Below are 144,179 nucleotides of genomic sequence, written 5' to 3'. Positions count from 1 at the left end.
TTTCTAGCTTTCTATCTGCACAAAGGAAAGCGTAGGTAAAGTGAATGTAAATTGTAAATAAAAAAAAAATGATAAAAATAAACATAATTGATAATATTTAACAAAATATAATTATATATTTTTTTGTTGTAACTGCTGAAATATACAAATAACAATACAATATATAATGACATTCACTATAAAAGGTATAGTTAATATAAAATACTTGTATTTTGTGCAATATAAAAAAAAAGAAATATATTTCCCACATCAAAAATTCTATTATAGGCTCAGCAGGCAATATTAGATTTTTTTATACAATCAACTACTGGCTGGTACTATTGAATGTAAGGAGAGAAATGCTGCAGAATTTAATGGAGTTATTAAATCCTTCCTTTACTTTTCATTGAAGGAAACCTTGAGAAGGGATTGTTAGAGAGCATTATCACACTCTGGGAGGTTTCTTGGAATTACTGATCTACATTCAAGAACATGACTGAGCTAATTGGCTGTAATCCCATCAAATGTCTTCTACTTCTAGTTTGCTCTTCAGTAATATGGATCACACATGGGGAGCAAACTAGACCCGAATGCTCTCGAAATGTCAAGATGTCCTCCTTAACAGTCACATTTAATAGGACGTGGAGATCCCTATTTTAGGATAGTAATTTTAAGCTTATTGACCTAGCCTTTGCCCAGAAACATGCAACTACTAAAAATTGACTTCCCATAGAAAACGGCACGTAATAGAACAAAAAATGTCTTTAGATGTCTGTCCTATACCAGGCTACTTGTTTTCTAGTGGTTCAAAAATTAAACTTGTTGTATATAGGTGTGCTGCTGGGGATTTTGCTCCCAATAGCATTTAGCTTCCAAATCTGTGCACACAGAGTCTGAGCTTCTGCTGCAAAAACTCATCAAAGAATTCAGTGTGAACATAAAGTACCCAAGTTGGAACAGAACTAGGTCATTTAACTGAACATTTGCCTCAAGTAAAGAAAATCCTAGCTGTGGGTCTGGTGCAAGCAATATTATAGAATACAAGAAATGTTAGGTTTACTATAAAATAAATACATAATTAACCCATAATTCCTATTAGTATGTGTATATGTAATAAGGTGGTGGATATGTCTGGCTACTAGTATGGATGTTCCTATTCACAATCAACTTCTAACTGGAATGCAGTAGAGTGGTTCAGAAAGACACTTATTGTACATCACACACTTCTCATGGTTCTGTCCATCCCCCCTCATCCATTTTAAAGCATGGACCTTACCATTAGCCATACACTTAGCCGAACCATTAACGACTGGTGCAGAGTGAATCAATCATCAAAACCCTCAAGATAAAATCAAATTATATCTATTCTGGAGAGGGAAGAAGAGAGAGAAAGACATAGCCATGCAATAAAGCCATGAAATCAATCCGTCTATTTTATTAAAACTAGCAGTCGAGTACAATTTTACTTTGATATATATTATATATATATATACAGTACAGACCAAAAGTTTGGACACACCTTCTCATTTAGAGATTTTTCTGTATTTTCATGACATTGAAAATTGTACATTCACACTGAAGGCATCAAAACTATGAATTAACACATGTGGAATTATATACTTAACAAAAAAGTGTGAAACAACTGAAAATATGTCTTATATTCTAGGTTCTTCAAAGTAGCCACCTTTTGCTTTGATGACTGCTTTGCACACTCTTGGCATTCTCTTGATGAGCTTCAAGAGATAGTCACCGGAAATGGTCTTCCAACAATCTTGAAGGAGTTCCCAGAGATACTTAGCACTTGTTGGCCCTTTTGCCTTCACTCTGCGGTCCAGCTCACCCCAAACCATCTCGATTGGGTTCAGGTCTGGTGACTGTGGAGGCCAGGTCATCTGGCGTAGCACCCCATCACTCTCCTTCTTGGTCAAATAGCCCTTACACAGCCTGGAGGTGTGTTTGGGGTCATTGTCATGTTGAAAAATAAATGATGGTCCAACTAAACGCAAACCGGATGGAATAGCATGCCGCTGCAAGATGCTGTGGTAGCCATGCTGGTTCAGTATGCCTTGAATTTTGAATAAATCCCCAACAGTGTCACCAGCGAAGCACCCCCACACCATCACACCTCCTCCTCCATGCTTCACGGTGGGAACCAGACATCTAGAGTCCATCCGTTCACCTTTTCTGCGTCGCACAAAGACACGGTGGTTGGAACCAAAGATCTCAAATTTGGACGCATCAGACCAAAGCACAGATTTCCACTAGTCTAATGTCCATTACTTGTGTTCTTTAGCCCAAACAAGTCTCTTCTGCTTGTTGCCTGTCCTTAGCAGTGGTTTCCTAGCAGCTATTTTACCATGAAGGCCTGCTGCACAAAGTCTCCTCTTAACAGTTGTTGAAGAGATGTGTCTGCTGCTAGAACTCTGTGTGGCATTGACCTGGTCTCTAATCTGAGCTGCTGTTAACCTGCAATTTCTGAGGCTGGTGACTCGGATAAACTTATCCTCAGAAGCAGAGGTGACTCTTGGTCTTCCTTTCCTGGGGTGGTCCTCATGTGAGCCAGTTTCTTTGTAGCACTTGATGGCTTTTGCAACTGCACTTGTGGACAATTTCAAAATTTGCCCAATTTTGAGCACTGACTTCATTTCTTAAAGTAATGATGGCCATTTGTTTTTCTTTACTTAGCTGCTTTTTTCTTGCCATAATAGAAATTCTAACAGTCTATTTAGTAGGACTATCAGCTGTGTATCAACCAGACTTCTGCACAACACAGCTGATGGTCCCAACCCCATTTATAAGGCAAGAAATCCCACTTATTAAACCTGACAGAGCATACCTGTGAAGTGAAAATCATTTCCGGTGACTACCTCTTGAAGCTCATCAAGAGAATGCCAAGAGTGTGCAAAGCAGTCATCAAAGCAAAAGGTGGCTACTTTGAAGAACCTAGAATATAAGACATATTTTCAGTTGTTTCACACTTTTTTGTTAACTATATAATTCCACATGTGTTAATTCATAGTTTTGATGCCTTCAGTGTGAATGTACAATTTTCATAGTCATGAAAATACAGAAAAATCTTTAAATGAGAAGGTGTGTCCAAACTTTTGGTCTGTACTGTATATATCTATCAATGTATTTTCTTTTAGTTAGGTCACATGATGCATTTTCACCTCTTGATTGGGTACATCAGATTATTTAATTCTGAAATGTAATATAACTGAGACATGGGAGCAGATTTACTAAAATAGTAATCTTAGGGCTCGTGCAAATGACTGTATTATTGGTCCGAGTGCGAACCGGCAAAACATCAGTTTGCAGCCAGACCAATGTTAATCTATGGGACTGTGCGCTTGTACAATTTTCTACTTGGACATAGCTGGTCTGAGGGAAAAAAAATCGCTGTATGTCCAAGTTTTATTCGATATTCAGTTCAAACTTGGAAATTCAAGTCAATAAGTCTGTGAAAACCATCGGGCTGCACTCAGATGACATCTGAGTGCAGTCCGATTTCTGCGGACTCCCACAATGGAGAAGATGGAGAAATTTTTCTCTCCATTTTATCCTCATCCGAGAGAACTGGATCACACTATGCGCATTTTGATGAAAGTCTGATCAGAGTTTGATCAGAGTGTCATTTGCATACTTGGCCCGATTCTCTCGAATGAGAGAATATACGGCCATCTGCACGAGCCCTTGGGCTAAACAATCTAATACAGCAATGGTCACAACCTATTAGTTGGCTTACCTTGCCACAGTAATTTGAGCTAGAACTTTGGTGCAATTTAGTAGCAGTGTGTCACATTTCAGGACAAGTCAAGTCCTTTTCACTTGGCCCAGCATCTTGTGAAACGAGGTGAAGACTTACCCCCCATTTATGTGGAAATGTATTAAACCCTGTTCATATGGTATTGTGTTCATATGGTATTGGACCATGCAGCATAGTTGATAACTAATATATTGCTTGCAGAGATGCGGAAATGTATCGGCAAACAGCTAACTTGCTTCCAGAAATGTCTTTCCTAGATAGCAGATACTAAGGGGTGAAAAGCACAGTTGAGAGAAGTTGATAATCTGAAATCTTGATTGCAGAATTGTAGCCATAGAATACACGTAAGTACGTTGGACTGAGCTTGGAAATAATAGAGGGAGTAGAATAAAAGTCAGAGGAGATAGACACTTGGCTGATGCTGAGTCAATTGGAAGGAGAAGCAAACTCCTGAAAAAACACATTGTAGCTGAGAATTATGCTTTCTACATACGCAGTCTTGTGTGGGTGCCTGAGCCGACCTTAAAAAGCCTTGAGTGATGATTGCATTATTGGTGCTTGCCAGGCTACCAGAGTAACCCGATGCGGACTAGCACAGAGGAATCCAGCCATAGTAGAAGGAAGTGACGCGCCCCCTGGGCCATATTCTTTAGTGGGAATATCCGGAGCCGGATCAGATGGGGGTTGTAGTCTTCCGAGTGGCTGTGACCCGGTCCGTGCCCAGGGTGTCAAACTCAGTTGTATGTGGCAGTCCTACAGATGTTATAAGTTCTTTATTGTCGACTACGCCACCCGTTGTATTGCGGTCACTATGGCCGCCGCTGCAGCAGGGTCCGCTGAGGCTGATGGTGTAGGTGCAGCTTTTGGTGGTATAACCCCCAACGGGTGGGGTATAGCCTCAGGGGGTCAGGTGCAGAGGATGGGGGTTGTGGTGGTGCAGCATAGGTGTTAAAGGAAGACAGAGTCGGGTTGTGCAGTTTAGGGTATTTACTCACTGCTGATGTTCCGGTCACTCCAGCTTCAAGTGACCTCCCGAGCCGTGCTGCGTCCACCAGGTCCTGGATCCAGCCAACCCCCAAGCGAGTCCGGAGCGTGACCCTGAGCTCTCCTTCTGTCCTTTCTCTGGCCGTCCCCACTATTGATCCACCCAGGTCCAGCTGCCTCGGGCCTTCTGTTGGGTGACCCTTGGCCTTGGGTTCCCTGACCCTCCACGTGGTATGCCTTCATGGTGGATGTGGTGGGTGGCCGTGGCAGACGCTGCCCACGGCCTCCGGTCTCTGGCTGGGGTGTGTTTTTGCCCCCACCAGCTTGGGTTCCGGTACCCTGATACCAACTCTTCACCCGTAGCTTGAATTTGGGTTCTTAGAGTCCTCTCTTTGTCCCCTCTCTGGGTCTTTCCTTCTTTCTCCTCTCTCTCTCTCTAGGGCTTCTCTGCTCCTCTTCCTCTGACTCCTCTGCAAAGGCTGACTGACTGACCCTGTTCTTTGATGGTGCCCACCTTATATACACCCTCTATGTGTGAGCTCAGGTGACCAGCACCCAATGAGCTCCTATCTTTACCCAGGCTGCTCCCCCTATCTGCCCCTACACTACTTGGGATGTACCACCCCCCTCCCACTCCAGCCAGGAACAGACTCGGTCGTACCTGCACATTTCTAAGTGGGAGTACCGTCGGCCTGTTCCTCGGAAATGGGATGTGTGTAGTGCATGCAGCCTACCGAGCTCAGTTCCACACTCCATCCTTACCCGGGAGTGGAGTATCACACCTCTGGGTTGAGGTGCAATACCCCTGTAGCAGCCGAATCCTCAGGGTGCTACAGAAGCAGGACTCAGAGCTGGAGCCAGGACAGGTGAGTAACAGTAACAATGTGTTAAAGATTGATAGGTTTCTATTAAAGGTCAGGTGTTATGTTGGGGGTAGTTGAATCAAGCAAAGTAAAATGATTGACTGATGCATGCATATGCCAGGTCCACAAGAGAAGATGGCACTTTTACAGAGCATCTCTCAATTATGGAACATAGAGGGGTGTTTTTTAGATGGAAAACCATGTATATGAAATTCATATGCACTGAAAGGGCCTTTGTGCATGTTTTATTGATGTTTTAGTCATGATACAATTCTTTCTCTGAGTTAGGCTGTGTCATGAATCCAAAATTGGTTAATATAATGTAACTAACCCTTGGCTTGACAATCATGGAACATAGTTATCTAGATCACCAAAGTTAACGTAAACCTAATTGGTCTCAGCATTTATCCACTTTTTAACTGGTGGTAATACTGTCCTTGAGCTTAGTGCACAAGCAAGCTAACAAAGACAAGAGATTCCTCTTTAGTAGTGTTGAGCCACCCCCGTAGTGTTCGGTTCGGTTCGGTTCGTCGAACACCGGGATGTTCGAGGAACTGTTCGTCGAACTGTTCGTCGAACACCTTAGAACACCGTCGAACACCGTTAAAACCAATGGCAGGCAAACAAAAACACATAGAAACACATAGAAAACACCTGCAAAGGTGTCCAAAAGCTGACAAACTGCTCAGAAGACACTCTCTTTAAAAAAGCCGGCCGGCAAATTCAGCAGCGGCATACACCGGTACCCGACAATTTAGACAAGAAGGAATAGAGCATCACACATAGATTAGATACATAGAAACATGTCAGTCACACATATAAGAAGCACAGTGACAGTGTTGGTTACTGCACTTGTCATTTAGTGTAAAGGATTTATTAAAAAAAATATTAGTGTTAATATCAGCCCCCAGCTGTCTGCCTAGCCTTTGCTAGCTATTAAATTAGGGGGGACCCCACGTCATTTTTTTTGGGGTGTCCCCCATTTTAATAGCTAGTAAAGGCTATGTATTCAGCTGGGGGCTGATATTAGTAGCCTGGGAAGCTCCGTGGGTATTACCCCCTTCCCAGGCTTCAAACATCTGCCCCAGCCGTCTGCTTAACCTCCGCTAGAGCCTAAAATTAAGGGGAACCCCACGCCAATTTTTTTTTTAATAATAAATCCTTTATTTTAATACTAAATGACAAGTACAGTAACCAACACTATCACTGTACTTCATATATATGTGACTGACATGTTTCTATCTATCTAATCTATGTGTGAAGCTCTATTCTGTCTGTTATAAATTGTCGGGTACAGATGCTGAATTGCCGGCCGGCTTTCTTAAAGAGACGGTGCATGAAAACACTAATATTTTTTTAAATAAATCCTTTACACTAAATGACAAGTACAGTAAGCAACACTGTCACTGTACTTCGTATATATGTGGCTGACATGTTTCTATCTATCTAATCTATGTGTGAAGCTCTATTCTGTCTGTTATAAATTGTCGGGTACCGCTGCTGAATTGCCGGCCGGCTTTTTTAAAGAGACAGTGCATGAAAACACTATTATTTTTTTTGATAAATCCTTTACGCTAAATGACAAGTACAGTAAGCAGCACTTTCACTGTACTTCGTATATATGTGGCTGACATATTTATATCTATCTAATCTATGTGTGAAGCTCTATTCTTTCGGTTCTAAATTGTCGGGTACAGGTGTATGCCGCTGCTGAATTGCCGGCTTTTCATGTTTCACTGTTGGCACTGTTCCCATCGATTTGGGCAATCACTGTAATGCCACAACCACCATGGCTGTGGCATTACAGTGAGTGGCAGACAATCCCTGCATGATTGGGGCTCTAAATAGCGCCAGACATGCAGGACACGCTTTTGGTGCACGAACAGTTATCGAACATAACCTCGAACAGCCGAATTTTTTGCAAATCGTTCGGGTTCGTTGAACAACTCGAACACCGCCCAAAACAGCTCGAATTTGAGATTGGCGAACAGTTCTAGTCGAACACCGCTCATCTCTACTCTTTAGTTCAGGTCACACACTAAAATGGAATAGAAATGTATTTTTAGGTTGGGTTTTTATTTTTGACGCTAGATGGACAAGTTTGATTGTCACTACTAATTTTATGGAATATTCACCAACAAGGCTGTTGTGCAAAGCCAAGAAAATACAATAAAAATCTGTGGCCATGAACACCTTATTAATAAGAGAGATACTAGGTGAAAGGCTTGACTGGTACAATTGCATAGGAAATTGAAAGAAACTGAGATACTGCCTGTTAAATCAAGGATACAGTATGTGTTATGAACGTGTACACACACACACACACACAAGGATAAGGAAAAAGAGAAGTTCAACCACAGGGAGACTAGAAAGGCACTAGCCGCACAACTAAAAACACCACCTCGGACCTAACTCCCTAAAAAGCAGTCCAGGGGTTTCTCCTGAGGAACCAGAGGGGAGGCCGTAAAAAATCTTTGCAATGTAAATATGGAAATGTGTTAGCACTAACCATACCAATGCTAATAGCAAAATGCTATTATCACAAAGAAGACATTTGTGCCCCCATACCTGCACGCTCCTGTTTGAAGATTTGGGTTCATTTGCATAAGCGGATAGCAAAAGGTTAGGATTAGGAATCGTTTCTGAGACTGGACCCACCAGTGCATCTAGTACAAACTTGGCATTATCTTCCTATGTGAAAACATGTATTTCAATAAGCCAGGCCATGCCAGCCTAGCTGCTAAGTCTTTGTTACGCTTCCTCTGCCCTGTCAAGAGAAACAACCATGTCTTCACAAGTGACTGCTACTTCTCCCGACCTGTCAAGTCTGGACGATCATTATGGAAATAATCCTGTGTTGCGACTTATTAATGTGTCTTTAACTGAACATGTGGTATCCTGAAAAGATGCAAATCAGAGTACAGCATGCAGTAAATGAGTACACTGTGATAACGACAAAGAAAATGAACAATTGAATAATATACACGCTTTACAATACTCCCCCTCTGCTTTTAAAGAAACCCGGTTTCTTACTCTATTAGACAGTGTCTTAATATACAGTGAGACGCAGAGGTACGTTTAAAAATGGCCTGTTCCTCTATGTCATCCTGGCTGGATACAAAGCTGAGAGTACTTACTGATCTCAAATAGTTCTCTCTCTAATATAAGTGAACGTACACATATATAATAAGAAAGAAAGCAGAAACACTGTCACATTTTCAAGGCATTGTAGTAAATTCACACTAATTGCTGTTGCCCTGCATGTTTTTCCAAATTTTTTTCAGAAACAGAATCAGTTTTGTACATAACCACATAATGTGGACCTGTCACCAGATTTCACAACACAAACCACATATATTATTGATCACACCTATTAGATAAACCTCTTACTTAAAACATCCATGTAATAATGATTGTGTATTCCTATACAAAAGTTTTCTTGCCTATTAGGCCGGCGTCCCACTAGCGTAAAGCATTGGATGTGATATGCTAATGACACTCGGCACCAGCTCTGCTGTGAGCGTGATCCGAGTGTCAGTGCTCTGTGCTCCAATCCGCTCACATCAGAGAATCGCAGCACCGGTGCGAAGGAGACGGAGAAAGTAATTTCTCCATGTCCTCCATTGCCGGCGTCCACAGGAATCGCATTGCATTTGGGTGACATCCAAGTGCAGTGCAATGTTTCACATGCACCCATAAAACTTGTATAGGTGCGTGCGATTCGAATTTTGCATGCAATCACAACATACTGCATTTTTTTTTGTCTGAGCTGAAAAAAAAAAAGCCGAAGAGCACAGAATCATAGAATAACATTAGTCCGAATGCAATCCGATTTTTTATCGGATTGCATTTGTCCGATTTATTCGCAAGAGGGAGCGAGTCCTTAGGGTAGTTTCAGACAGGCCTATAAAAAAATCGCTCAGAATTCCATCGAGAAAAGTGGGACGATTTTTTTCTCACTTGTCATCAGTGTGTAGTCCGTATACAATCCGTCTTTTACAGCAGCAGCAATTAATAATTTACAGAACCATTTACAGTTTCAAATTTTACAGAACTGCAATGTGTCCATAAAAATCGGATACTATACTTATGACCAGTGCTGCTTTTTCTTCATTTTTAGGATTACTGTGGTTCCAGGAGATGGGTCATCATCATCAGTATTAGATTAGAGTGATTCTATTGCTAGGCAAAAACCCTTTATAAAAAAAAGTGTGGCACAACCAGCAACCTAGATATACTGTAGTATACACTGACAAGCGAGAGAACTAAACTGATTCTCAAAATGTCACATGTGTTCTCTCTTGTACCTTTCAGGAGAAACAACCAGGATGAATCCTATCTCTGATAACATTAGTGGGTCAGTGAGGCTTCAGCAAGGAAAGCTTGTCTGGTAACTTCAGCTCCATAGCACTCATGACTGGAGGAGTAAATCACTCCAGCTTCACTTTTAACAGAGCTAAATCAGAATTATGGGTAAGCCAGAAGAATATATTCTACCTTGAAGCTTTAAATTCTGAAATTTCTGTTTTTTTTTTCCTCCTTTTATGGTTCATAAAAACATCAACTTCAATGAGAAGAAAGCGAAAACAAAAATTCTATATACTGATACCGTTCACCCTGATCCATAAAAGAGAAATTTTCCCTTTTAAATTTTAGATAAAAGGAAACTGTTGTGTTTGGTGTAATATTCCTGAATGGTGCAGTGATTTGAATCTACTACTTGCCCCAAAACAGTCAGTGCTTGAGAAGTGTGAAATTAAAACATCTTAAAATTCAGGGTAATTTTGTTCTTCAATAGCGATGTTTTACTACAATTACTCCAGCGCACACGTAGCGTGTACATCTTGTTCATTCTGCTCGCACAGTTGGATAACATTGTTATGATGAATCACTTTTAGAAAAATAATGCATAGAAGTTAAGAGAAGATTGCAAGGGATCAAAGTAAGTAAAACTCTTGGCAGATTGCTGTTTATTTTCTTCTTTGTGTGATGTGATGCAAGGAGACGATGTGCGTCTCATTCCGAGTTATTAAGGTAGTTTGCAGAAGACGACTCGATTGTTACACAGTACACACAAAAGCGCTCATTAAAAGATGGCCGACACGGAAGATTACATACAATTATCTCTATTCTATCAGGTGAGTTGCAGGTTTTTCTTATGATAATAACCATCAGTCATGATTTCCCTTGTTCTTCTGGAGTAAAAATGCATTTCTTACAATGAACAGTATTCTAGGCTGCATATAGTCAATGGCGGGCGAACAGTCTGTAGAGTACCTGGAAGAGATGCAACTTGAAGCTCATGGGCACCGATGCCAAATTTCTAACCAGGCTCCCACATACTGAATCCATCTTCTAAAGCAACAAAGGAACCTTAGGCCCCAAGTCCAGCGATTGACTACTACCTTGTCACAACTTTTGGCTACACACCTACTCGCAAGCCTCTGTAAAATGCATAAACTTACGGGTGTTTTTTTAAAAAATTACAATAATTCAGGCCTTAAACACATAGGCAAAATTTCTCAAGATTGCTGTTTTATACAGCGGGCTTGATTCAGGATCTGTCAAATTCCTCATAAGTTTGGGACATCTTTCATCGTCTCCTGTACCCCATTCCTGCTATAATTTGTGCTACTTTTGTTGCATGAATTATAGTGAATCAGTTTGTGTTAGGCCACACTCAAAAAGCTTTCCAAAATTTTCTGGCACTAGCATAAAAATACCAAAAGTCGCAACATCTTTGAGTACCTTTTGTATTGCGCAAAAAATTGTACATTTTTTATGTCATGGGAATATAAGGGACATTCAAACTATTAAATAACTTAATAAATTAAACTGTAAATAATACTTATAAAAAGAAATAATAGACAGCTGATTGGATAAATCAAAGCCGCAGTGCTTTATTAAGGATATAATAAAAAACAAATAATAATTAATAATAAATAACATAACTTATAATCACACATCAAAAAACGACATGACTCAGTCCTTACTTGACTCAAGTCCATTTATAAATTGATTAAACCACACAGCCAGAAGTCTGAGTGTTCCCTCCCTTCAATAAAGCAAAGCGACAGTAGAACATAAAGAAAAAAGGGGATAGGTGGGACGGGGACGGGGACGGGGGGGGTTATCCTGCCGGGTTCATTAACTCTTAAATAACTCACACAGGAAAAAACAATAAATTAGAGAATTAAGCTGATAAATCACAATACAATAATATTCCCAATATTCCCATGAGCCCCCTCTTCTCATTACCGGGGGCTTTACATTTTATTTTGTGAAAAGGGCTAAATAAAACCGCCATAGAGATGAATGAATCAGGCAATATTTGAATTTGCTTGTTTGTGTATTTTTTCCCAGGACATAAACAAATTTAATGTCCCTTATTATGCTCTGGCGTCTTCTCTCCAGATCCCAGGGCATAATAAATGCACTATATAAAAAATAAATCCTTAGGCCACGTGCACATGTTGAGTATTTGGTGAGTTTTTTACCTCAGTATTTGTAAGCCGAAACTAGGAGAGGAACAATGAGAGGAAAAGTATAATAGAAACACGTCACCACTTCTGTATTTATCACCCACTCCTGGTTTTGACTTGCAAATACTGAGGTAAAAAACTCACCAAATACTGAATGTGTGAACGTGGCCCTATACTCACCGCTCACTTCTACGACCCCTCAGCTCCTTAACGTCACTTGCAGAACAGCCCCGGGCCTCATCAGAGCCTGAAGTTCCGGCACAGCATGAGAAGCTTGGGCAGAGCGGCAGAGATCTCAAGATGCGACGAGGACCGGACAGGTAACGGTGAGGAGCAGAGGACCGGACAGGTGAGTGATGAGGTGAGTATAAGGATTTTTAATTTTATTTAACCTTTTAATGTCCCTCTACAGTCAGCGTCCACCATTTTGCTGAATCTCCCTTCTGGCAAATGCAAATTTTTGTAAAAATAGCGTAGCATTAAATTCCATTCTAGTCTATTCCCTCATCTCTAATCAGTCTCATAGTTTATATTATGAAGGCATGTGATCAACAAGACACGTGAGTGTAGAGTAGTTTAATTCCTTTACTCTTGGTCCGGTAAATTCATTGGCGCAATTTAACTAATGGAGTCCTTAAACCCACCAAAGAGCATGTTTAGGCTGTGTGCCCACGATGCGTTTTTAAGCGTTTCCGCACCGGAAAAAACGCTGTAGAAACGCTTAAAAAACGCATGGTAGAAGGCCTGCCATGTTCCCCAGTGATAATCCGCATGTGCTGTGCACATGCTGCGGAAATTTCCGCTGCGGATTATCATTGCGGAAAAAAACGCAGCACTACCAATTATTTTGCGGCAGCGCTGCGTTTTTGCCGCCATTGACTTGCATTGGAACGCTTGGATTCCGCATCACTGTATATGTAGATGCGCATTCCATGCGTTCCAATGTGCGGATGGTACCCGGGTGTGGAGGACAGGAGACTCTCCTCCAGACCCGGGTACCATAGAACCTGTAAAAAAAAGAATAAAATAAAAAATAAATGTTATATTTACCTTCTGATGGCCCCTGGTCTCCTTGTCTTCACTTGCCGGCAGCTCGCGGTGGACTGAAGGACCTGCGCTGATGTCATAGTCATGTGACGGCAGGTCCTTCAGTGTAGTGTTCCGCGAGCTGCCGGCAAGCCAGGACGGAGCAAATAAAGACTCCGGGGGCCATCAGAAGGTAAGTATAGATTTATTTTTTTATTTTTTACCATTCTTTAAGGTCACAGTATATAAATCCATGCCGTTTGCATGGATTTATATAGTGTGACCAAGTTGACAAGCACTTTCCAAGTGATGCTAAAATCGCTTGTCAACCCGCATGCGGAAATGCATGTGAACGCTTCACATCTGCATGTCCCTGGCAGGAAAAATGCATGTACAATCCGCGTGCGTTTTTTCTGCCAGGGAGATGCAGAAACGCTCAGGAAAAAATCCGGAACATTTCTGCATCGTGGGCACATAGCTTTACAGTATAAGTGTAAGCCGACTGCCCGAGCAAACGATCCTGTGAGCCAGAGACTGCTGGGACCATGGAGTGAACGCAGCAGCAGTTCTCACCTACCTTTATTGGTGACTGATGACTGGATGCTGGAAGCAATGGAATGCTGCTGGTTGTAATAGTGAATAATCACTGATGAATACTAATAAGTCTATTTATTACAGCAATATATTGTTACCAGGAAAATTAACTACTTTGTTTCAATTCAAACTGTATAACTAAAATGCAAGAATATTCAAAAATTGTGCACAAAGAAAAGAAAGCTGGGGGCTGATATTAATAGCCCAGGAAGGGTGCTATGAATATTGGCCCCCTCCCAGGCTAGAAACACCAGCCGTCAGCCACCCCAGAAATGGCTGACGGCTGGAGAGGCCGTAATGGAGAGGCCGTAATGGAGAGGCGTCTATAAGACACCCCCATTACTAACCCCATAGTCAAAGTAAAAAAAAAACCACAAACACCCAGAATAAAGTCCTTTAATTGAAATAAACTCACAATTCTTTATTGTTCTAAGTTAAACCATAATTACCATCACGCCCATTCCAGCTGAAGCCAATGTCTTCTGCAATAAAAGTAAAATAATAAACCAACATCATCCTTACCTTTCCATGGTTCCCACGACGGCTCCAGCTCTGCTACATTCACATGACAGACTGGATCGCAGCCGAAAGCTGCCATCCAGCTTGCCATGCCGCAGACACTGAGAAGCGCAGGCATGCTTGCGCTCCTCAGTATCTGGCTGTGACGGCATAAAGATGAGCCGAGGTCATGTCCAATGAACTCAACCCACCTAATGCACGTCACTGACAGCGTGGGAAAATTCTCCTGCGCTTGCAGTGAGCGTGAGAGAATTCTCCTGCTGAAGCACTCAGCGCAAGAGAATTTTCCCACGCTGTCAGTGACGTGCATGAGGTGAGCTCATGTCCAATGAACTCAGCTCACCTCATGCACGTCACTGACAGCGTGGGACAATTCTCCTGCGCTCAGCGCTTGAGCAGGAGAATTCTCCCATGCTGGGATGGCATTGAGATGACAGGCTGGATCGCAGCTGAACGCTGCCATCCAGCTTGTCATCCTTCAGAGACACTGCAGAGCACAAGCATGCCTGCGCTTCTCAGTGTCTGCGGCATGGCAAGCTGGATGGCAGCTTTCGGCTGCGATCCAGCCTGTCATGTCAATGTAGCAGAGCTGGAGCCGTCCTGGGAACCATGGAAAGGTAAGGATGAGGTTGCTTTATTATTTTACTTTTATTGCAGAAGACATTGTCTTCAGACGGAATGGGCGTGATAGTAAGTATGGTTTAATTTAGAACATTAAAAAATTGTGTGTTTATTTCAATTAAAGGACTTTATTCTGGGTGTTGTGTTTTTTTAAATACTTTACTAGAAATTCATGGCGGTCATGTCCAATATTGGCGTGACCCCATGAATTTCGGGCTTAGGGCCAGCTGATAATGCCAAGCTGGCCCTAACCCCTTTATTACCCAATGAGCCACCAGGGCCGTGGATGAGTTGGGTACAGCGCCAAAAGATGGCGCTTCTATGAACGCGCCGTTTTCTGGGGTGGCTGCGGACTGCAATTTGCAGCGGGGGGTGGGCCCAGAAAGCTTGGGCCTCCCTGCGCTGCGGATTCCAGCCCCCAGCTGCCTAGTTGTACCTGGCTGGACAAAAAAATAGGGTGAAGACCCACATATTTTTTTTTTTAATTATTTCATGAAATTCATGAAATAATTAAAAAAAAAAAGGGCTTCCCTGTATTTTTGTTTCCAGCCAGGTACAAATAGGCATCTGGGGGTTGGGGGCAGCCCGTTCCTGCCTGCTGTACCTGGCTGGACACAAAAATGTCCAATATACTCAGCTCACCTCATGCACGTCACTGACAGCGTGGGAAAATTCTCCTGTGCTTGCAGTGAGCGTGAGAGAATTCTACTGCTGAAGCGCTGAGCGCAGGAGAATTTTCCAACGCTGTCAGTGAAGTGCATGAGGTGAGCTCATGTCCAGTGAACTAGAGACTAAAATTACGGGGAACCCCACGCCAATTTTTTTTTTTAATAAATCCTTTATTTTAACACTAAATGACAAGTACAGTAATCAACACTATCACTGTACTTCTTATATATGTGACTGACATGTTTCTATCTATCTAATCTATGTGTGATGCTCTATTCTTTCTATTCTAAATTGTCGGGTACCGATGCTGAATTGCCGGCCGGCTTTTTTAAAGAGACGGTGCATGAAAACACTATTATTTTTTTTAATAAATCCTTTAACGCTAAATGACAAGTACAGTAAGCAACACTGTCACTGTACTTCTTATATATGTAACTGACATGTTTCTATCTATCTAATCTATGTGTGATGCTCTATTCTTTCTGTTCTAAATTGTCGGGTACCGGTGTATGCCGCTGCTGAATTGCCGGCCGGCTTTTTTAAAGAGAGTGTCTTCTGAGCAGTTTGTAAGCTTTTGGACACCTTTGAAGGTGTTTTCTATGTGTTTTCTATGTGTTTCTATGTGTTTTTGTGTGCCTGCCATTGGTTTTAACGGTGTTCTACGGTGTTCGACAGTGTTCTAAGGTGTTCGACGAACAGTTCCACGAAGATCCCGGTGTTCGATGAACCGAACCGAACCCGAACACTACGGGGGTGGCTCAACACTATACATGACACGTCATCCACCGTCAATCTAAATTTGTATTTGATTGTAACAAACTATAAATTATGAAGTATAACAACAAGCAATTTGAGGATAAAGGACATACTGTATTAGATTCACACCAAAGTGTATTTTACTCATGGAATCAAGTGAGAAGCGAGTAAGATGTTAAAGGCGTCTCAAAGAACCATTTGATAATTTGATATAAGGTCTGCCATATATTAATCACTAGACTATTCAAGATGATTTTGCCACAAACAGCACCACTTCTTCCTACGCATTCTGGCAGATTTTTCTTATTTCAAACAATCTTTTTAAAGGGAATCTGCCACCAGTTTTTTTCTGCATTTAAGAGCAGCATAACATTGGAGCAGAGACCCTGATTCCAGTGATGTGCCACTTACTGAGTTGTTTGTTGCAGTTTTCATAAAATCACTGGTGTATAGCTACCATTTCTCTGAATGCTGATCTGTTTGTATAACCTACCCAGAACAGCTTTCTGTGTACACTGTGCATAGGCACAAAGCTGCTAATCAGTTGTGGGGGCGGGGTACTCCAGAGCTCATGAATATGCAGGACTACTTGGCAGCAGGTTTACTAGTCCTCTCCTGCTGATAAAACTGTGAAATTATCAAAGCTACTGCAAGCAGCACAGTAAGTAACACATCACTGGAATCAGGGTCTCTGTTTCTATATTATGCTCGTTTCAGATTAGGTGGCAAAAACCTGGTGACAGATTCCTTTTAAGGTTTGGTGATTGTGATTTTGCAGTGACAAATTATATGGAGTGCTGTAAATGATTACACTCTATCTACAATATTGTGATAGGTTGTTTATCATGGCTGTAAAAAAAAACACGGACCTCACATCCAAAATGTATACATTGATCTATTGCATCTAAGCAAAAATGTACATGCTTAACAGCTGAAGCTTTATATGATTGAGGGAACAGTGGAGGTAGATGCTAAACAAATACTTGGGAAGGTGCACTGAACTGTTTTGCCACACCAAGGGTGCACCTGTGCTTGATTTGAAAATTTTTTTGCTCTTTAAAAAGAATCTTTCATCAGGATTTTATTCCCCAAACTAATATTGTGCATGTAAAGACGCTTCAATGCTGAGTACTTACCTTACTTGTAGAAATCTATTTTCCTGTTTTATAGAAATCTGTTCTCAGAAATGTGTTGTGCTGTTAATTCTTTGTTAAATGTTTGTATAAGTTAACAATGCAGTGTCTTCTTTTACCTTGAAAAAAAGGGGTTACTGTGTAGGAACAAAGGAGACTGCTATCATGCAATTGACAATGAATTTATACATTTACAGGAATCCAAACAAAGGCATGACACAATACAGAGTTCTTTGAAAAGATTTTAGGATACAATTAGGATAACATTACAAGTCCTCTTTATTTCTGTATTTGCGTTTTAGTTTTTTCCTCCCTTTCTTCCAAGAACCATAATTTTTAGATTTTTCTGCCCACATTGTTGTAGGAAGGCTTATCTTTTTCCAGACGAGTTGCAGTTTTGAACACCGTTCATTTTACTATCCAAGTGCAGTGAAATTGTGCAAAAAATTCAATTCTGCATTTGTTTTGGGGTTTTATTTTTACGACATTCATTGTGTATTAAAAATGATCTAGCAATAGAATTCTACGGGTGAGTATGATTATGGCGATGCATCAGGTCAGTATGATTACAGCAATGCTAAACTTGTATTGTTTTTTTTAATTTTTTTAATTGTTTATGTGGTAAAAAATGTGTAACAAAAAAGTTTTGCTTGTGACGCCAAGTTCCTACACCAGAAACATTTTAATTTTCCCTTTTATGTAGCTGTGTGAGGCCTTGTTTTTTCCGTGGCGAGCTGATGTTTTTAATGATGCTTTTTGTGATAGATACAGTGATTTGATCACTTTGTATTGCATTTTTGTTGTATATGATTTACTGATCAGGTTATTTAATTTTATATTTTGATAGATCAGACTTTTAATGATGCAGCGATAGCAAATATGTTTACTTTTAATTTTGTATTCCTTTATTTTTTAATGGGTGGAAAATGGGAGGCGGGGGATGAATATATATATATATATGTAAGGTGCCCCAGCGAGGTAGTCGTGGGCGAGTTGTGGCCCCTGCTTGCTTTGGCACCTTACAGACAGTTCGTGTCCTCCCTCTGATGTGTGGCTGTGCATGTGACATTCTTCACTTACTTCACACCATCGGGTCGCAGCTGTCTCCAGACATTTCTCTTCTGGGACTAGGGCAGTAATAATTTCAGAGGACACAAAGTTATTAATCATAACTGGGGTTTTACTTGGGGGAAAGGAGTAATTACAATATTTACAGTCTGGTAGATTGGATAAGGCCCAACAGGTTCTTGTCTCCCATACAGGTGCTGAAATCATCTTCAGCCCCGGTGCCCTCTTTGGATGAAGCATCTCTCTGTTTCTATTCCTTAGCCTAAGAGACAGTTCCTCACCAGCGACAGTGTGCCCAGATCCTTTATCTCCCTCACGGCTTATCCTGGAGTCCTGTTTTCCTCTGCTACCTGCAGACTAGAAGTGCCCCGGGTCCTCAATACCTCCGTTGAGTTTCTCCGGCCAGCTATTGGGACTCCTGCGTGAGGAGATACTCACTCTACGGATTCACAGTCTGAGGGTAGAGAGCCCCCATCTACCCTAGCAGCCAATTTCCCTGGACGTCCGCATGTAAGATTTCCTGTCACATCCCTGACAGGACTTCAACTGACTCGAAAAGAATGGCTGCAGCTATTTTTAGCACACCCACAGGCTCCACCCACTTAGCCATCTGCATAGCAACTGCCTTGCCTCTCACTGACAACTGTGCCCAGCAGTGGCATCTTGTGGCTAACATAAAGCACTGCAGCCCCACAAGGAATTATATCTAACCTCTAGACATGCCCAATGTCTATTCCTGTCACTACGTTTCCCCCTTACTCCACTAACTGCGCCACTGAAATTAGTCCCGTAACTTGACCTAATAGCAGTTCAGAGAGTGCCTAACTATGGGGATATGTAATTCTAACTACTTCAGTCCCAGGGGAAGGTTACACCCTTCCTCACTAATATATATATATAATATATATATATATATATATATATATATATATATATATATATACACATACACACACACATGCATATAAAAGTTTTTATTTTGGTTTTTAGTCCTCCAAGGAGACTTAAAGTCTATCCACAGACATGGCTTCACAGGGTGATAAAGATGCCAGCTCTGGGGGGGCTTCAGCAGGGCTCTGGCTGCCATGTTAACTCATCAGTTCCCCGCGATCGATATGTCTCCTCCACTACTCTCGATGTCTGTTATGTCTGCAGCACAGATGTCATCTCGACAGAGTGGCATCCAATCAGTGAGCTCAGTGATCTTTGCATGAGTTGACTACAGGAGCCACTCAGAGCCATTGAGCTCACTGATTGACTGCTGTGCTGTTGACATGATATTGGTGAAATACAGAAGTGGTGATGTGTTTCTATTATGCTTTTCCTCTGATTGTTCCTCTCCTGGTTTTGTCTTAGGGCATGTGCACACGATCCGGAGCCACTGCGGGTTTGATACTGCATGTTATGCAGCGTTTCACCCGCAGCGTCCAGATGTTACAGCATAGTGGATGGGATTTGTAGAAATCCCATATCCACTATGCGTATCTGGGCACCTGCGGATCACCTGCGTACACGGACATGCGGCATGTCTTTCCAGACCGCAGGATAATTTCTCTTACGGGTCCGCATGCAAACTTTCCCCATAGACCTAATCTCTATGAGGAAAGTCAGCAGGTGAAAAAAAAATGGTGCAGCTCATTTGCATAATGAGCGGAAGCCGCTGCGGCTATGCCGGAGCTTCGGGGCCACAGCCGGCTCCGGACAGTGAGCACCTACCCTTACAAATACTGAGGTAAAATACTGAGCAAATACTGAACATGTGAACGTGACCTCACAAAGCATTTCAATGCATACATAACTGTATCAATAAAGTTTTGTCAAAGTTAAATACCAGGAAGTATCAAAAACAAAGCAGCTTTATTTAAATCTTGACATACCAAAATTAAACAAAAACAACAGCATCAAAAACACAATAAAAACCTGTGTACGAAGAATGAACTAAAACCACTCAATAAAAAAAACACAACCTATGTCATTTGGCTAATTGATGCAAAAATGCTGAAGAGAATTTGCTACATCGAAGACTTGTCAAATACTCACATTAGGAACATAGCCTAAGGACATGGACTCCAGGGACAGATTATGTGTGCATTCAAGCCTCGACGAGGAGTAATCTGGCAGGGAAAGAGTTAAAACAATATATTAATTAGTTCAACATGCCTAGATACTGAAATACCTGTATGCAGTGTGGCATTTTTGAACTTTGTAATTTCCAGAGAGCACAGCTTAGAGGGAAATGCCTCTAAGGCCACGGCCCCACTATCAGTTTTTGGTCAGTATTCGGTCAGTATTTTTTCTCAGGAGTGGGAGCTAAAACCAGGAGTGGGTGATAAATGCAGAATTGGTGACTTGTTTCTATTATACCTTTTCTCTGATTGTTCCTCATCTGGTTTTGGATCCCATTCCTGAGAAAAAATGCTGACCGAATACTGACCAAATACTGATAGTGGGGCCGTGGTCTAAGATGTAAACCCTGCAGTTTTCATAATGTATTTACATGGAAATCGTTTTCAATTGTTATTTAGTCATAAACTTACAGTATCGGACATTGTTTCAATTGTTCTTTTTTCTCTAGTGTTACCATTCTTTTGGTATTTCTTTATATAGCATTTATGTTTTTAAGGGTATTTCATAAAACTGCCCAGACTAGGTACCTCTCCACTGGATTGTCAGGTAATGTCTAGGGCAAACTACACCCAGCTTGTACTATTCCATAATTGCCAGGACTTTGACCCTACTATGCTAAATAATAATATTCTTTATTTCTAGAACGCCAACTAGTGTTGATCGAGCACTAAAATGCTCGGGTGCTCGAAGCTCGGGCCAAGCACATCGTGATCCTCGGGTGCTCGACCCGAGCAACGAGTCCAATGTAAGTCTATGGGAAACTCGAGCATTTTTCCGGCGGTCCCCCCCTGGCGGTCTGCAGAAGGTCAAAAATTGCCCAAATCGATGGGAACAGTGCTCAATGAAACATTTCAGGCAGGTAGGCAGAATATATAGGCAGACAGGCAGGCTGGGTATATAGTAGGGTGCATGAAAAACATAGCAGAGTACTCGGAACACACTAGTGCCCTCCGATTTTCAAGCATCCTTCTCTTTAAAAAAGCCGGCAATTCAGCAGCCGCATACAGTTATAACATCCTAGCCTTTACTAGCTATTAAAATGGGGGACCCAAAAAAAATTACGTAGGGTCCCCCCTATTTTAATAGCTAGCAAAGGCTAAGCAGACAGCTGGGGGCTGATATTAATAGCCCAGGAAGGGTGGCATGAATATTGGCCCCCTTCCAGGCTAGAAACACCAGCCCTCAGCCGCCCTAGAAATGGCACATCCATAGGATGCGCCAATTCTGGCACTTAGCCTCGCTTTTCCCACTGCCCTGTAGTGGTGGTAGTAGGGTAATAGGGCTGGGGTTGATGTCAGCTTATAATGCCAGCTGACATCAAGCCCAGGTTAGTAATGGGGAGGCGTCAATAAGACGGCCCCATTACTAACTCAATAGTGAAAGTGAAAAAAAACACCAACACCCAGAATAAAATCTTTTAATTGAAATAAACACAATACTTTACTATTCTAAATTAAACTCTACTTACCATATCGCCCAATCCAGCTGAAGCCAATGTCTCCTGCAATAAAAGTAAAATAATTAACCAACCTCATCCTTACATTTCCATGGTTCCCACGACGGCTCCAGCTCTACTACATTGACATGACAGGCTGGATCGTAGCAGAACGCTGCCATCCAGCTTGCCATGCCGCAGAGACACTGAGAAGCGTGCTTGCGGCTCCTCAGTGTTTCGCTGTGACCGGCATCCAGATGAACTCGGCTCACTTCATGCATGTCACTGACAGCGTGGGAGAATTCTCCTGCGCATGCAGTACTGGCAAATGACGTCACTGCGTGAGCAGGAGAATTGTATGCCGCTGATGAATTGCCGGCTTTTCATGTTTCACTGAGGATTGTTCCCATCGATTTGGGCAATCACTGTAATGCCACAACCAACATGGCTGCGGCATTACAGTGAGTGGTAGGCATTCCCTGCATGTTGATTGTCGCTCTAAATAGCGCTAAACAAGCAGGACGGGGAACCGAGCTGCCACCCGAGCATCGCGCAAGTACTCGGCGAGCTCCAAGCATCTCGAGTACTGATATTCTCGGGCGAGTACCGAGCAGTGGCGAGCATGCTCGCTCATCACTAATGCCAACATATTCTGCAGAACTCAATATTCCAGAGGGGACTTGTACAGACAATACAGACATTACAAAATAACACATAAGTCACCAATTACCAAGAGGAGCGAGGGCCCTGCTCGCAAACTTACAATCTATCTACCATGTAGCAGTAAGACCTTATTCTGCTGATCGCTGACAGCTCTGTGTTTTTATTCCACAATGTTTCAGGTTTACCCATTCTCATTAATCTAAAAGCAGAAGATAATAAATTCATAAAAAGGGAAAATAGCAGGGAATTCGATTCTCCAGCCTTGAAGGAGACCCCATGCAGGCTGACACTTTGTGGAAGACTAGTGATTTTGTTGTTGTAAGCTTATTTGCATGACAACAAGTCACAGTCTGCCTCACAGTGCCCTGCCTTCTCACCGCCACAGGAAGGAATGGAAAGAAGATATTCCACAAGAGAGGAGTCTTCAGAACTTGTGATCTGTGCTTATTGTTTGGAGATAAAATGAACCTTCTTGTGCTGAAATATGCATTACTTCCTGCAGACTGCGCACCGCTTATGTATAATGTCTGCAGAAATACATGGTTACGTGGGTTTTAAAGTGTATTTCCAGTCGCCATGGACTGGTAAATACTATTATTCCATATCCCCATAAAATGGTTTTCTTAGATGTTTATTAAATCTGTAATACTTCAACCCCAGAGATTTTAAACTCTACTACTTCATAATGCACATATAGTTATATTGTTCATATACATATATATATATATATATATACATATATATATATATATATATATATATATATAAAAATATATATATATATATATAAAAATATATATGTATCTATGATATATGTGTGTATGTATGTAAATATATGTACATAAAGATATAGAATTGCACACACTATATATGTATGCATGTTTTACGATATATATATATTTATATATTCAAAATATATATTCTGTGTATATACATATTTATATATAGTATACTGTGTATATGTAAGTGAATAGACTAAAGTTTATTCTTCCTGTATAACTATTATATATCTTTTGTCAGCACTGTTCCCTTTGCATTCAGGAATGATGGAAGTGTTCGATAATAATAATAATAATAATGTACTATTAGTATGTCACATAGCATGCCGTTGCCCTGTTTATTCATTAGCTGGATGCTCAGGCTTGTATAGGGGGCATTTATAATAATAGTGCTTTATTCGGGAATTTATGTTTATGATGAACCTACACATTTTATATGTTGTTAATATTTATGTGACAGCAAAAGTAAACTTTAATATGTAGAAAATTCTTCTTAATACAATCTATTAGCTAATGCGGGATGTGCATCATTTGTGGAATCAGAGACAAAGCAGTTTATTCCTTGAGAGCCAGCCGAGAACTGTGGGGCATTTATCAATGCATTTACCTTCAGTTTTTGACATTTAGGCCACGGCCCACTATCAGTATTTGGTCAGTATTTGGTCAGCATTTTTTCTCAGGAGTGGGAGCCAAAACCAGGTGAGGAACAATCAGAGAAAAGGTATAATAGAAACAAGTCACCAATTCTGCATTTATCACCCACTCCTGGTTTTGGCTCCCACTCCTGAGAAAAAATACTGACCAAATACTGATAGTGGGGCCATGGCTTAAGATATGTTATTTGGGTCATGTGCTATATTAATGAAGCCCCTGAAGAAATATTATTTTTCTTTTTTGTTTTTCTCAAAAACTCACTGGGCACAATAACTTCTCTGCCACTTTTCTACAACGCCAATTCTAAGTAGCGTAACCAGAGTGCGATGGGTCCCAGTGCATGATTTGGACCAGGGCCCCCCATTTTGGTACAGTTGTGCTCAAAAGTTTACATACCCCAGCAGAATTTTTCCTTTATTAGCCTTGTTTCAGAGAATATGAATGATAACAAAAAAACTTTTTCTCCACTCATGGTTATTGGTTGGGTGAAGCCATTTATTGTCAAACTACTGTGTTTTCTCTTTTTAAATCTTAATGACAACCAAAAACATCCAAATGACCCTGATCAAAAGTTCACATACTCTGGTGATTTTGGCCTGATAACATGCACAGAATTTGACACAAATGGGTTTGAATGGCTCCTAAAGGTAACATCCTCACCTGTGACGTGTTTGCTTGTAATCAGTGTGTGTGCATAAAAGCTGAGTGAGTTTCTGGGATCCAGACATACTCTTGTATCTTTCATCCAGCTACTGACGTTTCTGGATTGTGAGTCATGGGGAAAGCAAAAGAATTGTCAATGGATCTACGGGAAAAGGTAGTAGAACTGTATAACACAGGAAAGGAATCCAAAAAACTATCCAAGGAATTGATAATGCCAGTCAGCAGCGTTCAAACTGTGATGAACAAATGGAAAATCATGGACTCTGTAAAAACCAACCCACGGTCAGGTAGACCAACAAAAATTTCGACCACAACTGCCAGGAAAATTGTTCAGGATGCAAAGAAAAACCCACAAATAACATCAGCCGAAATTCAGGACTCTGAAAACTAGCGGTGTGGCTGTTTCAAGATGCACAACAAGGAGGCACTTGAAGAAAAATGGGCTGCATGGTTGAGTCGCCAGAAGAAAGCCATTACTGAGTAAATGCCACAAAGTATCTAGCCTACAATACGCCAAATAGCACAGAGACAAGCCTCAACTTCTGGAACAAGGTAATTTGGAGTGATGAGACCAAAATTGAACTTCTTGGCCACAACCATAAACGTTATATTTGGAGACAGGTCAACAAGGCCTATGATGAAAGGAACACCATTCCTATAGTAAAACACAGAGGTGGATCGCTGATGTTTTGAGAGCTACAAAGACACAGGAAACTTGGTTAAACTTGAAGGAAAGATGAATGCAGCACGTTATCAGCAAATACTGGAGGCATATTTGCATTCATCAGCCCGGAAGCTGCGCAAGGGACGTACTTGGACATTTCAACATGATAACGATCTAAAACACAAGGCCAAGTCGACCTGTCATTGACTACAGCAGAACAAAGTGAAGGTTCTGGAGTGGCCATCTCAGTCTCCTGACCTCAATATCATTGAGCCACTCTGGGGAGATCTCAAGCACACAGTTCATGCTAGACAGCCCAGGAATTTACAGGAACTGGAGGCTTTTTGCCAAGAAGAATGGGCAGCTTTACCATCTGAGAAAATAAAGAACCTCATCCATAACTACCACAAAAGACTTCAAGCTGTCATTGATGTTAGAGGGGGCAATACACAGTATTAAGAACTGTGGTGTGTGAACTTTTGATCAGGGTCATGTGGATGTTTTTGATTGTCATTAAGATTTAAAAAGAGAAAACACAGTAGTTTGACAATAAATGGCTTCACTCAATCAATAACCATGAGTGGAGAAAAAGTTTTTTTGTTATCATTCATATTCTCTGAAACAAGGCCAAGAAAGGAAAAATTCTGCTGGGGTATGTAAACTTTTGAGCACAACTGTATGTATACACATGTGGTCAAATTGTTGGTACCCCTCATTTAATGAAAGAAAAACCCACAATGGTCACAGAAATAACTTGAATCTGACAAAAGTAATAATAAATTAAAAATCTATGAAAATGAACAAATGAAAGTCAGACATTGCTTTTCAACCCTGCTTCCACAGAATTAAAATAAAAATTAAACTCATGAAATAGGCCTGGACAGAAATGATGGTACCCCTGAAAATAATGTGACAAAAGGGACATGTTAAATCAAGTTGTGTCCACTAATTAGCATTACAGGTGTCTACAATCTTGTAATCAGTCAGTGGGCCTGTATATAGGGCTACAGATACTCACTGTGCTGTTTGGTGAGGTGACATGGTGTGTACCACACTCAACATGGAAGAGAGGAAGAAAAGGAAAGAGTTATCTCAGGAGATTAGAAAGAAAATTATAGACAAGCATGTTAAAGGTAAAGGTTATAAGACCATCTCCAAGCAGCTTGATGTTCCTGTGACTACAGTTGCACATATTATTCAGAAATTTAAGATCCATGGGACTGTAGCCAGCCTCCTTGGACATGGCCGCAGGAGGAAAATTGATGACAAATCAAAGAGACGGATAATACGAATGGCAACAAAAGAGCCCAGGAAAACTTCTAAAGTGATTAAAGGTGAACTTCAAGCTCAAGGAACATCAGTGTCAGATCGCACCATCCATTGTTGTTTGATCCAAAGTGGACTTCATGGGAAACGACCAAACTACATGTTGACAAGCCACAAAGCTTATGGGAGAATGTCCTATGGACAGAGGAGACAAAAATGGATGTTTTTGGCAAGGCACATGAGCTCTATGTTCACAGATAGAAAAATAAAGCATATCAAGAAAAGAACACTGTCCCTACTGTGAAACATGGAGGATGCTCTGTTATGTTCTGGGGCTGCTTTGCTGCATCTGTCACAGGGTACAATGAAATTTCAAGACTATCAAGGGATTCTAGAGAGAAATGTGCTGCCCAGTGTCAGAAAGCTTGGTCTCAGTCACAGGTCAAGGGTCTTGCAACAGGATAATGACCCAAAACACACAGCTAAAAACACCCAAGAATGGCTAAGAGGAAAATATTGGACTATTCTGAAGTGGCCTTCTTTGAGCCCTGACCTAAATCCTATTGAGCATCTTTGGAAAGAGCTGAAACATGCCGTCTGGAAAAGGCAACCTTCAAACAGGAGACAACTGGAGAAGTTTTCTCATGAGGAGTGGGCCAAAATACCTGTCGAGAGGTGCAGAAGTCTCATTGACAGTTACAGGAATCGTTTGATTGCAGTGATTGCCTCAAAAGGTTGTTCAACAAAATATTAAGTTAAGAGTACCATCATTTCTGTCCAGGCCTATTTCATGAGTTTAATTTTTTTTTAATTCTGTGGAAGCAGAAAAGCAATGTTTGACTTTCATATGTTCATTTTCATAGATTTTTAATTTATTATTACTTTTGTCAGATTCAAGTTATTTCTGTGACCATTGTGGGTTTTTCTTTCATTAAAAGAGAGGAATGCATTGAAAGGCCATTTACTTAGAATGTCCTATTACAAAATGTACAAAATGCATTTTCTGAATCCCTATTCTGAGATCACTCCTATTTTTTAAAATGTCTTTTTCTTTAAAAATACATTTAAAAAAAAAATACTATTAACTTTCTTATTTTTTGTAATCTATAAAAAAATAACATTTTATTGTTAAATTATTGCCATGGATCGATTTTTCTTAACAATTTGTGTTTCTGATCACCTTAGTTGTTGCTTTTGTGGATATTTTAAGTAAAAGCAACTAGAGGTTTGGTTTGAAACTGCCACCTACATTAGAACTGAAGAAGACAGGCAGACAATCCATCTAATCAGAGGAGCATTCAGAAGAAACAACTATTGAACTTAATTCCCAGAACTCATCAGTGCTTTTCAAAGAAGGAAAATTATAAGCCATTTATGCTGTTTTTTTGTTTTGTATTGGAAAAATGTGCAAAAATTGTGCAAGCTCTGTTGTAATCGCCATCATTACTGCTGTACACACTTGACCTCATCTTTTCAGGCTGTTATTTTTCAAGAAACCGTAAGTAAAAATGAAAACTGGGACATGCTGTGAACTTATATTGGTGCCAGAGGAATACGTGTCTGCAGTAAACCCTTTGCCAATTTGTGTTTGTTTTTTTTTCCATTAATAAAGATTTTATTGTTTTGGATTTTTTTTCCCAAAAAATGAAAATAATATATATTGTTATCGGTAACATCTTCATTGAAACTTCATACTGTGGCCAATCTGAGTGCTTTGATTTATTTTGGTCTATATTTCATGTATGCTGCTTGCTAACATTTCCATTCACAGGGGTTAAATTGGGACACTTTGTAGCAGAATGATTTTAAAAATTAGAATAAATATTAAAAAATTAGTGACGTGTTCAATACTTATTTCACCCGCTGTATAATTATATAAGTAAATATATTTCTAAAGGTGCTCTGTTGACATGAAATTCTCACCAGATGTGGGTAACAGCCAATTCAATCCACACAGGTAAAGAAATTAAACCACAGATGTCCATAAATTAATTTATGTGTAATAATGAGAAATGACACAGGGAAAAAGAATTGAACACATGAAGAAAGAGGAAAGTCATGACACCAGCTGAAATCTATCAGTAATTAGAAAACAATCCTGCCCCACATATAATAAAGAGTATGTGTTCTATCCATGAAAAACATGTCTAGATCAAGACATCTGCGTGACAGCATGGCAAATCAGGGATGGTTTTTGGCGCGAACAAGCCAGAACCCCGAACACAAATTTGAAATGCCGAACAAATTCGCTCAACACTACTTGCAATTAGTGGAAGAAAATCCAACACATTTGGAAATATTTGCCACTCTGTGGTGCAGTTGCAGTATGTCGCAGGTTGCAATGTAACAGCATAGGAAATCATTAGATTCAATGTTGCAATTTCAGTGTCGCAGGATATACAGTGAAGGAAATCATTATTTGATCCCTTGCTGTTTTTGTAAGTTTGCCCACTGACAAAGATATGAACAGTCTATAATTTTAAGGGTAGGTTAATTTTAACATTGAGAGATAGAATATCCCCAAAAAAATCAAAAAATCAAGAAAATACCATTGTATAAATTAGATAAATTAATTTTTTGCAGTGTGAAATAAGTATTTGATCACTCTGGCAAACAACACTTACCGTATTTTTCGGACTATAACACGCACCGGACCATAAGACGCACCTGGGTTTTAGAGGAGGAAAATAGGGAAAAAAATGTAAGCAAAAAATGTGGTCATGATGCCCTGTTAAGGGGGAGAGGGTCTGCTGCTGACACTGTTATAGGGGTAATATCCCCTAATTCTGTTCTAATACCCCCATTCTGGTATGCATGGCACCCCTCATCCTGGTATGCTTGGCACCGCTCATCCTGGTATTCTTGGCACCCCTCATCCTGGTATGCAAGGCCCCCCTCATCTTGGTATGCTTGGCACCCCTCATCCTGGTATGCGTGGCACCCCTCATCCTGGCATGCATAGCACCCATCATCCTGGTATGCCTGGCACACCCACATCCTGGTATGCCTGGCAGCCCCACATCCTGGTATGCCTGGCAGCCCGACATCCTGGTATGCCTGACACCCTCACAAGCTGGTATACCTGGCACCTCCATCTCCATTACACAAAAAAATAAACACTCCTACTCACCTTTCTTCTTCTCTCCTCCAGCGCTGTGTCCTCCTCTGCAGCCAGCACAGATCTCCCTGTGTGAGCCGCGCATGATGTAACCGACATGCGCGGTCACATGAGGAGATGCTGTGCCAGAAGAGTCACTGCTCCCCACGCTGGTACTGTGTGCATGGGGAGCAGTGACTGCATGCTCCTGGATAGCGGGCGCACACTGGAGCCGCACTGTACGCCAGTGATTAAGGACAATGAATATTCAGTGCTCCCAATGACTCGGCCCCTGGGATCCGGGCAGTAGGGGAACGATGGGAGTAGTAGTGGCAACCCGGTTCCGTGGCTCAGGGTGGTCAGGCCAGTGGTAGTCCGTTATGTGCTGTTGATAATGTCAGACTACGCCACCCGTGGATTGCGGTTATTAGGAACCGCCGCTGCATGCAGACCGCTGGGGCTGATGAGGTGTGCAGCTAGAGTAGTGTGACTCCCCACGGGAAGAGTGCGGCCCCAGGGCAGTATAATGGATGGTGGGAGTGATGGTAGTGAGAGTCCCAGTGCTGATAGTGCTGGAGGAGCAAGGAGCACACAGACAACAGGTTGCAGTCCAGGGTCTTTACTAGAACAGGTAAACTGACCCACAAACAGTCCCGGCTAGGAGGGGACCTGGATGTCTGAGAGCAATGGGGAAATTGGCCCTGGTCAGGGTGAGGGTGTAGGCCTACCGTGCTTTCTGCGCTCCTTCTGACTATTTCCTCCTTATAGGATAACAGCCCACGCTTCCGAGCTCTCCGTGTATTCTCGCCTGTATGGCCTGCGACGTGGGTTCCTTTCTGCTCCCAGCCTTGTACGGCTTTACTGGTCCCTTCGGTTGTGGCAGGGCCTCCAGGCTTCTTAGGCCAAGGAATATACAGTCCCTTGCGGACTGGTTCTCTGCTGGGGGATGTGGAATCCTTCCAGCCTCAGACACCAAAGTCTGGTAAATTAAGTCCGTGATCAGCCAAGACAGGCTCTCTTTGCCTCTTGTCTCTGGCTTGTGGCTCTCCTCCTGCCACACTTCCTCTTAGGTGCAATACAACTGTCTGCCCCTGCTCTGCTCTGGGACAAGTCTCAGTCCTGAGACAGGCCTTCAAGTTCTCTCTAACCCTGCCCCCAGCACCAGCTTTTATAGGGGCAGCCTGCTCCCCCTACTGGCCTGAGACAGGAGGTACTGCATGCTAAAGTTCCCCTGACTAGAGAACCTCCCCCTTGCTCTCAGACACAGCTTTAATTACACTTGTGGCATCCAGGCCAGGGTGACACACCCGCGTCCATAAACCCACCACCCACAGCAACAAGATAGTATAGAATAGAAGGTTCAGACTGTAAGACGCACCCCCCACTTTCCTCCAAAATTTTGGAGGAAAAAAGTGCGTCTTATAGTCCGAAAAATGCGGTAATACTTGGTGTCAAAACCGTTGTTGGCAACCACAGCAGTCAGACACTTTTTGTAGTTGATGATGAGGGTTGCGTACATGTCAGGAGGAATTTTGGTCCACTCCTCTTTGCACATCATCTCTAAATCATTCAGATTTTGAGTTTGTCGCTTGGCAACATGGAGCTTCAACTCCCTCCATAAGTTTTTTATGGGATTAAGGTCTGGAGACTGGCTGGGCCACTCCATGACTTTAATGTGCTTCTTTTTGAGTCACTCCTTTGTTGCCTTGGTTGTATGTTTTGGGTCATTATCTTGCTGGAAGACCCAGCCACGATCCATTTTTAATGTCCTAGCGGAGGGAAAGAGGTTATCTCTCAGGATATTATGGTACATGCTCCATCCATTCTCCTATTTCTGTGGCGAAGTAGTCCTGTGCCCTTAGCAGAGAAACACCCCCAAAACATAATGTTTCCACCTCCATGCTTGACAATGGGAATGGTGTTCTTTGGGTCATAGGCAGCCTTTCCCTTCCTCCAAACACAGCGAGTTGAGTTAAAGCCAAAGAGCTCAATTTTTGTCTCATCTGACCACAGCACCTTCTCCAAATAACTCACAGAATCATCCAGGTGTTCATTGGCAACCTTCAGATGGCCCTGCACATACGCATTCTTGATCAGGGGGACCTTGCGGGCACTGCAGGATTTTAAACCTTTAAGGCATAATGTGTTACAAATGGTTTTCTTGGTGACTGTGGTCCCAGCTGTCTTGAGATCATTAACAAGTTCCCCCGTGTAGTTTTAGCCTGATCTCTCACCTTCCTCATGATGAAGGATACCCCACGAGGTGAGATTTTGCATGGTGCCCCATATCGATGTCGATTGACAGTCATTTTGTATTTCTTCCATTTTCTTCCTATTGCACCAACAGTTGTCTCCTTCTCACCCAGCGTCTTACTTATGGTTTTGTAGCTCATTCCAGCTTTGTGCAGGTCTATAATCTTGTCCCTGACATCCTTAGAAAGCTCTTTGGTCTTGCCTATGTTGTAAAGGTTAGAGTCTGACTGAGTTTGTGGACAGGAGTAGTGTTGATCGAGCACTAAAATGCTCGGGTGCTCGAAGCTCGGGCCGAGCTCGCCGTGATACTCGGGTGCTCGACCCGAGCAATGAGCCCAATGTTAGTCTATGGGAGACCCGAGCATTTTTGCGGTGGCACCCCCGGCAGTCTTTTAAAAGCCTAACAAGTGCCCAAAACGATAGTGACAGTGCTCAAATGACATGGGGACAGCATGGGAATCACCCCAGGAAGCTTTTCTGACCCCCAGGTCACTGCTGTCAACAACGTGGTCAGAGGTATTAAGCCACTTTTACGGGCTCACAATAAAACGTTCAAAAACGAAACTGAAACTTTTTTCCTATGAAATATGTTAAGGAATTTCTTTTCCAGGGTAAAGACTTGTGTATAAGGTAAAATAAATAACCAAAAACAAAAATACTCCTCCACACCTTGGGCTATGTTCACAAGTAGCATTTTTTATGCGTTTTTGCACTTTTGTATTGCTTTCAACTGTGACAAATGCATTCACCGGGAAATGTCATTTTAACATTTTACAACCTTATCTGGCCATGTGCTGTGTGACACATGCATAAAGTGCTGAAAAGACATGGGAACAGCATGGGGAAGACCCCTGGAAGCATCTTTGACACCCAGGTCACTGTCTAAAAGTGTGCCCATCATAAGTGATCCTTGCCGCATCAGAAGATGCAGACTTGCAACTATCCCCGTGCAAGTTCTAGTCCCAGGGCAGTGTTCAATTATACCTCCCCCATTCCTTGCAATACAAGCGCAAGTATGCAGCCTGCCACCCACCCACCCCCAGGCTGCAATACTATACTGCTAGCTTGCTTGCACTTGAAATTGGGCCTTGTAGGCATGTGGAGGCGGAATCTGGCCACCACGTCATGGGTGCGTTGGCGGCCTGGAATCCATACTCAGTCCCCAGCCGCCCGGCGGCCGGGTGTCCATGCTCGGTCCCCAGCTGCCCCGCTGCCGGGTGTCCACACACGGTTCCCAGCCGCCTGGGGGCAGCCGGGTGTCCATAAACGGTCCCCAGCCGCCCCTATTTCTCCTTGGAACATCCCCCCACACACTTTTCTTAGCCCGGCCTGCTTTAGGGCAGCATTGGACGAGCCCACCAGAGAACCAGACTCCTCCGGTGGGCCCTGGCTTCTCCATCAGGGAAGTTGAGAGTGCCAAGGTGAGGAGCATGATGATGATGACAGAAGTTAGCATCTGCTTTGTTTTCTTTTAATGCAAGTGTAAGTGTGCAGCCTGCCACCCACCCACCCCCAGACTGCAATGCCATACTGCTAGCTTGCACTTGAAATGGGGCCTTTTAGTTTGGAGGAGGCCGAAGCTGGCCACTACCTCATGGCTACTTCGGCAGCGAGGTATCCATACTCAGTCCCCAGCCGCTCCTATTTGTCCTGGTGTGCCTTATACATAAGATTAAGCGCGTATACCAAAACATTACCTGTGCCCTCCCCAGTGCATTTAGTGGGAAGGAGAGCCTATTCCGCTGTAGTGTGTGCATGCCAAACCCCTGTTCATGGTACATGCGAAGATGCCTCCCACCCTGCACCTGTCGTTTCAGACTTGCAACTATCCCCGTTCAAGTCCTTGTCCCAGGGCAGTGTTCAATTGTACCTCTCCCATTCCTTGCAATGCAAGCGCAAGTATGCAGCCTGCCACCCACCCACCCCCAGGCTGCAATACCATACTGCTTGCTTGCACTTTAAATTGGGCCTTTTAGGCATGTGGAGGCGGAATCTGGCCACCACGCCATGGCTGCATCGGCAGCCTGGTATCCATACTCAGTCCATACTCGGTCCCCAGCCACCCCTATTTGTCCCGGTAACCTTTCCCACACTTTTCTTAGCCTGGCCTGCTTTAGGGCAGCATTGGCCGAGCCCACCAGACAACCAGACTCCTCCGGTGGGCCCTGGCTTCTCCATAAGGGGAGTTGAGAGTGCCAAGGTGAGGAGCATGATGAGGATGATAGAAGTTAGAATCTGCTTTGTTTTGTTGGAATGCAAGCGCATGTATGTAGTAGCGGCTAGGCCTGAGGTGGTCAGCGTTTTGGCGCATATTCTACCTCCTCCGAGGATTGCTGGATGTTTTCCTGCTACTATCCAAGTTCTATGACTCCCGTTAAAACAAAGCTTCAGGTGATAAATGATGGATGAAGTAGTGGCAAAGGAGAAAGAGCAGGAGGAACAGGGACCATTGACATCAATATCAGGCCAGTCAACCATATATGTCTTGTAGGATATGTTTCTGTAACAAAAGGAGCGGTTTGGCTACACAGTTATAGGGCATACAGTGAGTGCATTGCCTACCAAAAATTTTGAGGCACTCCAATGCCCCTTGGAAATGACATGGAGGTCAGAGGGCCTTAACTAAACCTTTTTTTCCATTTATAGCAACTGGGTCTCCTGTGCACTGTTGGCCTAAGCAGTGAATGGAAGGCTTTCCAAAAATTATGAGGAACTGCAATGCCCCTTACAAGAGCCATGCAGTACAGCATATTACAAACATAAGTCCCATTATTGGGGAGTGGGTCTCCCATAGGATTTGCTTATGCCTTCCAAGCAAAAGCTTCCAAAAATTAGGACGGAGCAACTTGCAATGCCCCTTACAAGAGCCATGCAGTACAGCATATTACAAACATATGTCCCATTATTGGGGAGTGGGTCTCCCACAGTCTTTGCTTATGCCTTCCAAGCAAAAGCTGACAAAAATAAGGACGGAGGAACTTGCAGTGCTGGCACCCTGGTGGTATAGTGGTGGTGGAGGCTGAGGATAAGGAGAAGAACATAAAACAGTCGAAATGAAGCGTATACCCATGTGTGGGTGTGAAGCAGTGCATGTGAATACACCTCCCGAAATAACACAGTGGATTTGACTTTATGTTACTCTGCTGTCATTTGGTGGTGATGAGAAGTCTGGCCCAATCCAGCCCTTGTTCATTTTGATAAGGGTCAGCTTGTCAGCATTGTCAGTTGACAGGCGAGTGCGCTTATCAGTTATAATTCTCCCAGCGGTACTAAAAACACGCTCCGATAACACGCTAGCTGCAGGGCAGGCCAGGACCTCCAAGGCGTACAGAGCGAGTTCATTCCAAGTGTCTAGCTTGGATACCCAATAATTAAAAGGCACAGAGGAATCACGGAGGACGTTGGTACGGTCGGCAAGGTACTCCCTCATCATCTTTTGAAACTTTCCACTCCTTGTGAGAGTACCCCGCGCCTCAGGGCCTGTAAGCTGGGCGGGTGTCAGAAATCTGTCCCAGAACGTTGACAGTGTTCCCCTGCCTCTGCTGGATTGGAGTTGCATCTCTCTCGCCTGTACGCCATGGTTGGGCAACGAACTGTGACCTCTGCCGCTAGCGTGTTCAGATGGGAATTTTTTTAAGAGTTCTGCAGCAAGGGCCTTCTGGTACTGCTTAAACACCTGAACAAGGAATGTATAAGTGGGGCCCAATTGCAAAACTAGACAACCAACAGAAGATTAGACCCCTAAAATATAACTTTTATTCGAATATGCTAAAAAGGACTCAGTAGTCACCATAACAACAAACACAAAAACAAGACAAAATGCCAGGGAACAGGGATAAGTCACACATCAGTCAGGAAGGATTACGGGCTCTATCTGTCCCTATTTTGTCCCTAAATTCTCTCCCTTCCTGACAGCGGAGGTTGGCACCCTAATAACCCTGGTAAATCTCTATCTTTATATTTAAAAAACCACAATCGTGAATAAAAGATAGAGAAAAGTGAACGTACAGATTAAGAAGCCGACAATTCATCATAGATATGCATTTAAGGAGACCTAAGTCTATATATTGCGACAATAATAATAGCCCTGGGAATTTTTTAGAAGGTAAAATTTGTCTCAAGATAGCTGGTTTATTACATTCATACACAAGCCAGCATATACTAAATAACCAAAGCTAATAAAGCAGATTCTGTTATATATGAGACTAATCCCCAGAAGTAATGCCCACAGACCGGTATCACATGTGCATCCTGCTCTATGTCGTTCTAAGTTGTCAGAGCCAGAATGTGATAGAGACTGTAACACATACAAGCAAAACAAATGACCAATTCTAAATGCATTAAAACAATCTCAATATAATTTAGTAAGGAATAGCATTTATCATTGGTAATGCATTATGTCACATCTCATAGATATCAAAGAAATAACACACGTGGGACGAGATATGAGGGATCATCAATGATAAGTGTTGCTCCCTGTCTATTTATATGATATCAGACTGTTCTTTGCATTTGGGACATGATATAAGGGACTATCTATGATAAGTGCTAAATCCCTGTATTTTCTGACATAGGATATTAGGAATCACTAATGATTTGTGTTATTTCTTTGATATCTATGAGATGTGACAAAATGGATTACCAATGATAAATGCTTTTCTTTTATTCACGATTGTGGTTTTTTAAATATAAAGATAGAGATTTACCAGGGTTATTAGGGAAACCGACGTTGAGCGGGGGCGCCACGGAGCAAAAATTAGAGTGCCAACCTCCGCTGTCAGGAAGGGAGAGAATTTAGGGACAAAATAGGGACAGATAGAGCCCGTAATCCTTCCTGACTGATGTGTGACTTATCCCTGTTCCCTGGCATTTTGTCTTGTTTTTGTGTTTGTTGTTATGGTGACTACTGAGTCCTTTTCAGCATATTCGAATAAAAGTTATATTTTAGGGGTCTAATTTCCTTCTGGTACTGCCCCATTTTTGTAGACCTCTCCTCCTCAGGAATAAGAGAGTGAAAGTTCTCCTTGTAGCGGGGGTCTAAAAGTGTCACCAACCAGCAATGACTGTCACCCAACATTTTGACAACGCGAGGGTCACGGTTAAGGCAGCGTAACATAAAGTCGGCCATGCGTGCCAGACTGGTAACGGGCAAGATTTCCGTGTCCTCACCAAGATGACGACTGACCATGCTCTCCTCCTCCTCCTCCTCCTCCTCCCCCCTGTCCTCAGGCCACCCACGCTGAACCGACGGTATGACAGTTGTACTGATACTACCGTCTACAGCGCATGATAGCAGCTCCTGTTCTTCCTCCTCCTCCTCTCCCTCATTGTCCTCCAATGCACGTTGGGATGAGATGAGGCTGGGCTGTGTGTAATCGACCACTACGGCTTCTTGATCCATCTCATTATACTCTGGCTGCAATGTCTCCTCTTTAATTCTCTGCAGAGAGCGTTGCAAAAGACAGACAAGTGGGATGCTGACACTAATGATGGCGTCATCGCCACTCACCATCTTGGTGGCCTCCTCAAAGTTTGTCAGGATGGTACATATGTCAGACATCCAGGTCCACTCCTGAGGTCTTATGTGTGGAGTCTGACCTGAATATCGACGGCCTTGTTGCATCTGGTACTCCACAACTGCTCTCTTCTGCTCACAAATCCTTTGCAACATGTGGAGGGTAGAGTTCCAACGTGTGGGGACATCACACACCAGTCGGTGTGCCGGAAGCTGCAAACGCTGCTGCAACACAGCAAGGGCGGCGGAAGCTGTAGCCAACTTGCAAAAATGAGCTGACAGGCGGCGTACTTTCACAAGCATATCTGGCAACTCGGGGGACGATTTAAGAAACTGCTGAACCACGAGGTTAAGTACATGAGCCAGGCATGGTACGTGTGTGATCTCACCTTGCCTCAGAGCCGCCACCAGGTTACGGCCATTGTCACACATGACCATGCCAGGATGTAGGTTCAGCGGTCTCAGCCACAGATCTGCCTGCTCTTTCACAGCTGTCCACAACTCACAAGCAGTGTGAGGTTTATCACCTAAGCGTATGAGTTTCAGCACAGCCTGTTGCCGCTTGGCGGAGGCAGTACTGCAGTGATTCCAGCTTGTAACTGATGTGGTGATATCTGAGATGGAGGCTGAACATGAGGAGGAGGAGGAGGATGATGCACAGGAGCTATACACTGTGGGGGCAACTATGACTGACATAGGGCCCGCAATCCTCGGTGTGGGGAGAACGTGTTCCGTCCCAAGTTCCGACTGGGTCCCTGCTTCCACTATGTTTACCCAGTGTGCCGTCAGAGAGATGTACCGTCCCTGGCCACAAGCACTTGTCCATGTGTCCGTTGTCAGGTGGACTCTCCCAGTAACTGCGTTGTTGAGGGCACGGGAGATGCTTTGGGACACGTGCTTGTGTAGTGCGGGGATGGCACACCGGGCAAAATAGTGTTGGCTGGGGACCGAGTACCGAGGGACGGCCACCGCCATAAGATTGCGGAAGGATTCTGTCTCCACCAGCCTAAAAGGCAGCATTTCCAATGCAAGCTGGCATGGCAGGTGGAACATATGGCCTTTTTGGGGTTATCAGCAGAGTATTTAAAAAAATTCCTGACTCTGGAAGACCTACCGCTTGTACTGGCAACGTCCCTTGTGTTGGTGTTACGGGGAACGGTTGCCCGCCTTCTGTCTGCGGCCACCACACTGCTTCTTCCTGCCTGTTGGGGTACTCTGCCTCCCTCCCCCTGTGTGCTGCTGGCCTCACTCTGCATGTCCTCCTGCCACGTTGGGTCAGTTACTAGATCATCCACCACCTCCTCCTCTTCCACTTGCGCACCACGATGCTCCTCCTCACTTCCTGGCAATTGTGTCTCGTCATCGTCCACCTCTTGTGACAAATTGCCAGCGTCGACTTCCTGTGGCCGTGGCTGTTCAAATATTTGGGCATCGCTACATGGGATCTCCTCTTCCACCACTTCAAGCATATCAGGCGAGGGGCACAAATATGGAAATGGACCAGTGAACAGCTCTTCAGAGTGTCCAAGTGTGGGATCAATTGCTGTCTGACGACACTCGGCATGGTGGGAGGAAGGAGCATCAGGGTAAGGAAGAGTATGCGGTCGAGACTCACGGCTACTAAGAGTTGACCGTGTGGAAGACAGACCGGAGGTGGTGGTGCCCAGGTAACTGGAAGTATTATCTGCTATCCAATTAATAGCCTGTTCACACTGATCAGTTCTCAATACTGGTGTTGTTCTGTGCTTCCCTAGTAATTCGATCAAGAAGTGGGAGCGAGAAGATGTGGCTGTTGGTTGTGGCACATTTTCACCTTGGCCACGGCCCCGTCCTCTGCACGAACCATCACCAGAACGTCCACTTCCACGTCCCTTGCCACGCGCCTTGCCCATTGTAAAGGAAGTAAAATAGCTTACACTTGCACTATCAATGGAAAAAGGGTAATAAAAAGTAGATTAGAACCGTGGAAGAGGAAAACCACAGTTCTATTTCTCTGGCCTACACCCGACTCTTTTAAACAATCTGAACAATCAGGGAGAAACTATTACTGTTTTTCTTTACGTAAAAATTACCAAAACCTGAATAATAGAGATTTTTTACTGTGGGATGGCAAAACCACAGTTATTGTTTACTGGGGTATACCAGACTTTTTTAAATATATAGATTTGCGGCTGAACAGTGAGCGACACACTCAAACTGTGTTTTTTTAGATACCAAAGGCCCAAAACTGGATAGTACAGAGATTTGACCCATGGAACTGCAAAACCACACTGGGATTTGTTGGGCCTACACCAGACTATTTTCAACAGATATATTTTTGTGTCACAACAGTCAGGAGACACTACTGTTTTTCTTTACGGAAAATATACCAAAACCTGAATAAAAGAGATTTTTTACCGTGGGATGGCAAAACCACAGTTATTGTTTACTGGGGTATACCAGAGTTTTTTAAATATATAGATTTGCAGCTGAACAGTGAGCGACACACTCAAACTGTGTTTTTTTAGATACCAAAGGCCCAAAACTGGATAGTACAGAGATTTGACCCGTGGAACTGCAAAACCACACTGGGATTTGTCGGGCCTACACCAGACTATTTTCAACAGATATATTTTTGTGTCACAACAGTCAGGAGACACTACTGTTTTTCTTTACGGAAAATATACCAAAACCTGAATAATAGAGATTTCTTACCGTGGGATGGCAAAACCACAGTTATTGTTTACTGGGGTATACCAGACTTTTTTAAATAGATATATTTGCGGCTGAACAGTGAGCGACACACTCAAGCTGCTTTTTTTTAGATACAAATGGCCCAAAAGTGGATAATACAGAGGTTTGAACCATGGAAGTGCAAAACAACACTTCTGTTTCTCTAGCCTACACCTGACTATTTTCAACAGATATATTTGTGTCTGAAAAATCAGAGACACGCTTTTTTTTGGGGGGGGGGGGACACCAAAAGGTTAATAAGACGGGTATTTGTACAGTGTGAAGGAGAAAAAAAAAAAAGGATTTTTCCTGTCCCCTGAGTCCTGGAGCTAAGTCTAGCAATTTCAGCAACAGCAGCAGCACACAGGACTGTAATGCAGCGTTTGCTGGTATAACCACTGCGTCTCCTATACAGCCTGCCTGCCTGATATCTGGGATGGATATTAGTCCTGAGAAGAACTGTTTGTTTGATCTGGCAGCCTTTACAGACCCTACACTAACTATTTTGCCGTTTATATCTCTCCCTAAATCAGCAGCGCTGTCCCTACACTGTCTGATCCGGAGCGACTGTGTCCAAGATGGCGGTGCCCTTTTTTAAATACTCGAGGTGACGCTGTGCGGCCAGCCAATCACTGTAGTGCCCACAACCAACATGGCTGTGGCATTACAGTGACTGGCTGGCAATCCCTGCATGTTCATTGGCTCTGTAAAGAGCGCCAAACATGCAGGGCGGAGACCCGAGCTCCCGCCCGAGTAACCCGGAAATGCTCGATGCTCGCCGAACATCCCGAGTAGCGTGATGCTCGGGCGAGTACCGAGCAGTGTCGAGCATGTTCGCTCAACACTAGACAGGAGTCTTTCATACAGGTGACTATGTAAGACGGCTGTCTTTAATGCAGGTAATGAGTTGATTAGGAGCATCTAACTGGTCTGTAGGAGCCAGAACTCATAATGGTTTGTAGAGGATCAAATACTTATTTCTCACTGCAAAATTTAAATAAATTTATCTAATTTATACAATGTGATTTTCTTGATTTTTTTGGATATTCTGTCTCTCAATGTTAAAATTAACCTACTTTTAAAATTATAGACTGTTCATGTCTTTGTCAGTGGGCAAACTTACAAAAACAGCAAGGGATCAAATAATTATTTCCTTCACTGTATGTTGTTCTGTAGCCCTGGCCTTAGAGTAAGTGCTCATTCAGACTAGTGTATAGCCAGCGCATAACTCAGATGAGTGCTATCCGATTAGATAGGATTCGCTCCAACGTTATACTATAGAACAGTCCCGGCTAGCGTTTATTTTCTCATGCCGAGTTGGCATGAGAAAAAAATCGCCGCTTGCTGCGATTGGTTGCGGACAGCATGTGTAAAACATCGGACTGCACTCGGATGTCAGCTGAGTACATTGCGATTATCGCAGAAGACAGCAATGGAGGAGATGGAGAAATTACTTTTTCCGTCTCCTCCATACTTGTGCTGCGATTCTCTCATGCGCGAGGAGCACTGACACTCGGCTCACACTCACAACAGAGTTTAAGCCAAGTGTCATTAGCATATTGCATCCAGTGGGATGTTATACGCTTATGTGACCCCGACCTTACTTGAATAAAAAAAATAGCCATTCTCAGTGGAAATCTTCAAATGAAACACACTCTCTATACAGGTGTTTTCAAAATGACCTCTCTTTTAAAGCCCCACTTCAGTGGGTTTTTTTTGTTGCAGCGCTGGAATGGTGCTACCAAACTAAGTTCTCTGCACCTAGTCTCATACATTACAGATGAAGATAGTGGCTGGTATCAGCACCACTACAGTGGTTCTGCAGGCTGTGACCTGCCAGATCGCTCCAGTGTTTGCTGGGCAATACAGACAATGCAACTCAATGTAGGTCTACGGAAGCCAGAATGAGGCCAGAAAGAGGCTCTCATAGACTTACATTGAGAGCTTGTGACTATTACCTCTGACTTCCGGTCAGTAAGAAGTTGTGGTCACAAGATGGCGGTGAGAGACCTAAGCGGCGCCGGGAAGAGCTGAAGACAGCGGCTGGTAAGTATAATATTATGGGCAAGCAACTTACATTAGTGGCACCACTCCAGCACTGAAATAAAAAGCCCTGGAGTGGTGCTTTAACCAGAGTTCTCATTTTAAAAAATCTGGCTACACTAATGAGTTCAATTGGCTGTATGTAACTACCTATATACTCTGCAATTATTAAGACCTGTCACTAGTCAGACAAGCTGATCATGGTGAAGGATGCAGAGGTGCCAAAGCAATAGCAACATACTGTACATTAATATACTATATGGCCTTAGTTCTAAGAGAAAATTTAGTAAAAGAGAACATAATATGAGCCCTATTTTCCAAAAAAGGTCAATTTATGAGTAAAGACTAAGGCATCGTAGGGTTGTAGACTCCAGTGTCACATAAGCCTGCAGTACACTGATGAAGGTCGCATAGACCGAAATGTTTAATTGCTGTGGACTGCAATCATAAATGAAAAATCATTTTTCACTACCGAAGTGCTGAGGTTTCTCTTTATATCTACACGGTTTTGGACCCTACTCGTGCACCCTGGTCCAGTAGTGCTGCGCCTCCTATCACTATTACAGTCAGACAGAGTCACACAGAGTGACTACAGACTTTATCAAACCTGGACAATCCCTTTAACTAAAACCACTGTACTAGGACTGATATCACTACCATAGAGTGACCATATAATGGTAATATCAGGTCAACACTAGTTCTCTGTAGATCCTATACAGTATGTGTGTACTGTAAAGGTTCTCACCAGTGGCGTTCTGGCTGATTGTTGTCATTCGTTTTCCCTTTTCTTTTTCATTCCATCCATAGTTTCTCTCCGTAAAATATAACAGAGACATCTTTACTTTACTGCTTTTCCAAGACCCTCCTCACGTTCTACCACCTCTACACAAACCAAAACTTGTTCTGCCTTATAATAATTCCCCAATGCCTCCTTACAGATATACAGCACATACAGTAACAATGTCCCCTTTTGCTACCTCATAATAATTTCCCTGTGCCTCCTTTAATAATACTCCCCTTGACCCCTTATAATAGTGACCATGCACTTCCTTATAATAATACAAACACTCCCTATGCTTTCTTATGATAATAATAAGTCCTCCTTGCTTCCCCAGAATGATAACGACCCCCTATTGGGTCTCCTTATAATAATGACCCTCGGTGCCTTTTTATTGTAACACAGTAACATAGTTTTTAAGGTTGAAGGAAGACTAAGTCCATCTAGTTCAACCCATAGCCTAACATGTTGATCCAGAGGAAGGCAAAAAACCCCATGTGGCAAACACTAAGCTCCACATTGGGGAAAAAAATTCCTTCCCGACTCCATACGACAATCAGACTAGTTCCCTGGATCAACGCCCTATCAAGGAACCTAGTATTTATAACCTGTAATATTATACTTTTCAAGAAAGGCATCCATGCCCTTCTTAAATTTTAACAGTGAATCACTCATTACAACATCATGCGGCAGAGAGTTCCATAGTCTCACTGCTCTTACAGTAAAGAATCCCCGTCTGTGATTATGATTAAACCTTCTTTCCTCCAGACGTAGAAGATGCCCCCTTGTCCTCGTCTCAGGCCTCAGAGTAAAAAGATCAGTAGAAAGGTCTTTGTACTATCCCCTCATATACTTGTACATAGTAATAAGATCACCCCTAAGCCTTCTTTTTTCCACAGTAAATAACCCCAAGTGTAATAACCTGTCTTGGTATTTCAGACCCCCCCAGTCCTCTAATAACCTTGGTCGCTCTTCTCTGCACCCGCTCTAGTTCAGCTATGTCTTTCTTATACACCGGAGACCAGAACAGTACACAGTATTCTAAGTGTGGTCACACTAATGACTTGTATAGAGGTAAAATTATGTTCTCCTCATGAGCATCTATGCCTCTTTTAATGCATCCCATTATTTTATTTGCCTTTGCAGCAGCTGCCTGACACTGGCCACTAAACGTGAGCTTGTCGTCCACCAATACACCCAGGTCTTTTTCAGTTAGTTTTGCCCAGTGTTGTACAATTAAGCATAATTATACATTTTATTTCCTCTGCCCAAGTGCATTACCTTACATTTATCCCCATTAAAGCTCATTTGCCATTTATCAGCCCAAGCTTCTAGTTTACATAGATCCTCCTGTAATATAAAATTTTCCTCCTCTGTATTGATTACCCTGCAGAGTTTAGTGTCATCTGCAAATATTGAAATATTACTCTGTATGCCCCCTACAAGGTCATTAATAAATATGTTAAAAAGAAGGGGACCCAATACTGTGGTACTCCACTGTTAACTGAGACCCAGTCTGAGTGTTTTCCATTAATAACCACCCTTTGTTTCCTATCACTGAGCCAATTCTTAACCCACATACATATATTTTCCCCTATCCCCATTGTTCTCATTTTATGTATCAACCTTTTGTGTGGAACCGTATCAAAAGCTTTTGAAAAGTCCATATACACAACATCCACTGCATTTCCTTGGTCCAGTCCAGAACTTGCCTCCTCATAAAAGCTGATCAGATTAGTTTGACAGGAACGGTCCCTCGTAAACCCATGTTGATATTGGGTCATGAGGTTATTCTTCTTCAGATACTCTATTATAGCATCTCTTAGGAAACCCTCCAGGATTTTACCCACAGTAGAGGTTAAGCTTACCGGCCTATAATTTCCAAGTTCAGTTTTTGTCCCCTTTTTGAATATTGGCACCACATTTGCTATACGCCAGTCCTGTGGTACAGACCCTGTTATTATGGAATCTTTAAAGATTAAAAATAATGGTCTATCTATGACATTACTTAATTCCTCCAGTATTTGCGGGTGTATCCCATCCGGGCCCGGGGATTTGTCAACTTTAGTGATTTTTAGATGCCGCCGTACTTCCTGCTGGGTTAAGCAAGTGACATTTAATGGAGAATTTTTGTTATCACTAATCATGTTTTCTGTCATGCGATTTTCTTGTGTAAATACGGTTGAAAAAAAATCATTTAGCATATTGGCTTTTTCCTCATCCTCATCCACCATTTCACCCAGACTATTTTTAAGGGGGCCAACACTATCATTTTTTAGTTTTTTACTATTTATGTAGTTAAAGAATATTTTGGGGTTATTTTTACTTTCTCTGGCAATGATTCTCTCTGCCTCAATCTTTGCTGCCTTGATTTGTTTTTTACATAATTTATTTAATTTTCTATATTTAATTAATGCCTCATCACTGCCTACTAGCTTTAGTTCTCTAAATGCTTTCTTTTTGGCACTTATTGCACCCCTTACAGCTCTATTTAGCCATAGTGGTTTCCTCCTATTTCTAGCATGTTTATTCCCAAAGGGTATATCTTGTGCACAGGTCCTATTCAGGATGTTAATAAATGTCTCCCATTGGCTTTGTGTAGCTTTATGTCTCAGGATATCGTCCCAGTTTATTGCACTAAGATCATCTCTTAACCGCTGGAAATTTGCCTTCCTGAAGTTTAGTGTCCTTGTAACCCCTCTACTACACATCTTTTTAAAGGTTACATGAAAACGTATTATTTTGTGATCACTATTACCCAAGTGATCCCCAACTCGTATATTTGATATGCGGTCTGGCCTATTGGTTAATATTAGGTCTAGCAGTGCCCCCCTTCTTGTTGGGTCCTGAACCAGTTGTGAAAGGTAATTGTCTCTCATAGTTGTCAAAAACCTATTACCTTTGCTTGAACTACATGTTTCTGTCCCCCAATGTATTTCAGGGTAGTTAAAGTCTCCCATAATAATGACTTCTCCTTGAGTCGCTGCTTCATCTATTTGCTTTACGAGGATATTCTCCGCTACTTCCATTATTTTTGGAGACTTATAACAAACCCCTATCAGTAATTTATTATTTTTTCCCCCTCCCCTTATCTCCACCCACAGGGACTCTACATATTCATTAGATTCACATTTATCCTCCCGCAAGACTGGTTTTAAGGATGATTTTACATATAAACACCCCCCCCCCTCGCTTTTTGTACGGTCATTTCTGAACAGACTATAGCCCTGTAAATTAACTGCCCAGTCATGGCTCTCGTCCAGCCACGTCTCAGATATCCCTACCATGTCATAATTATTTTCCAACAAAATTAATTTCTAATTCCTCCATTTTGTTGGTGAGGCTTCTGGCATTAGTGTACATGCATTTTATGCATCTCTCTGTACTTCTATTCCTTCTTACTTTATTGACTGTTCTAACCCCACCCCCAATTTCTTTATTTGTGCCCAGGTCACTATCTGCACTATCTTCCCCACCTATAAAATGAATACCCTCCCCCCCAATCCCTAGTTTAAACACTCCTCCAACCTTCTAGCCATTTTCTCCCCCAGCACAGCTGCACCCTCCCCATTAAGGTGCAGCCGGTCCCTAGCGTAGAGTCTGTAGCCAACTGAGAAGTCGGCCCAGTTCTCCAGGAACCCAAATCCCTCCTTCCTACACAAGTTCTTGAGCCACTTATTTATCTCCCTAATCTCCCATTGCCTCTCTGGCGTGGCACGTAGTACCGGTAGTATTTCAGAGAATACCACCTTGGAGGTCCTTGCTTTCAGTTTGCAGCCTAATTCCCTGAAATCATCTTTAAGGACCTTCCACCTACCTTTAACTTTGTCATTTGTGCCTATGTGCACCATGACCGCTGGATCCTCACCAGCCCCTCCCAGTAATCTGTCAACCCGATCAGCGATGTGCTGGACTCGAGCGCCAGGTAGGCAGCACACTGTTCGACGATCCCTGTCTTTGTGACAGATTGCCCTATCTGTTCCCCTAATAATTGAGTCCCCCACTACCAGCACCTGCCTAGCCTGCCCTACTCTCCTATTTCCCTCTTTACTGGAGCTGACACTCCTCCGGCTTTCAGGGGACATGCCTTGCTGCAGTAGTGCTACCCCTGTACCGTCACTCCCCTCATCTGCCAACTTTGCAAACTTATTGGGGTGTGCCAGATCAGGACTAACCTCCCTGGCACTCTTCCCTCTACCGCCCCTTCTAACTGTCACCCAACTAGCGACCTCACTGTCCTGCAGCTCCCGACTACCACCATCCCCCACATCTACCCCAGTGAGCTGCTGCTCAGTGAGCAGCAGACTCCTTTCCATGTTGTCTATGGATCTCAGTGTTGCCAGCTGCTCATTTAGATCCAGTATCTGGGCTTCCAAACGCACAACGTGCACACATCTCGCGCAGCAGTAAGCAACCCCGACCGACTGTTCAAGGAATACATACATGTGGCAAGATGTACACTGGATAGCACTGTCAATAATGGAGCTCATTTCCTAATGGGGATTGCAATAGACAGAATGTTAAGTAAAAAGAAAAGTAAAGAATTAATGAAATACAGACAGCAATTCAGTCCAAAGTACTCCCTTCCAAACTCCCTGAATCCAAGTCACTGAAAAACAAGTCACACACTTACTTTCGTTCGCACTTACACTCCGGACACACTCAGCTCATTCACACTCGCAAACGAAGAGATTTAAAGAGTTTTTTTTTTGTTTTGTTTTTTTTCCCTTTAACAGCAATGCACCCTTCACCTCAATGCACTTCCAAAAGCAAACCTTGTAATAAGGTTCCTAAGCAGGGGCATATCTAGAGATAACAGGTCCCATAAAAAGTCCATTTGTCACAGTCAAAGAAGGGCATATCTCCCAACTTTCTAAGAAACAGAGGAGGAAATGTATTGTAGCACTTACATTTATATTCCCTCTACTAAAGCCCCTAAATGGTCTTACCCACTATGACACCTCTTTCATGACCGCCGTAGAGTATTATACCTCCACACGGTATGATGACCCCACAAACCCTATACAAATTATGACACAGCACAGCACCCCACATATTAAGATGGTCACCACAACCCAAATATATTATGGTATGCACAACAGTACGCCACGCAACCTTTATATAATATGAAGTTCCCCATAAATAGCCCATTAAGTTTGATGTCCCCCTTAATCACCCCATACAGTATGAAGGTCACCACAGCCCCCCACATAGTATAATGTACCCCATAAACCTCCACTCAGTGTAATGTCCATCACAGCCTTCACACACTATGAAGATCCCCACATACCCCTATATAGTATGATGGTCACCCCAACAGCCCCTCATAGAGTATGAAGATCGTCCCCAAGAGCCCCCTAAATAGTATGATAGTCCTCCCTTCAGCCACCTATATGGTAAGATGGTCCCCAACAAACAGCCCCCTATATAGTATTATGGTCCTCTGCAAACAGCCTCCATATAGTATGACGGTCCCCCCCAAACAGCCCCCTACATAGTATAATGATCCTCCACAAATAGCCCCCTATATAGTATAATGGTCCCCCATAAACAGCCCCCTATATAGTATGATCGTCCTGTGGCACCCCAGGGGTCCGGTTGCCACAGTGGCATTGCCTCCCTCAAAAGAGGTAATGCCATGCCTGGAAGCAAGCAGAGATCCCCTAGTCAGCAATACTAAACAGGCAACACTTTCCTGGCTCCAGACCAGCAAGGGGAGTCCCCTCCCCTTGGCAACTGGGATCTGGGGGCGGCGTTACTTAGTCTTAGTGTCAGGGGTTGAAGCGAGGACGTCGAGGAGAGAGGAGCTGGGGACTGGAGCTGCGCGGCAGCTCACCCCAGACGTACCGCACAGAAGAACCGGACACCGGAGTCCGAGGCTGTGGGGCACTGAAGGCCCAGCCGCAGAAACCGGAGGGCAGGAGACTGCAGGTCTCCTGGCCCCATCAGACGCCCGGGAGGCTCAGCAGCACCGCAGGGTCCAGCACCGCCACGAGGAAGCGACGCGCCAGCAAGGCCCGAGCTGCCTGCCTTACGGGTGAGCACAGAAACGTTACACTCAGGGACGAGGGCCACCGCACAGCTACAAGCAGCAGGGCCCAAGAGTTTAGTAGAAAGAGAAGGCCTCCAACTTCACCTGGCAGGGAGGATTCTTTACTTGCTTCCAGGCTGCTCGGACTTCCACTTCTAGCCAGTACCCTAGTCCCGGCTTGTTTAATCAGCACCAGTAAAGACCCTGGGACTGCACTTCCTTGTCTCTGTGTTTCTTGCTGCGCCATCAACCCCTGTACTACAATGCCCAGCACAACCTGCAACATCATCTACACTGCCCTGGAGCTAGCTCTTCCTGTGGAGAGCCACACCATCCCTGCTGCAGTAACATCAGCTTCAGAGGACTGCTCCGCAGCGGCGGCTCCCTTTAGCCGCATTCCACAGGTGGCATCACGAACTCTATAAAAACTCTATAAATCCCCTATACATAACCCCTTTTATTGACCGCCCTGGGTCACGGACCGGGTCACCGCCACTGTGACATTCCCCCAGCATCTACCGGCCCGGCACCGGGTACCCCACGGCCCAGGGGGCGCGTCAGTCCCCCACTAACAGCCCCCATATAGTATTTTGGTCCCAAACAGCCTCCAAAAATAAAAAAAATCCTTATACTCACCTAATCCTGGCTCCTCGTCATCCGCAGAGTCCATCTCCTATTCTGTCCCATCTCTCAGTGGATGCTGGTGGTGTGATGCGGGGACATCATCGCACCGCAGACGTCACCTGCGTAAGACGGCCCCCAGCAAAAGGGATGCCTGCGCCCTGCCTGAGTAAGTGACGGAGCTTGCGGCTCTGTCACAATTATTAATAGCAGATAATGTGGCCCACAGCCAGACAGGTCTATCTGGCATTTGACAGAACTGCCAGATTTCCAGTCCAGCCCTGCTCAAGAGCCAACAACAGATCATGTTTTCAGGATTTGCTTAACCAGGTGATAATTCCATCACCTGTGCAATACTTAGGAAATCTTGAAAACATGATCTTTTGGTGTATCTTGAGGACTGGAGTTGGAGAAAACTGCCATACAGGTACATATAGAAGCCCATTACTCTAGAGAGGCACTTTTTGTCTCAGATACCTCCAATATCCTGCATAAGAATTCGTCTGAGAAGTAAATTCTTACTTAGTACAAACTGCCAGACATTGTGCCGAAGAATCATTTGGAGATTTCAGAAGCTTTGTAAGCCATGCTGTTCTTGTTAACATAGTAAATCCATAAAGATGCTTATAATAAGCAAAGACAAGGATTCTTATATTTTCTTTCATAGAACAATAAGGAAAATACAGAGGGTCGTGTTCCTCTCAGACTAGCTTATGTGTGCAGGCAACACTTCCAGCAATTTAGTTCATAGCTTCTGATAAAGGCAGCACTTGCATTGAATCTTATTCCTCCTATGAACCAAGTGTAAGTTTTGAAAAGATTATATGAACTCAATGTTCATTATCTAATTGCACTACATGAAGGAAAGGAAGACATTTACATAAGCCTTTCAGATGTGACATATAGACTGATGTTCGCGGTAGAGACCTGTATAGCTGAGGATTCTCAAAGTCCACCATTTCACATGTTAACTAATCTTTTATTCTATTCTTTTGCAAAACATTCAGAATATAAGCCTGGGTGTTCGTATTATGTTCTTACAGTATGAAGTCAGTTTGTCATTGTGAAATGGTGGCACGAAAACCAGATTAATTTCATTGCCATTTTTCTTTTGAAAACGTGATTAAACTCAGTAGTGGACACAAAGTAAATTTCTATTATTTAAAGACTATATGGATAAAAGTATTGGGTTACCAGTACTTTCCATTCCATTCTAAACACATAGGTATTAATAGTTATTTAGTCCTTCATTCATAGCTATAACAGCCTATGTGCTTCTGGAAAGGCTTTCTACATCATTTTGGCGTGACTGGGGGAATTTTTACCATTCCTCCAAAAGCACATTTGTGAGATAAGACACTGAAGTTGGAAGAGAGGGCTCCCAATCTCTGTCCTAGATCACCTCAAAGTTGCTCGATGGGATTGATGTCAGGGCTCTGTGCCTTTTTAGCTTTTCCTCAACAAACTCAACCAATGGACCTTGCTTTGTGCACTAGAGCACAGTCATGCTGGAACAGAAAAGGGCCTTGCCCAAGCTGAAGCATTAAGCTTTCCCATCACCAGAACTAAGGGGTCTAAGCCAACCTCTGAAAAGAACATCTTCATAGTAATATCTATCCTCCTCAAAATGTTACAGTTAGTTCACTGCCTTCAGAGTCAGTAGTTACATAGGAGGTAACTACAATAGGTGCAGCGGTTGCAATCGGACTTGGGCCCTTGAGGCTAAGGGGCCCAACAATTCCCTTTGGCATATATGAAAAGACCAATACTATTAAAAGACTTGCAATAATTGGGGGCCCTGTTTTAGGTTTTGTGCTGAGCTTTAAGTTAAGCCACTGGTTACATAGTTATATCCAGGGCTGTGGAGTCGGTAAGCCAAACCTCCGACTCCGACTCCTCAATTTCCATGCCACCAACTCTAACTCCACAACTCCGACTCTCTCATGTTTAAGTGATAAATTTACTGTAGCACAGATTAATCTCAGCTAAAAGTCTAGACCCTTAGATCAGGAAAAGGACAGACATTTATAGGACATTTCATAACTTTATCAAATTCTTATGAAAAAATATTCCCCACAAACTGCATTAAACTACTGTACCCAATTTATTATTTATTTTAGGAGTCGGAGTTGGTCCATTTTATACCGACTCCGACTCCACCAAAATGGGCTCCAACTCCACGACTCCGACTCCACAGCCCTGGTTATAACAATTGAAGAAAGACACAGATGCATCAAGCTCAACCTTTTTCCACCAGTTATACCTTCATTATCACTAGATTATTTATAGCCCACAATGCCTTTTGTTGTGAGAAAATCATCCAGCCCTTTGCTAAATGCTGTTATAGTATCTGCCATTAGTACCTCTTGAAGTAGGGCATTCCACAGTCTGACTGCTCTAACTGTAAATCCAGAATCACACATAATGAATGTTCCCTGGACCTTTGTAAGATCTTAGGAAGGAATAAGTCACATGCCAGTCCTTTGTATTGACTACACATATATTTATACAAAAAAATATATTTATACTATTTATACTAAAAAATAAAATTACTTCTGAGTGGCAGTGTGTTTTACACTATTCAATGCTTGCAATTGTTTCTTGAATGCAGTTCCTCGCCCATGGATAGGAAACCATTGCCATGAAGCTAAGTACACAGTCTTTGTGCTGATGTTAATGCCAAATAAAAAGACAGAAGTCGTTGTTGACTTTAATGCATTGTGTGCCTCAGCTCCCGGCCATCACATGCTGTAACTTTAAATGGTCCATCACTTCATGGCTGAGTGGGGTTCAGTTCCTAAACGTTTCCACTCTTCAGTACCACTCACAGTCATGGAGTATTTAGGAGGGAAAAAAATTCATGAACTGACTTGTTACAATTGTGTCATCCTATTATAGTACCACAATCAAATTCAGTGAGTTCTTTAGAATAACCTATTCTTTCACAAATGTTTGTAAAGACAGAGTGCACGGCTAGAAGCTGGATTTATAAACCTATGCCAATGGGATGACTGAAAATCCTGAATTCACTGGTGGGTTTGGCACATGTAAATATAATTAGTGTTGAGCATTCCGATACTGAAATATCGGGTATCGGCCGATATTCGCGGTATCGGAATTCCGATACTTAAATCCGATACTTTTACAATATCGAATACCGGAATCGGAAGTTCCCATAATGCCTGCGCTCTGAGGTCTCTGACGGATGACAAGCTGGATGGCAGCGCTCAGCTGCGATCCAGCCTGTCATCAGAATGCCATCCAAGCGTGAGAGAATTCTCCTGATTGTTTAAAAGCCGGCGGGCGGTAAAAAGCCGCCGGCTTTTAAACAATCACACAGCCCCATACTGCTTCCCCGCAGCCTCCCACCCCGATCCTCCGCTCCCCTCGCCACCTCCCATCCCGATCGTAAGTTAGGACCGGGCGGAGAGCACAGCACCAAGGAGCGGGGAGCGAAGGACCCGGGCGGGGAAGCCGGCAGTGAAAAGACTTCACCGCCGGCTTTCCCGTTCTGTGCTGCGCTTTCCCGCCGGTTATTTCAAATGAACAGCTGAGGTATCAGGTGATGCTGATCAGCTGTTCATTTGAAGTAGCCGCGGTGCCCTCAGAGGGTTCATGTGAGTTCATGCTTGACTGCATTGCATGAACTCACATGAACTTTCCCATGGCCGCACAGGTCAGCCACACCTCCCAGACCATCAGCCCGTCATGATTAGTGTGTGTGCGCTGTCTGTGCGATGTCTGCGGTGTCTGTGCGATGTCTACGGATGTGTGCGCGGTGTCTGTGCGATGTCTGCGAGTGTGTGCGGTGTCTGTGCGATGTCTGCGGGTGTGTGCGCGGTGTCTGTGCGATGTCTGCGAGTGTGTGCGGGTGTGCGCGGTGTCTGTGCGATGTCTGGGGGGTGTGTGCGTGCAGGCAGACATAGGCCGATGTGACACTACTACTCCCATCGGTCTATGTCTGTTCCCCGTCCACTCGTGCCAGCAGGATCAGCTCGATGGGAGCAGTAGTTCCCATCAGCCTGATCCTGCTATTTAAATTGCCCTACTGTGTCACCAATAAATTTTAAATACATTTCATTGGTGGCCAGTGGTTACCTACAATAAATTAGTTCATACATTACCTGTCCCCGCCGATTGCCACCTAAAATAAAGTAAAAAATAAAAAAATACACCTATACTCACCTAGACACCTAATTCCCCGAAGCCATCGATCTCCTGTAATAAAATCTAAAATAATAAACCACAACCTTATCCTTACCCCTCCGTAGTAGTCCACGAGTATCTCACGATGATCTCCAGTTTAGAGCAGCCACATAGAATGTGACCGCTCTGAACCGCTGCCGCCGCTAGAATGACGGGGCCGGAAAGCAGCCCCGTCACTGCATAAGCGGGTTCGCCGGAGTTCAGGCAGCGCTGCTCCGGTTAGCTCCTTTACGGCCCTGCTGTATCGTGAGAAATTTCCACGGTACAGCAGTGCCGTAAAGGAGGTCTCCGGAGCTCCGCTGCCTGAATGCACTCCGGTGACCTCAGTCAGGGGCTCCCGCTGCCGTGAGCTTACAGCAGCCATGCACAGCTGTCACAATCTCCAGATGTGACAGCTGTGCATGGGAGATCAGCGCAGGAACGTGGACAGGTAACTATTTTTTTTTTAGTAAACTAAGAATTAAATAAAATGGTGTGTTTTATTTCAAATAAATTATTTTTTTCTGGGTGTAGTGTGTTTTTTTCTTTTTAACACTTTGTAGATTAGTAATGGGGGTGTCTTATAGACGCCCATCATTACTAACCTGGGCTTCATGGCAGCTGGTGCTGACATGAACCCCAACCCTTTTACCCCCTGCCACCGCACCAGGGCAGCGTGGAAGAGCGAGGCTAAGTACCAGAATTGGCGCATCCTATGGATGGGCCATTTCTGGGGCGGCTGACGGCTGGTGTTTCTAGCCTGGGAGGGGGCCAATTTTCATGGCACCCTTCCTGGGCTATTAATATCAGCCCCCAGCAGTCTGCCTAGCCTTTGCTAGCTATTAAAATAGGGGGGACCCCACGTCGTTTTTTTGGGGGGATCCCCCATTTTAATAGCTAGTAAAGGCTAGGTATTCAATTGGGGGCTGATATTAGTAGTCTGGGAAGCTTCGTGGGTATTACCCCCTTCCCAGGCTTCAAACATCTGCCCCAGCCGTCGGCTTAACCTCTGCTAGAGACTAAAATTATGGGGGATCCCACGCCAATTTTTTTTTAAATAAATCCTTTATTTTAACACTAAATGACATTTGAGGAGTTAATAAAGATGCAGTCCCTAAATTATTATTTATTTTTTAATTAATTTTTCCCAAAAATTTTGACGTGGGCTTTGCCATATTTTTGTATGCCAGCCAGGTACAGCATCCAGCTTCTATGAACGCGCCATTTTCCGGGGTGGCTGCTGACTGCAATTTGCAGCTGGGGGGGGGGGCCAGAAAGATTGGGCCTCCCTGCGCTGCAGAATCCATCCCCCAGCTGCCTAGTTGTACCTGGCTGGACACAAAAATAGGGCGAAGCCCCACGTATTTTTTTTTTAAATTATTTCATGAAATTCATGAAATAATAAAGAAAAAATGGGCTTCCCTATATTGTTGTGTCCAACCAGGTACAAATAGGCAGCTGGTGGTTGGGGGCAGCCCGTTCCTGCCTGCTGTACCTGGCTGGACACAAATATAGGGCGAAGCCCCACGTCAATTTTTTTAAAATTATTTCAGGAAATTCATGAAATAATTTAAAAAAAATTGATGTGGGGCTTCGCCCTATATTTGTGTCCAGCCAGGTACAGCAGGCAGGAACGGGCTGCCCCCAACCACCAGCTGCCTATTTGTACCTGGCCGGAAACAACAATATAGGGAAGCCCTTTTTTTTTAAATTATTTCATGAAATAATTAAAAAAAAATTGACGTGGGGCTTCGCACTATATTTGTGTCCAGCCAGGTACAGCAGGCAGGAACGGGCTGCCCCCAACCACCAGCTGCCTATTTGTACCTGGCCGGACACAACAATATAGGGAAGCCGTTTTTTTCTTAATTATTTCATGAATTTCATGAAATAATTACAAAAAAAAAATACGTGGGGCTTCGCCCTATTTTTGTGTCCAGCCAGGTACAACTAGGCAGCTGGGGGCTGGAATCTGCAGCGCAGGGAGGCCCAAGCTTTCTGGGCCCCCCCCCCCCCCGCTGCAAATTGCAATCCGCAGCCACCCCGGAAAATGGCGCGCTCATAGAAGCGCCATCTTCTGGCGCTGTACCCAACTCATCCAGGGCCCTGGTGCGGTGGCTCACTGGGTAATAAAGGGGTTAGGGCCAGCTTAGCATTATCAGCTGGCCCTAAGCCCGAAATTCATGGGGTCACGCCAATATTAGACATGACCGCCATGAATTTCTAGTAAAGTATTTAAAAAAAAAACACAACACCCAGAATAAAGTCCTTTAATTGAAATAAAGACACAATTCTTTATTGTTCTAAATGAAACCATACTTACCATCACGCCCATTCCAGCTGAAGCCAACGATCTCTTGCAATAAAAGTAAAATAATAAAGCAACCTCATCCTTACCTTTCCATGGTTCCCAGGACAGCTTCAGCTCTGCTACATCGAGATGACAGGCTGGACCTGCAGAACGCTGCCATCCAGCCTGTCATCCCACGGACACTCAGAAGCGCAGGCATGCTTGCGCTCCTCAGTGTCAGGCTGTGACGGCATCCCGATGAGCCGAGTCTCTCACGCTCACCGCATGCGCAGGAGAATTCTCCCACGCTGTCAGTGACGTGCATGAGGTGAGCTGAGTTCATTGTCGGCTCATCTGGATGCCGTCACAGCCAGACACTAAGGAGCGCAAGCATGCCTGCTCTTCTCAGTGTCCGTGGGATGACAGGCTGGATGGCAGCTTTCTGCTGCGGTCCAGCCTGTCATCTCGATGTAGCAGAGCTGAAGCTGTCCTGGGAACCATGGGAAGGTAAGGATGATGTTGCTTTATTATTTTATTTTTACTGAAGGAGATCGTTGGCTTCAGCTGGAATGGGTGTGACGGTAAGTATGGTTTAATTTAGAACAATAAAGAATTGTGTGTTTATTTCAATTAAAGGATTTTATTCTGGGTGTTTGTGTTTTTTTAACTTTGACTATGGGGTTAGTAATGGGGGTGTCTTATAGACGCCTCTCCATTACTAACCTGGGCTTGATGTCAGCTGGCATTATAAGCTGACATCAACCCCAACCCCATTACCCCACTGCCACCGCTACAGGGCAGTGGGAAGAGCGAGGCTAAGTGCCAGAATTGGCGCATCCTATGGATGCGCCATTTCTGGGGCGGCTGACGGCTGGTGTTTCTAGCCTGGGAGGGGGCCAATATTCATGGCACCCTTCCTGGGCTATTAATATCAGCCCCCAGCTGTCTGCCTAGCCTTTGCTCGCTATTAAAATAGGGGGGACCCCACGTCATTTTTTGGGGGGGGTCCCCCAATTTAATAGCTAGTAAAGGCTAGGTATTCAGCTGGGGGCTGATATTAGTAGCCTGCGAAGCTCCATGGGTATTACCCCCTTCCCAGGCTTCAAACATCTGCCCCAGCCGTCTGCTTAACCTCCGCTAGAGACTAAAATTAGGGGGAACCCCACGCCAATTTTTTTTTTAATAAATCCTTTATTTTAACACTAAATGACAAGTACAGTAATCAACACTATCACTGTACTTCTTATATATGTGACTGACATGTTTCTATCTATCTAATCTATGTGTGATTCTCTATTCTTTCTATTCTAAATTGTCGGGTACAGATGCTGAATTGCCGGCCGGCTTTTTTAAAGAGACGGTGCATGAAAACACTAATATTTTTTTAAATAAACCCTTTACACTAAATGACAAGTACAGTAATCAACACTGTCACTGTACTTCATATATATGTGACTGACATGTTTCTATCTATCTAATCTATGTGTGATTCTCTATTCTTTCTATTCTAAATTGTCGGGTACCGCTGCTGAATTGCCGGCCGGCTTTTTTAAAGAGACGGTGCATGAAAACACTAATATTTTTTTTAATAAATCCTTTACACTAAATGACAAGTACAGTAAGCAACACAGTCACTGTACTTCATATATATGTGACTGACATGTTTCTATCTATCTAATCTATGTGTGATGCTCTATTCTTTCTGTTATAAATTGTCGGGTACCGGTGTATGCCGCTGCTGAATTGCCGGCTTTTCATGTTTCACTGTGAGCACTGTTCCCATCGATTTGGGCAACCACCTCCCCCAATACATTCTACATTATTGTTAGTTGTTTTCCTTCATGTAGAATTAACCTACAAGGAAAGAAAGGGTTTATTTTCATTCCGATATTTGTGTCCCATTGACTTGCATTGGTTTCCGGTATCGGAATCGGCGATATCCGATACTTTTTGGGTATCGGCCCGATCCAATCCGATCCGATATTTCCTGATATCGGAAGGTATCGCTCAACACTAAATATAATGTGTATGTGTGGAATTGTTCTATTCTTCAGTCATCTAATTGCTTCTGAGGGCCATAGTTTTCAACCTTTCTCTTCCAATTGTATCCTATGTACAGTGCATGACATAAGTACACTTTTGAAAAGAGACATTGATACTTCAGAGAATTTGTTAAAAAAGAACTCCGATCATTTTTTTTACCCTCTTAATATATTGCAATCATCATATTATATAGCACTGTGTACTTACAATTGCTCATTTTGCCTTTCTACCCAGTTAATTCTTCTCTTTTATCTGCCATATGTAGAAACAGAAAGTCTATTTTCCTTGCAAAAATCATTCCTCTCTACAACTCCTGACCCAGCTGCTCCCTCCTGCTCTATGCCAGGGACTTTTGCAGTGACTTACGAGTCATGCAGGGAAAATTGACCTCCTGTTTCTACATTGAGTTCAGAAGGTTTCAGCTAGTCAGATTTTAATCTTGTGATGCCATAGACCTAATAGAAAACTGTAGAATTAACCGGGTAAAAAGGCAAAATGAGCAATTGTAAGTACACAGTGATATACATTGCTCAAAAAAATAAAAGGAACACAAACAACAGAATATTACTCCAATTAAATCAAACTTCTGTGAAATCAAACTGTCCACTTAGGAAGCAACACTGATTGACAATCAATTTCACATGCTGTTCTGCAAATGGAATAGACAATAGATGGAAATTTTTGGCAATTATAAAGACACCCTCAATAAAAGAGTCGTTCTGCAGGTGGGGATCACAGACCACATCTCAATACCAATGCTTTCTGGCTGATGTTTTGGTCACTTTTGAATATTGGTTGCGCTTTCACACTCGTGGTAGCATGAGATGGACTCTACAACCCACAGAAGTTGCTCAGGTAGTGCAGCTCATCCAGGATGGCACATCAATGCGAGCTGTGGCAAGAAGGTTTGCTGTGTCTGTCAGTGTAGTGTCCAGAGGCTGGAGGCGCTACCAGGAGACAGGCCAGTACACCAGGAGACGTGGAGGGGGCCGTAGGAGGGCAACAACTCAGCAGCAGGAATGCTACCTCCGCCTTTGTGCAAGGAGGAACAGGAGGAGCACTGCCAGAGCCCTGCAAAATGACATCCAGCAGGCCACAAATGTGCATGTGTCTGCACAAACGGTTAGAAACCGACTCCATGAGGGTGGTATGAGGTCCTGACGTCCACAGATGGGGGTTGTGCTCACAGCCCAACACCGTGCAGGACGCTTGCCATTTGCCACAGAACACCAGGATTGGCAAAGTCGCCACTGGCGCCCTGTGCTCTTCACAGATGAAAGCAGATTCACACTGAGCACATGAGACAGACGTGACAGAGTCTGGAGACGCTGTGGAGAGCAATCTGCTGCCTGCAACATCCTTCAGTATGATCGGTTTGGCAGTGGGTCAGTAATGGTGTGAAGTGACATTTCTTTGGAGGGCCGCACAGCGCTCCATGTGCTCGCCAGAGGTAGCCTGACTGCCATTAGGTACCGAGATGAGATCCTCAGACCCCTTGTTAGACCATATGCTGGTGCGGTTGGCCCTGAGTTCCTTCTAATGCAGGACAATGCCAGACCTCATGTGGCTGGAGTGTGTCAGCAGTTCCTGCAAGATGAAGATATTGAAGCTATGGACTGGCCCGCCCTTTCCCCAGACCTGAATCCGATTGAGCACATCTGGGACATCATGTCTCGCTCCATCCACCAGCGTCACGTTGCACCACAGACTGTCCAGGAGTTGGCGGATGCTTTAGTCCAGGTCTGGGAGGAGATCCCACAGGAGACCATCCGCAACCTCATCAGGATCATGCCCAGGCGTTGTAGGGAGGTCATACAGGCACGTGGAGGCCACACACAATACTGAGCCTCATTTTGACTTGTTTTAAGGACATTACATCAAAGTTGGATCAGCCAGTAGTGTGTTTTTCCACTTTGATTTTGGGGGTGACTCCAAATCCAGGCCTCCATTGGTTAATAAATTTGATTTCCATTGATGATTTTTGTGTGATTTTGTTGTCAGCACATTCAACTTTGTACAGAACAAAGTATTCAATAAGAATATTTCATTCATTGAGATCTAGGATGTGTTATTTGAGTGTTCCTTTTATTTTTTTGAGCAGTGTATGATGATTGCAATATATTAAGAGAATAAAAACTTTGATGGGAGTGCTTCTTTAGCTGAAACATTTTCATTGCATACAATTTGCATGATTTACAGTGGCATGTAAAAGTTTGGGCATCCCTGGGCAAAATTACTGTTATTGTGAACAGTTAAGCAAGTTGTAAATGAAATGATCTCTAAAAGGCCAAAAGTTAATGATAACACATTTCCTTTGTATTTTAGGAAAAAATATATATATGCTTTCATCTTTCACAGTTGAAACCAGAAGTTTACATACACTATAAAAAAACACACATATGCATGTTTTTCTTAAAATCTGACATGAAATCAGAATAAACCTTTCCCGTTTTAGGTCAATTAGGATTACCATAATTTTTAATATTTGCCAAATGCCAGAATAATGAAAGAGAGAGAGAGGGAGAATGTTTTAAAGCAAAAGGTGGCTACTTTGAAGAACCTAGAATATAAGACATATTTTCAGTTGTTTCACACTTTTTTGTTAAGTATATAATTCCACATGTGTTAATTCATAGTTTTGATGCCTTCAGTGTGAATGTACAATTTTCATAGTCATGAAAATACAGAAAAATCTTTAAATGAGATGGTGTGTCCAAAATTTTGGTCTGTACTGTATATATATATACATATATATATACATATATATATGCAAATCAAGTTGTGAGCCCCTCTAACATGAAGCTTAGAAAAAACTTAACCCCCATAAGCAGATTATATACAGTAGGTCGGGGTGAGTGGAAGTAGGTATGTATTCTTAATCGTGATTTTGTTCAGTTCTCGGAAATTGAGACCCCCATCTTTTTTTTTACAAAGAAAAACCCACCAGCTACAGGGGAGGAGAAAGGAAAGATAGGGTCTGGACGCATCTCTGACTGCTGGGAACAATGTTGTGTAGTAGTGGTGGAGGTGATATTCTTCCCCTGATACTAAAAAAAGGGTTAAAAATACATTTCTGAAGTTAGAACCTCAGGGGTTGCATTTTGGCCATGGTAGGGTTAACTGTAACAGCCGGTCCAGTAGAGGGAGGGGGAACTGAGTGCTAGTGTCAAGTGCAGGAAGTAAGACAGTCAGTAGTTGTGCAGTACAGCAGAAACCAGCAGGCTCTCTAGGGGCTGCTAGGGTAGATGTGGGCCTAGTATCCCAGACAGGCCTGGGAACCTCGAGATAGTCATCTGGTGCCTGGGGGCACATTCTGTCTGCGAGGCTGCAGAAAAAGTCAGGACTAGAGATGAGCAAATGTTTTCCTATTCGGGTTCGGGTTTCGATCGGCCAATCTGCAATATTCGCTGATTTATTTGTCGAATATTCGCTAAACGTTACGGAACGCCATAGGATTCAATGGGGGGCAAAAAAAAATGCATATGCAGCACCTTCAAACAGGCCCAAAAGCTGCCAAAACACATCAAATTAGGGGTAGACACCTGGAAAGTGCCATCAATTGACCCAGAGTACAAGTACATCTGCAGGACGTGTCGTCTGCCAGTGTACCATACAAGTGTAACATAGAAGTGTAACATAGAAGTGTACAGCTCTGAATTAGTCCTGAATTTAATATGATGCATACCGATTGCACCATGTCATCTATAACCATCGCATTCTAATCAACATCTCTGTTTATCCATTTCTCCTACAGGTATGCAACACAACTTTTCCTATGCTGTGATTTCTCCCTTCTTTGCTGGCATTAGTCTCTGGTATGCATTTCACCTACTCCTTGTTCTACCCCCACCCTTATTTACAACCTCCTTGTTAACTCTGGCTTAAATATCCTGCATGTGGCCCAGTGTTAATTATCCGACATTGATGAGCAGAGGCCACTCCCTCTGTTTAACAGCTGCCTGCACTTTGTAGCAAGTATATTTATGAGTTGTATGACTGCAGGACGTGTCGTCTGCCAGTGTACCATACAAGTGTAACATAGAAGTGTACAGCTCTGAATTAGTCCTGAATTAGAACTGACGGTAACTGGATACTTAGTCACAGTAAACAATGTTCCTGTTTGTTTTCACTCTCTCCTTTATAATCCTTCACTTTCTACTAACCCCCCTAATGCCTACACCTAGTAAGGAACTGGTCATCTCTCCCTCCATCCTCCCCATCACCTCCTCCTCAGAACTATTCCTCAACATACAATCCTGCATCTCTAAGCACAGACAGCCATCTCATGCCCTATCCTGCTCCCACCTGCTAACACTTTCTCTGCTCCTCCTCACTGCTGGCGATATCTCTCCAAATCCCGCCCCCACCACATCCCCACAGTCACTTCTACCTTTCATCTTAGATCTAGCACACATTTCCACAACTTCTCTAACCTTATCCCCACCACCTTATCCCAGTCCCGCTAACAGGAGCTCTATGGAACACTCGCTCCGTCTGCAACAAACTTTCCTTCATCCATGATCTTTTCATCACTAACAAACTTTCCTTCCTCACCATCACTGAAACTTGGCTCACCACCTCTGACACAGCCTCACCAGCTGCACTTTCGTATGGCGGACTCCACCTTTACCACACCCCCCACCCCAGCGGCCAGCATGGTGGAGGAATTAGCTTTCTCCTGTCAGAAAACTGCTCCTCACATATCCCACTGCCACCCTCCATTACTCTCCCCTCTATTGAAGTGCACTGCGTGCGCATTTACTCCCCCTCCAACCTCCAACTGGCTGTCATCTACCACACCCCAGGGCCAGCCACCACCTTCTTAGACCACTTCACCACCTGGCTACTTCACTTCCTTTCCACTGACATCCCCACTATCATCATGGGCGACTTCAACATCGCCACTGACACTTCCCACCCATCTGTCTCTAAGCTTCTATCCCTCACTTCCTCTTTTGGCCTTGCTCAATGGTCTTCAGCCCCCACTCACAAAGATGGCCACACTCTGGACCTCATCTTCACCTGACTCTGTTCCCTATCCAACCTCTCTAACTCTCTTCTCCCTCTTTCTGACCACAACTTGCTCACATTCTCTCCCCTCTCCTCTCCAGATCCACAATCCCCCATCCAGAAACTTGCACACTCTCTCAGAAATCTCAAACACGTCAACCTACACTCACTCTCCGAATCCTTCCTCCCTCTTACAGACATAAATTCCTTACATGATGCAGATGCTGCTGCCGCCTTATATAACACCACAACAGCTGCAACTCTTGGATCGGTCTCCCCCTCATACATACCAAAGCTCGCACAATCAACAGGCAATCTTGGCACACCAGCCTGACTAAAGAACTCAGACGGGCTTCCAGGGTTGCTGAGCGGAGATGGAAAAGGTCCCACTCCAACGAGTACTTCATCGCATTCAAACAAGCCCCCACTACTTTCAGGTTCACACTCACTGCAGCAAAACAAACATACTTCTCATCTCTCAAATCCTCCCTGTCTCACAACCCTAAACAGCTATTCAGAACTTTCAATTCTCTCCTCTGTCCCCCAGCACCTCCTCCCTCTCCATTCATCTCAGCTGAAGACTTTTCCTCATTCTTCAAGCAGAAGATTGACACCATCAGACAAAGCTTTTGCCATAAGTCCCCACAGTCCCTCCTCATATCTACTCAACTCTCCTCCTCCAAAACCAGCTTCACCGCCATCACGGAAGATCAACTTTCCTTTTTACTCTCCAAGTCGCATCTCACCACCTGCGAACTTGACCCAATCCCGTCCCACCTCTTCCCAAACCTTACCGCAGTCTTCATCCCAAGCCTAACCCACCTCATCAACCTGTCACTAGCAACTGGTGTATTCCCCTCATGCTTCAAACATGCCTCGATCACACCATCCTCAAAAAGTCATCCCTTGACCCATCCTCTCTGTCTAGCTATCGCCCCATATCACTTCTCCCCTATGCCTCAAAACTATTGGAACAACAGGTCCATCTTGAGCTGTCCTCCCACCTCTCCTCCTGCTCCCTCTTTGACCGCCTCCAATCTGGCTTCCTACTGCACCATTCTACTGAAACTGCCCTGACTAAAGTCACCAATGACCTACTGACCGCCAAATCCAAGCAACATTACTCTGTCCTTCTCCTTCTAGTCCTGTCTGCCTTTGACATAGTAGACCATTCCCTCCTACTACAGACTCTCTCATCTCTCAGCATCACAGACTTGGCCCTATCTTGGACCTCCTTATACCTAACAGACCGGACATTCAGCGTCTCCCACTCACACACCACCTAATCACCTCGCTCCCTATCTGTCAGTGTTCCCCAAGGCTCAGTTCTAGGACCCCTGCTCTTCTCCATCTACACCTTCGGCTTGGGACAGCTCATAGCATCTCATCGTTGTTCTCTGCTAGATTCCTAAAACTTAATATGGATAAAACTGAATTCATCATCTTTCCACCATCTCGCTCAACCCTCCATCTGACCTATCTATCAAGGTCAATGGCTGTCCACTCTCCCCAGTCCCGCAAGCTCACTGCCTTGGGGTAACTCTTGACTCTGATCTCGCCTTCAAACCTCATATCCAAGCCCTTTCCATTTCCTGCCGACTCAAACTCAAAAATATTTCCCGGATCCGCACATTCCTCAACCACCAATCTGCAAAAACACTAGTGCATGCCCTCATCATCTGCTGCCTCGACTATTGCAACCTCTGTGGCCTCCCTTCTACCACTCTCGCACCCCTCCAATCTATCCTAAACTCTGCTGCCCGACTAATCCACCTGTCCCCCTGCTATTCCCTGACCTCTCCTCTCTGTCAATCCCTTCACTGGCTCCCCATTGCCCAGAGACTCCAGTTCAAAACCCTAACCATGGCATATAAAGCCATCCACAACCTGTCTCCTCCATACATCTGTGACCTAGTCTCCCGGTACTTACCTGCATGCAACCTCCGATCCTCTCAAGGTCTCCTTCTCTACTCCTCTTCTTATCTCCTCCTCTTCTTATCTCCTCTTCCCATACAAGATTTCTCCTGTGCATCCCCCCTACTCTGGAACTCTCTACCCCAACACATCAGACTCTCACCTACTGTGGAAACCTTCAAAAGGAACCTGAAGACCCACCTCTTCCGACAAGCCTACAACCTGCAGTAACCCTCGCTCCACCATACCGCTGCATGATCAACTCTACCCTCACCTACTGTATCCTCACCCATCCCTTGTAGATTGTGAGCCCTCTTGGGCAAGCTTCAACACAATGTTCACAAGGTAGACCGCAGCGGTGTTTGGTCTCCTAGAAAACGAGCTAACTCCTTTATGATTGTAACATACCTGGCGGCGTACTTGCATAGTGCACCATCTCCCACTATGCAAGATCGCAAACTTAATCTTCAGTCCAGTCTGCCAGCCTAGCTTCTGTTCTTGCTGTCTGCTTGTCCCTGTTCTGACTGCTTAGGGCGGCGGCCCGGTTACTTCCTGTTTCTTGTAGCTGCTGTGGGCCCACCCCTAATGCGTCTCCAACCTATTGCTGTCTGTCACTGGATATTTAAACCAGCTCCACCCTGAAGCTGGTGCCTGAGCAACTCTTACCTTCAGAGGGCTCCTTGCCTCTGATGTGCCAGGTCCCGTCCCATTCTGTTTCTTGCCTGTCCGCCAACCTGGGGGCTGTATTCCCAGATTCGCTCCTGTATCTTGTTGCAGTGTCAGTTCCTTTCTGAACACTCTCCTAGCCTGTTTGTCCGCCTCTCTGGGGGCTGTATACCCAGACTCGCTCCTGTATCTTGTTGCAGTGTCAGTTCCTGTCTGAACACTCTCCTAGCCTGTTTGTCTCTGTGTCCGTACCTTCCCTTTTCCTGCAGTCTCTGAACCTGCACCTAACTCCTACTTGTTGTCTCTGTACTTCTGTTGTGACTTTAGGGTCCACTCGCTACTTCATTGCAAGTACCCTGTGTGTATCCGGTTCTGCTTTTCCCTTCCAGTCTGTTCAGTGTGAACAGAGCCCTATCCTCTCTGCCTTGCTCAACGCTCCGGCGGTTCCTGCCCGCTCTGCCTTGCTCACCGCTCCGGCGGTTCCTGCCTGCTCTGCCTTGCACACTGCTCCGGCGGTTCTTGCCTGCTCTGCCTTGCTCACCGCTCCGGCGGTTCCTGCCTGCTCTGCCTTGCTCACCGCTCCGGCGGTTCCTGCCTGCTCTGCCTTGCTCACTGCTCCGGCGGTTCCTGTCCGCTCTGCCTTGCTCACCGCTTCAGCGGTTCCTGCCCACTCTGTCTTGCTCACCGCTCCGGAGGTTCCTGCCTGCTCTGCTTGCTCACCGCTCCGGCGGTTCCTGCCTGCTCTGCCTTGCTCACCACTCCGGCGGTTCCTGACTGCTCTGCCTTGCTCTCCGCTCCGGCGGTTCCTGCCTGCTCTGCCTTGCTCACCGCTCCGGCGGTTCCTGCCTGCTCTGCCTTGCTCACCGCTCCGGCGGTTCCTGCCTGCTCTGCCTTGCTCACCGCTCTGGCGGTTCCTGCCTGCTCTGCCTTGCTCACCGCTCCGGCGGTTCCTGCCTGCTCTGCCTTGCTCACCACTCCGGCGGTTTCTCCCTGCTCTGCTTGCTCACCGCTCCGGCGGTACCTCTCTGCTCCACCTTGCCCACCGCTCCAGCGGTTCCTCTCTGCTCTGCTTGTCTACCGCATCTGTGGTTCTGTTCCTGAATCCCAGTCTGTACTGGACCCTATCCAGCCTGTGCTCCAACCTGCTAGTACCTCCCCGGCAGCCGTACTTGTCAGTACCCTCCTGTCTGCACACCAGCCGTGCCTGCCAGTATCCTCCTGTCTGCACTCCAGCCGTGCCTGCCAGTGCCCACCTCTCTGCATGCCAGCCGTGCCTGCCAATACCCACCTGTCTGTGTGCCAGCCTAACCTGCCTGTTCCTGTATTCCCCGGTGTGGGTCAACAGCCGTGTCCTGGGTCTGGCCTGGAGTAGCACCTGGTCCCTCTGCTCGGTTCCTCCCTGGTGCACGGCGTCATTAGCCGTCGTGCGACCTTGGTCGGATCGGGTAGATACTTAGTTACGCCCCTCCAGGCACTCTCCGGTTCATGGCACAGTGGAATCACTAAATCACGCACACACCAGTCAGCCCGGGTGTGTGCATAACAATGATGATAGAGGCCACCATCTACTTAGCTTGCTGCTGGTACTTTTCTGTGGGAATGAGCTTGTCTCCATCCAGCCTGGAATATTTCCAGTGAATTATAGCACGCCATGGTATTAGCAGTGCACCCAATAGTACTAGAAGCGAAGCCATCCACAATTTCCTTCTCAGGAATTTTATTTGGTAGATTAAGTGGCTGCTCAAACATTACTTTCTCACAAAGGAGCTGAAGACACTGAGTGGCAGTAGGTTCAAGTTAGACATCAGAGCCAGGAGAACAGAGAGGGCAGCACGGTGGCTCAGTGGTTAGCACTGCAACATTGCAGCGCTGGAATCTTGAGTTCAAATCCCACCAAGGACAACATCTGCATGTAGTTTGTATGTTCTCCCTGTGTTTGCAGGGGTTTCCCATAGGTTCTCTGGTTTCCTCCTCTGTAAAAAAGCAGCCATACATGAGTATATAGTTCCACATGTGTTAATTCATAGTTTTGATGCCTTCAGTGTGAATGTACAACTTTCATAGTCATGAAAATACAGAAAAATCTTTAAATGAGAAGGTGTGTCCAAACTTTTGGTCTGTACTGTATATCAATTTTGAGTTTATCAGGTCTGTGTACCCCTGTAGGGAGAACAATATCTGCCCCAAATAATTTTAAGCTGAGATGTAGTCTGCTTTATATACCAATTTTGAGTTTATCAGGTCTGTGTACCCCTGTATAGAGAACAATATCTGCCCCAAAGAATTTTAAGCAGAGATGTAGCTGGCCAACAGATTGGAGATGGTGGAGTTCAACCTCTGAGCTTTGTCATGTGTACGATGAAACAATATTTTACGTGACCACAACTGCGAGACCGAGGGCTGGCTGCAGTGCTGAGAGAGAGCGGAGTATGGTGAAACGGACAAACTGCTTGACCAGGAGTGAGGTGCAGGCGGAGATGTTACGGTGGATTGAGAAACGTGGTGTGCTCGGTGAAACAAACACAGCAGGCATGCCCACTTCTGTTACAGCTGATGGGCTCTCACTGAGCCTGACTGGAGTGGGTTGAGAATCGGAGATTTTGCAGTGGAAGACCTGCATGACAATACTTGGCACGGTAACAGCGGAGGAGGAGGAAGAAGCAGCACATGCAGTTAATGGGGCAGCTGATGGTTGTTGAAGTTCACTGGTCTGCATTTTACTGCAGTGAGATTCCCAGTGTAATGCATGTTGTGTGCGCATGTGAAGGTTCATGCATGTAGTAGTCAAATTATTGCACTTTTTCCCTCTCACATTTTTTTCTTGTTAAATGTGCAGATGACATGAGCTGGCTCATCCTTTGCAGTCTCAAAAAAGGTCCAGGCTAGGCAAACCTTGCGACCCCTGCTGCAGACCCGTGACCGCTGTTGGCCACAGCCACAGTTGTGGCTAAGGATGCAGTGCTCCTTGTGCTTGCATCACTCCGTGTCTGTGCCATAGAGCGAAAGATAACCTCCTCATCTTCCTCCTCCATCTCCTCAGATGAGCTACTCGGCTGCGTGACTAGGTTCACACCAAGTAGGATCTTCAACCTCGTCATCGTCCAATGTGTTATCCCATTCCTCGCCCTCAGAGTGACCCTTCTTCTCTTGTTGCCCTGACAGCACAGTACAGTCGGCATGAGCCTCAGGTATCTGAGTCTCATCAGGATCACCTCCCTTTGCGGTGGTTAACGTCTGGTGATGAGGGTCAGGAACCTGCTCGGACCCTACTCGGTCCTGCAACAAATCCAACCTAAAATAATTTTGGGCATCGGTGCAGATGCTTTCCTCCCCTTGACTACGTGACTGTTTGGAGTACACGTCTGATGCCCATGGTATAGAATTGTTGAACAGTTCTACAGACTCGCCCATCTGTGTTTTGCTACAGTCAGTTGGGGTCTTGGACAGTTGTGACAGGGGGGGAAGCAAGGGTAATTGGGTGCTACCTCTGTGGACTGTACTGTGTGTGATGTTGAGGTGGAGGAAGAAGAGGAGAGGCCTCTTGAATCAGCGCTTGCCATCTACTGGAGCACCTGCTCTTTCTGACCCTCATCAACAAGGCGTATCGCTGTGCGGCTGTCAAAGAAAGGTAGTGGAGTAGCCCATCCACTAACAGAAGTTGTCAGTTGTCTTCGGATAGAACATGAAGGTGTTGGTTCACTAGTGCTTTCACTAACATTACCACCTACCCCACGTATACCTTGAACACCAAGCCTATTCCCCCTTCCACCATGACCTCTCTCTTTCCCACTCATGTTGCTCAGATACTGTGGTAGGAGCACGCTATTAGCAAAACAAAATTCGATTTTATTTGGACTCTGCCTAGCAAGACAAAAAATTTTTTTTTTTACTCTGAAAACAGCTGAAGTTCACCGCCACTAAAATAGTAGGTGGCTTTTAGCAAAGTGTATCAGGTTTGCGACACCAAAAAATCTTTTGTGGACTCTGCCTGCCAACAGAAAAAATATATTTGTTTTACTGTGCATACAGCTGAATTTCACCCACCAAAAAAATGACAACCTGGGCTAAGACAGCTTGCACTATCACATTAGCAAATGAAAAAAAAGGTTTTTGTGCTCTGCACTGAGAAGATCTGTAAAGTCTGCAGACAGCTGAATTTCAACCCCACAAAATCAAAAAGTGGCCTACAAGGGCTTGCTTGCTTTATCACATTAGCAAGTGCAAAAATAGATTGAAGGTATACTCGTTCATACAGCACAATACAACCAGTGCACAAAACTGTTCTATGGCATGGGCCCTGTTATTTCTGTCTGAATGTCAGTAATTGCACAAGAAAAACAAAAAATGTGCTGCAAGGTTGACTGAACAGGTACACAGCAGAGGACTTATCTACACTATCTGACTTCCAAACAAGCGCCCATCTATCTAGCTAATATCTCTCATTACAAAGGAGGAGCACACTGAGCGGCGTCTGTCTCCAGCAGTGACATGGATAAAATGGCGCTGAGGAAACATGGCCGCTTTTTATATAGAGAGGACATGTGATTTCAGCAGCCAACGGCAGAAGCCCTTGTGGACAGTGTGGATGCTTCCTGCGCTGTGATTGGCTAGCTGCGCTTTCCTCACTTAAAGTTACAGTGAAAAAAAAAATTAAAAGTGCGCCGCTGATCTTACCTGTTCTGAGCTATCACTCCACTCATCTACCACCTTCCCCCGCTCATCATACACAAGCACTATGCTAGCAAAACTATTAAAAATGCTGTAGTTGCCCCGTAATCACGTTCCTGCACTTATTCGCTGAACGGTGCCGATTTTCACTGTTTTTAAGTAAAAATGCTCGCCACGAATCCGAATTTGCCACATTCATATCGAACTTTAGTTTGGAGATTGGATTTCGAACATATTCTCTAATCACTAGTTAGGACTCAAGTTCTCAGAGGCGGAGTGAAATGAGATCCAGATATACTGTCATTAGTGAGGAAAAATCTCTAGGGATAGAGAAGAAAGCAACAGAGATGCTTCACCTAATCGGGAACCAGGGCTGAAGTTTTATCCAATACCTGTGGGAAAGATGACAACCTGTTGGGCCTTATCCTTTATACCTGGCTGTCAATACTGTAAATACTGCCAGTTATCAAGTAAAGTTCCGGTTGTTTTTATGAACTCTGTGTTCTCTGAATTGATTGCTGCCCTGGTTCCAGAAGAGGAATTCCTGGAGTAAAAAGAGGTCAGCTGGCCAGAAGTAAGTGGGAAACACCACATACACACCAGCACACCAGATCGAGGACACACTTTGTTTGCAGGGTGCCAAAGCGAGCATGGGCTACAGTTCGCCCACCACTATCTCATTTGGGCACCTTACATTTGGTGTAGTCGGCAGGATGTGAGCTCCTCACACAAAGAAAGCGGGGACCTATAGCACAGATGGAAGAGTGCTGGAATACATGCGGCTCAAGATGGTGGTCAGAAGCATGGACTCCAAGATGGCGATGGCAGCTGTGAAGAGACAAACTGCCTATTGTGGGTGTGGACGGCGCCCGAGAGCGCAAAAATGTGTCCAGCTCCCACAAGTATTGGCCTGAAGAAGGATTGATCCAATTTTTTTGAGTGCAATCAGATGGCCCTCAGTCATACATTTTGGAGAGCCATCAGGCGGCCCTCACTCATAAATTTTGGAGGGCCATCAGGCGGCCCTCAAGCAAAAATTTTGGAGGGCCAGCAGGTGGCACTCACGCTAAATTAATTTTCAAGGCTACATATATTTTATTTTCAAAAATAACACCATACAATTTGCAGGTGGGAGCAAAACAGTCATCCACAAGAATGTAGCTTGCTGTACCACTTTGCAGGGGGGCATGGGACAACACTCTTGAAGACAGAACAGTGCGAACAGGTGGTCGGTTGGATTGTACAGGTGCATCTCACTAAACTAGAATATCAGCAAAAGGTTAATTTATTTCAGTTCTTCAATACAAAAAGTGAAACTCATATATTATATATACTCATTACAGACAGAGTGATCTATTTCAAGTGTTTATTTTTGTTAATGTTGATGATTATGGCTTACAGCCAATGAAAACGCAAAAGTCATTATCTCAGTAAATTATAGTATTTAACAAAAAACACCTGCAAAGGCTTCTTAAGCATTTAAAAAGGTCCCTTAGTCTGTTTCAGTAGGCTCCACAATCATGGGGAAAACTGCTGACTTGACAGATGTCCAGAAGGTAGTAATTGACACACTCCACAAGGTCCAATAGTTCCAATTTTCCATTGAAAATCAAGGTCCTAGAGTCTGGAGGAAGAGTAGAGAAGCACACAATCCAAGCTGCTTGAGGTCTAGTGTGAAGTTTCCACAATCAATGATGATTTGGGGAGTAATGTCATCTGCTGCTGTAGGTCCACTGTGTTTTATCAAGACCAAATTAAGCGCAGCCGTCTACCAGGAAATTTTAGAGCACTTCATGCTTTCCTCTGCCGACAAGTTTTTTGGAGATGGAAATTTCATTCTCCAGTAGGACTTGGCACCCGTCCACACTGCCAAAAGTACCAATACCTGGTTTAAAAACAACTGTATCACTGTGCTTGATTGGCCAGCAAACTCGCCTGACCTTAACCCTATAGAGAATCTATGAGGTATTGTCAATAGGAAGATGAGAGACACCAGACCCAACAATGCAGACGAGGTGAAGGCTGCTATCAAAGCATCTTGGGCGTCCTTAACACCTCAGCAGTGCCACAGGCTGATCACCTTCATGCCACGCCGCATTGATGCAGTAATTGATGCAAAAGAAGCCCCGACCAAGTATTAATTGCATTTACTGAACATACATTTCAGTAGGTCAACATTTCGGATTTTAAAAATATTTTTCAAGCTGTTGTAATAAAGTATTCTAATTTACTGAGATAATGACTTTTGTGTTTTCATTGGCTGTAAGCCATAATCATCAACATTAACAGAAATAAACACTTGAAATAGATCACTATGTTTGTAATAACTCTATATAATATATGAGCTTCACTTTTTGTATTGAAGAACTGAAATAAATTAACTTTTTGATGATGTTCTAATTTAGTGAGATGCACCTGTATGTGTCTTTACCCCTTGTTTCCATATGAGTTTATCTGTGGTTTTGCTGCCATCAGTCTGAATCTCCAATGTGCACATTCCAATAAGAACAAGGAAAACCATTACGTGAACAGGTGTGTTCAAACTTTTGACCAGTACTGTATACATAGTAAAGTGCTGTTCAAATGAAACATACACAACTCAGAGATTGTTTATTAATGTTTTGTGCACACGTTCTAGGAGATCTGGAACATGACTGGGAAAACATACATTAAAAAACCCATCTAAAAAATGAACACAAAATAGGGTTTCCTGATGCCAGGCTGAACTATTTCGAGGCAGCACTCCAAGCTTGTTGCAAACAACTGTATTAGTCTAAGGCCACGGCCCCACTATCAGTATTTGGTCAGTATTCGGTAAGTATTTTTTCTCAGGAGTGGGAGACAAAACCAGGAGTGGGTGATAAATACAGAATTGGTGACCTGTTTCTATTATACCTTTTCTCTGATTGTTCCTCACCTGGTTTTGTCTCCCGCTACTGAGAAAAAATACTGACCAAATAATGACCAAAGGCGATGGCCCCACTATCAGTATTTGGTCAGTATTCGATCAGTATTTTTGAGAAGTATTTCTGGCGCCAACATCTTTGTACTGTGCTCTCAGGTATATGCCAGGACTGTAGGAAAAAAAGACACGGACCGCACATCCAAAAATCATAAGTTCATCTAAGGTAGGTAAAAATTTACAAAACTGAACATGAGGCTCTTATAGTTTAACATTCTGATCAGATTGTATGAAGCCCACTGCTATGTCACGGCGAACCTTTCAGTGGGTCCCAAACTTTTTATAGAGTTAAATGTGAAGCACCATGCGCCAACCACTGCCGCAGTGCCTGTGCAACAGCAGGGTAGGAGACCTGGTGCCTCACAGCACCAATTCTAATAACCTCAAACATTTAAGAGGTGGTCCACTACGTTGTATAATGCACCCATCGATTTACAACTATTTTTGTAAATACCTTCTGCTGTCATATTTGCCTGTGAGCTGTGATTGACTGGGTTGTGGGGGCGTTTCAACGCACGTCCCAGTATCCAGTGAGTGCATCCCACTCTCCTCTGCTTTCATTGGCCACAAGTGCGTGCTGGATACTGGGCTGTGACGTGCGGTGAAACACTGCCCACAGCCCAGTCAATCGGTTTAGTGAGTGCGACTGGGTCACGCCTGGGTCAATCCAGGAAATCCAGAAGTTAGCGTGACATCAGCAGATGTCAGCAGCGGCTGCAGCCGGGGTCATGTGATGCGGATTGAGCAAGCAACGATAGCGTCGCTCACAGGCACATATGACAACATAAGGTATTTACAAAAATACTTAGTTAAAAGGTGTAAATTGATGGGGCCATTATACAGTGTAGTGAATCACCTCTTTAAGGTAGTTCCTTTAGACTGCATACACATTGTTGAAATAACAAACCACTTCCCTAAATTTCCTTTATACAAACTTCAGACAATGACATGCTCTGATAAGCCATACCTTTAAAGAGGACCTTTCACCAGATTTCACAATGTAATTGGCATACATTATTAAAAGGAACCTGTCATGCCCTATCTACTATGTAAACTGTCCCCATAGTGTTGGTAATGATGCAATGTACATCACTAACATGCTTTTTTCATTAAAATTGGTGCAAATATAATGAGTATATAACATTTTATATACTTATAATCCTTTCTCGTTCAGTCATAGGGGTGTGATCCTTGTATTCAGTCATGGACAGGCGCGACATTCAGTCAGGGCTGGCGCAACTCATGTGTTTGAATTTTGCTTCTGGCGAGCGCTGATATTTGTGGGGCGCATGCGCTGTATGACACGGCCAGGCAGTAAAGCTTCCAGCGCTGGGAGCCGCGCATGCGCTGTGAGGTTGTGTAGTTTCCAGCTTCACTGCACATTTGTTATGATGAACTGCTCCTGGCACATGCGCCTGTAGTTCCAGCAAAGGTAATAGGTTTTTGACAACTATGAGAGACAATTACCTTTCACAACTGGTTCAGGACCCAACAACAAGGGGGGCACTGCTAGACCTAATATTAACCAACAGGCCAGACCGCATATCAAATATACGAGTTGGGGGTCACTTGGGTAATAGTGATCACAAAATAATAAGTTTTCATGTATCCTTTAATAAGATGTGTAGTAGAGGGGTTACAAGGACACTTAACTTCAGGAAGGCAAATTTCCAACAGTTGAGAGATGATCTTAGTGCAATAAACTGGGACATAAAACTATACAAAGCAAAATGGAGACATTTATTAGCATCCTGAATGGGACCTGTGCACAATATATACCCTATGGGAATAAACATGCTAGAAATAGGAGGAAACCACTATGGCTAAATAGAGCTGTAAGGGGTGCAATAAGTGACAAAAAGAAAGCATTTAGAGAACTAAAGCAAGTAGGTAGTGATGAAACATTAAATAAATACAGAAAATTAAATAAATTCTGTAAAAACCAGATCAAGGCAGCAAAGATTGAGACAGAGAAACTCATTGCCAGAGAAAGTTCCTGTCAAACTAATCTGATCAGCTTTTATGAAGAGGTAAGTTCCGGACTGGATCAAGGAAATGCAGTGGATGTTGTGTATATGGACTTTTCAAAAGCTTTTGATATGGTTCCACACAGAAGGTTGATCCATAAAATGTGAACAATGGGTATAGGGGAAAATATATGTAAGTGGGTTAAGAACTGGCTCAGTGATAGGAAACAAAGAGTGGTTATTAATGGAAAACACTCAGACTGGGTCTCAGTTAACAGTGGGGTACCACAGTATTGGGTCCCCTTCTTTTTAACATATTTATTAATGACCTTGTAGGAGGCATACAGAGTAATATTTCAATATTTGCAGATGACACTAAACTCTGCAGGGTAATCAATACAGAGGAGGACAATTTTATATTACAGGAGGATCTATGTAGATCCTAGAAGCTTGGGTTGATAAATGGCAAATGAGCTTTAATGGGGATAAATGTAAGGTAATGCACTTGGGCAGCGGAAATAAAATGTATAATTATATGCTTAATTGTAAAACATTGGGCAAAACTGTCACTGAAAAAGACCTGGGTGTATTGGTGGACAACAAGCTCACATTTAGTGGCCAGTGTCAGGCAGTTGCTGCAAAGGCAAATAAAATAATAGGATGCCTTAAAAGAGGCATAGATGCTAATGAGGAGAACATAATTTTACATCTACACAAGTCACTAGTGTGACCACACTTAGAATACTGTGTACAGTTCTGGTCTCCGGTGTATAAGAAAGACATAGCTGAACTAGAGCGGGTGCAGAGAAGAGCGACCAAGGTTATTAGAGGACTGGGGGGTCTGCAATACCAAGACAGGTTATTACACTTGGGGTTATTTAGTTTAGAAAAACGAAGGCTTAGTTGTGATCTTATTACTATGTACAAGTTTATGAGGGGACAGTACAAAGACCTTTCTACCGAACTTTTTTACTCTGAAGCCAGAGACGGGGACAAGGGGGCATCATCTACATCTGGAGGAAAGAAAGGGTTGTGCACTACTATTTAAAATATGCCAAAGCGTTTTTATGATGAAAAGCAGCTTCTTTGTAATTACCTCCCACTGCCATTTCTGCCTGTGAGCGGCGCTATCACTGGCCGCTCACAGGCATCACGTGACCCCGGCTGCAGCCGTCTCTGACATCCGCTGACGTCACAAGTCCAGGCTGCAGAAGGGGGTCTCTCTCTTCCTGGTTCCACGGTGGCTGCAGGGTTGTGGACGGGGTTATCCCCACGTGTCATACCCAGCATCCACCGCAAGCGCTCTTCCTCTCCCCATTCATTGGGAAAGCACGCGGTGGCTGCTGGGTGTGACGCGGTGGGGTAACCCTGCCCACAACCCAGCAACCACCTCGGGGACCCCAGTGCTGAGTCACGCCTCAATAGACGGGACGTCAGCGGGGTGTCACATGCTGCCTGTGAGCGGCCAGCGATAGCGCGGCTCACAGGTAGAAAAGGCAGAGGGAGGTAATTATAAAGAAGTTGCTTTTCATCATAAAAACGCTTTAATCATAATCACAAACGCGGATTCTTTACTGTAAGAGCAGTGAGACTATGGAACTCTCTGCCGCATGATGTTGTAATGAGTGATTCACTACTAAAATTTAAGAAGGGCATGGATGCCTTTCTTGAAAAGTATAATATTACAGGTTATATATACTAGATTTCTTGATAGGGCGTTGACCCAGGTTTTTTTTTGCCTTCCTCTGGATCAACATGTTAGGTTATGGGTTGAACTAGATGGACTTAGTCTTCCTTCAACCTTAAAAAACTATGTTACTATGTTACTATGTTACATTATCCTGCTGAAAAGGACACTGCCATTACAGAATATTTGTACCATGAAGTCATGTACAAAGTTTAGGTAGGTAGTAAATGTCAATGTAAAATCTACATAAAATTGACACACATACACCTTGTCATCCACATGATTATAATGAAAGCACGATTTAACAGACCAGGCCACTTTTTTCCAGTGAGCTGTCATTCTGATGGTCACATTCTATGGGGTCTTGGTGATGGGCAGAATTCAGAATGGGTAGAATGACCAGTTTGGAATGACACAGCCCCATACACAGTAGGCTATTATGCACTGTGTGTTCTGACACCTCTGACAGATGGGCTAGCATTTGCTCCATATGTGAATCAATGAGTCTTAGGTGCCTATGACTCTCATCATCTTCTCAACTGCTCTTTTCTTGAACCCCTTTTGAAAAGTACTAATTTGATAGGTCATTCATTACACCCAGGGGTGGATTAAGAGCAGCCAGGACCCCGGGAAGTTTAGAAGGCGTGGGCCCCCCCGCTGACAGAAATAGCGGTGAGCGTATCGCGCGCGCACATTTTTCCCTTATTTACAGAACTATATATAACATAGCGCCATATATAATAGGGCAGGGGTGGGAGATTAAATTTCAGAAGGGGCCACATGAGAGACTGTGACTGTTGTGGAGGCCGAACAATAGGCTGAAATTAATTCTGCTCAATATTAACATATTAATTATAATTATTTTTAATTTTATTTGCATCACTTAATATTGAGCAGAATTAATATGCTGACATAACCTATATACAGTACGAGCCCCCCCATAGCCTCTCAATCAACAACCAAAACAATCAACCTATGTGGCCTTCATACATGTAAACCATAAAAAAAAAAAAAAACTAAAAAAATTCTCTTTATTTAAAAAAATCAATTCATAAAGACATTAGTGATGAGCGAACGTGCTCAGATAACTTGTTATCCCTGCACGCTCCGGTGTTATCCGAGTATCTTGTAGTGCTTGGATAATATACTCGAGTCCCTGCGGCTGCATGTTATGTTTTTGTCTGTTAGACAACCACAACACTTACAACACATGCAGGGGTTGCCTGTTTGTTATCTGTCTAACAGCAGATACAACACTATATATATATAGACCCTATAGGGCCTGAACAGTTGTGTACTTAGCTTAATGACGTTTTCTTCCGACGCTTTTTCTCCTCTTTTGGTCATTCAGGGATTCGTCAGGGAATTCCTTCAATCAGGACAAGAAAAGGAGACTATAAGCCGAACTGCAATGAGGATAACAGCTCACAGGCGCAGGCAATATGCCCCCACATAGCCCCCTACATAGAATATGAGCCCTCACACAGCTCCTTACATACAATATGAGCCCCCACACAGCCCCCTACCTACAATATGAGCCCCCACACAGCCCCCTACCTACAATATGAGCCCCCACACAGCCCCCTACATACAATATGAGCCTCCACACAGCCCCCCATATACAGTATGAACCCACACACAGCCCCCTACATACAGTATGAGCCCCCATAGCCCTGTACATACAGTAGGAGCCCACACACAGCCCCCTACATACAGTATGAGCCCCCCATAGCTCTGTACATACAGTATGAGTCCACACACAGCCCTCTACATACAGTATGAGTCCACACACAGCCCCCTACATACAGTATGAGCCCCCACACAGCCCCCCATATACAGTATGAACCCACACACAGCCCCCTACATATAGTATGAGCCATTACATAGCTACCTAGATACGGTAAGAGCTCTCACACAGCCCCATAGATACAGTATGAGCGCCCACATAACACCCTTTATACAGTATGGATCGACACAAAGTCCCCTACATACAATGACACCACACAGTCCCCCAATATACAGTATGAGTCCCCAACATAGCCCCCAACATACAGTATGAGCTCCCTACATCCAATGAAACCACACAGTCCCCAATATACAGTATGAGCCTCCACATAGCCTCCTATATACAGTATGAGCTTCCACATACAGTATGAGTCCACACACAGCACCCAATATACAGTATAAGCCCTCACATAGCCCCAATATGCAGTATGAGCCCCTACATAGCTACAGTAAGAACCCTCACACAGCCCCATAGATACAGTATGAGCGCCCACATAACTCCCTTTATACAGTATGAATCCACACAAAGTCCACTACATACAATGATACCACACAGTCCCCCAATATACAGTATGAGCCCCCAAAACACAGTATGAGCCCCAAACATACAACATGAACCCCCACACAGCCATATACATACAGTATGAGTCCTCACATAGCTCCCAATATATAGTATGAGCCCCCACGTAGCTCCATGCAGCCCCCAAACCCACAGGATAACATTAATCTGTAGCCCCCAAGATAATATACTATGCAGCCACTAGCAGCCCCCACGGTCACATACCCAGCACCCCCCCCATGGTCACATACCCTGCGGCCCTCCCATGGTCACATACCCTGCTGCCCTCCCTTGGTCACATACCCTGCAGCCCGCCCTCCATGGTCCCATACCCTGCAGCCCTCCCTTGGTCACATAACCTGCAGCCTCCCCCCCATGGTCACATACCTTGCAGCCCTCCCCCCATGGTCACATACCCTGCTGCCCTCCACAGTCACATACCCTGCAGCCCTTCCACCATGGTCACATACCCTGCAGCCCCCCCATGGTCATATACCCTGCTGCCTTCCCATGGTCACATACCCTGCTGCCCTCCCTTGGTCACACACCCTGCAGCCCTCCCACCATGGTCACATACCCTGCGGCCCTACCATGGTCACATACCCTGCGGCCCTCCCATGGTCACATTCCCTGCAGCCCTCCCATGGTCACATACCCTGCAGCCCTCCCCCCATGGTCACATACCCTGCTGCCCTCCCTTGGTCACATACTCTGCGGCCCCCCCATGGTCACATACCCTGCAGCCCTCCCACCATGGTCACATACCCTAAAGCCCCCCCATGGTCACATACTCTGCTGACCCCCATGGTCACATACCCAGCAGCCCCCCGTGGTCACATACCCTGCTGCCCCCCATGGTCATGTGACGCCTCAGTACGTCCGTCGTAAGCCCTTTTAGTTTATTCACCCTGGGTGTTGGGGGACTCGGTGTCGGGCCCTGTGATGGAGAGATGGGATGCAGCCGTGGCCCGGACCCGACCCGTGCTCAGGGCCGTCACATTAAAAAGGAGATGGTGTGGGCTTATCCGGGTTGAGTGGCTTTATTAACGACTACGCCACCTGTGGTGCCTGGTGAAGGGTCACCAGCGCTGATGCAGTCCGCTGAGGCACGGTGTTATGGCGGCCAGAGTTCTTACTACTCCCCACAGGCGGAGCAAGGCCTCAGGGCAGAGGGACAGGAGGATAGGGGTAGTAGTAGAGGGGAAAGGATGCCACGTCCCGCGGTGTGGCGCAGAAATAATAGTCCAGAGGCCATAGGGGTGAACTTCCAAGGCTTTACTCACATAGCTGGCGAAGGAAGGAGACTCCCTGCTCCCCGCGGAGTCCTGCGCTCACCAGAGACGGGGGTCCAACAACCTCCGAGTAAGTCCAGCATTCAGTTGGGACCCTGCAGCAGAGTGTTCCTGAACTACAGACCGAATCCTTTCCTGTCCATGTGTGCAAATAGGCCGGTTCTCCCTCTGAACTCCTCTCAGAACAAGGGCACGGGTGGCAGCTCCGCTCCATCCGATACCCGGTGGGATCCTCTGGGCCTACCGGGCTTTCCCATCCAGGACGTAGAGTAGCAAGGTCGGGTGTCGGGGGCCGGTACCCCTCTTGCAGCGGGAGTCCCTCTGAATATATCAGGTTGGCGAGGACAGGTGGCGTACACCGCTCCGTCTGCATCCTGCCTGGGATCCATTTGCTGTGGAATCACACTCTTGAGCTCCGGGCCTTCTTGATTATGGTCCTTGACCGGGTTGAGACATTCTTTATCTGCAACCTGCCCCTTGACCCCAAGGCTAAGGTACAAGGGCCGTGTCTCCCTCTACTGCAGGTCAACACAGGATCCACTCTCAGGGAGGGAGATCACAATCGTAGAACAGTCAAAGAACCAAGAGCCAAGATGGCAATCTATTAAATATCAAATCTAAAGTGTAACTAGCTTGTGAGTCCTCCACCCTCACCCACTAACTGGTTCCCTAACTCTTGGTTCCCCAGTCTCCCTGTAACCAGAGGAGCCACACATAGTGCTTACCAGCTCCCTCTGGTGGAGAAATGTGGTGTTGGATGCAAAGGCTGGGTCACGACTATCACACTGTCCTTACCTCAGAAGAGGAACACCACACTCCATTAAAGAAGTGCAGCATCCCTGTGGCGGTCGAACCCTCAGGGGTGCCACATTCACATACCTTGCGCCTCCCCCCATGGTCACACATACCCTGTAGGCCCCCCCATGGTCATATGCCTTGTGGCCCCCCATGGTCACATACCCTGCAGCCCACTGGGTGACATGCCCAAGTCACTCTCTCACAGAACAGGAAGCAACTATTTGCTTCTTACCATCACCGGGAGCTGCCAGCAGGAGGGAACAGGAAGAAAGGCAGTACTGAGCACAAGATGAGCAGGAGGCGGAGCCAGCACCGCGCACCACAGAAGCTGCAGTGCAGGAGCCGACAGCCGGGATAACCAGGGGCTCTGCACGTGAGTACAGCAGACGTCGGTACGCAGAGTGCACTGCGTGTTCGCGTCTGCTGCATTATCCTGCGGGCAGCGCGCTCACATAACATTATAATGAGGGCAGTCTGGCCATGGTCCTCTTCGGAGCTCCGGGCCCCGAGCGGTAGCCCAGATTGCCCTCATTATAATCCACCTAAAGGTAGCCCAGATTGCCCTCATTATAATCCGCCTATGGTTACACCCCAGAAAACATGTGTTTTTAGAGAATATTCTGATCCACTTGTCTACCCATAACTTGTCAAAGTCACTCATATAATATCACTTGTCCAGTTTTTCTTCTTCCAACACATTAACATCAAGAGATGACTTCTCACTTTATGCCTCCTAATATAGTGCTCTTCTTGATAGGTGCAAATGTCTAAAGATAATTAATATAATTTCCTTTACTCATGAGTGGCTTTTATATTATTGCTGATGTTCATAAAGGATTAAACCCGTGGAAGCTAATAGCTATGTACCTCATAAATTCAATATTTAAGGGGGACTGTATAGTCATATTTTATATTAGTCTGAAAATGACATTTGGGAGCAGCATTGTGAAATGCTGCCAGTCGGCTGTTTTACACTCACTCCCTGGGCCAGGCATATCCTAAATTTGTTGAAAGCAGCTGGTTGTAACTAAGCTCCTCCCACATGACATATTCTGCATGCTATACTCTAATCTCAATGACAGCAAGGATGGGCAAGGAAATAATTTCTGAAACATACAGTTTAGGCCACAAAAGCCAGAGATGAGAGGATCATTTGATATTCAAATCCAATTAGGATCCAACTGTATCAATGCCTGTGGTGACCTACATGCAGTGAACACAGCCTATATGTCTGATGAAGGGTTTTTACGTAATACTGTAATTAACAATGGATATTAAATACTGACAATAAATCCATTTTGAAGCGTCTCCTCTGCCTTTAGGTGGGCAGTTCCTTCACTCTGTCTACTGTTGGTCTACAGGACCTCAGTGGTTGACTCCAGAGGAACTAGCACCCATCTCAAGCTAGCTCTAATTCACTGGGTGTGCCACCTACCTGTTCGATTACTACAGTGAGTTATCCATAGAGACCCCCAATGATCCCAAGAGCGGAGCTCTGGAACTCTAGAATCTGCCCTACCTAGAATGGATAGAAGTGCACATGCTTGACCTCCGCTCTATTTCTTGTCAATGGGAATTCAGAGAAAACTAAAACTCACCTATTTCTAACTGTCTCACAGACAAAGAATGGAGCCTGAGTCATGCATGTACACCCCTGATCCATTCAAGACGGGGCTCTGCAGAGCTCAGTTACCGAGTCCAGAGCCCTGTTCTTGGGATCCCTGCTGGTCAACATTGGGGATAACTTACTATCTTGGGAATAATCTTTTGACATATTAGAAGGTCACATTGAAATTGGTTTGCGTGCTGAGGTGATTATCATATTTAAGGTGAGTGTAGAAATGGAGCATTGATAGGTAATTATATTTCTGTAGTTTGCTGCTATTCTCGCAGTATTCATAATTACGCTGAGAATTCTGTAGCATTCATAGAGCTACTCCGACTTACCCATTGTATTTAAACAGTTACGCCAAAATTCCAATAGCAAACAACGTGTTAATACATTTTTACATGAAGTTACAGTATTATTTTAGCACCTCATCATTGTAAAAAATTTGTTACGTGAAATACATTTCTCTGTTCTGTCTCATTCTAACCAGCAGAGTAAAACGCGCTTCCGCCTTGTCAATGCTAAAGACAGCAGGTGCTCAGTCCAATCAGAAATCTCATTTTCACCAAGAAAAGAGTGTAAACTAGAGGCAGTACTACCCCCCTGAATGGTAGTGGGAAGGAAAGCCTATAGCTAATCAAGGTGGCATTGATCTAAGGTCAAGACAGCTGGAATTAAAATTATCTTCAACGGAAGCTAGACAAACAAAAATGAAGTATGATTTTCTGTTCTAAGATTACAGCAAAACCTACAGGCTTATTCTTTAAGCACAGAGATGGAAAAAAATTCTAAGCACTCCCGCTAACCATGCATTCAGCAGATTCCTTCTTTTCTGCTGTAGTTATCTCTTGACCTACACAAATTATCACCTTCACATCTCAGGAGGCAATTGTTCAAACTGCATTGTAGTTATTTGGCTGGTCAGGACCCAGCAATGAAGATGTTAATTTTCGATCCTGACAAATGTGCACTTGACATACAATGGTGTGATGTAACACTGGAATAGTGTGGCATTAATCTGAATGCCATGCAATACACACCTACCAAGGCTATTATGTCAGCCTGGAATCAGCTTCGCCCCTCCACGCGGCTCTGACAGCGAGACTCATAGATAATTGTGGAACCCCTTCTTTAAAGTTATGTATTCAATTTCTATAAAATCTTTTAGTAAAACCTACAAAAGACAAAAAATATATCTCATACCCTACCATCATTATATATAAATGTAAAGCAAAGTTGCATATTAAATATAGGGTACTTAGTGAGCTATTTTTGATCAAAAAAGTATACAAGCCGTCCCACCAGCGACAAGGTGACCCTAAATTGGGACGGTACATACACTGCCTATATTAAAAACCTTACTGTATATCAAAGTTGAAGTAATGCATATAAAAGGGTAGACAAATAGGACCGGGTCCCAACTTCAGACCACCTAAGCCCGTGGTAAGCTACATATATACTAGTCAGCTCAACAATGGGGATGCCACACCCTTAATTTGCACAGAATGCAAACAAGACAAAAAAACAAGCAATGTGAACTGAGGTCTAAGATGGTACACATGCAAGAAATAGGAGCATATTCACACTAGCAAAAAGAAGCAAAACCTACAAAAGACAAAAAATATATCTCATACCCTACCATCATTATATATAAATATAAAGCAAAGTTGCATATTAAATATAGGGTACTTAGGGAACTATTTTTGATAAAAAATGGTGGGACGGCTTGTATACTTTTTTTGATCAAAAATAGTTCACTAAGTACCCTATATTTAATATGCAACTTTGCTTTACATTTATATATAATGATGGTAGGGTATGAGATATATTTTTTGTCTTTTGTTGGTTTTGCTTCTTTTTGCTAGTGTGAACATGCTCCTATTTCTTGCATGTGTACCATCTTTTAGACCTCAGTTCACATTGCTTGGTTTAAAATCTTTTAGTGCATATTGCCGCACATCCAATCTTTTCAGTGTAGCTAAGTCATGTCATGAAGAAATAGTTTTTTATTTTGTTTTACTGTTTTTGAGCACTAATAGTTCTACTCTCTTCTTTGTGTAAGTAAATGAGAACAGACATAAGGACATTAATCAATGGCTACATCATTTTACATTATGTTTGGAAAGTACAATCTCTACAAACCTGAAAAATCTACAGTATTTGATGATAATCACTTCGCAAAATAACTCTGTGTCCTATCGTATTTTTCAGTTATCTCCTTCTTTTCTGGTCTATACTTTGGAAACAAATGGCCATTTCTAGGGAGGAAATACCGATAGGACCAGAAGTATTTGGACAGAATCATCATAATTTAGCCTCAGTTTTTACTAGTACAGTGGATTCTAAACAAAGATGTGATGCAAGTGCAGACTTTCAGTTTTAACCCAAGGGGTCTTACAAAACGATTACATTAGGAAGTGGGAGATAGGAATTACAGCCATTTTTTGACATACAGGCCCTGATTCATCAAGACAGGGATTTTCTCTCTGTTCTTGATGAGGTGGCATGTTGGAGCAGATGCTCCTGATTCATTAAGCGGCGCACATTTTTCATATCTGTATTGCATTCATATGTCCATTTTTTACATCTATGTTTAAGAAATACCATTATCGTGAATAATATCAAGATCGAATGACAATAATACTGAACAATAACAACATCAAGAAATACTATTAATGACAACACCAATATCAAACGATAAGAATCTCACACAACATTCTCCCTACATAGATTCTAGGGGATGGTCAGCAAAGAAAGCACACTGACAAAAGTGTATAAAAATAAATTATTTTATATCCAAAGGTGCAGCATAAAATTGATAAAACAAATGACAGAATAATAACCAATAACAAAATATCCACCAATCACAATGCTCAAAAAACCCGTTGATTACCAATCATAGAGAATCATTGACATAATTAACCGTCCAGAACTAAGTTCCTTCTATCCTTTCCCAGGACTTTCTTTCTTATGGTCTGCTCTCTAAGGATGACTTCTCTTTCCTTTCCTCTCTCTCCCTGTGCCACACTTGGATTGTTTATATCCCATCAGACACAAGTTGTCCACTTCCCCCTTCCACCTGGAGACACTGTATCTCACCTCTGATCTACCTCTTCTTTACCTACAATATGCTCACAAAGGATCCTAATGTCACTTCCCTAGTTTGCATTTTGAATGGCATCCTGGTCAACTTTCATTAGCACACTGTATTTAAATGACAGAGACATGTTGGTATTTTTTTGACGGCCTTCGACTGATTCTTGAACTATGGCGACTTGATTGATGAACACTCTATAGGAAGATTGATCTTGTGCAAGACTAGATAGGTTCACCAGGGTCTTCTCTGCTGTTATTTTGATAGTATCAAGCCCTAGGGTTGCTGGTCTTCCTCGTCGCCTTGTTCCTTCTATTCTTCTGACCATGATTTCCTTCTCCAGTGATTGCTATTTTCGTATGATGTGTCCAAAATAGGGAAGCAGCTTGGTGATCCTTGCTTCGAATGATATGTCTGGCTTGATTTGTTCCAAAATTGATTTGTTTGTTCTTCTGTATGTGATTTATTTTTTTGTCCACCCATTGTTTTATAATAGGCGTGTCTAATCCAGAATATAGATCAAAGTAACGCGTGCTGCTATTTTTTACACACAGACCATCGATTCATGTGTAAAAACACTCATGTGAACCATTCCATTGACGTTCATTGGCCTCTGTGCTCTCTGTATGCTACTTGATTTGCATACGGACATCACATAGATGTTAAATATGCTTGTCTGAAAAAGCCCTAAGTTTGCAATCAAGAAACTTATTCATGAATGACTTTGCTAGAAACACGTAAAAAGGTCTGCCCACTAGTGTAACAAGATTCTATGGACAGATAAAACCAATACTCATTTGCTCCAAAAAAAATGAGAAAAAGAACAGCATGGAAAGGAAGGAGCTTCTGAGCTGAAGCACACCATATCATCTGTCAAACATAGTGGAGCCAGTGTTAAGGCATGGGGATGAATGGCTGTCAGTGAAACTGGGTCACTTAGATTAAGATCCCACAACAAGTTTTTGGTGAGTTCTTGACACATATTTTCACTAGGCAAAAAACGTCTTACAGTTCCAGCAAAGTGGATGGGATTTATAGAAATTTCAGGCCCCCTGTGCTTTTTAATTACTCAGCGTAAACTGATCTGCGGTGCTTTTTTTAAATCCAAAACATGTCTATTGCTCTTTCAAGTACACTGAGTTTTATGTGCAGATTTTCCCCATAGGCTTACAGATGAAGATAATCCACAGATAAAACATATATGCATTGTCAGTGCGTTTCCACTGCGGACACGCAATATGAATGCATGTTAGCTACACATGACTGTATCAAAGTTTTGTCAAAGCCAAATACCAGAAAGTATCAAAAACAAAGCAGCATAATTTAAAACATGACAAACTAAAAAAGAAAAAAATGCATTGTCAAAAACGTGATAAAAACGCATGTTCTAAAATGCACTTAAAAACTCAATGAAAAAGTAAGTAACCTAATTTACCTAATAGGTGCCGAAATGGTGCCGAAAAAATTTTGTTGTGCAATTTCTCCTGAGTACGCCAATACCCCATAAAAGTCTTTGATGGTATGGTCTGCGGGTGTCATGTCGGGTTTGGAGAGCCCCTGATGTGCCTAAACAATGGAAAAACCCCACCAGTGACCCCATTTTGGAAACTAAACCCCTCAAGGAATTTACCTAGATGTGTGATGAGCATCTTGAACTCCCAGGTGCTTCACAGAAATTTACAGAAATGTTGAACTGTGAAAAAGATTTTTCCCACTAAAATGTTGCTTTGGTACCAAATTCTTTCATTTTTACAAAGGTAGCAGGAGAAAGTGGACCAGAAAAAGATCCTAGTTACTTACCGGTAACGGGATTTTACAGAGCCCATGACAGCACCACCTGAGAGAGGGTATCCGCCCACCAAGGACAGGAACCTACTGAATAAAAAGGCGGTACCTCTCCTCCGCATCAGTTTTTGTTTCAGAGCATGAGAGGGCCTCCGAAGACAGGTTAATACATAACCACCACCTCAACATATGTACTAAACACCTTAAAAAAAGTGCACACCACAGTGATAAAGGGGAGGGAATTAATAGGGTGCTGTCATGGGCTCTGTAAAATCCCGTTACCGGTAAGTAACTAGGATCTTTTCCCCTTCTCCCATGACAGCACCACCTGAGAGATTTATAGAGATTAAATACCAGAGGGAGGGATCACCGCTTGCAACACCCTTCTACCAAAGGACAGATCAGTAGAAGAGGAAAGGTCAAGACGGTAATGTTTGTAAAATGTAGCAGGGGATGACCAAGTTGCCGCCTTACATATAATGTCGATGGGCACATCCGCCTTCTCAGCCCAGGAAGCAGCTACCGCTCTGGTGGAATGGGCCTTCAGGTTCTCAGGAACCGGCAGATTGCTAGAAGAGTAGGCTAAGGTAATAGTATCCCTGACCCATCTAGCTATGGTCCCCCTTGTAACCTTAAGTCCTTTCCTAGCCCCCTGAAAGGATATAAATAAAGCGTCACTCTTTCTCCAGGCTTTTGTCACTTCCAAATACTGGACTAACACCCTCCTAACATCTAAGGTGTGAAGCTTATATTCCTCAGAATCCCTAGGATTAGGATAGAAGGAAGGGAGAGTGATTACTTGAGTCCTATGGAACTTGGAGGCTACCTTTGGAAGATAGGCCGGGTCTGGTCTTAAGATTACTCTATCCATACATACTTGAGTGAATGGATGGTTAATGGATAGTGCGTGTAAGTCACTGACTCTACGAGCTGATGTCAGGGCCACCAATAGCGCAGTCTTTAAAGTTAAGATTTTTTCTGAAACCTTCTCTAAGGGCTCGAAGGGAGGTTTGGTTAATGCTTCCAGAACTAAATTAAGGTCCCAAGGAGGCATTCTTGGAACAGGAATAGGTCTGGATCTATGACAGGCTTTAATAAATCTAATGATCCATCTATTTGCTGCCAAGTCATAATTATACAGTGCCCCCAGAGCAGATACCTGTACCTTAAGAGTACTGGTGGCTAGTCCCATGTTTAACCCCTTCTGGAGGAATTCTAGTATGGCCTCAATAGGAACCCTCCCTTTGGCAGACTGACCCGAGGTAGACAAGAACTTAGCCCAGGTTCTACCATAGATTCTAGTTGTTATCGGCTTTCTACTTGCTAGAAGGGTAGTAACAAGATCTGGAGAAAACCCCCTTTGCGTCAATAGCGACCTCTCAAAATCCAAGCCGTCAAATGCAGGCCCGCTCTTTGGGGATGACAGACTGGGCCCTGCCTGAGGAGATCCGGGATGTCCGGAAGAACCCATGGATCTGCTTGGGACATTCTCTTCATCCAAGTGAACCATGGTCTCTTGGGCCAGAACGGGGCGATCAATATAACCCTCGCCCGTTCCTCTCGGATCTTCCTCAGGATAGTAGGGATCAGTACTAAAGGGGGAAAGGCATAAGCTAGAGTGAAATCCCACTGAATCTGCAGCGTGTCCACCGCAAACGCCCCCTCTTTTGGATTCAGGGAGCAAAAGGTTTCGGTCTTCCGATTGTGTCTGTTTGCAAACAGATCTATCTGGGGCTGTCCCCACCGATCCACAATCTGCTGAAAAACGGCTGGATTCAACTCCCACTCTCCTTGTTTCAAGATGTGACGACTCAAGAAATCGGCCTTTATGTTCTCTTCCCCTTTTATATGCAGTGCCAAGAGCGTAACCAGCCGACTCTCGGCAAACCTGAAGATCTGATCCGCTATTAACATCAGAGGGAGAGACCTGGTACCCCCCTGATGATTGATGTAGGCGACTGTTGATCTGTTGTCTGACATTATCCTGACGTGAGGACCCTGAAGAACAGAACTGAATTCTTTTAGCGCGTTTCTGGCTGCCAACAGCTCTTTCATGTTGGAAGAGAGGCTTGTCTCGCTGTCCGACCAGAGGCCTTGTACAGAACGATCCCTTAGGTGAGCTCCCCAACCTTCCGCACTTGCGTCTGTTGTAATTGTATCCGACACCTGGAAGGTCCAAGGAACCCCCAAAGATAGGTTGACCGGAGATGTCCACCAGTCCAGGGAGTTGATCACAACATCTGGAAGAGATATTTTCCCATTCAGGCGACCTTTGAGCCGCCTGTCCGCTGCCAGAATCTCCTGTTGAAGACATCTGGAATGGTGCTGGGCCCACTGAACCGCCGGAATGCAAGACGTCATTGTACCCAACAGAGACATTGCACTCCTCAGGGTGATGGTCGGATTGCTGACAATCTGAGATGTTAGGGATCTGATCTTCAGTTTCTTTTCCTCTGGCAGAAGACAGGTTTGGTTTTCCGAGTCCAGAATGAGACCCAGGAAAGACTGAACCCTCTTTGGTTCCAGCCTTGACTTCTCCAGATTTAACAGCCAACCTAGGCGTCTTAGACTGGCCATGACGTCCGCCAGGGCTAGAGCACAGAGTTGACTTGATCTGCCCACTACTAAGAAGTCGTCCAGATAAGGGATGACTAAAATATCTCTTTCCCTCAAGTGTGCTGTGACCTCCAGAATGATTTTTGTGAAGACTCTCGGCGCCATGGAAATGCCAAAGGGAAGAGCTGCGAACTGAAAATGCCTTACGTGCCTGCCGAATTGTACAGCTACTCTTAGAAACTGTTGATGATCTGGCAAAATCGGGACGTGGTAGTAGGCGTCCTTCAGATCGAGGACGCACATAAAACAGTCCGGAAATAACATCTTTATGGCTGATTTTATTGTTTCCATCTTGAAAGGCCTGTAGATTAAATGGTCGTTCAGTCTTTTTAAGTTCGCAATGGTCCTGAAGGAGCCGTCCGGCTTCTTTATTAGGAAGAGGGTCGAATAGAATCCTCTTCCTTGCTCGGGTACAGGTGTTTCCACCAGAACTCCTTTCCTGAGCAGAGAGAGAACTTCCTGCTGTAAGGCTATCTGTTCCACTAAACCTCTGGGGGCTGATATTTTGACAGTGTTCTTGGGCCTGCTCTTGAACTCTAGTGTGAGCCCCCTCCTGATTATCCCTAGGATCCAAGAATTGGATGAAATTTTCTTCCAGGCAGGCAGGAAGTGGGACAATCTTCCTCCCACCTGGGGGGAACTGTCACTTAGGGGCTTTCTTATTCTCGGAGGAGGGACCCCCAAACATGAAGCCTCTGCTATACGGCTTTCGGTCTTTCCAGCTACCTTTGTCTCTGGGAGCTTTACTGCGGCTGTATTTTCTCTTCCGAAAGGAACTGTTAAATCGGGAACCAGACACCGTGGGAAATCCATGTTTTTTGTCTGCGGCTTTATCTAGGATGTCATCTAGACCTTTGCCGAACAAGAAGTCCCCTTCACAAGGGATTGAGCACAGTTTAGACTTTGACTGCACATCTCCTGGCCAGCTCTTGAGCCATAGCGCCCTACGGGCTGCGTTAGAGAGGTTTGCAGACCGGGCAGCCAGCCTAACTGAATCTGCCGATGCATCTGCCAGGAATGCAGCCGCTCCCTGCACAAGAGGAAGGTCTGATAGAATTTTCTCCCTAGACACATTCCCCCTGATCTGGTCTTCCAATTGTTGAAGCCAGATCATCATAGATCTAGCAGTGCAGGTCGCTGCTACTGCCGGTTTAAGGGCCCCTGCTGACGACTCCCAGGTTTGCTTAAGGAAGGACTCCGCTTTTTTATCCAGCGGGTCTTTTAAGGCTCCTAAATCCTCAAAGGGCAGAGTGGATTTTTTTGAAGATTTTGAAATGGCCACGTCAATCTTAGGGGTTTTGTCCCATTTAGCCGCATCCTCATCCTCAAAGGGGTACCTCCGCTTGGAGGATGACGGCAGCTGACCCTTCCTCTCCGGTTTCTTCCATTCCCTTTCTATCAGAGATTTAATCCTGTCATTGACCGGGAATGAGCGTCTCCTCCTTTGGTCTAAGCCCCCGAACATAACATCCTGGACTGTTCTGGGCACTTTGGTATCGGTAATACCCATAGTCCCTCTGACGGCTTTAACTAGTCTCTCAGTATTATCAACCGAAAAACAAGGTCTGCCCCCCCCATTATCATCCGAAGACTCCGATGACGATGAGGAGTGATTAGAGGAGGAAGGCAGTTCTCTCGTAAAACGGGACTCCACTGATTCCTCTGATTCTGAAGAAACTAGTTTTCGCTTCTTCTTTTTGAGTGAGGTTAAGCCTCTTAAAGACTCTCTGACCTCTGTCTGGATTAGATCCTTTAATTCTAAAGAAAACCTGGGGGACTCCTCTGCAATGGTTTTCTGAATACAGTCTGAGCATAGGTTTTTGGCATAGGAGGTGGGAAGACCGATTTTGCATAAAGCACACTCCCTGTTTTTATTTTTAGCACTACACTTCTTCGCCTCCTGCCCCAAGAATAAAAAGGAGAAGAAGGAGGAAAAGAGAGAGAGAGAGAGAGAGAGAAGAGCACATTATTCAAGGTGAGCTTTCACGAAGATCACTCACCACACTGCCGTTCAGACTAGGGTACCGGAGGCGGTGGTTCCCGTTCACATGAGGTGGACTGACGAAGTCTTTTCTGACCAGTCTTGCCGGAACTCGTACTCCCCTCACTGCTGTGACTTTGTCGATGGGAAGATTCCCGTTCCATTTGTTTGAGCTGCTTGCGCTGCTTTGATGGCTGTGGCTGCTGCTGTACTTCCTGTGGCGGTGACAGCTGCTGCCCAGGTGACTGCGGTTCCTCATTCATCATGGCAGGGATGCAGACACCGCCATCCTGATTGCTCCCCATCCTTAAAAGCAGTAGGGCTCCACCTCCTTTAGGCTCCTCCCCTTCCGGCAGCGTGCTCATCTCTTTCTCTTTTTTTTTTTTTTTTATTTTAGCCAGCTGGCGCGCTACTCGCAGATCCACCTGCCTCTGCGCGTGCGCAGCCCAGCGGCACCCGGCGCGCTTGCAGCGGGATGACAGCTTCCCACCCGCGCATGCGCAGACCCGGTTTCCGGCGCACTCCGTGATAGGGCGCGTCAGCACCCCGCGCGTGCGCAGCCCGGACTTCCGGCGCGCTCCGTCACAGGGTGCGACGCGACCTCCACGTGCGCAGCCCGGAAGACCTGCCGGCTGGCGCGCTCAGTTCATCTTTGCGAGGCGCAGACCCGGCCGCAGGCCCCGGCGCACGCGGGGAGGCATCCAAAGGAAACAGCACCTCCTCCCCACACGCAGACCCGGGCAGCAGCCAGACGGGCTGGGAACAGGGACCATCTGCTGCTTCCACGGCCTCCAGGCCGCACCGTCCATAATCCAGGTACGTGAGGTACCACCTGGTGAGGCTCCCATCAGGGACAGGAACCAAAACTGATGCGGAGGAGAGGTACCGCCTTTTTATTCAGTAGGTTCCTGTCCTTGGTGGGCGGATACCCTCTCTCAGGTGGTGCTGTCATGGGAGAAGGGGAAAATTTGTTGTGCAATTTCTCCTGAGTACACCGATACCCCATATGTGGTTGAAAACTACTTTTGAGGCGCAGTGCAAAGCTCAGTAGGGAAGAAGCGCCATATTGGAGTTCAGATTTTGCTGGAATGGTTTCAGGGCGCCATGTTATAATGGCAGAGCCCCTGAGGTGTCAGAACAGCAGAAACCCCACAATCACCTCATTTTACAAATTACACCCCACTATGAATTCATCTAGGGGTGCAGTGAGTATGTTGACACATGTGCCTCACATAATTTTATACCATTGGGCGATGAAGAAATAATAATTACATTTTTACCATTAAAATGTTGTTTTAGCCCCAAGTTTTTGATTTTTCTAAGAGCTAGTAAGAAAAAATGGACCTCTCACTTTGTTGTTAAAATTTCTACTTTTTAGGCACATTGCAAAGCTCAAAACAGAAGGAGCGCCATATTATAGTGCAGATTTTACTGTTATGGCTTGCGGGCACCATGACCCACAGGGAGAACCCCTGAGGTGCCAGAACAGTAGAACCTCTCATAAGTGACCCCATTTTAAAAAATACACCTCACAATTAATTCATCTAGCAGTGCAGTGATCATATTGACACCACAGGTGTGTCACAGATTTTTTTTACAATTAGGCAGTGAAGAAGAAATAATTAAATTTTTACCACCAAAATTTTGTTTTAGCCCCAGATTTTACATTTTCACATGGGTAAAAATTGCACCAAAATTTGCCCCACAATTTCTGCTGAATGTGGAAATACCCCATATGTGACTGTACACTACTGTTTAGCCATACGGCGAGACTCAGGAGGGATGGAGTGCTATTTGCCTCCTGGAGAGCAACTTTTCCTAGAATAGTGTGCGAACTCGATATACAGAGCCCCTAAGTGAAAAAAGAGCAGAATCCCCCTTCATATGACCCCATTTTGGAAATTATACCCCTTTGGGAATTTATCTACAGGTGTAGTGACTATTTTGACTGTGGGGATTTTTTCCAAAAACAATCAGCAGTGGATGTTGATGAGTGAAAATTGCAAAATGCTGTAGTGATCAGTACATTGTAGTGCCTAGCTCATGGTTTTGGAGATACGCAACCGCAATATAGGTGGACTCTCATCGCTACAAAAATGGCAAACATGTGGATGCTAAATGTGGTTTAGGCACCCTGGGGCTCAGAAGGGAGGGGGCATTTGGACTTAGAAGCACAAAATACACTGGATTCCTTTTGGGGGCCAAGTAGTCATTTCACTTTTCCAGAGCTTTTGTACTACCAGTAACATGAAAGTATATTTCGGTTACCAGATGACGGACCTGAGTGGGTACTTGGTTTTTTGTGGATTGATTTGAAGCTTTGTCGGGAACATTTTGGATCACATTTATCCTGAGCACTTATATCGGGTTTCCATCTAAATCTCCAAGTGACGCGATTCAAATGAAATCCCAGAGGGATCCATTCACTATAATGAGGCAGCAGATTTACTCTGGACTCCGTCTGGCCTCTGTTGAGCACTGATCTTCTTTTCAGAAGTGCATAAAACTGTGGTCGACCGCAATTTTATTCACGCCTAAAAAGATGGACTCCGCTGGATTATAGGCAGTGTCTCCATCTGCCTCATTATAGGGAATCTTCTGCTGGAAGTTCCATCTGAATCACATATTTCAGAGATTTACACAGAAAACCTGGTGTACTCGCTCAGCGTAGAGCGCAGGATAAATGTGAGCAGAGCCTTACTGCGATCTTTGGGAGGCAGAATGAAAAAATCAACAGCAGGTGAATTGGTTTTATTAAATTTTTATGCTGTTTCTCATGTGGTATAAGTGATTAGATGACTTTATTCTTCGGGTCGGTGTGGTTACAGTGATACCAGATTTATACAGTTTTTTTCTGTTTGGTTGCTGTCACACACTAAAAGACAGTTTTTATTGCAAAACATCGCCATATTTTGAGAGCTTTAATTTTCCCATATTTCTGCCGATAGTCATGTGAGTGCTTGTGATTTGTGGGATGAGTTTATGTTTTTATTGGAACCACTTTCGGCACATAATGTTTGTTTATCGTTTTCTATTCTGATTTTTGGGAGGCAGATTGAACAAAAAACAGCAATTCAGGATTTTTTTTTTTTTATGCCATTCTGTGTGTAGTAAAATTACAGCGATACCACATATATCATTTTTTTTATGTTTTGGCACTCTTACACAAAAAAAACTAGTTTATAGAAAAAATAATTATTTTTTAATTACTTTATTCTGAGAGCTATAACTTTTTTATTTTTTCACTGATGGAGCTGTAAGGCAGCTTGTTTTTTTGCGGGATAAGATGACGTTTTCAGTGATACTATTGTAATTTATATTCGTCTTTTTGGTTGCTTTTTATTCCACTTTTTGTTCGGCTGTATGATGAAAAAGCATAGTTCTTTGCCCAGTTATATTTTTTTTTACGATGATACCAAATATGTGTACATTTTTTGTTTATTTTTTTTTTTTTTTTTCACATAAAAATACAAATTTATGGATACAATATATAAATATTTTTTTTTATTATTTTGGGATATTTTTTTTAAAAAAAATATATATATATTTTTACAATTATTTTACCTTTTTTTATTGTATTACTTAGTCCCTTTATGGGACTTTCACTTTTTACAGTCTGATCCCTGTTATAAAGCTGTTATAAATTCTTTATAACTGTGATTTGTGCACTGACACACAAGCTTGTTAGACCATGCTCTGAGCATGGTCTATCAAGTTTGCTAGCCTGGTGACCTGGTGGTCACGATGACACTACGGTGGCGCTGATACAAGGGGAGAGGGAGCCCCCTCCCTCTTCCTGTCTTCTAAATGCTGCGATCAATATCGATTGCAGTATTTAGGGAGTTAAACTGACGGGGGACATGCGGGCACCGCTCCTGGCAGTGAGACCCATGTGTCAACTATGATGTTTGCTGAACACCCGGAGGTGATCACGCACGCTTCTGTGAGCGTAAAATTGTTATAACGTATCCAGTATGTCCAAGGCCTGGAAGCCATTCCCTTCCATGATGTACTGGGTACGTCCATGGTCAGTAAGGGGTTAAAGAAGGAGGGCAGCACGTAAAGCTGGAGTGTGTGGACCCACTGTGCCATGGACTGGGTTACTTTGGAGAGACGCAATTAAGTGACGACCGGGTATTCACTAGAACCTTTGATGGCGAGGATAGGCTGGTAATCACAAGATACCACTCCAGGGCAGTTCCCGGGTCTGCAGCAGGTGACTGGAGGGTTAGAGGCGTGGGTACGAGGTAAAGGAGGGCGAGACAGAAATGTAGTTAGATGGTTCGAGGTTGGAGAAGGTAGCATGGGTTCACTATTCAAAGCCGGAGTCAGGAATAGAGATGTCAAACAAAGTGGGTAAACAGGCTGAGTAGATAACAGAAGACAGAATAGAGAGATATGCATAAAAATGATACTAGCAGGCTAGGAACCAACGCTCAAGCAAGGGGTGGTGGTAGGGGCTGCCTAATATATATCCTGCTGGCACAAGCTAGGCCAGGGAACCTCATCTCTGAAGGACATGGCAGGGTTAAATTCCTGCGGAGACTGGCCCCCTAAAGCTGAAGTGGAAACAGCATCCAGATGCAGCAGTGCTGCAAGAGGCAAACTTAACAAGATGGCCTGAAAAGGGAATTGGCTGAGGAGGCAAGTTACAGCTGTGACAGTACCCTCCCTTATGCCCCCTCCTTTCTTGGACAAACCTTTCCAAGATGACAGGGGTACAGATATTCTCCTCAAGTTCTTAGGATCTCTCCTCAGGTCAAAAGCCCATCCAGTCCACCAGATAGAAGGTCCTTCTCCGAACATTTTTAGTATCCAGGATGTCCTTCGAAAACATCCGAAGCGATTCAAGACCACTGACTTCAGGAGCGAAACATGAAAGGCGTTTGGGATCCATAGATTCACAAGAAATTGAAGACAGTAAATTACCGGATTAAGTTGCCTGAGGATTTTGTACAGACCAAGGTACCAGGGAGCAAACTTGTAGAAGGCATTTTCATGGATGACAGCCAGACTTTATCTCCAGGAAAATACTGAGGCGGCGAACCTCTCTTCCTATCCTCATGAATCTTCATCCGAGACACTACCTTAAGGAGGGAAGCCTGTGTCTGCTGCCAGATCTGGAGTAAGTTGTCATAAGAGGAATCAGCAGCTGGTATCCTGTAGGAAGCAGACATACGAGAGGGCACTTGAGGATGCTGGGAGTATACCATGAAGAATGCTCCGGAAGACTCCTTAATGTAGCTGATGTAGGAAAACTCACGCCGGGGGAGTAGTTGCACCCAGTCATCCTGATGGACAGAGATAAAGTGGCAAAGGAAGCTCTCAAGAATCTGATTAACCTGTTCCACTTGTCCATTGGTCTGTGGATGGTACGCAGAGGAAAAGTCTAGCTGGATATTCAGCACCTTGCACAGAGCTCGCCAAAATTTCAAAGTGAACTGGACTCCACGATCAAAGACTATGTAGAGAGAAAAACTGTGGAGATGAAATACATGTTGGAAGAACAGTGTGGTGAGCTTAGGAGAAAAACGGAAGGCTGGCTATAGGAATAAAGTGAGCCATCTTAAAGGACCGATCCAGAACAACTCAGATGGTGGCGTAACCCTCAGAGAGAGACAGGTCCGTGATGAAGTAGATAGCAATGTGTTGCCAGGAAGCAAAAGGAACCAGCAGAGACTAGCGGAGACCAACAGGCTTATCCCTGAAATACTTGTTTCGGGCACACTGTGAACAGGCGGTTACAAAGTCCCAGACATCTCTGACCAGTGAGGGCCTCCAGTAGCAGCGAACAATCAGCTCAGTGGATTAGCGTATGCCCATATGACCAGTTAACTTGGATTTGTGTACCCAGGACATAATTCTCCTCCTTCTAGCAGTAAGGACAAAGGTTTTGCCTGGAGGAATTAATTTAAAAAGGACAGGACTGCTTCAATAATGGTGGCTGGGTCAATGATGTACTAAGCCTCCTCCACGAAATTGGATACGTCAAAGGATCGAGACAGGCCGTCTGCTTTGACATTTTTCTCTGAAGGACGGAAGTGTATCTCAAAGTTAAAAGGAGTGAAGAAGAGCGCCCACCTGGCCTGACGAAGATTCAACCACTGGATGTACTGCAGGAAGGTCAAATTCTTATAGTCTGTGTATATTATTACTTGAGAACTGAGCCTTCCAAGAGATGTCGCCATTCCTCAAGTGCTATCTTAATGGCCAAAAGCTCACAATCCCCAATGATATAGTTCTGCTATCCCGACGAAAACAGTTTGTAGAAAAAAAAATGCAATAGACAGGCTTCCCCAAAGAAGTTCTTTGCAGGAGAACTGCTCCAGCCCCCATAGATGAGGCATATACTTCCAAGAGAAACTGCTTATTGGGATGTGGGCGATGTAGCACTGGAGCTCTAGCGAAGGCCTCTTTCAAATGCTGGAAGACCAACACAGCAGACTAAGGCCAGACTCTACAATTGGCTCACTTCTTGGATAAGGCAGAGATAGGTGCCACAAGGGACGAGAAGTGCAGCCTGAATAAGTTGGCGAAAGCCATGAAGCGCTGCATGGAACACAGACCTTAAGGACAGGCTAAGAGAATGTCAGAAACCTTCTCTGGATCGTTCTTGACACCTTGGTTAGCAACAATGTAGCCAAGGAAAGGCAAGGAGGTTTTATTAAAGACACATTTTGACAACAAATTGTTCTCCCGGAGACACTACAGAACTTGATGGACATGTTTTCTGTGGGTAGGTAGATCAGGAGAAAATATCAGGATAGCGTTCAAATACACAACCATGGAAACATAGAGGAGATCACGGAAGATGTCATTAGCGAACTCCTGAAACACAGCAGGTGCATTACACAGTCCGAAGGGCATGAAGAGTTACTCGTAGTGACCATCATAGGTATTAAAGGCTGTTTTCCATTTGTCGCCCTTAAGGATATGAATCAAGTTGTAAGCCTCTTGCAGATCCAATTTAGAGAAGATCTTAGCTCCACGTACTTTGTCAAGTAGCTCAGAACTCAATGGCAGGGGATACTTGTTCTTTATAGTGATTTTGTTAAGACCTCAATAGTCTATACAGGGGCGTAGGGAACCATCCTTTTTAGTCACAAAGAAAAAGCCAGCACCGGCAGGGAAGAGGACTTATGGATACATCCCTTGGATATATTCTGACATGACCCGAGTCTCAGGTAGAAATAGGGAATACACCCACCCCCGGGGTGGTGAAGTACCAGGTATAAGCTTGATTGGATAGTCATAAGGTTTGTGGGGTGGAAGAACCTCAGCCTTCTTTTTACAGAAGACATCTGCAAAGGCACGATAATGGATGGGCAGCGAAGCAAGGTTCAAAAGCACAGGAGGAAGAGCCTTGGGCATGACCTTGGCTAGGCAGTTGGAAGCACAATATGATTCCCTAATAAAGTATCTGACTGGAGGACCAGTCTATAACCGGTATGCAGGACTCCAATCCGCAGCATGACTGGCAGAGTGATGAATCAAACAGGTTCTGCCAGGAGTCAGTGGAGGCAACAGCCAGGGGATGATCCAGCTGTAGTGTAGGAAGCTGAAGTCGACGGACCAGATCCAGATAAATGAATTTGCCCACGGAGCCAGAATCTAGATGGGCAGCAGTGAAGAGGGACCTCTCCTACCAGGTCAAGGTAACTTCAGTCAATAGCTTTAGAGAGCAATTACTTTCAACTAGGCTCATCTCTCCTGCCAACCAGTTTCCCAGACTCACAGGGCACTGGTGAAAAAAATCTCTTGCCTCCACAGTACATACAAATGTTCTTTCAGTACCTCTGTTGTTGTCCCTGCACAGAAAGTTTGGACTACTCAACCAGCATCGGTTCATTGGCTGGTGGTACGACTTGTGGTAGCAAAGGGAACTGGAAGTTTGGAGCCAGTCTTGGTGGTCTTCTGGCATGAGGAGACACCGAAGCTTGTTCCTGAGCTTGGTCATCAAAGCGGAGATCTATCTTAGTGGCCAGGTGTATAAGGGCATACAGCGAGGATGGTAGCTCTTAGCCTGCCAACTCATCCTTGATACAACCAGACAAACCCTGCCAGAAGTTCGCCACCAGAGCTTCCTCATTCAAAGCCAGCTCTGCTGCCACAGTGCGGAAGCATAAGGCATCCTGGGCCATGGTGTCCATGCCCTTCCTTAGGGACAAGAGGGACAAAGCAGCTAAGGAGGTGTGGCCAGGAACCTTGAATACTACAAGGAACATCTCTAGGAACCTCCCAACATCGCGGGTCTCTGGACCACCAGGCTCCCAAATGGGGTTTGCCAAAGGCCAGGGCTTGTCCAGATCGCAGAGAGACCATAAACGCTATCTTGGTCTGATCTGAAGAAAACAGATGAGCATGGAGGGTGAAGTGTATCTGACACTGAGGCGCGGCTCTCCTTGGGTTCTCCGTCATAGCAGGACAGAAGTGGAAACTGGAGCTTAGCAGTTCCACCGGAAACTGAGGTTTTAGACGGTTCCCTTGAGGACAGTCCTCGGGAGGGTTGGCCAGACATGATAGAGGCGGAAGGCAGTGCAGACATTGCGGCGGACAAACCCTGCAGCTGGGTTTCACCACATTAATAGCCTGCATCATCTGCTCCTGTTGCTCACATTGAGAGAGCACTTCCTCGTACAGTACTTGCACAATTGTCTTGGGTTCTCTGGGTCCCGGTACATGTGGGTGTGGACCCACTGCACCACAGGCTGGGCTTACCCTGGAGGGTGTAATTAAGTGACTGCCGGTTTCACTAGAGGCTCTGGTGGTGAGGATAGGCTGGGCTGTCAGTAGTCACCAGGTACCATTCCAGGGCAGTCCCTGGGTCTGCAGCAGCTGACTGGAGGGTCAGAGGCACAGGTTTGAGGTACAGAAGGCCGAGACAAAAGCATAGTCAGACAGTCCTAGGTCGGGGCAGGCAGCACGGGTTCACTATTCAAAGCCGGAGTCAGGAATAGAGATGTCATTGTCAAACAGAGAGGGTAAACAGGTCAGGTCAATAACAGGAGACAGAATACAGAGATATGCATAAATCAGATACTTTCAGGCAAGGCGTGGTGGGAGGAGCTGCCTAATATATGCTGGCATGGGATAGGCCAGGCAACATAATCTCTGCAGGACACAGCACTGTTAAATTTTTGCAGAGATTGGCCAAGCCCCTCTAAAGCCAAATGTAAACAGTATGCAGATGCAGCAGAACTGAGGAGTGCTGCAAAAGGCAAACTAACAAAAAAGAAGCAAGACAAAAATATATCTCATACCCTACCATAATTATATATAAATGTAAAGCAAAATTGCATAATAAATATAGGGTACTTAGTGAACTATTTTTGATCAAAAAAAGTATACAAGCCGTCCCACCAGCGGCAAGGTGACCCTAAATTGGGACGGTACCTATACTGCCTATATTAAAAACCTTACTGTATATCAAAGTTGAAGTAATGCATATAAAAGGGTAGACAAATAGGACCGGATCCCAACTCCAGACCACCTAGGCCCGTGGTAAGCTACATATATACCAATCAGCTCAACAAAGGGCATGCCACACCCTTAAATTGCACAGAATGCAAACAAGTCAAAAAACCAGACAATGTGAACTGAGGTCTAAGATGGCAGACATACAAGAAACAGAGGCATGTTCACACTAGCAAAAAAGAAGCAAGACAAAAATATATCTCATACCCTACCATAATTATATATAAATGTAAAGCAAAATTGCATAATAAATATAGGGTACTTAGTGAACTATTTTTGATCAAAAAAAGTATACAAGCCGTCCCACCAGCGGCAAGGTGACCCTAAATTGGGACGGTACCTATACTGCCTATATTAAAAACCTTACTGTATATCAAAGTTGAAGTAATGCATATAAAAGGGTAGACAAATAGGACCGGGTCCCAACTCCAGACCACCTAGGCCCGTGGTAAGCTACATATATACCAATCAGCTCAACAAAGGGCATGCCACACCCTTAAATTGCACAGAATGCAAACAAGTCAAAAAACCAGACAATGTGAACTGAGGTCTAAGATGGCAGACATACAAGAAACAGAGGCATGTTCACACTAGCAAAAAAGAAGCAAGACAAAAATATATCTCATACCCTACCATAATTATATATAAATGTAAAGCAAAATTGCATAATAAATATAGGGTACTTAGTGAACTATTTTTGATCAAAAAAAGTATACAAGCCGTCCCACCAGCGGCAAGGTGACCCTAAATTGGGACGGTACCTATACTGCCTATATTAAAAACCTTACTGTATATCAAAGTTGAAGTAATGCATATAAAAGGGTAGACAAATAGGACCGGGTCCCAACTCCAGACCACCTAGGCCCGTGGTAAGCTACATATATACCAATCAGCTCAACAAAGGGCATGCCACACCCTTAAATTGCACAGAATGCAAACAAGTCAAAAAACCAGACAATGTGAACTGAGGTCTAAGATGGCAGACATACAAGAAACAGAGGCATGTTCACACTAGCAAAAAAGAAGCAAGACAAAAATATATCTCATACCCTACCATAATTATATATAAATGTAAAGCAAAATTGCATAATAAATATAGGGTACTTAGTGAACTATTTTTGATCAAAAAAAGTATACAAGCCGTCCCACCAGCGGCAAGGTGACCCTAAATTGGGACGGTACCTATACTGCCTATATTAAAAACCTTACTGTATATCAAAGTTGAAGTAATGCATATAAAAGGGTAGACAAATAGGACCGGGTCCCAACTCCAGACCACCTAGGCCCGTGGTAAGCTACATATATACCAATCAGCTCAACAAAGGGCATGCCACACCCTTAAATTGCACAGAATGCAAACAAGTCAAAAAACCAGACAATGTGAACTGAGGTCTAAGATGGCAGACATACAAGAAACAGAGGCATGTTCACACTAGCAAAAAAGAAGCAAGACAAAAATATATCTCATACCCTACCATAATTATATATAAATGTAAAGCAAAATTGCATAATAAATATAGGGTACTTAGTGAACTATTTTTGATCAAAAAAAGTATACAAGCCATCCCACCAGCGGCAAGGTGACCCTAAATTGGGACGGTACCTATACTGCCTATATTAAAAACCTTACTGTATATCAAAGTTGAAGTAATGCATATAAAAGGGTAGACAAATAGGACCGGGTCCCAACTCCAGACCACCTAGGCCGGTGGTAAGCTACATATATACCAATCAGCTCAACAAAGGGCATGCCACACCCTTAAATTGCACAGAATGCAAACAAGTCAAAAAACCAGACAATGTGAACTGAGGTCTAAGATGGCAGACATACAAGAAACAGAGGCATGTTCACACTAGCAAAAAAGAAGCAAGACAAAAATATATCTCATACCCTACCATAATTATATATAAATGTAAAGCAAAATTGCATAATAAATATAGGGTACTTAGTGAACTATTTTTGATCAAAAAAAGTATACAAGCCGTCCCACCAGCGGCAAGGTGACCCTAAATTGGGACGGTACCTATACTGCCTATATTAAAAACCTTACTGTATATCAAAGTTGAAGTAATGCATATAAAAGGGTAGACAAATAGGACCGGGTCCCAACTCCAGACCACCTAGGCCCGTGGTAAGCTACATATATACCAATCAGCTCAACAAAGGGCATGCCACACCCTTAAATTGCACAGAATGCAAACAAGTCAAAAAACCAGACAATGTGAACTGAGGTCTAAGATGGCAGACATACAAGAAACAGAGGCATGTTCACACTAGCAAAAAAGAAGCAAGACAAAAATATATCTCATACCCTACCATAATTATATATAAATGTAAAGCAAAATTGCATAATAAATATAGGGTACTTAGTGAACTATTTTTGATCAAAAAAAGTATACAAGCCGTCCCACCAGCGGCAAGGTGACCCTAAATTGGGACGGTACCTATACTGCCTATATTAAAAACCTTACTGTATATCAAAGTTGAAGTAATGCATATAAAAGGGTAGACAAATAGGACCGGGTCCCAACTCCAGACCACCTAGGCCCGTGGTAAGCTACATATATACCAATCAGCTCAACAAAGGGCATGCCACACCCTTAAATTGCACAGAATGCAAACAAGTCAAAAAACCAGACAATGTGAACTGAGGTCTAAGATGGCAGACATACAAGAAACAGAGGCATGTTCACACTAGCAAAAAAGAAGCAAGACAAAAATATATCTCATACCCTACCATAATTATATATAAATGTAAAGCAAAATTGCATAATAAATATAGGGTACTTAGTGAACTATTTTTGATCAAAAAAAGTATACAAGCCGTCCCACCAGCGGCAAGGTGACCCTAAATTGGGACGGTACCTATACTGCCTATATTAAAAACCTTACTGTATATCAAAGTTGAAGTAATGCATATAAAAGGGTAGACAAATAGGACCGGGTCCCAACTCCAGACCACCTAGGCCCGTGGTAAGCTACATATATACCAATCAGCTCAACAAAGGGCATGCCACACCCTTAAATTGCACAGAATGCAAACAAGTCAAAAAACCAGACAATGTGAACTGAGGTCTAAGATGGCAGACATACAAGAAACAGAGGCATGTTCACACTAGCAAAAAAGAAGCAAGACAAAAATATATCTCATACCCTACCATAATTATATATAAATGTAAAGCAAAATTGCATAATAAATATAGGGTACTTAGTGAACTATTTTTGATCAAAAAAAGTATACAAGCCGTCCCACCAGCGGCAAGGTGACCCTAAATTGGGACGGTACCTATACTGCCTATATTAAAAACCTTACTGTATATCAAAGTTGAAGTAATGCATATAAAAGGGTAGACAAATAGGACCGGGTCCCAACTCCAGACCACCTAGGCCCGTGGTAAGCTACATATATACCAATCAGCTCAACAAAGGGCATGCCACACCCTTAAATTGCACAGAATGCAAACAAGTCAAAAAACCAGACAATGTGAACTGAGGTCTAAGATGGCAGACATACAAGAAACAGAGGCATGTTCACACTAGCAAAAAAGAAGCAAGACAAAAATATATCTTATACCCTACCATAATTATATATAAATGTAAAGCAAAATTGCATAATAAATATAGGGTACTTAGTGAACTATTTTTGATCAAAAAAAGTATACAAGCCGTCCCACCAGCGGCAAGGTGACCCTAAATTGGGACGGTACCTATACTGCCTATATTAAAAACCTTACTGTATATCAAAGTTGAAGTAATGCATATAAAAGGGTAGACAAATAGGACCGGGTCCCAACTCCAGACCACCTAGGCCCGTGGTAAGCTACATATATACCAATCAGCTCAACAAAGGGCATGCCACACCCTTAAATTGCACAGAATGCAAACAAGTCAAAAAACCAGACAATGTGAACTGAGGTCTAAGATGGCAGACATACAAGAAACAGAGGCATGTTCACACTAGCAAAAAAGAAGCAAGACAAAAATATATCTCATACCCTACCATAATTATATATAAATGTAAAGCAAAATTGCATAATAAATATAGGGTACTTAGTGAACTATTTTTGATCAAAAAAAGTATACAAGCCGTCCCACCAGCGGCAAGGTGACCCTAAATTGGGACGGTACCTATACTGCCTATATTAAAAACCTTACTGTATATCAAAGTTGAAGTAATGCATATAAAAGGGTAGACAAATAGGACCGGGTCCCAACTCCAGACCACCTAGGCCCGTGGTAAGCTACATATATACCAATCAGCTCAACAAAGGGCATGCCACACCCTTAAATTGCACAGAATGCAAACAAGTCAAAAAACCAGACAATGTGAACTGAGGTCTAAGATGGCAGACATACAAGAAACAGAGGCATGTTCACACTAGCAAAAAAGAAGCAAGACAAAAATATATCTTATACCCTACCATAATTATATATAAATGTAAAGCAAAATTGCATAATAAATATAGGGTACTTAGTGAACTATTTTTGATCAAAAAAAGTATACAAGCCGTCCCACCAGCGGCAAGGTGACCCTAAATTGGGACGGTACCTATACTGCCTATATTAAAAACCTTACTGTATATCAAAGTTGAAGTAATGCATATAAAAGGGTAGACAAATAGGACCGGGTCCCAACTCCAGACCACCTAGGCCCGTGGTAAGCTACATATATACCAATCAGCTCAACAAAGGGCATGCCACACCCTTAAATTGCACAGAATGCAAACAAGTCAAAAAACCAGACAATGTGAACTGAGGTCTAAGATGGCAGACATACAAGAAACAGAGGCATGTTCACACTAGCAAAAAAGAAGCAAGACAAAAATATATCTCATACCCTACCATAATTATATATAAATGTAAAGCAAAATTGCATAATAAATATAGGGTACTTAGTGAACTATTTTTGATCAAAAAAGTATACAAGCCGTCCCACCAGCGGCAAGGTGACCCTAAATTGGGACGGTACCTATACTGCCTATATTAAAAACCTTACTGTATATCAAAGTTGAAGTAATGCATATAAAAGGGTAGACAAATAGGACCGGGTCCCAACTCCAGACCACCTAGGCCCGTGGTAAGCTACATATATACCAATCAGCTCAACAAAGGGCATGCCACACCCTTAAATTGCACAGAATGCAAACAAGTCAAAAAACCAGACAATGTGAACTGAGGTCTAAGATGGCAGACATACAAGAAACAGAGGCATGTTCACACTAGCAAAAAAGAAGCAAGACAAAAATATATCTCATACCCTACCATAATTATATATAAATGTAAAGCAAAATTGCATAATAAATATAGGGTACTTAGTGAACTATTTTTGATCAAAAAAAGTATACAAGCCGTCCCACCAGCGGCAAGGTGACCCTAAATTGGGACGGTACCTATACTGCCTATATTAAAAACCTTACTGTATATCAAAGTTGAAGTAATGCATATAAAAGGGTAGACAAATAGGACCGGGTCCCAACTCCAGACCACCTAGGCCCGTGGTAAGCTACATATATACCAATCAGCTCAACAAAGGGCATGCCACACCCTTAAATTGCACAGAATGCAAACAAGTCAAAAAACCAGACAATGTGAACTGAGGTCTAAGATGGCAGACATGCAAGAAACAGAGGCATGTTCACACTAGCAAAAAAGAAGCAAGACAAAAATATATCTCATACCCTACCATAATTATATATAAATGTAAAGCAAAATTGCATAATAAATATAGGGTACTTAGTGAACTATTTTTGATCAAAAAAAGTATACAAGCCGTCCCACCAGCGGCAAGGTGACCCTAAATTGGGACGGTACCTATACTGCCTATATTAAAAACCTTACTGTATATCAAAGTTGAAGTAATGCATATAAAAGGGTAGACAAATAGGACCGGGTCCCAACTCCAGACCACCTAGGCCCGTGGTAAGCTACATATATACCAATCAGCTCAACAAAGGGCATGCCACACCCTTAAATTGCACAGAATGCAAACAAGTCAAAAAACCAGACAATGTGAACTGAGGTCTAAGATGGCAGACATACAAGAAACAGAGGCATGTTCACACTAGCAAAAAAGAAGCAAGACAAAAATATATCTCATACCCTACCATAATTATATATAAATGTAAAGCAAAATTGCATAATAAATATAGGGTACTTAGTGAACTATTTTTGATCAAAAAAAGTATACAAGCCGTCCCACCAGCGGCAAGGTGACCCTAAATTGGGACGGTACCTATACTGCCTATATTAAAAACCTTACTGTATATCAAAGTTGAAGTAATGCATATAAAAGGGTAGACAAATAGGACTGGTAGGGTATGAGATATATTTTTGTCTTGCTTCTTTTTTGCTAGTGTGAACATGCCTCTGTTTCTTGTATGTCTGCCATCTTAGACCTCAGTTCACATTGTCTGGTTTTTTGACTTGTTTGCATTCTGTGCAATTTAAGGGTGTGGCATGCCCTTTGTTGAGCTGATTGGTATATATGTAACTTACCACGGGCCTAGGTGGTCTGGAGTTGGGACCCGGTCCTATTTGTCTACCCTTTTATATGCATTACTTCAACTTTGATATACAGTAAGGTTTTTAATATAGGCAGTATAGGTACCGTCCCAATTTAGGGTCACCTTGCCGCTGGTGGGACGGCTTGTATACTTTTTTTGATCAAAAATAGTTCACTAAGTACCCTATATTTATTATGCAATTTTGCTTTACATTTATATATAATTATGGTAGGGTATGAGATATATTTTTGTCTTGCTTCTTTTTTGCTAGTGTGAACATGCCTCTGTTTCTTGTATGTCTGCCATCTTAGACCTCAGTTCACATTGTCTGGTTTTTTGACTTGTTTGCATTCTGTGCAATTTAAGGGTGTGGCATGCCCTTTGTTGAGCTGATTGGTATATATGTAGCTTACCACGGGCCTAGGTGGTCTGGAGTTGGGACCCGGTCCTATTTGTCTACCCTTTTATATGCATTACTTCAACTTTGATATACAGTAAGGTTTTTAATATAGGCAGTATAGGTACCGTCCCAATTTAGGGTCACCTTGCCGCTGGTGGGACGGCTTGTATACTTTTTTTGATCAAAAATAGTTCACTAAGTACCCTATATTTATTATGCAATTTTGCTTTACATTTATATATAATTATGTTAGGGTATGAGATATATTTTTGTCTTGCTTCTTTTTTGCTAGTGTGAACATGCCTCTGTTTCTTGTATGTCTGCCATCTTAGACCTCAGTTCACATTGTCTGGTTTTTTGACTTGTTTGCATTCTGTGCAATTTAAGGGTGTGGCATGCCCTTTGTTGAGCTGATTGGTATATATGTAGCTTACCACGGGCCTAGGTGGTCTGGAGTTGGGACCCGGTCCTATTTGTCTACCCTTTTATATGCATTACTTCAACTTTGATATACAGTAAGGTTTTTAATATAGGCAGTATAGGTACCGTCCCAATTTAGGGTCACCTTGCCGCTGGTGGGACGGCTTGTATACTTTTTTTGATCAAAAATAGTTCACTAAGTACCCTATATTTATTATGCAATTTTGCTTTACATTTATATATAATTATGGTAGGGTATGAGATATATTTTTGTCTTGCTTCTTTTTTGCTAGTGTGAACATGCCTCTGTTTCTTGTATGTCTGCCATCTTAGACCTCAGTTCACATTGTCTGGTTAAAAGGCAAACTAAGCCTGATACAATGAGAAGCTGAGCAGTGACCACGGTGAGTAGGGTGACACTGACACAGGTTACCGCCGTGACACAGCAAATGCTGTACCTGCTGGTTTTATCCCGTGCTCAGTAAGTTTAATGGTTCATTCTAGAAATTGTACCAATGTAGAAAGAACTTTGATCAAGAAGTTGATTGAAGAGAGGAAAACATATAAAGAAGTGCAGAAAATAATTGGCTTCTCAGCTGAAAAGATTTCCAATGCTTTAAAGGACGTCAAGCTATCCCTGCCCATCAGCTTATTATTCCACCAAATCCCAGCCTATGTACATGTTTACCATATTTCCCCCCTCCCACAGGGCACTGTGACGTGCGCTTTTTTCCCTCACCTCCCAGCGCATACGCAAAGTGCGGCTCACAGGGAGTGCGCTTTGTTTCCTCCCGGGCCTGTTTGGCTGAGTACAGTGCAGCAGTGCTCTATTGCACAGGCGCCAGGGAGTCACAGTGACGGGGGACGCCGAGCCTGTGAAACACCAAGAAGATAAACCTACATTTCTCTGCATTCAGACCTCTACTATGGGTCATACAGGTATATATAGATTTACTTTTCTATACCCTGTATGCCCATAGTAGAGGTCTGATAACTCCAAAGTGGTGACAGATTCTCTTTAAAATGGCAAACATAATTCGAAACACGTGGTAGGAATACAAATACTACCATCCGCATAGATCATAGAATCACAAGAATGGCAAATAGGCATTCAATGAGCAGCTCCAGGGTGATCAAAGATCTTCAGTTACCTGTGAGTCCTGCAACCATCAGAAGACAGGAAGGAGGACTAAAAACTGACCGACCATAATATCCCAGTATAAACAAAAATATATTAAAATATAATTGACCTTTATTATGGATCAGGAAGGCAACAATAATAATTACAAGAAATAGAAATACACAAATACAGGGGCGCACACCCAGAATTAGAAAAAAACAGCGTATCACGTGGCGTCAATTATACATAATTGCCAGTAATTGTATGAATCCATACACAATGTGAAGATATATAGCTATCAATATGGCATATAACACTAGTAACAAAGTGCAAAAGTGTCAGTACAAAATCAATGAATAGCGTCCACCCTGATGAGCATTACGGTTTGGCCTTCGTCAGGCCATAAAAAATTAAAATTAAAATTTTTTGTGTCCTGCTCCAGATAAAATATTCATCTTCATATTAGGTGGAAAAACTTTCAGAAATTATTATACAGCCATTTTGCCCAACAGCAACAGAGTACAATATAAACGTAGTGTTCACACCCACAAAGCTCTCCACAATTCTGCACCACCCTACATCTCCTCCCTCATCTCTGTCTATCACCCTATTCGTCATCTCTGTTCTGCTACTGACCTAAGACTAATATCCTCAATAATCCGAACGTCCCCCTCCCGTCTCCAAGATTTATCTCGTGTTGCACTAGTTCTCTGGAATGCATTACCCTTAACAATTCAATTCATTCCCAGTATCCAAAGTCTTACGTGTGCCCTAAAAATGCATTTCTTTAGACTGACCTATTACCTCACTACAGGGGCGGACGCTGACTGCTTGGGGCCCCTGTGCAAGAAATGTGTCTGGGCCCCCCACCTTTTATGGCGACAAAGATACAGATGTATATACAGCCACACACACATATAAACCTCTTACATAGCCTTCTTTATTATGTATATTGCCGTCCCTTATTACACAGTGGCTTCTTGTTATGTACTGCACCGTCCCTTACATATTGGATTGTTTATAGCAACCTGTTTTTATTACATACCATCCTCTCTTGTTAGATATATAATGCAAAGACGGATGATGGAACAAGGGAAAGCTTCTTTCTAATGGAGGAGCTGATTGACTGGTCTTCTGGTTACTGGCTGCTCCATCAGCCGTCATTTTATATCTAACAAGAGAGGACTATGTAAAAAAAGAGGGCGCTGTGACTGACAAAAATAACAAGAATACGCTATGTAAGGGACAGCACTGTACATAACAGCAGAGGAAGCTATATTATAAGAGCCATATATAACTAGAGAGGATGGTAGGTAATAAGAGGGGGTGTTATACATAATAAAAGAGGAAACTATGTAACTAAGGACGGCGCTATACATAATAAGTGAGTACACTATATACTAAGGGAGTATGCTATACATAGTACGGCTACATTCCTGCATCTGTGTGCAGTGTCGGTGTGCTGCCCTCTTTTACCGACGCATTGAGCATGTCCTATTCTAATCCTCAAAATCGGATCGGAACAGGACAGTCTCTGACCCTCACAGATCTCATTCTCAGATCCGTGATTTTCATGGATGTGTGAATGGATCTATAAAACTCTACAAGTCCGTGGACCATTCGATAAAAAAATCTGGCAGCAAACGGACATTTCACACAAATGTGAGAAAGCAGCCTAAGGGATTTTACAGATAACATTATCACTCCAAGTCACACAGTGCAGATACAGAATAATATTTACATCCAGACACTTACCGCTGACGTCTCATCTGATCAGAGACGGTTTCTGCTGTTTCATCTCCATGTGCTCAGACCTTCATGTCGACATCTCCCAGCCATGACTTGTCTTGTTACGATGATCTCCAGCCTAGAAAATAACAAGGTCACATATATTGTATATGCACATGTGTCTCCCCCACACTGCGCCCCTGAATACAGATATGTACCTCCCCCCATTAATATACTACTGGCCACTTAGTAATCAAAATATAAAGTGATAAGCAGGACTGTGCCCCCCATTAACTATAATCTCCACCAGCCAATAATATAAATTATTCAATCTCTGTGACTCTCCCCAATTAACTGTAAGGCTATGTGCACACGGAAAATATACAAGGCTTTACAGTACAAGCAAAGTGAAACCCCCATCATTGCTCTCTCCCAGCACCCCTGTGATTGCTCTCTCCCACCACCCCGTCATTGCTCTGTCCCACCTCCCCCGTCATTGCTCTCTCCCACCACCCCGTCATTGCTCTCTCCTACCCCCCCTGTCATTGCTCTCTCCCACCACCCCCATCATTGCTCTCTCCCACCACCCCGTCATTGCTCTCTCCCACCACCCCCGTCTTGGCTCTCTCCCACCACCCCCGTCATTGCTCTCTCCCACCACCCCATCATTGCTCTCTCAGCACCCCCCGTCATTGCTCTCTCACAGCACCTCCGTCATTGCTCTCTCCCACTACCCCCGTCATTGCTCTATCCCAGCATCCCGTCATTGCTCTCTCCCAGCACCCCCGTCATTGCTCTCTCCCACCATCCCCGTCATTGCTCTCTCACAGCACCTCCACTATTCATTCTCCTGTTCCTCTCCCCAGTTTCCCCAGGTTCAGTTAAAAAATAAAAAACACAACTTACCTCAGCTCGCTCCCCTGCAGCATCCTCCTCATCTCTGGTAACTTGCTCCCTGACACACAGGCCCGCACTGCATGATAACATCATCAAGCAGCACAGGCCTGTGTCAGGGAGGAAGCGCCAGGCAGCCAGGAATGAGAGGTGAGGATGGATCCCTGCAGCTCCGCTGCAATTTTCCTCCTGTCAGCAGCAGAGCTGCAGGAATTGCTCCATGCCCGCCGCATATGATGAGGGCAATCTGACCATGGGCCCCCTGGAGCCTGGGGCTCTGAGAAGCAGGCCAGATTGCCCTCATCATCAGCCGCCAGACAAGGACCCCCCTGCACCACTGGTCCCCGTTGCAGTTGCACTGGCGGTAGGTCTGCCCCTGCCTCATTACTCTAATTATTTTCTTTTTGCCCACCCTAAATCTCCCTCAGAATCTAGTCCCTCGTATCATCTGTTTACACAGCCTTCATGCACTTAATAGCCCTTTGTGTCTGTTCTATACACAAACTGGCTGGTGACTGCTTCATGCAGCGTTATGTGAATATCCTATTTGTTATATTGATGGCTGAACCATACATGACATGCTCTTTTTATCATTTACCTTTCGTGTCTCCCCTATTTCCTCAAAGATTGTAAGAGCAGGGACCTCACTCCTCTTGGTATCTGTTAAATTGTGTTATCTCTTTAAAATCTGATATTGTCTGTACAAGTCCCCACTGAATTGTAAAGTGTTGCAGAATATGATATTAATATCAAAAATACTATTATTAAAGATATTTACTTACAAATTAGGTACACCAGCCTCAAAAGGTCTAAGACATGGGTCTCAAACACGCGGCCCTTGGGCCGCATGCAGCCCCTCCGGCTGCTTCATGCTGCCAACAGGCACCATGGACCCCGATCGCGGCTTGGTCCAGGAGCTGCCGACATCAGCGCTTTAGTTCAGTGTATTGTCGCACAGAGACCGACTCTCTGCACAGCAATACCAATGCCAGCCGCCGGCCTATCAGAGGCCAGCAGCTGACATCTGCGTCCCAGTGCTGCGGTGTGTGACCTTACTGCCATGCGCAGATGTCAGCTGCAGGCCTCTGATAGGCCGGCGGCTGGCATTGCTATTGCTGTGCAGAGAGCCAGTCTCTGCGCGGCAATATACTGAACTAAAGCGCTGATGTTGGTGACTCCTAGAGCGGGCTGCGATCGTCAAGGGGTCTATGGTGCCTGCAGGCTGTATGTGCAGAAAGGATGCTGAGGGAATGGAGGAGAAGAATCTTTTTTTTTCTCTGTTATTTGCACTATAGGCACCTGAATGGGGACATATGGGCATCAGGATGGGGACATATGGGCACCTGGATGGGCACATATGGGCACTATGGGCACCTGGATGGGGACATTCCTACAATATGGCCACCTGGATGGGGACATTCCTACAATATGGGCACCATGATTGGGACATTCCTACAATATGGGCACCTGGATGGGGGCATTCCTACAATATGGGCACCTGGATGGGGGACGTTACGACAAGATGAGGACTAGGATGGGGGACGTTACGACAGGATGGGCCATTACTATAAGATGAGGACCAGGATGGGGCATTACTACAAGATGAGGACTAGGATGGGGCATTACTACAAGATGAGGACCAGTTCAAAAGGTGTATAGAAAAAAAATGGTAACACTAAAAATGTCACTTTCTCATGCAAAGAGTGCGGCCCCACAAATTCAATTTTTTCCGTGTGCAACCCATATACCCAGCTGAGTTTGAGACCCCTGATCTATAATAATGTTTGCAGTTTTTATATGAAAATCTAGTGACTGATCCTCTTTCATTTTTCATGAGTGTATTACATTAGTAGGGTTATGACAAGATAAACATTTTAGAAAAACAAATTGCTTTTCAAACTCAACAAATGATCTATAACTGCTATTCAAGCATGTTGGTATTTAGGAATGCTAAAAAAATATATAAAATGAACAGTTGAACCAGGAAAATGGGGAATCAAATATTATGGATGGTAGCTTCAAAATACGTAAATAGTTAAAAAAAAAAATGAAGCACAAAAATAAACATAAGTGCTTACAGTGAATCTGTCACCAGAAAAAAATGCCATTAACCTGCAGATATGGGGTTAATCTGTAGGTTAATAGCGTTACTAACCTGACCGGCGCCTGCACGTAGCCGAAAGCTGCAGGGAGAAAATTAACTTTATTCTCCCCATCAGCATTCCATTTCAGTCACGGAAGCGATGCCAGCGCAGGTTCAGCCACCGCTCTGAGTATACAGAGCAGCAGATATAACTGGACCCCTGCCACTCGCTCTGCATTAAGGCCTGCTGTTAGTCAGGGCCACTGAAACCAAAATGCTGCTGGGTAGAATACATTTAATTTTCTCCCTGCTGCGTTCGGCTAAGTGCAGGGGCCAGGCAGGATAGTAACGTTATTAACCTGCAGATTAACATCATATCTACAGATTAAGGCCTCTTTCACAAATCAGTATCTCCGGTACGTGTGGTGACAGTTTCTACACGTACTGGAGACTCTGACACATGTAGACCCATTCAAATCTATGGGTCTACGCACATGTCAGTGTGTTTCCACAGAACATGTGTCTGTGTGCTCCACACGCTGACATTTTAGTTTTTTTTTCTGGATGCACGGTCCGCAAAATGTCTCACGCTGAACACACATGGATGACATCGGTGTGTCATTAGTGTGACAAGTACTGGTGCCTGGGAATCAGTGTACAGTTAGCACTATTCCCAAGCGCCTGGTGCTGAACGCTGCCCTCATCATTGTTCCTTGCTCGTGCTGTGATCAGCACCAGCAGGGACAATGATGAGGGCAGTAGTGTCTGCTCCCACAGTGTCCTTCTGTAAAAATAAGAATAAAATAATACAATTCTTATACTCACCTGTCCGGAGATGTCCCCCGCTGTAATCCTCTGACCACTGACGTTGAAGAGCCGGGGAGAATGAGCAGCTCCAGCGATCGGGGCTCGGAGCTGCGCTGAGCTCAGGAGTGGTGTCCTGTCACTCAGTGAGCTCCATTCAGTGCAGGACCCCGCTCGCTGGAGCGGCTCATCTCAGCTTGCAATAGAAAACCCAAGTCCTCACAGTAGACCAATGACAGAAAAATAAGAGAGTTTTAGATCTTAAAAAATGATGACACAAACAAAATGATTTTTACAAAGTTAAACAATTTTTGAAGTGACTATAATAATAAAAAACATACAAATGTCATATCGTTGTATTTATGCTTACCCGGAGAATCATGCTGCATTGGTTATTTTCACAGCACCTTGAATAAGAAAATACCTGAAATATAATGTAATAATTTTTCACCATTTCACCGCACTTGGAATTCTTCCCTTGTTCAGTTATTTTATAGTGAAAAGATTGATGTCAACTCATCCAACAAAAAGGCAAACCATCATGTGGTCATGTCGAAAAAATTAAGTTATGATTCTTGGAAGAAGGAAAGAACACAGTAAAATAACAACAAAAATTGCCTGCATTCTTAGGCTATGTGTGCACGATCAGGATTTGAAGCAGAAATTTCCTGAGCATTTCTGCATCTACTTGGCAGGAAAAATGCTGTGGAAATTCCGTGCATTTTTTTATGCATTTTTGATGCGTTTTTTGAAGCGTTTTTGTACATCAATGAATGCTTTTTGGAACTAAATAAAGTTATTTGGTGGGACATTGCTTAAACCCTTGGATTACCTTCAGTGAGTATATTGGTTAATTTGAATGACTAAAGAATGTGTCTGTTGTATTTCAAATAAACAGTTTGCTCTGTGTCTGTGTGTTTATTTAACTCTTTACTTTACTTTAATTAGGTTTGGTCATGAAGAGGTCTGATTGACACCTTGTCTTCACCAAACAAAAGAGCAAGGTGTTAGCTGATCTGATTCACCCAATCTTCATTAGCATTTCTATTCATCTAACTTATGCGGCTGCTGTGAGCTGCTATTTTTAGCCTAGGAAGGTGCCATTTGCAAACATGGTCCCTGGCTATAATTAACAGCTCACAGCTGGTTGGTTAGCAGTTATGTCCACCTGATCAGCACTCAGCAGCCCTTTGGATGCAGCGTATTTTTGTTGCGTCCAAAGCACTGTGTTCTAATGCCGGACTTTTGTTGTCGGTACATATGAATCCACCGCATATAATGACACTTCAATCGGCCAAAATCTGCAGCGGAGACTAGCGTGTCCGCTACAGAAATTGAGATTTGGGTACATGGCCACGATCAGGAGCCGCTGCGGGTTTGAAGCTGCGTGTTTATACTGTTATGATCTGCAACATGAACTAAGGAAAGATAGGGGAAAGATATCCCTACAGTAAGACTAAGCTGAATCCCTACGATGTAGCGGGCTGCCTGTTCCAAGCGAACAGACCCGCCTTAGTCCTCGGCTGGTCTAAACGAAGACCTATAGAATTAAGGACGGGGTCCCTAAAAGAACTAAGCACTGGGACAAAAATAGAACACCTCCTAAACAGAGAAGTTGTTGCAGAACACAAAAAGACAAACTGACAAAAAGGTACTAGGGGTCCCAGAAGGACCAACCGAACTGACAGAGAAAGGCACCGAAGAACCAGGCTAGAGAAACAGTCAAACACTGAAGTCCAGTACAGCCAAAAGGGCGGAGCTGAAATATAAAGGCAGATGGTGACGTGACCGCAAAACACAAGATGGAAAAAACAAACAGGAGGGTTCTAACAGTACCCCCACTTTTATGAGGATCCTCCGGATCCTCCAGGCCCAGGCCTATCCGGAAACCTCTTGTGGAAAGCTTTAACACTAGGACTACTGGACTCGTGACCCCGCCTAGAACTACTGAAAGGAGTCATTTTGACTCCTTGCTTGTTTTCGTTTATTTTTAGAGTTTCATTTGTGGTTATTTATTAATAATTATATTTTTTGTAATGTATTATTATTGTGAGATCCAACAGTAATGCTTTTGATTGTTTTTTTCTGCTTTTCTTATTTTTCTACAGAAAATAACAATAATTATAATAGACGTTTTTCAAACATTTTTTTTTATTCAAGTGCACACATATAAACAACAACTGAAGAACAAAAAGCAGAGAAAATGTAGGTGGAGGAGCATAAAAATGAAAATATGGCGCAGAATTCACCTTCTAAACATTTGGTGTTTCGCATTTTAGGCATTGCCTTTGATTTATGGCAGTACATTGCCCACACAAAGACTTACCACAAGTCTTACAATTTCCGACAGATCTATTTTTCTTGCACTTTTCTTTGATCTGGCAAAATTTTGTTTGAATCATCACTTCTGAGCATGTAGAAACTTGGGACGTGGAACCCTTTTCCCTATCTGTGACATAAGGACCACTCAACTCTCTCACAAGCGTTTGCAAAAATGCCTTGCGTGACATTTTTTGGTGGGTAATCTCCTTGAATATTATCCATGCATTTATACCCGCAAAGTCTAAGGCATTTTCAAATGCATGAACAGGCCATCTCCTTGTGCATGTTCGTGTGGTATATTTTCGTGCCATCTGATCCACTACATCTACTCCATATTTTGTTTCATTGTAAAACTTTACCGTTTCTGGAGTTTTTTTAGCTGAATCAGACGCAACAACAACATCTGGATGGACGGAACTCAAAATGACAACATTTTTGTTGGGCTTTCCTTGATATACTGTAAGTGTAAAATTGTCTTCATTTCTAAACACTTTAGTGTTGTACAATTCCTCTTTCATGGATTTTATTTCTTTAGGCACTTCTCGCCTTATCTTGTTCAGTGTTCCCACGATGGTTGTTCCTTTGCTTTTTAGCTGTTTAGCTAATTTTACTGAAGTGAAATAATTATCGGTTGTAACATTGCGACCTTTTTTCAAAAACGGGTCCAATAACTTCATTACCACATGGTCAGCTAAACGGTCCTCAGCACGGCGTGTGTCATCTTTGCCTAGATAAGGGAAGCCATTTGCCAGATATTTGCTCCTCTTATCAACAGCTAGCCAATATTTGTGGCCATATTTATCTGGTTTGGAAGGCATGTACTGCGTGAATGGACACCTAGTTTTGCTTGGGAAAAGTTGCTCATCCACCGTTATGTATGGGCCAGGTTTGTAACACGCAATACAATTTTCAATAAACCTGTCCCACACAGTAGAAAATAGAGCAAACTTGTCCGTTTGCAGTCTCTCCGATCGAGTAGATTTCTCATCAAATCTGAGAAACCTCATAATTTCAACAAAGCGGTCCCTAGACATTGTCGCTTTGCAAAACGGTATTCCCCAGTCATTACACCAAATACTGCTAATCGAGTGACGGTTCGTGCCAGATATTCCACGAGCATAGAATATCGCAATGAATGCATCTAGCTCCTCATCAGATAGAGTAAACTGTAAATTATTGTTCCTGCATGCTTCTGCAAGTGTACAGTTCTTTATATGTGTCAATATATATGAATCAAAAAATAAACGCCATGCGCTCAAAGGACTATCGATAATGATATTTCTTCTGGCGTATCCTGTAGGGCCAGGTGCTTCTCGAAGAATATTTTGGCTGTCACGCCTACCAGGCAAGTGTTCTCCAATTTCAACAGGTTTCCATTGAATACCATCCGCTGAAACTAGTATTCCTTCAGATTCGCCTTCTCTGGTGTTTGTTGTTGCATTACCTTCGCCGCCATCGTTATCTGTTGTTCTTTCATTTCTGGGACGTTTTGCTGATTTTTTCTGTCCACGACCAGGAGGATGGTCACGAGGCAACATAACTGCAAGAGCCCGATCCCCAGTTGATGTGCTTGGAATATCTGTAAAAAAGTTGATGAATATTTAGAATTTTTGTTTTGTAAGGGTCCGTGCACACTGGCTGGATTAGCGGCGGAATATCCGACCGGATATTCTCACCACAATCCGGCCCGTACCTGCCCGCTCAGGTACAGAGCGGAGTTTCATACCTGAAGCTCCGCTCCGAACCCCGGGCTGGAGCCGCTGTCTGGGACGGAGCCGTGCTCGCGCGTAAGCAAGCGCTGCTCTGTCCCTGACAGCGGCTCCAGCCCGGGGTTCGGAGCGGAGCTTCAGGCATGAGCGGGCAGGTACGGCCTGTATTGCGGCAAGAATATCCAGATGGCTATTCAGCCAGAATTCTGCTAGTGTGCACAGGCCCTAACTCAGTGTGTGGAAGAACAAATAAATACACATAACTACTTACCTTCTGGATTTGTTCCTTCTGAGTCTTCAGATTCACTTGATATGTTCTGAGGAATGAAATCTTCATCACTGTCAGAATCAAATACATGTTCCTGCAATTCGGATTCCGATTCATCCTCCGGTATGGATTGCAAAGTAGCCAGAATATCCTGAGGCTTTATCAAACGTCTTCTCTCCATATTCCTCACAAATTCCATAATTCTATATAGTTCCCTGCTGAAAAATAGAAATGAAATGAAAACTAAAAGAAATAATAACTGTTCTGCCACCTTCAAAAGTAGGTGGGCTGAATCAGTTGACAGACAGCTAAACTATTTCATAACAATTCATACCTGTATGAGTCTTCAGAGCTCGTATGTCTGCGTCTGTTCTCTTTGTCTCTTCAGCTGAACTGAAAGTAAAGTTACTATCCAGAATACTGTCTCCTGCTAGGACCTTAGAAAAACACCACCCTTCATTAGCATAAGATAAGAGCCTAGAGTTAACAAGCTATTTTGTTCAGCATTACACAGTAATACAAGCAGGTAAAACACAAGGAAAATGTGAAAAGTTGACATGTAAATTGAACTACATCTATATGAACATCAGGGTAAATAAGACAGAGTGAAAAAATTATGCACCAAACTTTATAGCAACATTTAGTGACAAAAGGACCTCAAAATATAGTAGGGAGTCAAAATGACTCCCTTCAGTAGTTCTTGGTAAATTTTGAAAAAAACGCGCAAATTTTTCACCAAAATTATTTATTCTCACAAAATCTTTTTTCACATCATATTTGAGGAAAAGTCACCGAGTTTCAAGCCGGAATTCTGAAAAATGTAGTCACAGAAGAGAAATAAAAAACGAAAGGAGTCAAAATGACTCCATCAGTAGTTCTAGTGTTAACAAGCCTAGGAGCAGAGACATCATCCGTCCTTACCCAGGAGTTGTCTTCGGGACCGAAACTCTTCCAGGAGACGAGATACTGTAATCTCCCTCTACGCCATCTAGAATTCAAGATACGAGAAATTTCATATTCGCCGTTTTCCACCACAGGAGGAACTGTGACAGTGGCGTCCCTATCAGATACATCAGTCTTTTTCAACAAGTAAACATGAAACACAGGATTAATCTTTCAGGAAGTAGGGACATCCATTCGTGCACAGCCTGAACCTTCACAGGGTCCATCTCAGATGAGAGGAGCAGTACTTCTCCTCTCCTGACCCGGGTACCACCTGCACCGCGTTTCCGGAGCGCTTCCCGCTCATTGGCTTTAATTGAAACGCAGCAAATCCGCATATACCTGCAGATTTGCTGCGTTTCAATTAAAGTCAATGGGCAGGAAATGCTCCAGAAACGCTTGGCATAATGGTCATGCTGCGGTTTTTTCCGTAATGCTAATCTTGAGTCCAAATTTCCACATCATGTACAAAGCACATCAGGATTAACATTGCTATAGCTGGCAGACCTATTAACTAGCATTTTTGATGTGTTTCCGCGGCAGAAAAAACGCAGTGAAAACGCATCAAAAACACTTCGTGTGCACATAGCCTTAACCCCTTTCCGACATGGTCAGTAATAGTACGCACCACATCGAAAAGGCTGGTTCAGCGGGGGCTCTGGCGCTGAGCCCGCACTGAACCGAACACATGTCAGCTGATTATTACAACTGACATGTGCCCGCAACAGCCGCGGGTGGAATCGCGATCTACCCGCGGCTGTTAACTAGTTAAATGCCGCTGTCAATCTCTGACAGCAGCATTTAACAGCGCAGTGCCGGAAGCGCGTCACTTTCCCCGCCCATCGGTGACCCCGTCATGTGATTGCGGGTCACTGATGGGTGGGCATGACAACCCTGGGTCTGCAGCAGACCCCAGTGGTTGTCATGTAAAGATTGCTATGAGCGCCACCTAGTGGTCGGCGCTCATAGCACAGGAGCATTTCTGCTACATAGAGGTGATCTGCTCATCACCTCTATGTAGCAGAGGCGATCGGACGCTTGCTGTCCTATGGAAACTATAGAAGCAAGCAAGAAGTGTAAAAAAAATGTTTTAAAAAAAAAATTAAAAAATATAAAAGTTTAAATCACCCCCCTTTTGCCCCATTCAAAATAAAATAAAAAAAAATAAACCCCATATACACATATTTGGTATCACCGCTTTCAGAATCGGCCGATCTATCAATATAAAAAAAATGAAAAAATATAAAAAAAGAATTAATCTGAGAGAAAAACGAGAAAAAAATTCCAAACGCCAGAATTACGCTGTTTGGTCGCAGCAACATTGCAATAAAATGCAATAACGGGCGATCAAAACATCAGATCTACCCCAAAATGGTATCAATAAAAACATCAGCCCGGCGCGCAAAAAATAAGCCCTCACCGGGCCCCAGATCCCAAAAAGTGGAGACGCTACGGGTCTCGGAAAATGGCGCCATTTATTTATTTATTTTTTTTAGCAAACTTTGGAATTTTTTTTCACCATCTAAATAAAAAACCTATACATATTTGGTGTCTACGAACTCGTAATGACCTGGAGAATAATAATGGCAGGTCAGTTTTAGCAGTCAGTGAACGTGGAAAGAAAAAAAACAACAACTGTGGAATTGCATTTTTTTGCAATTTCACCGCATTTGGAATTTTTTTCCCATTTTTCAGTACGCGATATGGTAAAACTAGTAATGGTGTTTAAAAGTACAACTCGTCCCGCAAAAAATAAGCCCTCACATGGCCATATTGACCAAAAAATAAAAAGGCTATGGCTCTGGGAACAAGGGGAGAAAAAACGAAAACTCAAAAACGGAAAATGCTCCGGTCATGAAGGGGAATCTATCATGAGTTTTTTTCTATGTAATCTGAGGACAGCATGAGGTAGGGGTTAAAACACAGATTTCAGCAATGTGTCACTTTTCAGGCTATGTGCGGTTGTTTATTTACAATGAAGGTTTTATCACTAGGACATTATCATTGTTGTAACTAGCTGCTGTGTGCTAAATTGCCTGACCACGGCCCCTCCTCTGATAAGCAGCTCATTGTCAATAGACATTGAACATGGAGAGCCTAGTGTGAGCGGGGTTAGCTTTCTCAGCTCTGCTACATACTGCATCTAAGAACTCTGATTGTGTCACAACTGCTTAATCCAGTATACCAAGTGATACATCGTTGGAATCAGTGTCTCTTTGCCTACATGAGGCTGCTCTCAATTTAGATAGCAAAAACCTGCTGACAGATTCCCTTTAAGGGTTTAAGAAAATATTACAAACTGTTAGCAATGTACTTGAAAATGTATCTCCTAAATTTGATGGATAGTTCCCCAATACACATCCGAGGTACCAAGAGAACAAGAAGAATGACCCACTTGTTACCAGAACATCAAAAGTTGAAGTGAGAATCAATCTAAATGCCTTAAAATCAAGATATCTCAAATTCATCAGTAAAATACATATTTTTCTTTATCTTATTATTTGTCATTAATATAATCTGTGTGGAATCAATATGGAAAAAAAAGGAATTTTTCTACAAATCAGTTTATAGAATAAAGGAAACACAGATACAACTTTGTCATTCTTTGCTACAAAAAAAAAAAATCACACGTAATCCAAAATTCAATTTCCCACTCATGTGGCATGGGGATAGCTGCAAATTAAATTCTCTGTTGCCTCCTAGAGTGTTAGGGGCTCACTGAGCATTTCACTCCGGGTTACTCCTCTGCTTTCAACAACTGATCCTTATGCTCCAATAACTCCTCAATCTCTCATCTCAACCTGCCAAGCCACTGGGGCAGCCAGACATGATACGTGTCATGTGTCTAGGGAAGAGGAAAATGTTTCAACAGTATGTTACAACTGACACCCTGTTATTGAACAGACCTTGACTAATGTCATGCCTCCTTATGCATAAAAACAATGATTTAAGCAATTTATCGTACGTAGGTTTGTGACAAGGTTAAAATACCTAGAGGCAAGAACAGATCCCTTCACAACCCACAAGGATCACAGTTCTATGCAAAAAAAGACTTAAATACAAAACAGGACTTAAAAGTATGTTCATTATTTACAAATAAACACTTCTACATGACATCCAATGTTATCACATACATTAGACTCAGGTTGTCTGAGCCCACCGATTTCCACAGGACCATCTAATCATCTAATGTATGTTAGGTGTTCAGCCCATGTTCGCTCCAAAGATTCTAGGAAAAAAAGGATTTAAACCTACCTGATCAGGGAGATATGCCTCAACCTGGGGAGTCGGGCAATGGCATTCTCCCTTCTACCTATAGAAACCACATTCATTTTCAGCTAAACTGAGCATGAATGTGTATGAGCAGGTCAGAAGGAATAGTACAAGGTGTATAGACACCATTATAACAGTGCTCTAATCCTAGGACATTGATTCAAACAAGTGGAGAGATTTTCTGATGATGGAGACAAATAATCTAGTTTCCCAAAAGTCATAAAATCTCATAGAAATCCACTTTTCTACACCATGATTTTAACCCTTTTTCTGCAGAGGCCATTTTTGATTCTTAGCCCCACCTTTCAAGAGCCATAAGTTTTTATTTTTACTCAACAGAACCCTATGAGGGCTTGTTTTTTTAGAGATGAGTTGTAGTTTGTGTTGTGTCAGAATATCCCAGAAGCCATAACTTTTTTATTTTACCATTGATAGGGCTATGCGAGGGCTTCATTTTTGCAGGATGATCTTCAGTTTTTACTACGTTGTGGTACATGTGACTTTCTGATTCTGTTTTATTCCATTTTTGTTTGTGGAATCTAAGTAACCAGAAAACACAAGTCTGCCATTTCGATTTTTTTTGTTTGGTTGGTCTTTTTACATTTGTTATGGTGACTTTAATTTATTTATTTTTTTTGGGGAGTGGGGGGATATTCAAATTTTTTTTTTAAAGTAGATAATGCCCAAGCAATCCATGCACTTGACCAATGTGACCAATTACTGCCACTAGTGAAGATGTTAAACTGCTCCTTGTATTAAGTTTAATATGGGTAACTGTAGAAAAAGCAATTCTGCCCTTTTTATTTATGTTGATAACTATTGTACTGAATATTATTGGGTACTGAACAGGTTACATATTGTTTTGTGATGTTTATTTAAAAAGTGTATTGAACAATGTGTTTATTATAACTGTCCTCCAATCTTTATTTTTGAGCAATGTTACAGTTAAAAACTGTCACTTTTTAGCTTTTATGCTACCCATGATGTTTGTCATGACTCAATATATAAATAAGCTACTTCTTCCTGTAAACATGAATGCTACAGAGGTATTTGGGCAAAAAATATCATGTAGCTCACTATTAGTGTTGCTGCCTCGAAAACATTGGATTTTAAATTTGAGCCCTGGCAAGGTAAATTAAGAATATGAGAATTATTTAATGTATGTAATGGCTTTTCCTATGTATGAGGTCCCCCTTTCATTGTCCAGTGTAGGAAAAGCTTCAAACCATTGAGTAGAAACTACACCGGATGAAAGGGAGCAGCAGTGGGCCCTCTTCTAAAAACCGACACTTAAATCTCTAATCCAAAGTGAGAGCGGAGGCCCACTGACTGCTTAAGGCCAAGTATGAGGCTACCTCTATGTGTGCTTTGATAATGGCAACAATATGAAATTATCATTGACTGATGAAAATATATACACACTCTACTAACATGCTTAAGTTTAACATGTTTTCAATCATTTCCTTTGGACATGCCAAAATAAAAAAAAATAGCTTGAACCTCCGCAGTTTGAATACTTCCACTATGTCATAGGTGAAAGCATACTAAACTTATCCACATTGTAACTATTTAAGCTAAGGTCACACAACAGTATATAAAAAAAAAATCAGCCCGATTTTCATCCAGAAAAGTGGGACAATCTTTATCTCGCTTCAGTCATCCGTATATAATCTTTTTTTTTCTCAGCACCTATTAATCATTTACAGTTTCCTATGTTACAGAATTGCAATGTATCTATAAAAATCGGATGGTATACTGTATCTCCGTATGGCATCCGAAAATCATGCATGCTGTGATTTTTTTCTCGTTCAGATTCAGTCAGTGAAAAAAATCGTTCACCTGCACTGCCCCATTGAATAACATAGGTCCAAGTGTGATCCATTTCTTTAACGAATAGCACTCGGACCGAAAATATGGTCATGTGTGCAATCCTTTAGTTTGGATCATTTTCTCAGACTCATTCATTCAACAACATAAGACTTATAAAGCCTGAAGAAAATCTCTTGCCAACTGTATACTGTATTTCTTAACCCCTAATGTTATAGGCTGTGAAAACTGCAGTTTCTTTGGAAACTAAATAGCCACCACAAAGACACCATCTTGGCTTTTAGCAGAGGAGAAATTGAGAGTCTGCTAAGTCGCATAAAGCCTGCCAGTACAAGGTCAACTCTCCCTTCATCAATACAGCAGATCACAAGAAAAGACTGTCTTATTCTCAATAGACAAGACATCATTTGCTGTAAAAAGAAAAAAAAACACATCCCATAATGAAGAGACTCCCATGTATCCCTTTAATACCTTCAAGTAATATTACTTAAAGAGAACCTGTCAGTACGATTTTGCAATGGCTCTGTAATACTGACTACATTGATACCTTCGGTGAAGAAATCCATTTTGTTGTTCTTCTTTAATCACCATTTGAAGTTGACTGCCAAATAAATTTTGGTGCACAGGGGCTGGACTGTGCACTGGATCTTCTCCTCCCTGTCTGTGATTTCCCAACTCCTCTGCCTGGCTTCAGTCTGTGAATAACCGACCACTACTGAGATTTCAAACAGAGGAGACAGGACATTCACAGACCAGAGGCAGGAGGAGGAGCGGGGCAATCACAAATGGAGAAAAGAAGACCCAGTGTACAGTCCGGCCCCTGTGCACCAAAATCTAATTATCAGAAAACTTCAAATGGTGACTGATTAAAGAAGAACAACAAAGAGGATTTCTTCACCGAAGATATCAATGTAAACCGTATTACAGAGCCATTACAGCCATGTCTTTACCTTACATTAAGCTATTTAGAGGGCACATCAAATTTACAAGCTGTACACTGACTACTTTACATTGTATCAAAGTGTCATATCTTCAGTGCTGTCGCATGAAAAGATATAATAAAATATTTACAAAAATGTGAGGGGTGTACTCACTTTTGTGAAATACTGTATGAGGGTGAGTCAAAATCTGCACCCTAAAATGTAGATGACTGGAAAAATGGATCCAAAATCACGCTGCTATATATAGTGGTTTGTCCTTATGAAGAACTGTTGTATGCTTCGAAACGCGTTAACAAATAAAAACCACTTTCAAATACCCTTCACTCTTCTTTCATCGTCTGGTGGGAGATTGGCAGCGCAATTTTAGATCCATATTTCCATTTGTCTACATTTTATCAGCCTCGATGGATCCGTAATAGTAGCCTTCTGCTCCCACAAGCTAAAACAGGAGTCGTGACTGTCACAACCCCATAAGGTGAGCATATACTGTTTTTCTGTTTTCCCTTTTATACCGGATAAGACCCTATTTGTGCTTTATTGTCTCCCCAGCCTATTTTTATCTAAAAATTTGCACTCTGGCTCTAGAATTTATTTTAATCATATTCAGAAAAGACAAATATACAACTTTTTAGAAATAATTTTACTGCTTTTCAATACACTTTGTCCATCTGTCGACAAGCTTTTAGATTCCCTCATTAAATAATATTTTAGGCTGCGCTGTGAGGCTCAAATGTACTTTATCTCTTCATCAGTCGAGGATGCATAGGCAGAGCCATGGCTAATTTGGAAATGGTTTGCCATATAATCCACTGTCACTAGTCTATCCAACAGAATCAGTTCATGTGCACGCTTAGGGTATGTGCACACATTAAGTACTTGGTGCAGAAATTTCTGCATCATTTCTGCATCTTTTGGCAAGAAAAACGCAGAGTAAAATAGGTGCGTTTTTGCCTCATTTTTGATGCGTTTTTAGTGTAGATTTTTCCCTTCTCATTAGTATGAGTTAAATCTGCAGCAAATCTGCAAGTCACAAATAAGCAACGTGTGCATGAGACTTCAATATTCTCCTTCATTTTTCTGGCATCTGGAAATACTTCACGCTTTGTGACAAATTTGCACAGAAAAAATGTGATAAATCTTCAACTTGATCGCAAGCACTTAATGTTGTCATTAGTCGTGGACAGAGATGGGCGTCTGGCTCCATCTTCATGGCTGACATTTGTGCCACCTTCTTTGAACTTCTCTATCCATTTGATGCATTTCTTTGTGACAAAACACTATCTCCATACAGTGCAAAAGTCTTTGATAAATATTGGCACCCCACAATAAAATAATCAGTCCACGCTGCTCTTCTTTTGTACATTACAAGTAGAGATGAGCGTTGTTCTACTCGAACTGTTCGCCAATCTCAAATTCGAGCTGTTTTGGGCGGTGTTCGAGCCGTTCGGCGAACACGAACGATTTGAGAAAAATTCGGCTGTTCGAGGTTATGTTCGATAACTGTTCGTGCACCAAAATCATAACTGGATTTTTTCTCAGTAATGATGAAAATTAATGTTAATACGCAGTTTGAGTGTACAGCGGGGTGGGGGGAGGGGCAGGGGATGGATCTCTGCAGGAATAATGAAGATCTCCATTTTTTTTTCTCTTTCCCGCATTTGCAGTGGGGAGGTGCAATCTTTCAGCCTATCAGCAGCGCACACACGGAGCGAAGTGCTTTTTTCACACAAGCAAGGGAATGTGTCATTGGCAGTGTATGTCACATGTCCTTGCCCTATAAGACCAAGCCATTTTCCCCGTCGCCACCATTTTTTCACTGCTGCAGCTGCGTGTTAGACGGCACCGCTGTTGCTGTGTGCGCTATACCTTGTTAATTTCAAGCCAATTTTCGCACAAATCTACAGATACTTTGGGAGTAGGGAATAGTTGTGATTGCAGTCCTTTTAAGGACTAGGTTACAGCATTTCCTACGACTTTTATCAGGCAGGTCTGTGCTCTTAAATAGATAGATTGTGGGAGTAAAGACTAATTGTAATTGCAGTCTTTTTCAGGACTAGGTTACATCAGTTCCTATCAGTTTTTGGTCTGTGCCAGTGCTGTGCAAGTTTTTTTCACAGCATTTGGCTGAATCTAGCAAAGCTAATCCTTTTTGGCCTATTGCAGAGTGTGTTAGTCAGTGGAGTAGCCTATCTGTGTTGCAAGATATACCACCTGTGTATAGAATACCAATTTTTTTACTGCACCTAGTGAAGTAAAATCTTTTGGGCATAGCATCATTCTATTAGTCCATCTATACTGACCTCCATCAGGTTGCAAATTGAATATAATTTTTTTCTGCATCTAGCTCTGAAAAAATATTTGGCCTTCTAGCAGTGTGTGGGACTTTCTCTATTTGTCCATCTATACTGACCTCCATCAGGTTGCAAACTGAATATAATTTTTTTCTGCATCTACCTCTGAAAAAATATTTGGGCTTCTAGCTGTGTGTGGGACTTGTTCTATTAGTCCATCTATACTGACCTCCATCAGGTTGCAAATTAAAAATAATTTTTATCTGCATCTACCTCTGAAAAAATATTTGGGCTTCTAGCTGTGTGTGGGACTTGTTCTATTAGTCCATCTATACTGACCTCCATCAGGTTGCAAACTGAATATAATTTTTTTCTGCATCTAGCTCTGAAAAAATATTTGGCCTTCTAGTGACACGCCCCCTGGGCCAGTGCTGTTTGGGGATTACCCGGAGCCGGATCAGATGGGGGTTGTAGTCTCCGAGTGGCTGTGACCCGGTCCGTGCCCAGGGTGTCAAACTCAGTGTGTGGCAGTCCTACAGATGTTATTAGAGTTCTTTGTGTCGACTACGCCACCCGTTGATTTGCGGTCAAAAGGCCGCCGCTGCAGCAGGGTCCGCTGAGGCTGTTGGTATGTGTGCAGCTTTGGTAGTATAACCCCCAACGGGAGGGGTATAGCCTCAGGGGGTCAGATGTAGAGGATGGTGGTTGTGAAGGTGCAGGATGAATCAGCAAGAAGACTCAGAGTCGGGCTGTGCAGTTCAGAGGTTTTTACTTACGGGTGTTCTTATGGTCACTCTGGCCTGAAGCGACCACCCGAGCCGTGCTGTGTCCACCAGGTCCTGGACTCGGCTAACCCCCAGGCAGTTCTGGAGCGTGGTCCTGAGCTCCTGTCTGACTTTCCCTCTCTTCTGGCCGTTCTCACCAGGGATCCACCTATGTCCGGCTCCCTCGGGTCTCTTGGTGGGTACACCTCCTCTGGGTTCCCTGACCCTATACTTGGTCTGCCTTCCTGGTGGATTTGGTGAGGGTCGTGGCAGATCCTGCCCACGACCTCCGGTCTCTGGCTAAGGTGTGCTTTTCTCTCTGCCAGCTTGGGATCCGGTACCCTGTTGCCAACTCTTCACCCTCTGATCTAATTTTGGGTTCTTGGAGTTCCCTCTTGTTTTCTCTGGGTCCTTCTGACTCCTCTCTCTCTCTTGGCCTTGGAGCTGGGCCCAGCCGGAACCACAACTCCCTGTCAGCCCTTCTGGCTGAGCTTCTCTGCTCTGCTCCTCCGGTTAAACTCTGACAGACTGACTCACTCTACAAAAGACCCTGTCCTAAGATGGTGCCCACCTTATATACTCCCTCTATGTGTGAGCTCAGGTGACCAGCACCCAATGAGCTCCTAGCACTACCCAGACTGCTCCCCCTATCTGCCCCTACACTACTGGGATGTTCCACCCCCCTCCCACTCCAGCCAGGAACAGACACTGTCGTACCTGCACATAAACTGGTGGGAGTACCGTCGGTCTGTTCCTCGGAAATGGGATGTGTGTAGTGCATGCAGCTAACTGAGCTCAGTTCCACACTCCATCCTTACCCGGGAGTGGAATACGACACCTCTGGCTTGAGGTGCAATACCCCTGTAGCAGCCGAATCCTCAGGGTGCTACACTAGCAGTGTGTGGGACTTTCTCTATTAGTCCATCTATACTGACCTCCATCAGGTTGCAAATTAAAAATAATTTTTATCTGCATCCAGCTCTGAAAAAATATTTGGCCTTCTAGCAGTGTGTGGGACTTTTTCTATTAGTCCATCTATACTGACCTCCATCAGGTTGCAAATTAAAAATAATTTTTTGTCTGCATCTAGCTCTGAAAAAATATTTGGCCTTATAGCAGTGTGTGTGACTTTCTCTATTAGTCCATCTATACTGACCTCCATCAGGTTGCAAACTGAATATATTTTTTTCTGCATCTACCTCTGAAAAAATATTAGGCTTCTAGCTGTGTGTGGGACTTGTTCTATTAATATATCTATACAGACCTCCATCAGGTTGCAAACTGAATATAATTTTTTTCTGCATCTAGCTCTGAAAAAATATTTGGCCTTCTAGCAGTGTGTGGGACTTTCTCTATTAGTCCATCTATACTGACCTCCATCAGGTTGCAAATTAAAAATAATTTTTATCTGCATCCAGCTCTGAAAAAATATTTGGCCTTCTAGCAGTGTGTGGGACTTTCTCTATTAGTCCATCTATACTGACCTCCATCAGGTTGCAAATTAAAAATAATTTTTTGTCTGCATCTAGCTCTGAAAAAATATTTGGCCTTCTAGCAGTGTGTGGGACTTTCTCTATTAGTCCATCTATACTGACCTCCATCAGGTTGCAAACTGAATATATTTTTTTTCTGCATCTACCTCTGAAAAAATATTGGGCTTCTAGCTGTGTGTGGGACTTGTTCTATTAATCCATCTATACAGACCTCCATCAGGTTGCAAACTGAATATAATTTTTTTCTGCATCTACCTCTGAAAAAACATTTAGGCTTCTAGCTGTGTGTGGGACTTGTTCTATTAGTCCATCTATACTGACCTCCATCAGGTTGCAAACTGAAAATAATTTTTTGTCTGCATCTAGCTCTGAAAAAATATTTGGCCTTCTAGCAGTGTGTGGGACTTTCTCTATTAGTCCATCTATACTGACCTCCATCAGGTTGCAAATTAAAAATAATTTTTATCTGCATCTATAGTACCTCTGAAAAAATATTTGGGCTTCTAGCTGTGTGTGGGACTTGTTCTATTAGTCCATCTATACTGACCTCCATCAGGTTGCAAACTGAATATAATTTTTTTCTGCATCTACCTCTGAAAAAATATTTGGCCTTCTAGCAGTGTGTGGGACTTTCTCTATTAGTCCATCTATACTGACCTCCATCAGGTTGCAAACTGAATATATTTATTTTCTGCATCTACCTCTGAAAAAATATTTGGGCTTCTAGCTGTGTGTGGGACTTTCTCTATTAGTCCATCTATACTGACCTCCATCAGGTTGCAAATTGAATATAATTTTTTTCTGCATCTAACCCAGCCAATAGTTTTGGCCTAATACCACAGTTTGGCCACTCAGCTCTGCTCGGTTCCCATCCATTGTTTTTTTGTGCAAACAACTCCAGAGTTGTGAATTAGTTAACCACCAAAATGAGTGGAAAAAGGCCTGCTGCTGGTGGAAAGGGGAATAGGCGTGTTGGGAAGGGGAAAAAAGGTTGTGTCCGTGGGGTAGGTGTTAAAGCAACAGTAACATCTGCAGAAGAAAGACCATCTTGCAGCCAAACTAAAATGTCTACTTCTTTTAGCGGACAATGTGATAAGATCCCTTTCTTACGGCCACGCCAATCGCTACAAATTCCAGATGAGGCACAAAAACAGCAGGTGCTTCAACGGATATCAAGTGCTCCTTTAAGTGGGCTCTCCTCCACATCAACTTCAACATCACAAATACTCCAGTCCTCAAAGGTGTCACCCCAATCGCACTTGCTTCCTCACAGCTCCCAAATCTCCAGCTGCCCGTCTGAGTATGAGGTAGAACAGATGGTTGAGTCTGCAGAGCTGTTTACTCATACTATAGCCTGGGAATCAGAGGTCGACTCCAGCGCTTCTGTGAATCCAGACGAGGAAATGATCTGCACTGATGCCCAGAATCTTTATGAATCGGATCCAGGACCAGACGCAGAAGGTTCTGACCATAATGTAGACCCTCATTCCCAAACTGTAACTCCTGTTGGTGGAGACAATGAGGAAGACGATGATGAGACTCAAATACCTGATTGGAGCGACAACTTTAGTTTTTTGTCAGGGCAGGAACAGGTTGGCTCTGAGGACGACGGGTGTGATAACGCACAGGGTGATGATGATGAGGTTGGAGATCCCACTTACTGTCAACCCACAGTCAGCCAAGAGATGAGGTCAGCAGAGGAGGTGGAGGAAGATGCTAGTGACGACGAGGTCAGGTTGCGCCTTCCTGGACAGAGACGTAGTACTGGAAGCACGTCAACAACTGCATCCTCAAACACAACTCTGCCTCTCACCACAAGTCGTGGTGGCTCTTCAGGTCGCATGGGTGCTAAGCCTTGCATAGCCTGGGCATTTTTTCAGATCGATAAAGATGACCCAACTCGTGTTATCTGTAACATTTGTCAGCAAAAGCTAAGTAGAGGCCAAAAAATACATAGTTTGAGTACTTCATGCATGAACCGGCACATGGACATGAAGCATAAGTTGCAGTGGGAAGCTCAGTGTGCTACAATGCGGCCTAGCCGGCCGGGCCAACCACCGTCTGCCATATCTTGTGCATCCGCGGCCTCTTCATCCTCTGTGACTGGGGGGACAGCAGTCACACCTGTTTTGGGGCGCAGACCTGCCACCTCTTTACCCGCAACAGCCAGCGTGATTGGCAGGTCATCATTTTCTTTGGAGGTGGTAACACCAGCTGGTGTTGAGCGCTGTCCGACATCGATAGCACCACCTTTGGATCAAGGCAACCTAACATGTCCGCCTGCATCTTCCTCACAGACCGGCAGTTTGCCGGGGACACCCTTATCAACCCCGTCTAAGCACAATAGCCAGCCCTCGGTCCCTCAGATGTGGACAAGTAAAAGACCATTTCCTCCTAGCCATGAGAAAGCTAAGAGGTTGAATTTCACCATCTGCAAGCTCTTGGCTACAGAAATGCTGCCTTTCCGCCTGGTGGACACAGAGGATTTTCGAGACCTTATGTCCGTCGCAGTGCCCCAGTACCAGATGCCCAGTCGGCACTACTTCTCAAAGAAAGGTGTGCCTGCGCTCCACCAGCATGTCGCACACAACATCACCGCTTCTTTGAGAAACTCTGTGTGTGACAGGGTGCATTTCACCACAGACACTTGGACGAGTAGGCATGGACAGGGGCGTTACATGTCGCTGACTGGGCACTGGGTAACTATGGTGACAGCAGGACAAGGGGCTGCTGTCCAAGTCTTGCCGTCCCCACGAGTTGTGCGTCAATCCTCTTTATGTCAAAGTTCCTCCACTGCTTCTGCCTCCTCAACCTCCTCTCGGTCTTCCACCTGCACCCAAAGCCTGTCTGGTCATGCCACAAGCTTTCTAACTGCGCAGAAGGGATCCTGCACACCTCCTTACTATGCTGGCAGTAGGGCTCAACGTCATCAGGCGGTTTTTACTTTGAAATGTCTGGGAAATGTGAGTCACACAGCTGAGGAGTTGTGGTCAGCTCTGGAGAACCAATTTCATGAATGGTTGTCTCCACTGGACCTGAAACCAGGGAAGGCCGTGTGCGACAATGCTGCAAACCTGGGTGCGGCCCTTCGCCGGGGCAATGTCACACACGTGCCTTGTATGGCTCACGTGTTGAACCTGGTTGTCCAGCAATTTTTAGCCCACTATCCCAGACTAGATGGCCTTCTGCAGAGGGCACGGTCGCTGTGTGCTCACTTCCGCCGTTCGCATCCCGCAGCTCAGCGACTTACATCTCTACAGAAGTCGTTGGGCCTGCCACTTCACCGGCTAAAATGCGATGTGCCTACCTGGTGGAATTCAACTCTGCACATGTTGCAGCGACTGGGGCAGCACCGACAAGCCCTGGTGCAATACGTTCTGACGTATAGCCTGGGCCAACGAGATCCGGAGGTGGGGCAAATCACGCTGGAGGAGTGGTCTCAGATCAGGGACCTATGCACCCTTCTGCACAGTTTTGAAATGGCGACGAAGATGTTTAGTGCTGACGATGCCATTATCAGCATGACTATTCCGGTGATTTACATGCTGGAGCACATGTTAAACAGAATTCGGAGTCAGGTGGTGGCACAAGAGGAGGTGGAGGAAGTAGAGGAGGAGGAGTTGTATGCGGAAGGGCTAACATCTGCAAGGTCCAGACGGTCGGCAGCACCAAGGCGGCAGGCATGTGAGGGTGGGGGAGATGGTTTTACCAGGGTGCATGGTAGCAGCCAAACTAGTGAGGAAGGTGCAGGAGCCCAGGAAGAAGTGGAGGACGAACTGATGGAAGACTCATCAGATGAGGGAGACCTTGATCACATTTCTGTTGTGCGAGGTTGGGGGGAGAGGACAGAAGTAGGAAGCATGATTGTTACCTCGCCTCCAACACAACAGGGACTTGGTGCTCCTGGATGCTCAACACACATGAGTGCCTTCTTGCTGCACTACCTGCAACATGACCCTCAAATTGTGAGAATTAGAAATAATCCTGACTACTGGGTTGCCACACTGTTAGATCCCCGGTACAAAAGTAAATTTGCAGAAATTATTCCTGCCATAGAAAGGGATGCACGCATGCAGGAGTATCAGCAGAGACTGTTGCAGAATCTTACATGTGCTTTTCCACAAAACACCAGTGGTGCACGTAGTGAATCTCACAGTTCCAACTTGCCAACCGTGGGACCGTCGAGTGTTCAGCACTCAAACCGTAACAGAACCACAGTATCTGCTGGTAACATCAATTTTGCGGAATCATTTCACCACTTTTTTAGCCCATCCTTTGCAAGGCCACAGGAGACAAGAAGTCTGACACATAGTCAACGCCTAGAGACGATGGTACAGGAGTATCTCCAAGTAAACATTGAAGCCATGACTGTGTCACTGGACCCTTGCTCTTTTTGGGCTTCCAATCTGGATAAATGGCCGGAGCTAGCTACTTACGCCTTGGAGATCTTGTCATGTCCCGCAGCCAGCGTTCTGTCTGAACGTGTGTTCAGCGCTGCTGGTGGTGTGCTGACAGATAAGCGCACGCGGCTCTCCACTGATAATGTAGACAGACTCACGTTCATAAAGATGAACAAATCATGGATCCGAAACGACTTTTCTACCCCTGTGTCATCCTGGGGAGAGTAAAAGCTTGATGATTGGTTAAAATCACCCTACCAACCGTTTTAAGCTTTCAAATTACTAATCATGTTTATCTGTATCTTGACTGGAAAATAATTTGGGCTTTGTAGCAGTGTGCAGCACTGATCCTATTAGCCCATCTATACTAAGCTCCACCAGATTTAAAATTAATAATAATTTGTAGCTGCATCTAGCCCGGAAAATAATTTTGGGGCTCCGAGATGCGCAAGACACATAAGTGCCTTCTTGCTGCACTACCTGCAACATGACCCTCATATTGTCAGAATTCGAAGTAATCATGACTACTGGGTTGCCACACTCTTAGATCCCCCAAACTTTTCGATCAACCTTTTCATTTTAATAAAGACCAAAAAAATGGTCATTTTTGAAATTATAAGCATTAGCAGGTTATTAGAAACTGAAATCAAACAGTTTTCAACTCAAAACTTTATTCTAGGTGATGTTACATTTTCACATAGGACCCCTTGTTCGAAAGGAGCTTCTGAACTCTCTCGTCCATTGAATTTGTCAGGTTTTGGATGGTTTCTGCTTCAATTGTTTTGCATAAGGACAGAATACCCTCCCAGAGCTGTTGCTTAGATGTGAACTGCCTCCCGCCATCATAGACACTCCTTTTGATGATGCTCCAGAGGTTCTGAATGGGGTAGAGGTCAGGGGAGCATGGGGGTCACACCATAAGTTTGTCCCCTTTTATGCCCATATCTGCCAGAGATGCAGATGTTTTATGTGCAGCATGAGATGGTGCATTATCATGCAAAAAAATGATCTTGCTGTGAAATACATGGTTCTTCTTCTTGAACCATGGCAGGAAGTGCTGTTTGAGAAAATCCACATACATTATGGAGTTCATCTTTAGCGCCTTCAGGGATCCTAAAGGGGCCTACAATCTCTCTCCCCATGATTCCAGCCCAAAACATTACTCCACCTCCTCCTTGTTGGCGCTGTAGCCGTGTTTGCATGGGGTGTCCATCAACCAGCCATCCTCCACTCCATCCATCTGGACCATCGAGCGCTGCGCGGCACTCATCCGTGAACAAAACAGTTTTGAAATCAGTCTTCATGTAATGTTTGGCCCACTGGAGCCGTTTCTGCTTGTGTGAAGTGGATAGAGGAGGTCGACAGGATGGCGTATGCACAGCTGCAAACCTCTGCAGGACCCTGCATCTTGTTGTTCGGGGGACGTTGGAGGCACCAGCAGCTTCAAAAACTTGTCCGCTGCTATGACAAGGCTTTTTTGTCGCTGCTCTTTTAACCTGACGTAATTGCCTGTAGGAAAGAGTCCTCAATTTGCCCTTATCAGCACGCACACGTGTGTACTGTGAATCAGCTACATACTTCTTGATTGCCAAGACACTTCATCCTGATCATCGCACAATGTTGATTGTAGTCATGCCTTGACCTAAACACTCCACAATTTGTTGCTTCTCAGCAGCCGACACATCCTTTTTCTTTCCCATTTTGGCAGAAAATGTAGGCTGCTTAATAATGTGAGACAGCCTTCTTAAGTAGTCTTGCCTTTCATTGGACACACCTGCCAAACTAATTAGCACAGGTGTCTGCAATTGCTTACAGTGATATAAAGAGCCCTGACACACATCACCATCAATGAGTTTAACTGACAAACAAACTAATTCTTCCCTTATCACTCCTAAACACTTTTTGCATAATAATTTGGAACACAGTGTACATGTGCTTTTCCACAAAACACCAGTGGTTCACGTAGTGAATCTTACAGTTCTAACTTGCCAACCGTGGTCTGTATGGAGTTGTTCAATAAAGGGCCCAAAATTAAGATAACATAGATGGGAGAGGTCTCTATGAATAGGAATTCCTAAGTATTTGATACCCTGTGAGGGCCAGGCAAAGGGAAAGTTGGACTGGATGGAATCCTATATGGATTTGGGGAGGGAGACATCGAGGGCCTCAGACTTCGCTGCATTGATTTTAAAATTTGACCATGTAACAAAGTGATCTATTTCAGCCATAACAGCATGGATGGATATATGTGATTGAGTGATATATACTAGTACATCATCAGCAAATAGAGAGCACTTGTACTCGGTGCCTCCCACCTCAATCCACCTAATATTGGGGTTATGGCGAATTGATGGGAGCAGGTGCTCCGTCACTAGGATGTATAAGAGAGGGGACAGAGGACATCCCTGCCTTGTCCCATTGGTGATTGTGAAAGGTGATGAAAATGTTCTGATGCACCCCCTGGGCCTTGGGACACCCGGAGCCGGACCCTTTTTGGTGGATGCTGGTGGTTGTAGTCTTCGTGGCGGCGACCCGGTTCCGTGGCTCAGGGTGGTCAAACCAGTGGCGGAACTATTTATGTGGTTTTGATGTTTAAATGTCCGACTACGCCACCCGTGGATTGCGGTCAGAGTGAACCGCCGCTGCAGGGCAGACCGCTGAGGCTGGTGTTGTGGGTGCAGCAGAGCGTAGCATAACTCCCCACGGGAGGAGTATAGCCTCAGGGCAGTGTATGCGGAGGATGGGGGTGATGGTGCAGGGCAGCAGCAGTAACGACACGGAGTCAGTGATGCAGTCCAGGGCCTTTACTCACAGTTCTTATTATCCAGACCACGTCTGCAGGTAACGGCTGCCTACGTCGTACTGTGCTCACCAGGTGAGGGGCTCAGACAACTCCCAGATAACTTTGGAGCGCTTCACAGGACCCCCTTTGTGTGTCCTTTGTCTGGCCTTTCTTACCAACCCTTCTGTCCGGCTGCCTCGGGCCTCCTCTTGGTAAACTTGGCGCCAGTTTCCCTGACCCTATGTGCTGCCCTCCTAGCGGGTGTAGCGAGGGGCTGCGCCACATAAAATGTCACAGCCTCCGGTTTCTAGCTGAGGGTCGTTTCCTGCCTCCACTAGTTTCGGGGACCGGTCTCCCCCTTTGGCCTGACCCCTCCATGCAGGTGGATTCGGGCGTGCGGTGGCGACTCGCCCGTCCGCACCCCTGGGATCCCTTCGTTCCTCGTTCCTGGAGCCTTCTCCGCTCCTCTTCCTTCCTTCTCCCTCTTCCAGGCCTGGGCCTCTGTTACTAGGCCCGCCTCCGGAGCAGAGCTCATGCAGAGCCCCTGCTCCCTGCCACTTCTACTCAGACTTCTCTGCACTGAACTAAGATGGTGCCCACCTTTTATACTCCCTTCTCAATGCACCCAGGAACTGCTTCCTCCCTGCTCCTGCACTACAGGGTTCCCCTTCCTCAGTGTTCCCTCCCCCCACTCCAGCCAGGGACAGGGACTGTCGTGCCCATCTCAGGGGCATATTGGTCGCCCTGCCCCACGGCAATGTGGTGTAATGCATGCAGGTGTCGGGTCCTGATCCACACTCCATCCTTACCTGAGAGTGAGATGTCACACCTCTGGGTGAGGTGCAATACGTCTGTAGCAACCGAGCCCTCAGGGTGCTACAGTTCCATTTATCTTCAGCCTAGGTGACGTATGGCGATACAGGGCCGTGATTTTGGCTATAAAAGGGTCCCCTAGACCCCTACCCCAAGCTTTTTAAGAGAATCATATATGGCGTGCCAGGAGACTCTATGGAATGCTTTCTCAGCATCCAACGAGAGTATCTAATTACAAATTTTTAACTGCATCTAGCCCAGGAAATACTTTGTGCCTAGTAGCAGTGTCTGCTAGTCAGCGGATTATCCCGGCTGTTAAGCAAGCTACACCACCTGTAGTTTGGACACTTAATTTTTTCAAAGGAAATGCTTCGGGACCACGGGATACTCAGTGAAGAGCATCAGGAGGCACCCCAAGGCATAGGGGCTGGGACTGGCAGTAGGATGCCTTGCGGTGGACAGCCGAGCTCGATCCTTATAAAAGCTTTTTAACTGCAGCAGCTTTAGTGGACGCTACTGGAGCTGGAATTACGCGGCTGCTGGCATGAGACTTGCCCTCCAATAGATCCTTGTAAATGGATTTAAAGTGTATTCATTCAAATTAGAGAGACAATTTAAATTAAAAAGCTTAGAGCTGCCTCCACCACAGGGGGGCTCGCTCGACCCACCAGCGGACAGGCACCAGTATTGGGAGAGGGGGGCTGGCCGTCAGGGTTCACCGCGGCTCTGGCACAAACCCGGCGACACGGAGGTGGCACGGGCAGGAGCGGACTGAACGTGTCGGCTTCTCACTTTTTGGATTTTAGAAGGGCATGACATGCCTATATCTGTGTCTCCCCCTCCTTTTACTCCTCCACCTCTTTTCTTTTCTCATGACTATATGTACTTGTCACTTTTCCATGTGTTAGTTGTGTCTTCTGAGCAGTTTGTCAGCTTTTGGACACCTTTGAAGGTGTTTTCTATGTGTTTCTATGTGTTTTTGTTTGCCTGTCATTGGTTTTAACGGTGTTCGAAGGTGTTCGACGAACAGTTCGACGAACAGTTAGGCAAACACACGGGTTTTCGACGAACCGAACCGAACTCGAACACTACGGGGGTGGCTCAACACTAATTACAAGTAATGCAGCCATTGTTTCTTGCACCATGGTCACAAATGAACTGAGATAATATGTTAAAATCTGCAGAGCAGTGACCGGTAAAGGCGGCGACCTTCTACGAAAACTGCTGAAAAGACAGGGCGGCCAACAAAGTTTTAATATAACTGCAGTGTAGAAAATTTTTGATTCACCCCTTTAGTTTTAGTAGCTGGACGGGGACCATAAGAATAGACATGAATAATCTGGTGCTGCCTCGAACCGGCTTCTCTCCGAACCTCTATAGCTGACTGACAAGTCCTTACCAAGGGTCTATTTCTATGGTCTCTGACTGGCTTATCAAACTATACTTTCTCTGAAACGCTGGAGTGTTACAATTGTGCTACAATTGTGCTACAATTGTGCACCCAGGCTGTAATTCATGCCGCCCATTGTTTCGGCATCATAAATCAAGTGACAGGTGTATGCCTTAACTTTGAGCAACTGTAATATTAAGGCAACTCATATATAGAGTCCATACTCTGCATACTTTACATGTATTCTTTCTGTGGGCTTCATCGCCTGTACATTGAAGGATGATAGCTGTGGTAAGGATCCAAAACAAATCCACAGCAATATTGACACTCTGCCCTCATTCGCATGAATTGTAAATTGTTGCAGCTATACTATGAGGAAGAATATATAAAAAAAATCGGCAGCAATTTTGCAACACAGGAACTGACTGTAAGGGCTCACTCACACCAGCGCATACATTTGGACGATGAATGCTTTAAAGGATAGCACTCGGACCAATGTTATTCAATGGGGCAGTGCTGATGGACAATTGTTTCACTGACAGAATCTGTCAGTGAAGAACATTGCAGCATGTTGCGATTTGAGGAGCAAATCGGATGAGCCTCGGATAACATCTGAGTGCATTCCAATTTCCACAGACCCGCAAAATGGAGAAGATGGAGACATTTTGTTCTCCATCTTCTCCTCACAGTGTGCTATGGTTCTCTCATCCGAGAGAATCAGATCACTCTATGCTCACACTCAAATCAAACTCTGATCAGAGTTTGATCAGAGTGTCATTTGCATAATCAGCCTAATTGTCTCGGATGAGAGAAACTATGGCCGTCGTAGTCTAAATAGCAACCTCCTCCTTAAAGGAGTTGTCTACTTTCAGGAGAATGGGCCCTGAACTGTGTAGAATACATAAAATAACAAACTCAGCAGGTACTCACGCTCCCTAAGTCCACCGCTGGCTCCCTGTCATTCCTCTGGTTTCGGTGTTTTGACTACGCTGGTGATAACATGCCAACCGCTTTAACTAGTCACTGAGCTCAGGGCTCGTGCACTAAGGTTGATGGAACGCAACGCTGAGCTTCATGCATGAACCACTGGGCTAAGTGACTCGCAAGCTAGAGTGGTGACATCACGTCAATAGCATGCTTCATTACTCTATCCAGTCACTGAGCTTGGCATTGTGTGCCGTCAACCTTAGTGAACCAACATTGAGCTCAGTGACTGGCTAGAATGGTGATGCACACTGTTGACATGATGAGGAGCTGTAGTCAAAACACCTGGATAGAAGCACTGGACCCAGGGAGGGCGAGTACCTGCTGAGTTTGTTATTTTATGTATTTTACACAGTTTGGGGCACACTTTCCTGAAAGTGGACATACCATTGAAAGGTGCTGTAATTCATTAGAAAAACATTATCTTTGGCATTAAAGCTCATCCTTAAAAACAAGTAAGTTTGCAATTTTTTTATAAAAAATCCTCACAGTTGTCAAGAACTAAGGGATTCTTAATTTTATATTGTAAGTTATCCACCAACCTGCTGCCTCAGAGTGGTCAGTAACTAAAGCAGGGGCGGACCTACCGCCCGTGCAGCCGGTTCATTGAACGGGGGCCCCGAGGGAGAGGGGGCCCCTCCAGCCTCCAGCAGGGCCGCCATCAGGGCATGACTGCCCTGACTCCAGCATGGGGCCCGGGCTGTCGGGGCCCCCTCGGAGCCCCATTGGGGCCCCCGTCTTGTGCGTCTCCTCATGGGGCCCCCCCCAGGACCCCCCGCCGTCACATGACCGGAGATGTCCCTGCGCTCAGTATGCGCCCCCGGCCCCATGCTGAGCGCAGGGACATCTCCGGTCATGAGACGGCGCCGGCACAATACTTACCCCTCCCCGTGCCTCCGCAGCGTCTTCCGCGTCCTCTGACTGACGTCTCAGGTCAGAGGGCGTGGTGATATGTTTACAGCGCGCGCGATCTCTCCTGAGCTGTCACAGCGGGAAGACGCGGGCGACGCTGGAGTCCGGATCACCATCAGTTAAAAAGTTAGGTGAGTATTTGATATTTTTTATGTATGGGGGCATGGGGCATTATATGGTGGGGGGAGAGTGGGTGTGACGTCCTGCATGGGGCATTATATGGGGGAGGTGACATACCACATGGGGCATTATATGGTGGGGGGAGAGTGGGTGTGACGTCCTGCATGGGGCATTATATGGGGTGTGTGTGACATACTGCATGGGGCATTATATGGGGGGGTGACATACTGCATGGGGCATTATATGGTTGGGGGAGAGTGGGTGTGACGTCCTGCATGGGGCATTATATGGGGGGGTGACATACCGCATGGGGCATTATATGGGGTGTGTGTGACATACTGCATGGGGCATTATATGGGGGGGTGACATACCGCATGGGGCATTATATGGTGGGGGGAGAGTGGGTGTGACGTCCTGCATGGGGCATTATATGGGGGGGGTGACATACCGCATGGGGCATCATATGGGGTGTGTGTGACATACTGCATGGGGCATTATATGGGGGGGTGACATACCGCATGGGGCATTATATGGTGAGGGGAGAGTGGGCGTGACATCCTGCATGGGGCATTATAAGAGGGGAAGGGGGGAAGTGACATACTGCATGGGGCATTATATGGGGGGGTGACATCCTGCATGGGGCATTATAAGAGGGGCAGGGGGGAATTGACATCCTGCGTGGGGCATTATTAGAGGGGAAGGGGGAAAGTGACATCCTGCATGGGGCATTATAAGAGGGGGAAGGGGGAATTGACATCCTGCATGGGGCATTATAAGGAGGGTGTGTGTGTGACATACTGCATGGGACATTATAAGGAGGGGGGGTGTGACCTCCTGCATGGGGCATTA

Source organism: Phyllobates terribilis, unplaced genomic scaffold, assembly GCF_046119375.1.
Source record: "Phyllobates terribilis strain yellow unplaced genomic scaffold, ASM4611937v1 Scaffold_11__3_contigs__length_659146591, whole genome shotgun sequence".
Lineage (NCBI taxonomy): Eukaryota > Metazoa > Chordata > Amphibia > Anura > Dendrobatidae > Phyllobates > Phyllobates terribilis.
The sequence above is the reverse complement of the archived record's forward strand: the minus strand, read 5'-3'. Positions refer to the sequence as shown.